Genomic DNA, 143,497 nt, shown 5'->3' on the forward strand with positions numbered 1-143,497 from the left:
TGTGTCCATGAGGGAGACAAACCCTGGGCCTCTGCAGGAGCAGTGCGCGCTCTTAACCAGAGTCATCTTTCCAGCCCCATGACAGCAAGGGACGTCTAAATTTTTGTTGTGTCAAATGCTATCTTTATGATATAAAACAGTCTATTTTGGGGGGAAATATCCATGATCTGATTAAAATAATACAAATGTAACCTTTAGCAGTCTGTAGATGTCTACAGTGTAGGCTGTAGTGCTGACCTCTGCAGTCTGACTGCAGATTACACATCTACAGGTGCAGGCGGGGTAGGGAGGCCGCCTGCTGCTGCTGTCTGAGGGCCTCTTTATGGCCACTGATTTGCTTTATGAACTTGGATTCCCAGAGATCTGGTGCGTATTCACACCTGCTATGCACTCTTGGATGTTTTTACTATCTTGTGGCCTTTTTCTCCTCTGGTTTCCTCTTGTCTACAGGATGCAGGTGCTGTGGCTATTCTCCAATCCTGTCTGAGGTGTGTGCGGTCACTTTCTAGCCTTTCAATACGGTTTTGACAGTGAGGGTCTTTTTGTTTTTTAAACATGGAAAATGCTAGCATTTAATTAACCCCGGAGTGGCCTTTAAGCCTCCAGGACACAGGCACCTCCAACCCCTTACTCTTCTCTTCAGCTCTTCTGCTGAGGAATGTGGCTTTCAGGAGGTCAGGTCACTTAGGGAGGTTGCCCTTGCTGGATCTAACAGCGTCAGTGACTGGAGCAGCTCCAGGCTTGTGGTTTGCTGCGTTGACCCGCATCTGCTCACTGACCAACATCCACAATTTATCCAGGTTGAGAGTCGGGCAGAAGCTCTGGTCCCTCTTCAGGTGGTAATGCCTCATACCAGCTTTCCCAAGGTATCCTGGATGATATTTGTCACCACTGATCCTGCGGGGAGGCTCGCACCCCTCCAGCGTTCCCGCCTTCCTGCAGCCTCCTGGGGGCTTGTGCTGCTTACCGCCGTGGCCGTGGCCCTGGCTCACGTGGCCCCGGAGTGCCCGGGTCTTCCTCAGTCGAGATGGCATGGCAGTGGCGGGGGGGGTGGGGGTGGGGGGTGGGGGTGGGGGTGGGGAGGAGAGGAGAAAGAGAGGAGAGAAGAGAGGGAGAGAGGGAGACGGGGGGGGGGGGGGGGGGGGGCTCACGAAATCTTGCGAGGTAGCCGGCACGGGTGGGATGAGTCGAGGTTTGTTTTTACGTCTTAATGTTGTGTGTCTGGCCTGGGAGTGAGGTTCCATGTATATCGTGGCACATGTGGAGGTCAGAGGACACCTTCAGGGACTCAGTTTCCCCCTCTTCCACGGGTTCCAGGGATCACTCAGGCAATCAGGCTTGCAAGGCCAAAGCTGTTTCATCCACTGACCGTGAGGTGCCTTGCGAATAGCACACTACTGGTTCTGTGGAGAATCAAGACTCTCTCTGGGGCCCTGATGCATATCCTGTCATTTTGCTACCTGTGGTGACCTTCAGTCACGTTTCTCTCTTCTGTACTCGTTTGGTTTCCTAGTCTACATTTGCTTGCTTACTCTTCTAAGTGATATTTTTCCTTGTGTTCTCATGATTATATTTATCTTGCTCTCTTCTAGGTGCAGGATTCCTTTAGTGTCTTTTGGAATGCTGGCTTAGTGATCAGGGCTCCACTTTATTCATCTTGGAAGGTCTTTATCCTGATTTTGAAGATGGCCTTACTGGATACAGCTGCCTGTTTTGGCAGTAGTTTGGGGAGCTTGAAATCTCTCATTCCATGCTTCCTGGCCTCTGTGGTTTCTTCTGAAAAACCTGCTGTTGCTCTGCCGGGTTTGTCTTTATCCACAACTCAGTATTTCCCTTGTATTTTAAAATGCTCTTCATATGTTTTGAAAGTGTAACTACAATGTACTATGATGTTCTTTTTCTTACCATGTCTGAGGTTATCTGTATGTCCATATTTCCCCAATATTTAAGAAAATTTCTCTATTTTACCACACAGGTTAGCCTGACGCTCCTGGCCCCTCCTCGCCTGTGCTTAGCTTTCCAGCGCTGTCTCAAGGGTCGTGAGCGCTGTTCATTCCTCTCCAATCTGAACGCACCGTCTCACCAGCTGTGTCTCCAAGGCTTGGCGTGCCGCTTGTGCTTGCCCTGCCCCAGCCCCAGCCCCGGCCTCTCTCCGGCCTCTTTAACTGCTCTCTTGTATCCTGCACTTCATGACCCACTTAGTTATTTTTATCATCTTTGAAATAAGTTTTAATAGACTTTCTTTTGAATTCTTGTCCAGCATTCCATTTGGTATCTTTGCAATCACATACTAGAGAACTGTGATTTTTTCAAAGGCATCACACAGCCTTGTCCACTGTTGTTTCTCTGCTGAGGTCTGTGTGTGTCCAGGAAGAAAATTTGTGTATGGAAGGGCCTTCTTGGGGAGCCATCTGTCTTCTTGAGGTCAGGTCATCTTAGTGTAGTGTAGCTTTCTGTGACTGTGGATATGACACAGTGTATGCGTCAGAGCCTGCAGGATGTACTTTCTCCTCAGGTCTAATGAGAGCAGAGAGCCTCTGAGAGGTCCTGAGGTGGCTCTAAGTGTTAGAGTATCTGGGGTGTCTCATCATGGCCACTTGTCTAGTCCTGTCAGCAGTGTGTGGTCTGAAAGGTATGGAGGCAGCCTGTGCATGCTGAGGCCTGGCTAGTGCAAGGACAGGCATCATTCCTCTACACAGTTGCTGAGGTAAAGGACTGGAAGCAGGACCCCCGCCCTCTGAAGGTCCACGCCTTTGTGGGTGCCTTTGTCGCTGTTATTCTTCAAGTTGAAGAACCTACCAGTGTCTGTGTGGGACCGGGGCGTGGTTGTGCAGTTTCTCTCAGCCTGCCTGAAGGAACATACCCGAGGGCAAGGCTGCTCCTGTCACAACTCAGGTGGAACACAGCAGCAATGAGCATGATACCTAGACGTCCAGATGTATAAATACAATAAGCACCAAATACAATTGCCACCATAAGATACAAGAAAGGGGACAAAATAACCAGATGAACGGAAATGTTACTAAAGTGTAAAGGAGGAATGAGGAAGAATAGCCACCCACAAACAAGGAAAAGGGGAAATGGAGCCATATTAGGAATAAAGAGAAGGCAGGCTGGAGGGAGCCCTCAGGGGGTCGTCACTTGCTGTCAAGGCTGACACCCTGAGTTCTAGCCCTGGGCCCACAGAGTGGAAGGAAAAGACCTCCATGTGTGCACTGTGGCACGTGTTACATACACAAAATAATGTAAAAACACTCTAAGAAGAAAAATCTCAATTATATATACATGCAAACAAAACAAGCATTACCAGAAAGGTTGTAAAGTTTCCTTTCCTAGGGAGGCTGACATGTCGTCTTGTGTGGCCGTTCACACTGTGCACTAGTTGGGGAGAACACAGGTTGCAGTTCATTTACTTTTTCCCCTCTGCCTTGTGGGCTTGCTAGGGACTGGTCCGAGTGCCTTGGGTCACAGACAGTCCTGACTCCTCAGTTGTCCTGCTTGCCAGTGTAAGTCAGGGCATTCCTGACAGATGCCCTCAGGTGCTAGCACTGTAGACCCATGGCAGGGTGGACCCGGTCACTGCAGCTCAAGACAGCCCCTGGCCCTGACTTCCAAGGCAGAGGACCCCCACCACTGTGAGTGCATGCTGGGAAGTCCGACAGTCCTGCCCGGCTGTCCGGCACACTGCAGGTTCCAGATCTCCACCGTTTGTGCTGGCCGAGCTATTGTGCTCCCTTTACCTCACCACAGCTCTCTGTAGTGCTATTGGCACTGGGCTACACTATCTCGCCATCTGCTGTCACACTGTTTTCCTTGGTCCCCCTTCACAGCCAGACACTAGCAGCTCCCAGCCAATCGCTTCTGCGATGGCCATGGTGGTTCATGGGCTGCTGTTGGTTCTCTGTGCTGTAACGACAGGCATGAACCTCCACTTCTGTTCCCTTGACCCGTCTCTCTTCTGTCTCAGAGGAAATGGTGATGGGCACTCCTAATGACGCTTGCTTCCTCTAGGGGTTGGGTTTTTAAAGATGTCTGTGATCTCTTCCCCAGTGTCATAAACCAAAATCTTTTTAGAATGAAATTCATAACTGTGGTTTGAGTAAGGATGCTTAGTCACAGGGGAGTGGCAGGGCTTGGGAAGGGTTAGAGGGCATAGCCTTTGCAAGATGTGTGTCACTGGGGGTGGGCTTGAGGTTTCAAAATCCCCCGGCAGACCAAGTCTCCCTTTCTCAGTTACATCTCCAGCGCCATGCCTGCTGTGTCGGCCACCATGCTCCCCCATGGTGACAGCGGGTGAGCCTCTGACAGTGTACACCAGCCCCAGCTAAAGGCTGCTCCCGTAAGAGTTGCCTTGGTTATCTTTACAGCAGCACCATTGTGACTAAGACAATAATAATCTCTGAGAAAAATCATCAGAACAGAAAGAGTCCAATGCCTTTATTTGTCTCAGCAGACATGCAGGCTCCAGGTCACTCCTCACTCCTAAAACACACACCAAGAGGCACAACTTAACACAAGTCCCAAACACAAAAAGCTGAAGTTGCACCCAAACCACATCTTTTCAATGAGGGAAAAACCATTGGGAAATGCCACACGGTTCGTAAGCACACACACATGCTTGCACACATGCACATGGAGAGTCTGAGGTCCAGCGGCCTGGCTCTCTCCCGCCCCACAGCTAACACTGTGACAGGACAGGCCTACAAGCACACTCTTTAGCCTTGTCTCCTGGGACTGTTTAGATTTATCCTCATATGTTTAAAGAAGAATACAGCTTTTCCTAAAACAAAATCTTCTTTCAGAACAACTTTTTGCAAAGTATTTAATACTGTGACCCCTGTTTCTTGAAGAGACTAGACTTTCTGAGTTTTCCCACCCAAACAGAAGACCGCTCTCCACTCCGAGCAAAGGCAGCAAGATGGAGAAGCGCCTGCCTGCACGGCAGCAGGAGGGCTGGAAGCAGCTGCAGGACGGCTGTAGCGGACCTCTGCTGGGACAGGCCGTCAGGGGCCGAGCACCACAGGTGTGTGCAGCTGGTACAGGGCAGTGCTCTTCCCGCGGCTGCCCTCCCGCTCAGCTTGCTCCATGACCAGCCGCGGATCCACCTGGTCGTGCGGAGAAGAGAAGCAAGTCAGGCCCTGGATGAAACCTGTCTAGACGCCAAATTCAGATGTGCTCACAGATATGGGTTCTCTCCATTTTACAAAACTATCTGCAGATGCAGATTCATAATTTACCCCATATATCTGATTGTCCATTTTAATATATATTGTGGAGTTTTAAAATTCCATTTGTGTGTGTGTGTGTGTATGCGTGCATGTGTCACAGCATGTGTGTGAGGTTAGAGGACAGGCTGTGACAGATGGATCTCTCCTTTCACCACAGGGCTCCAAAGTGTCATAGGTGTCATATCAGGCTAAACCATTTTGCTGCGCTGATCCAACATTTCAAAACTGATGTCTAATACTGAGGTAAGCTTTACTGAGAAATCCCCCACCCATGCACACGTGGGATCAGTGACTTGGGCGCTTATCTATACAAAGCTCTCTAAAGCACACAGACTCCCACGCACACCTCTTCTTTCAGCTACTGCCCATCACTGTGCCATGCTCATGGCCCTGCCTGAGACGCTCGTGGCTCCATGCACAAGTTTGTAACGGCAGCTGCTCCAGGACAGCCCTGAAGATCGCAAAGGCTGGCTTGCAAAGACGTACCTGGCTCTAATGCTAGAGCTGAGAACTGGCCCTCTGCTCCCTGCCCTCCAACAACTTACTCCACTCTAAGCCTGAAGAGAAAGGCTACGGAGCCAAGGGACACATCCTGCTGCCCAGCCAAGCTGTGCCCCGGAATCCCACGCTCCTGTGCTGGTCTGCGCTGTGATAGGATCAGGGGCTCAGGGGTCTTTGGGATGACCAGGGCTGGGGGAGGGGGAATACTGAGGTTAGCACCTTTGCAAAAGACACTGGAGAGCTTCCTGGTGTACACACACACACACACACCAGAGCCAGCCCTGTGGCACATCATCTCAGAAGACTAGTCCCCAGAACAGGGAAGGGGGTCAGAGGCTGTCTCCCATGCCCTGCTATGATGGCCTGGCGTGGGTAGGACAGGAATGGCACAGCAGTGTAAAAACAGTGCAAAATAAGCCAGCAACAATTACCAAGTGCCGTAGGGTTGAGGAAGTTCAACCTTTCCTGCAGGCCTGCCTCCTCCCAAGGCCACACAGAGGACGCCACTCCGAGCCAGCTGTCTGCTCCATGGCTGCCTACTCTGCCCGGAGAACCTGCTCTTGTCAACCTTGCTGTCCTGGTCTGAGCCCGCGTCACCCGGTTCCCACTCCCTCCCCCTGCAGCCATCAGCCCACGCACCTGGTTCCACTCGTAGGGCTTCTCGTGCCACTGAGGAGTGATCTTCTCTCGAGGCTTCAACCGACAGAACAAGCTACATTTTAAAAAAGAAAAGAGGGTTTGTTGCTGGCTTATTTTGGACTGTTTTTAAAGACAAGGCTTTGCTTTGTAGCTCAGGTTAGCCTCAGATTTACTACACAGCCCAGGCTAGCCTCAAACATCTCATTCCTGCTTTAGTCTAAGCTGAGGAGCAAATTATTTTAATTATTCATTAGCAATCAAAAACAGTAAGATGATCTTTTTATTTTTATTTTTTTTATTTTTATTTTTATTATTTTTTTTTTTTTTTTGGTTTTTTGAGACAGGGTTTCTCTGCGTAGCCCCGGCTGTCCTGGAACTCACTCTGTAGACCAGGCTGGCCTCAAACTCAGAAATCTGCCTGCCTCTGCCTCCCAAGTGCTGGGATTACAGGCGTGCGCCACCACCGCCCAGCAGATGATCTTTTAAAAAAATGTGAATGTGCATTTAAAGTCTATAACTATCCCAGAATTAAAACTATGATAGGTTTCCAAAGTATCAAAATTCATACATTTATAACATTTAATTTATAGTTCATTTAAAAACAAAGAAATAGAACATAACGGACTTTAGGGAGATTATTGTATACATCACCTAAAATATTTTTCAACAAGCAACTTAGGAGACATGCTAGTCAGGAGACAAGAACGCATGACTCTGTTCAGAAAAGGGGGCAGGGACAGACACTCCAGGACAGACCCTCGGGGGACAGACACTCCAGGAACAGATGCAGGTAAGGGGTCAGCGCGCAGGACTTGGAAACAGTCATGACAGATACGTTCACAGAATTACAGCAAACCTTACAGAAAGACTTAAGCCCTAAGGAAAAACAACTAAAAACAAACAACAGAAAACTATGAGATCAAAGAAAAAAAATCAGTGCATTACTTAACCTTAAAATGGGAAACTATATAAAAATAGTATATAAAAATTCTATGAGAATGAAGTAAAATAACTGAAATGGAAATTCCCAAAGCCGGGCGGTGGTGGCACACGCCTGTAATCCCAGCACTCTGGGAGGCAGAGGCAGGCGAATTTCTGAGTTGGAGGCCAGCCTGGTCTACAGAGTAAGCTTCAGGACAGCCAGGGCTATACAGAGAAACCCTGTTTCAAAAAAAACCAAATCAAAAAAAAAAAAAAAAAGAAAAAAGAAAAAGAAAAGAAAAGAAAAAAGAAAAGAAAAGAAAAGAAAGAAAAAGGAAATTCCCAGATATTACTTTTAAAAGATAAAATATGACGTGAAAGGCACAATCTACAGGATGTGAGGAAAAGTGCCCAGGGCGGTGGAGAGCAGGGCATTGGCGTTTTGCAGGGGTCACTGCTCGTGAACTCTGAACAAGTCAAGTGCATGGGATAGATGTGCAATGCAGTGTCCTCACGGGCAGAAGCAGGGCAGAGCCAAGCCCTTGTCCTAAACAGGTCTCACCACGACCTTCTCAGAAAATGTTCTGGAAAAGGAGACAGAAAGGACGGAAAAAGAGCCGTAAAGCCCCCCTCCCCCATTCTCAGGGCCCCACCCAACTTATCCAGGCCATCTCACAGCAGGGGCAGCTGCCTGCACATCACTAGGCCTGCCAAGTCAGTCATGATCTCAGAGGTCATGGGCCCCACCCCTCTGGGGCAGTCACTGTTTGAGTCCTCCATGGGGAGCCCCACCCCCCACCCCAGGCCCTGGATCACAGTTCCAACACGCAGTCACACAAACAGGCCTGGTTGAAATCAGTGGGCCACCACACAGAGGCCAAGTATGGGCAGGGGCTGGCAGGAGGCAGGCAGACTGCAGAGGTGTGGACGGAGAGGGGACAGTGAGAGCTAACAATATATACACATTGGTAAAACTGTCAGACAAGACATTCAGTAGATTAAAAAAATGTAAGTTTCTCAAAGCAAATATCTCCAGGGAGAACAGACAGATACGCCACACAAATATCAACCCCGGGGAGCAAGAGTAGTTACACCAGCATCAGACAAGACAGATCCTTAAAACACCACTACTGCTGGAGACAAGAGGAGACATTTCATAACAATGATGATGATGTTGTGCGTAGGAAATCCTGAAAACCCACTAAGATCAACCAGTCATGTTAAGATCCGTACGTAATCATTTTCTAGAAATGAACAAGTTGAAACCAAAACAACTTCATTTACAGTGTCACCAAGGGACTATCACACTCAGAAACACTTATGCAAAAGGCGAGGGTCTGCACACTGAGCACTGAGGCAGCACACCGAGATGTGCAGGAAGCACTTCCTGGGCAGGCATGTGAGTGGGTGAGCTCCTCAGAATCATGGGAGCTGGACGTGACAAGCCACATCTGTAAGCCAGCTCACCTACACGGGGCCAGCAAGCCTGGCAGACGCAGGGTCAGCAAGGCAGTCTGCCTCAGGAGGGAAGGTAAGTCAGCCTGAGGCAGGCCTCTGAGCCACAGCACTCAACAGTCCCACTTTACTATAAAAACGGTAAATTCCCTTAACTCGACACACAGTCCCATCCCAGAGAGCTTTCTGTGCAGACTGACCGGCCACTGATGTTGACCTGGACACAGGAAGCGACGGATCTGAACCACAACCACAGCCAAAGAGCATAGGGCTGGTGGACAGTGCCGCCTGGCTCCAGACTTACCAGACAGCCACAGTGAGCAAGACAGTGAGACTCATGCCCATAGTATGATAGAAAATAGAGTCAACCAATCCCAGCATGTGGGAGGCTGAGGCAGAAATTAAGAGTTCAACATCACACCAGCATACACAGTGAGAGTCTGACTCAAACAAACAAACACACACACACACACACACACACACACACACACACACACACACACACAAATACAGTGCATAACTTTAAAAAACAAATCCAAACCAACAGAGAGCCAGAGGGAACATTTTTTGGATAGAAGGCTTCTGTGTAGAATTCATAAGGTGTTTCTGCAATGCAAAGGTGAGCAGACAGTGTAACAGATGACAGTCTGCATCACTACCCATTAAGAAGCAGACATTAAAGCCACGGTGATGTGTCGCCACACAGCACCAAATAACAGCAGGTCTAACAGCTGTGGCCTGCTTGGTGCTCTGGGGATGAGGAGAAACTGAAGCCTTACAGTGGGACTACAAAGAAACTTTCTTTAAATACAGTTTAGCCATTTAAGAATTTTAACATTATTGTGTGCGCAAACACACTCAAAAACGTACAGCATCTATGCGGAGGCCAAAGAACAAGTTGTTCAGTCAAATGGCAAACACCTGCTGGGCCATCTTACTGGCCCCAGTCCAGCCTTTCCTTTAAAGATTTAATGCAAGTCGAGGTGTGGTGGTCCATACCTGTGGCCCCAGCACTTGGGAGACTGAGGCAGAAGGATTGCTGTAACTTCAAGGCCACCCTCACTACACATGATGACTACTAGGCCAGTCAGGTATAAATATTTTTACATTAGTTTTAAAACACAATACAGGGATGGAGAAATGGCTCAGTGCTTACGAGCTCTGGTTGGTTTTCCAGAGGACCGGGTTCCGTTTTCGCACCTCCATGGCAGCTCACAGACACCTGTAATTTTAGTTCAAGGGGATCCAGTGCCCTCTCCTGTGCCTTCATAGGCACTGCATGCATGTGGTACACAGAAATACACACAGACGAAACACCCGTGCTTATTTTAAAAACTTCAAAAAAGTTTTTAACACAAACCTATCAATAAGAATTACCAAATCCATCCCTGGCTGTCCACTGAACAGGTGAAGCACAGGTCGGTGGTGGGAAGAGAGGACAGGGCTGTCCTTAGTAACCACTCATACCAACCAAACCCTGGACATAACGTGGGCAGCTGGGAAGCAGTGCACACGCGGAGCACACAGACAGAGGGCTGTGAAGGAGCAAAGTACTCAGAGAGACTGAGGGAGAAGCTAGTGCACAGAGCCAGGGGTCGGCTCAGAGGAAGCTGCAGGGGCCCGGCCGCAGCTGCAGAGGCTGCTGCAGGGGCCTAGCAGTGGTGGCGCAAGGGTTGCATGCAGCTCAAGGGCAGGAGGAACTTGGGGTTGTACAAAATTTACTAAGGTGTGATTTACACACTCCAAAATTCATTAGTTTCACAGAGCTGTGCCAATATCACCACGATTCCATTTCAAGTATTCCTGGAGCAGGGAGCATCTGTGGCCTATCTCAGGAGCCTACGTCTGAGCACCCAGACACTGGTAGCATCTTGGAGTAACTAAGAAAGCTATTAGAACTGACTGGAACAAGGATCCCCTCCTGCAGACTGGAAGAGAGAAAGCCAGTGCAGTGGTGGGTGTCAGCCTGCATGGCCAATGGGTCCCCCGAGTAGCCAATGTAACTTGGCCTGAAAGTGTCCCTGGGATGTGGCCACAGGAGGACCCATCCTCCTTGTGGTATGGAGTTCACCAGTGCCAGTACAGCCAAGGCCCATGGCTTAGGCTGACAACACCCGGCCCGTCAGTGGGTAAGTATGCCAGACCCTGGAGCATAGGTTTTGAGGAGGAGGCAGGGTTTCTCTGTATAGCCTGGCTGTCATGGACCGCTCTCTGTAGATCAGGCTGGCCTCAAACTCACAGAGAGCCTCCTGTCTCTGCCTCCCCAGTGCGTGCCCCGTCTGCCAGGCCCTATACCATTCTTAGGCAGGTAAGCAGGGTAGAAGACTGCAGCCAACACTGCCTTCCACAGCAGGGATAATGAGTAAACACTGGACCTAAATACAAACAGTGTATGTGTGTGTGTGTGTGTGTGTGTGTGTAAAACGAGTAAACACTGGGCCTAAATAAAAACACAGTGTGTGTGTGTGTGTGTGTGTGTAAAACGAGTAAACACTGGGCCTAAATAAAAACACAGGGTGTGTGTGTGTGTGTGTGTGTGTGTGTGTGTGTGTGTGTGTGTGTGTGAGTGTGTGTGTGTGTGTAAAACGAGTAAACACTGGGCCTAAATAAAAACACAGGGTGTGTGTGTGTGTGATATTAACTAGAACTGGCTAGTTTACATCAATTTGACACACATTAGAGCTATCTGAAAGGAAAGAACATCAATTAAGAAAATTTCTCCATCAGATCCGACTGAAGGGCATTTTTAAATTAAAGGCTGATGAGAGGAAGGCTCTAGCCTGCTTTGGGTAGTGTCACCCTGGGCTGGTGGTCCTTTAAGAAAGCAGGCTGAGGCACAGGCCTCTCCAGCTAGAGAAGCAGGTAGGTAAACTGAAATTCTTAACAGCTATGCTTCAAACATAAGTTTGTAAAATAAACGTCAATAGCTTAGATCCCACATTGACCCTCACACACTGATAGTGGAAACTTCAATACCCTGACTCTTGTCAATCTTGGTCATCCAAACAAAACCAGACAGAGAAATGTTAACGCTAAGTGAAATTACAAGCCCAACGGACCTAACAGATACGTATAACCATCTTTACCCAAACATAACAAGAACATGCTTTGTCCTCTGCTCCTCATAGAACTTTCTCCAGAACTGATAACATACTCAGACAAAAAGCAACAGAAAAAAATTCTCAAGAAAACTGTGATAACCTCCTGCATCTGATCAGACCACCACAGATTAAAACCGGATTTCAACAACAGAAACAACAGAAAGCCTCAAACTTAAGGAAGCTGAACAACTCCCTACATGAAACAGTGGTCAAGACAGAAATTAAGAAAGAAATTAAAGACTTTCTAGAATTGAATGAAAATGAATCCACAACACACCCAAGCTTGTGGGCACTGCGAAGGCAGTTCCACGAGGCGAGTACACAGCACTAAGTGCCCACATTAAAAAAGTGGGTCAAAGAGAAAGCCAGGCATGGTATGCACGCCTTTAATCCCACCCAGCACTCTGGAGGCAGAGGCAGGTGGCTCTCTGTGAGTTCAAGGACAGCCTGGTCTACAGAGGACTGTTTCTGCTGCGAAACCCTGTCTTGAAAAACAAAAACACCCAAAACAACAAAACAACTGAAGCAATCTTACACTAGCAACTTAACTAGCATAAACTGAAAGCTCTAGAACAACAAAAAAATCACAACCAAAAGAAACAGAAGTGATCAAACTCAGGACTGAGCTCAGAAAACTAGAAACAACAAAAACAATATAAACAATCAATGGAACTCAGGGTTGGCTCTTTGAAAAAGAATCATGAAGATTAATAGCCCCACCCCCCGGCAATGGACAAAGGCACCTTGTTGGTGGTGGTGGTGGTGTTCTATCAGTCAGGGGCAGGGCAGGTGGCCGTCCTTTGTTCATCCCAGCTTGGTGCCTGGCTTGGTGGCCAAAGCTGTCTAATGCCTAGGACTCATAAAAATCGAATTTAATCCAGGCTGTGCAGTGCAGGGAGAATTATATGGACACACTTTTAAAACCTGTACTCTACCAAATTTTGAAATCTAAAATAAATGGATAATTTTCTTGATAGATACCATTTACCAAATCTAAATCAAGATTGGATAAACAATTTAAACAGACCTATCATCCCTAGTGAAATAGAAATAGTCATTAAAACATTCCAACTAAAATAAGCCCAGGACTAGATGGATTTTGGGCAGAATTCTACCAGACATTCAAAGAGTAATGCCAATACTCCTCAAATTATTCCTCAAAACAGAAACATAATGGACACTGCCAAATTCATTTTACAGACCCAGTTACCCAAACTGCATAACACTCAACAAAGAGAGACTCACAGACCAATTTTCCTTACAAACATAGACGGAAAAATACTCAATAAAATACTTGTAAACTTAATTCAAGAATACATTAAAAAATCATTTACCATAATCAAGCAAGTTTCATCCCAGAGAGGCAGGTACAGATCAACATGCTTAAATCAATAAATGTAATCTGCCATATAAATACACTAAAAGACAAAAAACACATGATCATCTCATTAGATGCAGAAAAGGCCTTTGACAAAATTCAGCATTCCTTCATGGTAAAAGTCCTGGAGAGATTAGAGACACAAGGGATGTACCTCAATATAATAAAGGCAGTTTACAGCAAGCCCATAGACTGCATCAACTTAAATGGAGAGAAACTCCAAATTCTACTAAAATCAAGAAGAAGAAGAAAAGATTGTTCACTCTTTCCATACCTAGTCGTATAGTACTTGAAGTCTTAGCTAGAGAAATATGACAACTGAAGGTGATCAAGAGGATACAAATTGGAAAGGAAGAAGTCAGAGTATCTTTATTTGCAGATTTGATAGTACACAAAAAAGGACCCTAAAAATTCCCCTGGAAAATTCCTACAGTTAACAAACACTTTCAACAAAGTAGCTTTATGTAAAATTAACTCACAAAAATTGATAGCCCTCTTATATACAAATGACAAATGGTCTGAAAAAGAATCAGGGAAACAACACTTTTCAAAATAGCTTCAAATAAAATAAATATCTGGGATAACTTTAACCAAGCAAGTGAAAAAGACATGAATGAAAAGAACTTCAAGTCACTTGAGAAAGAAACTGAGGAAGGTGTCAGCGGATGGAAAGTAAGCTACAGATTCAGTACAATCCCTTTCAAAATTCCAACACAATTCTTCACGGATCTTGAAAAGAAAAAGAAAATCTACAGCTTCATATGGAAATACACACACACACACACACACATACACACACCACACGCACGCATGCACACATGCACGTTAAAAAAAATCCTGAATAATCAAGGATCTGCCAGAGAAATCACAGTGCCTAATTTTAAGTTGTTCTATACAGCTTGAGTAAGAGACAAACAAAAAACAAACAAAAAGCACGATATTGGCTGAAACCAGGCGTACTGATCAGAAGAACCAAACTAAAGACCCAGGCTAGGTCCACAAACCCATGGACGTCTGATTTTTGATAAAGAGGCCAAAAATACATATTGGAAAAAGAAAGCATCTTCAACAAATGAAACCTGTAAAACTGGATGTCTGCATGAGGAAGAATCCAAATAGATATATACTTATTACCCTGCACAAACTCAACTCCAAAAGGATCAAAGACTTCAACATAATAGCAGACACCTGACAGTGTCTGCTGTCACCCTGAACCTGACAGCGGAGAAGGTGGGCAGCCACCTTGAACTCACTGGCCAGGAAAAGACTCAATTAGCACAGGCACCAAGATCAACACTTAAAAAGTGGACCTCACAAAATTGAGAAGCTTCTCCCAGCAGAAGACACCATAATTTGGGCATGGAGGCAGCCTATTGGATGGAAAAAGATTTTTGCCAACTATTCATCTGATAGGAAGCTAATATCCAAAATATATAAAGAACTCAAGAAGCTAGATAACAAAAAACAATCCAATTAAAAAAATGGGTTACAGATCTAAACAGAATTCTCTCTCCATTTTTTAAAGATTGATTGATTGATTGATTTTATATATGTGAGTACATTGTCACTCTCTACAGACACACCAGAAGAGGGCATCAGATACCATTACAGATGGACCTACCATGTGGATGCTGGGAACTGAACCCAGGACCTCAGGAAGTGCTCTTAACCACTGAGCCATCTTTCCAGCTCCTAAACAGAATTCTCAATACAGGAAACTCAAATGGATGAGAAACACTTAAAGAAATGTTCAACATCCTTAGCCATCAGGGGAATGCAAACCAAAACTACTGTAAGATTCCATCTTACACCTGTCAGAACGGCTAAGATAACAGAACAAGTGACAGCTCATGCTGACGAGCACGTGAAAAATGGCGACACCCACCCACTACCGGCAAAGTGGGACTCACACTTGTGTTTCCTCAGGAAGATGGCATTCTATCTGCCTCATGATCCAGCTACACTACTCTAGTCATATACCCAAAGGATCAATCTTCCTACCGTAAGTACATTTGTTCAACTATCTTAGTTGCTACTCTATTCTTTTTTGTTTGGTTGTTTTGGTTTTTGGGTTTGTTTTTTTTTCCCCCGAGATAGGTTTCTCTGTAGAGCCCTGGCTGTCCTGGAACTCACTCTTGTAGATCAGGCTGGCTTTGAACTCACAGAGATCTACCTACCTCTGCCTTCCAAGTGCTGGGATTAAAGGCATACACCACCAATGCCCAGCCCTACTCTATTCTTAGGAGCCAGAAATTATAAACAACCTAGGTGCCCCTCAACAGAAGAATGGATGAAGGAAACATAGTATGATTATACAACAGCATTACTTTGCTATTGAAAAAATGACATCATAAAGTTTACAAGCAAATGGATGGAACTCAAAAAAAATCATCTTGAGTGAGGTGTCCCAGACCTAGAAAGACTAATATGACATATATTCGCTTTTATGTGGATATTAGCTGTTAAGTCAAGATAACCAAGCCACAATTCATAAAGCCACAGAGGGCAGGTACAGAACAGGGCACCAGAGGAACAGAGATCTTGTTAGGAAAGGGAGACAGAATAGAGAGATATTGTTGGAGAGGGGCTGGGATGGGAGGACCAAGACGGAGGAGGGGGAAGTGTTGTGGGAAGAAAATATGGAGACAGACAGCTAAAATTAAGGGGCATTTGAGGGGTAGTATGAAAACTTAATACTGTAGAAATTCCTTCAAAAATATATACATATAAATATGTATATCATAAATATATAAATATAAAATGCATATAAATATACATATATACATACATAATCTAATTGAAATCGCCAAATAATAGGGGAGATAGGTAATCTCTTGTCATCTAACAAATTTCTAGTACCAGGACTGGGTTATACACAATTGAGCTGTGGGTCAAGGGGGCTTCATGGGAATCCGCAAACAACCCCAGTTGGTAATCTCCACAAACTGACAGCAAGGCCCCATGTTAACTATGAACTGGTTGAGCTGGTGCCTCCAAGAGCTTTCGCCCTGTGCTGCAGTATCTTTGGTACAGGAAGGTTCTCTGTACGCTATCAAGAGAGAAACGTAAACACAAAGCCAACCACACACTCTCTGATCTGCAATCTTCCTGCCTACGAGATATGCTAGGGCAACTGTGGCAAGCTTGTGGGAGGAGCCAATCAATGTCTGATTTGATTAAGGCCCACTCCACGAGATGTGACCCCCCCCCCCACAGCAACGCTTGGGTGACTTGAGACTAGGTAGCCAAGGACCTAGGGAGTAAAAACAAATAATACTCTTCTAAAAGAAAAAATGCATCGATAAAATGACTCCTAATCACAGTCTACTAAGACGTCACAGACGGCCTTGTTCAGCCGTCATCAGAGAAACCTCCTCCTGCAGCAGACAGGAACAAATACAGAAACCCACAGCCAGCTATCACACAGGCAGAGAGACCTGAACACTCAGCCCTAAATCAGAGTCTCCTTCAAATCCCTCCCCTTGCAGCTCAGGGAACCCTCAGAGAGTACGAGGAGAGAAAGAAAGCCAGCAGGGAAGGAGGGCACCAGGAAAACACGCCCCTCTAGACAAACACAAGCAAAGCTCACGAGCTCACAGAGCCTAAGGCGGCATGCGCAGGGCCTGCGTGGGTCTGGCCAGGCTGTCTGTGTGTATCATGGCTTCCGGTTTGGTGTTTTGACAGGAGTCCCAAGTGTGAGAATGAGTGTGCCTGATGCATGTGTCTTCTGTTGGTTTGTCCTGCCCAACTCTGAAGGAACGACTTTGGTTTTATTATATTTATTTTGTTAGTTTTTAGAATGAATGGATGAATGAATGAATGACCTAGCTACTAGGGTAAAGATGAGCAACTGACCTGTCACTTACACCTGCTGGGAGGGAGATCAGTTTCCCCAACAAAGCGTCCCTGGGCACGCCAACCTCTCCAGGACAGGCCTCACGTCCAGGAGCTGAGCAACATGAATCGGACCCCAGAGATTTGTGTGTATTTATTGGTTACAGTTTGGTGGGTTTCTTTGTTGTTTTTCTTTTGGGGAGTGGTTTTATTTTGTTTCCTTGATTGTGGGGAGTTTTGTTGCTGTACTGGGTTGTTGCTGTTTTAAGAAAGAATATAGTTGGGTGGATAGGGAGGGGAGGATCTGGAAGGACTTGGAGGGAAAATATGATCAACTATATTTAAAATTTTAAATTGTTTTAAATAAAATATCAGAAAAGGAATTATTTTAATTGTTCAGTTGCCCATAAGTTGTCTGTCTTCTTTTTTTGATTTTTTAAGTTGCCTGTACTCTTGAAAGTAACCTCTATTAAATTTACTTGTTCTCCAACTTGAAAAAAAAATCATTTAATTGTTTAAAACAAATTTACCCATCAAGGTAGCATCATTGTCTCTGTTGGGGCTGGGAGGACAGCGCCATAGGGGGCCACAGGGGGCCACTGGATCCCAAGGACATATTCAAGTGACTTCTAGATGGTAAACTTCAAGTCAAGCGGGGTGGGGGGGGGGAAGAGAGAGAGGAGAGAGAGGAGAGAGAGGAGAGAGAGGAGAGAGAGGAGAGAGAGAGAGAGAGAGAGAGAGGAGAGAGAGAGAGAGAGAGAGAGAAAGAAAAAGAAAGAAAAGCCATGTGGCCTATGGCACACCCCTACAGTCCCAGCAAGCACTTGGGAAGCAGAGGACACCTCTTGCCCTCTGAGTTCTTGTTGAGAATGGAGATACCAGTGAGAGATGAAAGATACAAGGGAGTGGTTGTCAAGGGACCATCGAGTCTCCAAGCAACGCCACTCCTCTCCGCACTGCCCCCAGCCCCAGCGTGTAACTAGGGCAGGGACGGACAAAACGCTGCCCTCTGTGGTTCCCCCCACCAGGCCCTGCTCCATGCAATGATCTCTTTCCATGCTTCCCTCAAGTCGCTCACATGGAAGATGGAGGATTATTCTCCCTTGCTCAAACCCTCATCCCAATGCCTTCTGAGGTACCTCGGTCCTGGAACATCTAAGTGACTCAGAACCTCCACACATCAAAATAACCACACATGCACAGGTTGTATATTGCCTAGTGTATACCTTAGCTATATGTCACCATACTTACCCTAGAAGTTTCTGACGTGCATTCTCCTGCAACTGAGCGATTCTTTCAGGCCCAAGATACTTGGATCCATTTGGCCCATCACACACTAGCTTGTTGATAGCAGCCCTGAGAATATTAATCTGTAATGAAAAGCGACATACCACGTGACTACATATGGCTGCATTTCATCCCACAGCAGACCATAGCATTTACACTGTGTTCTGTGACCAGCAAGAGTCCAGAGAATTAGTAGAACGACAGAAATAACCTTGACAGTGATCAAGCCCATATCCAATCTCTCCTACATTTGTTACAGCCAAGAAGCCAGTGCTGGGACATGCTTAGATGGGTCCCATTTCCTGTTAGCATCCCATTTCTCCTCTAGGACGCAGGTCCAAGAACCACACCAAACCTACCATGCCTTTTCTGGGACAGGATGGCTCCCCAGCCTTTTCTTGCTTTATGAGGTTTTGGTAACTTAGAGGTGTTCTGGTTGGGGATTCTGTAGCTCCCCAGTTTGAGTTTGTCATTGTCCGGAAGGGAGGCACTGTCCTCTCTCACACACTCCATAGGCAGGCCTGCCCACACCAAAGGATACAGCTATGGTGCTTGGCTGGGGACTCTCCAGGCCTCCTGGCTTTCCTACTCCTAGTTCAAGCCTCATGTGTCTTCAGATCCACAGAACCCACTTGAACTCAGTAATTTTTTAAGAGATAACTGCTTTCCCCCCAACTAATTATTCAATCATTTTTCTTCCTAGGCACATGGCTATTTTAAACTCTAGGTTATAATTCAACACATTTGCTTTCATGTATGTAAGTCCAATACATCACTGCTCAGCTCTGCCCACTGGCTCTCACTGGCTCCTACGTCCATGGATGCATCCTACCTCTGTGTGCCTCAGAAGCACCCTTCCTTCCTGAGGCTACAGGATGCCCTGGGCACCTACATTTCCTGCTCCCTTCCTAGAGCAAGTAGTTTCCTCAAGGAGATCTGGTTCCCAATTTGAGCAACTCCATTAGAAAACATGCTGTGTGTCATCCATGTTCATTGCTTCAGAGAAGCTACCTCTCAGCAGCTCTCCCAGAGGAATACTTTCAAGAGCGGCAAGGCCTCAATGATGGAGCTGCCTCTCCGGTTGTCCTAAGGCTCTCCATATGACGGCTCAGTGGTCATTGACAACATTGACAACAATAAAGCTGAGGGCACTGCCAGCCCGTGTCCCAGGAGTTAGGATGCTGTGACTCAACTGCCCCCCCCCCCAGCCCTCTTACAGCTGGTCAACTGTATCATGGAACTTCTGAGAAAAGGTCCCTAAAGTGGCATTTCTCAAAGTAGTTTTTGAGAAAGGTCAGTTTTCTTTTTGTAAATGCAAAGGACATGAATTGCTAGAATAAGGAAATACAAAAACAAAAATAGAATAATGAACATTTTTAATTAGCTCCTGCTCACTTGATTGGCACACTCTCAAAGTTGGCCCTGGCTGCACAGATGCACTGGGCGGGTCTGGCACAGCGGTAGAGCAGGCCGAGTGGGCAGGTTGTTTCTCTACCTCCCTATGTTACTAGCAAGGAGGGCTCATAGTGAGGTCCATGCACTGGGAGATGGCAGAGGAGAGGAGATTGTAGGCCACCAAAAGGAGAGGCAGCGCTGCAGAGCACACTGGATAAGGAGTGGGCCTTCTGCACTGGCAGAGGCCACCATGACAATCAGGCAAGCACATCACCACATACAGCCTGTGGCTGGTGCTACGTCACACGGGTACAAAAGCAAGTAGGAGGGCAGACTCCATGATGCGTACGCCACTTACCTCAACGATGTCCTCCACAGTGAAGCTCACATCAAAGGCCAGCTCGATGTCGTGCTCTGGCAGTATAGGGGCCTCTGTAGTTGAATTCCATCCCAAACCACAAAGGACCCCAGTGTAACATTTTCCATCACGGTCAACTCTGAAAGGCATTTAGAGGAGTTAGGCTAAGCCATCATTTCAAGGTTAGATACGTGAGTGGTAAAGTTACCTTGTGTTTTTTCTAGCACCGGTACTATAACTAAATTATGTGATTCCTCAGTTTTTACACAGAAATACAGATTAAATATCACTATAAGGAAGATAATTTATATAGTCATTGTTATAGGATAGTTGATCACACTGTGAGACTGTCTACTAGAAAAACCTGTTTCTAGTTGTGTGGCTCAGCCCTAGCACACGCCTTTAATCTAAAAGCTTTCTTTCTGTTTGTTATAAACAGGATTAAATAAAGTCAACCACCAGTCAAGAGGTAGAAAAAGCAACCAGTTGACAGGGAGTGAACCTAGGAAAAGACCATAAAGAGGAGCGGGAGGAAGTCAGGAGGATGGACAGATGTCAGATGCACAGGAAACAGAAGAGGGACTTGCAGTTGGAAGGGTATTCAAGGCAGTGTGGAGGAGCAGCATCGGTTGAAGAGGAAGGTTGGCCGGGCGCTTTCCCTGCCTCCATGCATCCTCAGTCTCCATTGTTAAAATTGAATGATCGGGGTTTCGTTTAAAAGCATCAGTGCATATTAACAATGTTGGGTTTCTTGTACAAATTCTTATTTCGTGTGTCTGGGCGCTTTGCCTGTGTGTCTGTATGTGCACCACATGCATGTCTGGTGCCCTCATCTGTAAGAGGAGGAATCACAGATGTTTGTGAGCTGCCATGTTGGTGCTAGGAACCTCCAGAAAAGTAGTCAATGCTCTTAACCACTAAGCCATCTCTCGGGTCCTTAATGCTGGGCTATTCATTCTGTCTAGAGCAGATGGGGAAGGGAGAAGTCTCCTTCACCAGCTTAAGACAAGTGAAGGGATCCTGTGCAGAAACAAACTTGACTAGAAGCTTGGATTCAGACTTAAAAACTGGGTTCTAGGTCATCTGCTTTATAAAACAGTCACAAAGGTGGCTCTTAGGTCCGTGCAAGGCCACAGGCTGCCAAGCCTGACGACCTCAGTGCCATGCCAGGGACCCACATGATGGAAAGACACAACAAACTCCCACATGTTGTCCACTGATATCCCTATGCACACCGCAACACAGACAGAGACACACACACACACACACACACACACACACGGGGGGGGGGAGAGAGAGAGAGAGAGAGAGAGAGAGAGAGAGAGAGAGAATGAATGAATATATATAAATGCAATAAAATGGGTTGGAGAGATGGCTCAGCATTTAAGAGCACTTACTGCTCTTGCAAAGGACCTGAGTCCTGTCCCTAACACATACATGGCTACAATTTTAACTCCAGTTCCAGAGACTCTCGCATCTTCTTCTGACCTTGTCTGACGTCAGGTATGTACATGGTATACATGAGTGCTGGGAAAAACACTCATATACATAATAGAAAATCAATTCATAGAAATTAATTTTTTTGTTTGAGAGGGGGTTTCTCTGTGTAGCCCTGGCTGTCCTGGAACTCACTCTGTAGATCAGGCTGTCCTCAAACTCAGAAACCCACCTGCCTTTGCCTCCTCAGTGCTGGAATTACGTGTGCCACCACTGCCCAGCTTGTAAAAATATTTTCTTAAATGCAATAAAAATTAAAAATAATGTTTCTTTAAATTCTACATGCCTCTACATTATTAATGTAATTTATTATGATTTCAATTTATACAAAACCTTTTTAGAACAGAGGTGATAAGAAACCAGGAGTAACTATCATTTTTTTTTAAAAAAAAAATTATTTTATGTATATGAGTGTTCTATCTTTGTATACACCTGCATGCCAGAAGAGGGCATCAGATCCCATTATGGATGGTTGTGAGCCACCGTGTGGTTGCTGGGAATTGAACTCAGGACCTCTGGAAAAGCAGTTAATTTATCAGTTTTATTAGAACAGTATAGCATCTGACACCACCACCACCCTCTCCCTTGTTCAAATGTAGGAACACATATGTACATACAAGTTTGTTTGCTTGTTTGTTTGAGACAGGGTCTTGTCCACTAACCCAGACCAGCCTTGAACTTGCTATTCAGCTTAAGGCTAGCTCTGAACTCCCAACCCTCCTGCATCTGCTTCTCAACTCTTACGCTTTGCAGGTGCGTGCCGTCATGCCTGTGCCCTGTGTTATCAGGTGCGTGCCATCATGCCTGTGCCCTGTGTTATCAGGTGCGTGCCATCATGCCTGTGCCCTGTGTTATCAGGTGCGTGCCATCATGCCTGTGCCCTGTGTTATCAGGTGCGTGCCGTCATGCCTGTGCCCTGTGTTATCAGGTGCGTGCCGTCATGCCTGTGCCCTGTGTTATCAGGTGCGTGCCGTCATGCCTGTGCCCTGTGTTATCAGGTGCGTGCCGTCATGCCTGTGCCCTGTGTTATCAGGTGCGTGCCGTCATGCCTGTGCCCTGTGTTATCAGGTGCGTGCCGTCATGCCTGTGCCCTGCTTTATGTGTTAATAAGGCAACACTAATGCAAGCACTTCACTGTGGTTTGAAGCCCAAGTCTCCCCTGGAGAGCCCTGTAAAATCTGTTTGCTGCCTGTAGTCCTGTGAGCCTCTGGGTCTCTGAAAGCATGTTCTTGAGGAGCAGCAGGGCCATGGCCCTCCCTCCCCTCTGCCTACTTACTGCCTCGGGTGGCTTCGCCCTACCACAGGCCCTGGGCAGAGTGGCATGCACGTGGGCTCAGGACTCTGACACTCAGCTGGAACACCTGCCACCATCCCAGCTCTTTCCCAGGAGTGTCGTGGTGACCATCCTGGCTGGTTTTATGTCAACTTGTCACAGCTGAAATCACCAGAGAGGAAGGAGTCTCAGCTGAGACAATGCTCGATGAGATCCAGCTTTAAGGCGGTTTCATCCATCTTTCTTTCTTTCTTTCTTTCTTTCTTTCTTTCTTTCTTTCTTTCTTTCTTTCTTTTTCTTTCTTTCTCTTTCTTTCTTTTTGAGACAGGGTTCCTCTGTGTAGCCCTGGCTGTCCTGGAACTCACTCTGTAGACCAGGCTGGAACTCAGAAATCTGCCTGCCTCTGCCTCCCAAGTGCTGGGATTACAGGCATGCGCCACCACGCCCAGCTAGGCATTTTCTTAAGTAGTGAGTGATGGGGACTGGTCCAGCTCATGGTATGTGGTGCCATCCCTGGGCTGATGGTTCTGGGTTCTAGAAGGAAGCAGGCTGAGCAAGCCAGAGGGAGCAAGCCAGTAAGCAGCTCCTGTGCATGGCCTCTGCATCAGCTCCTGACTTCAAGATCCTGCCGCGTGAGTTCCTGTTCCGACTTCCTCCAGTGATGCAGAGAGATACAGAAGTTCCCTGTTTCATCTCAGCAATAGGAACCTTAACTAAGACAGTGACCAAAGGTGACGTGGTGCCTCCCTCCACAGAGAATGTTAGGAAGCCCATAACACTGACATCAAGCCTAACAGTGACTGTCTTACTCAGGGTTCTATTCCTGTACAAACATCATGACCAAGAAGCAAGTTGGGGAGGAAAGGGTTTATTCAGTTTACACTTCCACACTGCTGTTCATCACCAAAGGAAGTCAGGACTGGAACTCAAGCAGGTCAGGAAGCAGGAGCTGATGCAGAGGCCATGGAGGGATGTTTCTTACTGGCTTGCTTCCCCTGGCTTGCTCAGTTTGCTCTCTTATAGAACCCAAGAGCACCAGCCCAGGGATGGCACCACCCACAATGGGCCCTCCCCTCTTGATCACTAATTGAGAAAATGCCTTACAGCTGGATCTCATGGAGGCACTTCCCCAACTGAAGCTCCTTCTCTGTGATAACTCCAGCCTGTGTCATGTTGACACACAAACCAGCCCCTACAGTGACCTTCTCCTCACACAGGTCTCTGTACTCAAGTCTCCGAGGGAAAACCCAGGTTGTATGGAGAGCTATGGTCTATTGAGTAGTTCATCTCTTTGCTTTCCAGTTCCCATGGGAAGAGAGGCTAACAGGGTTACTCACTGGCAACTGGCCACCCAAAGCTTCATCTCATTCATAGCCTGTAGACAACAGGGTGCCACTTTTATTTACTATTCCAAGTTTCTAATTTAACATCACACGTTGGCCTAGCTTTAAATAATTAAGATGTTTTGAATAGGTATAGTTCCCATAGACACAGGGGTCTGAATGCTTGGCTCATAGGAGGTGGCATTATCAGGTGTGGCCTTGTTGGGAGTAGGTATGGCCTTGGAGAATGTGTGTCACTGTGGGGGTGGGTTTTCAGGTCTCCTATGCACAGGCCACACCCAGTGTGGGACACAGTCCCCTTCTGCTGCCTAGGGATCAAGTTATAGAACTCTTAGCTCCTTCTCCAGCATTATGTTTGTCTGGACACTGTCACGTTTCCCACCACGACGATAACGAACTTGTTCCCTTAGTTATGGTGTCTCCACAGCAATCAAGCCCTAACACAGCCTGCAATGTTGCTTGCTCCTTTATAAGTGTTTGAGCTGCTCTTTGAATAAGTCAAAACCCAAGAACAGATGCTCCTCTACTGACAGTGGGTCCATACCCAACAAGCCGGTGTAATTCTTATCACTGTGACAAAATGCCTGACAGAAGTGACCTGAGGGAGGGAGGTCACTCCTGAGGGAGGGAGGTCACTCCTGAGGGAGGGGGGGTCACTCCTGAGGGAGGGAGGTCACTCCTGAGGGAGGGAGGTGACTCCTGAGGGAGGGAGGTGACTCCTGAGGGAGGGAGGTCATTCCTGAGGGAGGGAGGTCACTCCTGAGGGAGGGAGGTCTCCCAGGTTCAGTTTCAGGGGAGCTCAAGTGAGAGCAGCACTGGATGCAGGCAGGAAGCAGCGGGAGCAGGCCAGAGCAGAGGTTGGTTTTGTCTTCACAGGCCTGGCTCCTGTCATCTTCTCCCCACCATCTGGGCCTCATGTCCCAATGGCTCCACAGTCTCCCACAACAGTGCCATCTGAGCCCGCGGTACACACTCCAGACTTAAACCATAACAGCACCCCTGGTGAAAATACCCACAGGGGAAAATGCATTGACTGTAGTGGGCCTTCTGAATACCACAGCACACAGTGGCGTGCCGGCCATGATATGCAGGGCCACCATACTACCACAGCAGCCTGGAGCTTGCCAGCATTACTAACGAGGGAAACTGAACAAGTGTTACTTTGGCATCACCACAAAACTAAAACTTAGGAAGTTGAAGTCTCCTAAGTAAGGGGCCACGAGCAATCTGCGATGCAGAATCACACTGAAGCACAGAGAGAAGCCGGCAGGACAGGCCGCATCCTGACTCCTCCACCGGCGCTTCCCACTCTCTTCCCCGACTAGATTCTCCCATGCGAAAGCCTGCATACAGACGAAAGGGAAGCCCACACCTACCTCAACTCCATCACTGGGGCAAACAACATGCTGAGGAGCGCTGGGAGGCCGGGGATGTGCGGCATCAGGGAGGTCTCTCTCAGGAGCATGGTGGACCCTGCCGCATGGTAGAGAACGACAGGCAGCTTAGGTTCCTCCCCAAGCCAGCTGGCTCAGCGGCAGTTCACAGCTGCTCCGGAGTCTAAGCGCCAGGCTCCTGCCCTCGGCTCCTGCACATCCTACAGACCGCCTCGTGACCATGCCTACTAGGTGTTTATTCCTGAAGAGACAACCCACTGGGCTCCCGTTTTCTTCAGTCTCTGGTTAGATCTTACCAGGATTTTCTGAGAGCCAAGAACTTTGTAGATAGGCATTCAGAAATAATAACCACTGAATTCCCACATCCTTGTATAAAACAGAAAGTAGTAATACTTCCTTTCTTAACTTTGCACTAGCACTGCACTCAGGAAGTCGCCTAATGAGAGTTGGAGAGGGGGCTCTGTTGTAGAGAGTGCCTACTGCTCTAGCACAGGACCCAGGTTCATTTCCCAGCACCTACTGGATGGCGGCTCACAATCATCTGTAATTCCAGTTCTAGGTGATCAAATACCTCTTCTGACTTTCATGGGCTCCTGTGCACATGTGGTGCGCGCGCGCACGCACACATGCACACGCATACATGCACACACAGGGGTGGGGTGGGGGTGGAGTGGAGAGAACACACTTAACTATTTTCTTAAAAGAGACAGCAGCTAAACAAGTGAATACGCATGCGTGAATTCACCACTAACTTAGGTCAAGGCAACTGAGAGACAACAGTTAACAAAGCCATCTCATTACCAGTCTCGTTAACTGAGAGTGAAGCTGCTACCAGCATCCTCTGGTGCAGGTCGGCAGGGCTGTCACTGATGACGACAGAATTGATGCTCTCCTTCTCAATCCATACACATCTGGGAAGAAGCAGCAGGGCATAGGCTATTGCCCACTGGCCAGGGGATGGAGCACGCCAGCCCATAGTGAACCTCAAAAGATGGTGGCACAGCAAACCCATGATCCACACAAGGCCCTGTAGCCCTTGAAGCCTCTGCCTGCCTGCCTCCCAGCACAGTGGTCTCCATGTGGCCCATCCAGCCTCTCTCCACCTACTGCCTCTGAGCAGAGACGGCTGTGGCTCGCAGAGTCTCCTGCAAGCTTCTTGCCTGCCACCATTGCCTCAACTTTGCCCCATTTCTCAAGATACCCAGGAAGCTGCCTGCTGTGTCTACACCTCTTCTCAGCTTCAAGCTACACTGGGAACAAGTCTCACAGGCCTGCTCTTACCAAGAATTCAGCATATTCCTCACAGATGTACATGCAGGCCCCCTGAAGAGCATTCAGAAGGTCTGCACAAGGCCTGGGCATCTGCACTGCTATCAGGATACCTATTCCTTGTCCCAGGAAGAATTCAGAGATGATGGTGTTTGCCCAGAGTGGTCCTTACAAAATGCACACGGTTAAAGCTTTTCAACTATTATGGATACTCTTGAAATGAGACTTATGAAACCTTCCTTATCGTCACCAAGTGTGCAGCCCCTCCTCCCTCCCGCCAAGTCTCCAAGTGTACTTAGCTTACTCAAACCTCTCACAAATAGAAATTCTCCAATCTAGTCCTAAGCAGTGTCACTGGTACCTGTCAATCCTCACCCTTGATCCCCCACACCATACCAAAGCAAATACCTGGTGGCCTTAGACTTAGAAGGCTCTAGAAAGCCTCAAGTATAGCCAGGACCCCCAGATGCTTCCATGCATTCCAGGCCCCTGTCAAGACTACTGCCGCTAAGTCTTCTGTCACCATTCATTCACCTATGGTATTAGTGAAATGACAACTGTTTCCCAGATCCTAACTGTCGAGAGCACAGGCCCCTCAGCAGTCCAGGCACAGTGGGGATTCATGGCCTGCTGACTGACAGCTACAACCAGCACAGAAGAAACGCAAAACTGTACGCTGGTTCACAGGGAGGAGGGACACCAGGGACATGCTAAAACAGTCTTGCAGACTTATATACAAAATCAGGTAAGTCTCTCATGAGGTCTACAGATCAAGAAACAGAAAATATTTCATAGAAAAATTAATTTAGTCATACCTGAACTTGGATATTCTGGTCAGACTATGACATTTCAGCTCATAAGGGTTAAAGGGCCCATGGAGAACAGCCTGCATACACAAAATATATGTTACCAATACACAAGATGCCACTCAGTATAAATGGTGGCAGTCCCTCAGTCAGCTCAGGCTTTATAATTATATCAAAGTGTGGTGGCACATACCTATCCTCTCAGCACTCAGAAAACTGAGGCAGGGGAATTGTGGGTTCTAGGCCCACTTGAGCCACCTCAAAACTGTGTCAAATGAAAGAAGAAAAAAGGAAAACAGGAATTTGTGTTGAGTGAACAGGCAGAGTAGAGTGCTTGTCTAGCCAGTTGATCCCCAGCACTAGAAAGAGAAAGTGGGGAGGAGAGAGCAGGAGAGAGAACTCAAGAGGAAACCATGGAAGAAGGAAAACCGACGTGGGCAGCTGCACCCCGGGGCAAACCGTGCAGAGTAAGAAGAATGAAGACACATTTTACACGGCTCACCTTGCAGTTTGGAGCGCCCAGCCGGTTGGAAGCAAAGCTCTCCAACAGAATCCGGATGAGATGCTTCTCGTCGTCCTTCATAGGAGAGGACACAGAGCCATCCGGCATGGTGTCCACTGGCTTAGCAAAGAAACCCTTGAGGACTTCGTAGCTTTGCTGATCAGAACAAGAAATGTTGATTGTGTCAAAGGCAGGAATTAAAGCAAAAGCATGAATCTCACAGCAAAACATTTCATAGATATAATCCTATTCCTATCTAAATGCTATGAATATTCAGGGACACTGTTTTATCAAGTTCATTTAAAATTCAAACAAAAATAATGACTACTTTTTCCAACATAATTAGATTTTAGAGAAAGAACTGTTTTGTTTTGCTTTTTTCAGAAAAGAACTAATACACATTAAAATCAGGTGCTTTAGTATTTGCTCGATACAGATCATTTTAGAAAGCTGCAGCTGGTCAAATGCAGAGAAGCAGTCATCGGCCCCGCTGGCAGCCCCACCCCTTAGGCTCGGGGCCACTGTGGATCTGGGATGGAAAGAGCAGAGGGCCAGGAGCTCTGCTCTCAGGCTCTAACTCCTGGAAATGAGCGGAAAGCCACAACCAGGAGACCTCAGCCATAAGGCTGCCTAAAGAAGACGCGAGCAGCAACCACACCACCAACTTGGAAAGAGGGAGCCCACAGGCCCCACCTCTAGACAAAGAACTACAGGAATTAATAACTCCCGAGAGAGGGGCGCGCCCCTAACTGGTTCTCCAACACAAAGTGATCAGTCCTGATAGCATACACCTATAAGCAACACCAAATGTTGTACTTATATACTTATGCATTCATAGTCACATGTACCAGTAGAGAAACAGAGGCCATGATTGTGAGAAGAGTGAGGGAAGTATAGAGGAATTGCAAGGAGAGAAATGGTGTAACTGTATTTTAATTTCTGAATACTTGCAAATAGAAAATCTTAAAAAGAAGTTAAAAGAAATTTTGAAATGCTTAATATATATGACTCGCTTATTGAGTACGTCCATTATGGAAATCATTTTTAGACTCCATTAAAGAAGATAAAACTCAAATATGGAACCTTTTCAAGTTAACTTTCATTTCTAAAACAAAAACAATTGACAGGAAGCTGCCAAAATCGCACGCCCACCGCAGTGTGTCCCGGGAAATAAAGATGGCACTACAGATCAGTGCTCTTCACTGTGGGCTGTGAGTGGCCCTTTTAGAGGTTGAATACTCTTCACAGGGGTTGCCTAAGACCAACTGCACATCAGGTATTTACATTATGACCATAACAGTAGCAAAATTAGTAATGAAGTAGCAATGACAATAATTTTATGGTTGGGGTCCAACACTCCAGGCCTCACCTAACCTGTGCTTCCACACCACTGTCCCCTCCCAGCCTGGCCCTGCCTCACCAGCACACATGCAGCACACACGCGTGCTCCACAGACAGACAAGGTTCATACTTTTGACTCATAGGACTCTTCTGCAAGCTCAGCATAGCCCTCCCTGATGAGAACATCTCTGATGTTGATGGCATCCTGGGCCCCCGAGTATCGGTACACGTCCACGTGCAGGACACTGTGCACAATGGAGAACACCTTCACCAGGAGAGGACAGCCGCTGACCAGCGCGGCAAACCGCCCATTGGCGCCCCCACTCCAATGCTCGCCACAGATAAGAGACTTTGCTGATGGTCGCATTTTGCAAATCTTGAATTCCAAAGCCTGGGGCAGAAGGAAAAGTACTCTGAAATAGTTTCGTAAATGGACAAAACACTAATTATAACTTCTCCTGAAATGTGACTTTGTTAATCAGCATTCCTAGAAAAGTCCAGAAACCTAAATAAACATGGCTTCACTTTTTTTTAATTCATGTATTTATGTTTGTTGAGTCTCACCGGGGCGGCTGGCTTGGAGCTCACTATGCAGACCAGGCTGTCCTGAGCTCAGGAGGTATTTCCCTCTGCCACCCAGTGCTGGACAAGGGCATGTCAGCGTCAGCACTACCGACTGCCTTCCTCTGTCCTCCTGCGCGAGTGTGCTCTTTGGGAAGGTACATGCAGCGGCAGGGCAGGGCAGGGCAGGGCAGCGGCAGTCTGAACGCCCCCTCCCAGAGGCTCATACACTCGCATACTTGAGCATCACGGGGTAGAGCTTTTTTTAAGGCTTGGGAAGATTTCTAATCTTGTGTGGTCTTGTTAGAGGAAGCAGGGTTCAAAAGCTCACACCAGACTTCCCCTGCCCACAGACCAGGACGCAGCTCCTTCTCCAGCACCACACCTGCCTGCCACCTGCTCTCTGCCCTGGTAATGGACGAAGCCCCTGATGCTGTAAGCCAGCCCCACTTAAATGCCTTGCTTTGGCAGTGGCCTTGCTCTCTTCTCAGCAGCTCAGACAGTGGCTAGGACTGTACCACTAAACTAAAGCTCTTCCTTTTCTCTTGCTCAAAGTCAGACCCGCCATTCCTTCTGGTTTTCTCCAAGACTAATGTGTCAGCCATGCTTTGGTGATGTCATTTTTGAGAGTAGTACCACATGCACATGCGGCTAGTGTGAGGCGTCCTTGTGCGTGGTGGACTTCAGCTGCCATGGCCTCCTCTAGCCAGTTTCCCTTTGGTGTCCAACACTCACCCCAGCCTCTTCTCCGCCTTACCTGAAATGGAAGCTCCAGAAACTGGCAGGGGATCTCCCTCAGAAGATCTAGGTCGACCTGAGACCTGTTCCCATAGTCTACAAAGAAGACCTGGAAGACAAAGGAAACAGCCGGGCGGTGGTGGCACATGCCTGTAATCCCAGCACTCTGGGAGGCAGAGGCAGGCGGATTTCTGAGTTTAAGGTCAGCCTGGTCTACAGAGTGAGTTCCAGGACAGCCAGGGCTACACAGAGAAACCCTGCCTCAAAAAAACCAAATCCAAAAAACCAAAAAAAAAAAAAAAAAAAAAAAAAAAAACCAAAAAAAAAAAAACCAAAAAAAAAAAAAAACAACAACAACAAAAAAGAAAACAAACACTGACCGAGGCTCTGTCTGCAGCACAGTGGGAATGCAGTAGCCTCTACTTCTACAACTACATACATGGGTGGGACTCAGTCCACACGCAGACAGAAAAAATTCCTTATATTCTCGTTCTTTTTTCTTTTTTGGCCAGGAAATTCTAATTCAAATCCATTGTTAGAATCCTTTTATTGATTATTTGGAAATGTCACATACTGCACCCTGATCTCATTCACTTCCTAGTCCTCCCAGGTTCACACCCCCCACACCTTTGTGATCTCCCCAAAACAAAAGAAAAAGAAGAAAAAAATACCACATCCAATTTGTGTTGCCCAGATACTCACCGGAGCAGAGTCAAACTCCCAGTAGCCAGTCCTTAAAAGAACCTGAGTCTTTCCCCAACCCTGCCAGAAGCCATCAACTGTGAAGAGCTACACTTCAATGTTCAAGAGCTCTGTTCAGTGGCTTTCTGTCTACACTGTCACTTTCTTGGGGGGGGGGGTGAGGGTAGGAGGAGGTTATTACAGACGCCACCGTCAGTGTCTCTTACATTCTCATTCTTAGAGCAACCAGTCTCTATGTCTTTGCTTCATTTATTTGTTTGTTTGTTTGTTTATGGTTTTTCTGAGACAGTAGTATCTCTATGTACATAGTCTTGGCTATTCTGGAACACACCATGGAGATCAGGCTGGCCTTGAATTCACAGAGGCCTGCCACTGCTACCCCTACCCCCTGCCCCTGCTGGGATTAAAGGTGTGCACCACTGCTAGTCACTTTATAGTTCGTTCCTTGTTAAAGGCAGATCTTCTACTTTTTACATGTATGTGTGCCACATGTCTGTCTACACTGCCCATGAAGGCCGGAAGACAGCGTCACATCCTCAGGTCTGGAGTTACCAATGCTTGTTAAGCCTCCATGTGGGTGCTGGGAATTGAACCTGGGTCCTCTGGAAAAGCAGCAGAGCTCTTAACCACTGAGACATCACTCCAGTCCCAAAACTTCTGTAAGATTCTAGGCTTATTTCCTTTCCAGTTAACATAAAAAGCATACCTCAGCAGAATTTCCAGAGACATAAAGAATTTGAGCTCTAAAGTAGCTTTCCTTGTTGTAATCAGTAAAAGGTGCCAGGCAGACCAAGTCCGGATGCGGGTGGACGGGCAGTGGGACCAGCTCTAGGCGGTTTATCTCAGCAGTCAGTTGTCTCAGCAGCTCTGCACTCCTCTCATCAATCCTGTACCCCCAGAAGTGCCCCGCTTCTACCACCTGCAAGGGAAGAGTGGGGGCACATAAAGGCCACCGATGGGCTACACTGCGGGAGTGCGGGCACATAAAGGCCACCGATGGGCCATGTGGACCAACAACAGGCTTATCTCTGTGTCAGTATCCTCCACAGGTCCCTAAGAGCCTCTGTGATTAGTCCAGATAAGTCAATACCATGGGGCTCCTGTGTCACTAAAGCTGTCAGGGACCACAGAGCCACTGTGGCAGCGTTCCCACGGGCTCGGATTCCAGACTTCTACATAAAATTCCCCCAGGAAGTGACTGTAGACTTACTAGAAAATAAACATGCTTACTTATCTATTTTTTTGTGCTGGGGTGTGAACCCAGGGCCTCATAGATGTGAGGCAGGAACTCCACTACTGAGCTTCATCCCCGAGTCAACACAAGTTATTTTAAAGAAATAAAAAAAAAAACCCAAATAATATTTCAACACTAGTTTTGTTGATGTAAACAATTCTGTAGTATATGCAAGGCCAACTAACTTTTTATCTTGTCAAATGTTTAGTTTTTTTTTTTCTTTTGAGATAATGTCTCAGGGTGTAGTCCTGGCTTGCCTAGAACTCTATAAAGACAAGGCTAGCCTCAAATGCACAGTGACCTGCCTCTGCCTCCTACGTGCTGGAATTAAAGGTGTGTGCCCCACAACATGTTCAATACTTTAATTTTGATTCAGGAATGAAGTCTTGCCTCCCTGGTGGCTACAGTCTGCCTTGGCGAGCGCTGCCATTCCTGCCCAGCCACATTTGCCACCGAGGAGCTGGCTCACAGGGCAGATGAGCTGCTGCATGACCAGAATCTTCAGACGTGGGGGTGGGAACAGCTGTAGGGACCGAGTGGGACACTCTCACCTCAGTGACATCGACTGTCAGGAGGAGGTCTGCGACTGTCCGGGGTCTGTCCAAGGTGTTAAATGACACCTGCATGGGATCTACTGTCTGCTTCTGGAAGTCCACATTCACCCTTAATAATAGGAGTTTGAAAAAAAAAGAATTAAGTGGTTTTATTTCCACATGTGAATTACCACCTGATCTATTCCAACATTTCTGGCACTAGAGATTGGTTCTTAATCAGTCCCCAAAGGCCTATGGGGTCACTGTCGGGTGGCAGTGGGTCTTTAGGAGGTGGAGCCCAGGCCCCAATTAACAGAACCAGTCAACCACGGACTAAAACTTCTGAGGCCATGAGCCAAATTAGCTTTTCTCTTGCGAGCTGACCATCTCAGGTACTCGTTACAGAAACAGAAAAGTGACCTAACCAGAAAGGTTAAGTTTGATCTCACTGAAGGGGCGGAGGGAAGAGGGCTTAGGGAACTTATGGGGAGGGGGGAACGAGGAAAGGGAAAATCATTTGGAATGTAAACATAGAATATAGAAAAGAAAACAAAAAGAATGTTTGATGACTTCCTTGGCTGTCCTGGAAGTCGTGAATACCCTAATAATTATCCCCTCCCTGCCGGAATACACCCTAAAAGACAGAATATCTGCTTATAAGAGCATACATTCTAAATCTAGGGCCTGCAATCCTTTCTACTTTTTTCATTTCAGAAAACTACCTAGGAAACCAAGAATTCCATTGGTAGAGTGCTTGCCTGGTCTATAGAAAGCCTGGGGTGTGAGCCTCAGCACAGGATAAAACTGGGTGGTGCGTGCTGTGATCCTAGACGTTAGAAGAAGGAAGACGGCCAGAGGGACGGCCGAGTGGTTAGGAACAGTACTGACTGCTCTTCCAAAAGAGTGTAGTTCATCTCCCAGCATGCACATCACACAGCTGACCACTGCCCGAACTCCAGCTCCAGGAGAAACAGCTCGATTCCCCACAGGCACCCACACACATGCCCACATAGACCCACTCAGACACATAGGTAACTAAAAATAAGAGGTGGCTGAGCAGTGGTAGAACATGTCTTTATTCCCAGCACTTGAGAGGCAGAGGCAGGTGGATCTCTGAGTTTCAGGCCAGGCCAGCCTGGTCTACAAATTGAGTTCTAGGAGATCCAGGGCTACACAGAGAAATACACACACATTCTAAAGGTGAAAGCAAGAAGAGTACAAGTTATTCAAGATCATCCTCAGCTACCAGAGTGTGAGGCCAGCCCAGGTTCCGGAAGGCCTTGACTGTAGAGACGGCTCAGCAGTTAGGAGCACTGACTGCTCTTCCAGAGGTCCTGAGTTTAATCCCAGCAACTACATGGTGGCTCACAACCATCTATACTGGGATCCGATGCCCTCTTCTGACATAGAGGTGTATATGCAGACAGAGCACTCAAATACATAAATCTTTTTTTAAAACCTATTTAAAAAAAAAAAAACAGAATCCACACTCAGCTCAATATGCTAACACAAAATACATGATTATCAAACAGGCTATAGAAATATTCACCTCTTAGAGCAGAAAGACAGTAAATGCTACAGGATGTGAAAGAAAAAAATTGATGAACATAAAATTTCCTCTTGATACTTTTATCCCCAAATAAGGGAAAGAATGCAAGGAGAGAGCTGGCCCCTCCTTGTCTGATCAGTAGGTTCGCAGTCACAGACAGCCGTAGGCACAAATGTCAGCAGTCGGACTTGGACAAAGACTGGCAGGGATCTTCGAAGGCTAAGCCTGCCCTTCTCCTAAACGCCCAGAACAAAGCTTGGGCTGAGGAAATGGCTTTGCTGGTAAAGTGCCTGGCACAGGCATGAGGACCTGAGTCCTCGTGGGTCCCCAAATCCCATGGACAAGCCAGAGGTAACACCTACAGCCTCAGCACTGGTTGAGGTGTAAATGCAGGCCCCTCCCTGAGGTGCGCTGGCCAACCAGCCCAACCAAAACCAAGGAACTCCAGGTTCACTGAGTTACAAAGTTACAAAGAGTGTTATTGGTCACTTGCCTTCACAGCACACATCTAACTAACCAGTACACAAGGCCAGACAGCAAACAACCAAGTGAAAAGAACCCAAGCCAGGCAGCGGCAGCTCATGCCTGTAGTCTCAGCACTCTGGGAGGCAGAGGTGGGCTGATTTCTGAGTTTGAGGCCAGCCTGGTCTACAGAGTGAGTTCCAGGACAGCCAGGGATATACAGAGAAACCCTGTCTCAAAAAAAATCCAAAACAAACAAACAAACAAAAAAAGAACCCACAACACCATGAACTGGATGGATCTGGAGTGTCTGTGTCTCTCCTTCACCAACTGCTCATATTCACGAGACCCTTTCTGGAATCACAAAGATTACACAGAATAAGAGATAAAGTAGACTTTGTAGAAAAAACAATAAATATAGCCAGGCGTGGATCTCTGTGAGTTTGAAGCCAGCCAAGGCTACATGAGGAAACCCTGACTGAAACAAACATTCAAGAAGGAGACCCCTGCCTGTGCCACACTGAAAGGGAAGAGTCTGTTTTAAGTACTGGCCAGGGCTTAACTCATGTCCAAGAAGATCTCTGTGTCCCAGTAGCCACCAAGACTGTGAGGTGGTGAGGCCATGAGGCCGACTGCTCAGCACTATACAGCTGCAAACTGGTGCCCCCCAAAATAAGAAAGAAAAAAAGAAAAAGCGTTCTCAAAATGAAATTCATAAACCTCAGAAGGAAGAAAGGAAAGAAGCACAGGGCTAATTTCTACAATCTAAACTGAAAAATCAAAATTATTTCACTCCATCCTCGGTTGGCTTCACAGCAGGTACCACATCGACTGAGGATAAGTGGATGAGAGCCCCAGGACAGCCATGGAGAAGTGGTGCCAGGACTCTAGGACAGCACTGGCTGCAGCTCCCCCAACAGTCTCAGGGGAGCTTCTTTGGGAACAGGGCGGCAGGCGGGATCTTCTGGAAGTACCTGGTGTTCCTGAGCTTCGACACTGACCCGCCTTGCACCTTCCCCTCGATCTCCTCTGCACCATGCACACTGAGCTCGAGGGACACTTTCAACTGGGACATCTTGACAGCCAAGGTCACAGCAGGGAGGGTCTTAAACCTTTCTGTTGGATTCCGTGAAAACTCCACAAAGGCTCTGTTCCATAAAATATGAATTAAAGCATGAAATAATAATATATGATAAGTAATAAAACAATGTCTCTGAAGGTTAGGGAAAATTCTCTTACTTCTTAAAATGCTAATAAGTCTTCATTCTAAATAATCAGTAGAAATATTAGTTGTTTAAGACAGATTATTTGCTGAGGGAAGTATTACAAGTCAGGGAAGCCAGGCTCAGCCTTGCCCAGCACAGTGCGGAGTGGCAGTTCACCGGAAGCTCCACCCGAGGAAGCCGATTTCACAGTCAGTTCCAGCACAGAGAGCCTCCCTGATTCTAAACTCTCAGAGGCTGTGACACAGAACACCATCAAACACACAGCACAGGGACTTCGTCAAGACCCTTTAGACAACTCCTAGGTCAGTCAGTAAGTAGCTGTGACAGAGTCAGCGTGCCGCCCCTGCACACTGCCCCATGTCACCTGTCCTGCATGCCTCTGCCTCACACAGCCTCTACAGAGTGGGGGCTAGGCAAAGAGGAATGCGGTCATTATTCCTTGATGGCTGTTTTATATCTCTAACTGGCCCTGGCAGAACCAAAAATTTCTTCTGAAATATTGATGTGATGTTTCCATTGTGAGTAGAAAGCCAAAATTATAAGGAACACACAAACAAGGCCCTAGGTTCAACCCTCAGCTCTGGGGAAACTTTTCTTTCTAATCCTGTGTACATAAGCATTTCCTTCCAGGAACCAAGGCACCTGGTGATTCTTTGGCCTTCTTTGTTACTGGCTGGCTGACAAACAGAGCCAAAGTAACTGAGCTCCTGTACTATGCGTCTTCCATGGTCACCTATGACAGGCGTCTATGACACGAGCCTGCATGCTACAGGCGTGTACAGATAAGGCTGCCCTTTGGGGATCCCCACAGCCACAGAAGAACTAGATCAGTGACTGGCCGTGGAAATGTGGGAGTGGGCACTGAAGAGAAGACCCCTACAAAGAACCAGGACAGGCTCGTATAGCCTGGGCCACCAAACAACTCCACCTGAAAGCCAGCCCAGTGGCCTCCATGCAGACACTTATACACATGCAGCCCTGGGAGAGAGCTCTATGAGCACAGTAGCTGGGGACGCCTTTGTAACTGCAGCTGACTGAAAGGCGACTACTTACTTTGCACCATCAAATACGATGGATTTGACTTGGCCACACTGTCTGAAGAGAGACTGCAGCTGCTTGTAGTAAAGGAATCCATAGGGGGGAATGTGCTTGAGCTGGAAGGGAACATGCACACATCAGCGCCTTCAGTCAGGACCTGACTGCCCAAGACAAGCAGCCGGAGCAGCTGCTTGCTGCCCTCGCTGGTAAGCCCCGCCCATACAGACACACCTGACAGACTGGGAACCAGCTGTGTACCTAACCGCATGACTTTAAATTATAAATGTTTTAACAAAAATGCATGAAATGAAGGCTGGTTTTCTCCTTGTAGAAACAGTTCAACAGTTGATTGCAGGTTTTTTGCTTTCATTTTGTTACTTTAAAATTATCATGCTAACTGCCATTTCTTGAGACATCACCCTTCTGCTAAAGAGTGACAGAAAAGGAATTAGAGGACATGACTGGTCACCTTAGAGGCTGTTTTGGCCCTCATGGCAGCAGAACTAGGCTCCTACCCAGCAGTTTCAACTCTAGCTGCTTCAAAGCCCTCCTGGCACTCTGCCCCTAAGAGCATCAATCGCTGTGTCCCAAGCTCTGGTCCCTCAGGCTGCCCCTGCCCCTGCCGTACCTGAGAGTGATGTATCTCCCAAGGACGTGAGAACAGCACCTGGACCTGAGTCTATGCTCAAGCCCATGGAAGTGCTCCATCACAAGCCTGCTGGGGTAAAGGCAAAGCCTCCACTTTAAGGATTAATGAGAAGCTCAGGGAAAAATACACTGCTGGCTCCTTCCAGGCGATCTCAAGCAAAACTGATTAAGTTTGTGTGCCGCCTGGCCAGTCACGTGCCAAGTGACTAGGCTGACTGGGGCTGAGAAGTGATGAGCGGGCTCCCATGAGGCTGCACACAGCTGAAGGACACATGGCAGGAAGAGTGCAGGAGCAGCTGATCAAAGCTCGCAGGCCTTGGAGTGTCCGGAGCTCGGCAGGCAGCCTTTAAGTGGAAATCTTTCCCCTGGGAATGGGAGCATGTGAGCGCGCGCGCGCGCGCACACACACACACACACACGCATCCCTGCACCCATCTTGCCTGCTGAGCTCTTCAAAGATCAGACTGGAAATGTTCCAGAGTCTGTGGCTCTGTCCTTGTCCATCTTCAGACTCTCCACAGCTGCCAAGTAGTGTCGGACACCCCAGACTAAAGCGAGCAGTGACTGAGCACTTACTCCAGCCAGGAGCCAATTTTACCAAGTGCTTTCATTGCCTGAAGTCCACCAAGGGATCTAAGGACATCCCGGGGCTCAAGTACGCAATCCAGGTGTCACGTGTTACTTCTGGGCATACACAGATGCCCACAAATCCAGCAGTCAGTACCCATGGCTCCGCCCCTATTCCCACCTCTGCGTTCATGCTGCTTACGTGCTCTCCCTAGCTTACACACCCTCTAGTGCAGACTTTGAGGGACTTTAGATCTGAACTTAATTTCCTCTAAGTAGCTATGCTGGGCGTCAGGGCAGGGGGATCACTGCTAACAGTAAGCTGCCAAGCAGTAACATTTTTTATTTTGTGTGCCAGTAAATTGTCAATTAACAACTTACTCTCCAGGGCCTTAAATCCTTGGAAGTGACAATGTTTGAGGCAGCGCTTGCCCTGAACATACAAGCTCTCTGTAAAATGAGGTCTCTAAAGCTGAAGAGGCTGTAAGAGAGCCGGTCTCTAACCGGCTAACCAGCAGTGTTCTCTTGGAGAAATCCACACAGTGTTTATTCGAGCACAGCCTCTGCACGAGCCACACTCGAGGAGGCCCTTTCGGATACCACATTCACACTATTCTCTGTGTCACCTACCACAACTGTTGTCTTGGGGTCTTTGCCGGCCAGTTCCCTCACTGCCATCTCCTCATCTGGCTGTCCAAAAGTAAAGTAATTTGGATAAAAAGCACCTGCCAGCACAACCTGGAAAAGAAGCACATGTGCAGTCTTCTTCCCACCATGCGCTCACGTCACCCCAGAGCACCGGGCACACTGTTAACACGCACTGCACTAACTACACCTCACGTATCCTGGGATCCCCATAGCAGCCATACTTCCTGGATTGCCTCTTCAGAGGAGCTAGGATGCTTCTGAGAACAGACAGTGTGGACACAGCAGTGCACTAAGCTGTCCTCACCGGCACCCAACCTCAGCCCCGACAGGCAGGTGCTCGCCCAGGTGCAGACATCAGTCCATGGGGACTCTCCAGATGGACAGCAAGCTGCCACCTAACGTTCACATCTAAAAGGCACTCTGCCAAACCCTTTCCCTCAGTAAGACTCTGCCTCATAAAGCACACCAGTCTGGCATATAGATGGCACATAGAATGCCAGTCTGGCATACAGAACTGGCCAATAGATGGCCAGTCTATTTCCCGTCCAAAAAAGAACTAGTGTTCCCACCATGCCTGGCTACAGGTGTCCTCCTGTCACATGTGGTGGTGTGAGTAAGAACGGCCTCCACAGGCTCACAGAGCTGAATATTTGGTCCCACTTGGTAGAACTGTTTGGGAAGAATTCAGAGGCATGGACTCCTGGGAGGAGTGTTTCACTCTGAGTGGGCTTTAGGTTTTAAAAGATCCACACTCTCGCTGCCTCGTGCTTGTGACTCAGATGTGAGCTCCCAGCCTCTGCTCAGGCACTGTGCCTGCAGGCCTTCCTGCTTCCATGCTCCCAACCATGACGGCCATGGACTCAACCTCTGAACTGTAAGCCCTCAACAAACTCTTCCTTCTGTAAGCTGCCTTGGTCTTGGGGTTTCTGGCAGTAACAAAGACAACACAATGGCACTGTTCATGTACAAGACACATCTCTGGTAACGTTCTTGGAAGGTTTCAGCCCAGAGCTAGTCACCTGCTTCATGACCCAGAGATAAAGGAAGATGACTATATCAATGCCTCGAGGAAAGCCCAGCACACCTGCAGGATGAAGCGCTGCTTGTACGGGTATCCCTGGTCCAAGTCAGGAGGGCGAGGATCCACAAACATGTTGAACTGTGAGATTCTAGTCTTCAGTTCTTCATATAATTCAGCCACCTAAAGGGCACATGGAAACCTGCTGCCTCGAGCACAGACATTGCTCCAAGTAGTAAAACAAAATGCGCACAACAAGGAAGGGTAGAGAGCACCCCGCTGGGTAAAACATCACAGCCACCAGGAGCCCCCTTACTCAACACTAATAAGGAACGATAGAGACAAGGGTGACAGCAGGCAGCAGATGGCAGGTCCGTGCCCCAAAGCCTTGGCTTATGTGTGTGACCCAAACTACAAACTACAAACCTCCTGTGTCCTCTTCCCCTCCCACTATGACCATGTTCTGGTTTGTGTTTAGAAGCAGAGTATATGCACTCACAGTGACACACACCTATAGTCCCAATTTAGGAAGATGAGGCAGGGGATCTCAAGTTGGAGTCTGCCCTTGACCACACGGCTCAAGGACAGCGTGCTTCACACTATAAAACCTTGTCTCGATTTTTTTCCAAAGAAAGAGAAACAAGGTATGTAACAGAGGTGCCCTAAATGAAAATAATAAATGCCAAGTTAAAATAAAATCTTTCAGTCCACGTATAATGGTGCATTCCTATGATCTCAGCATCTGGGAGGGAAAGGGGTGAGGAGGAGCCCCGGGCCAGCCTCAGCTACACAGTGAGTTCCAGGCCAGCCAGAGCTACACGAGGGGTTCTCTCAATATGTTTTCATACAAAGTCTCTATTTTTTAAAACATATATATGATGGGGCTGGAGGAATGGCTCTGAGATCTGGCATCCTCACACATACATACATGCAGGCAAACCACTAAAGAGCAACACACATACACACACATGCATATATACATATGAAAATAAACTTTAAGTCATCAAAAAACTTAATAAAAATTTACAAGCAAAAAATATAAAATAACAGAGGGAAAAATACTATCACAAATCGAAAGGGTTATAACTCAATGAAACATATTAACATACTAAGTGTGTGCTTAATATGTTCAAAACCCTAAGTTAAATCCCGAGTGTGTGAGTATGCATGCTTGTACACACATGGAAACCTATAACCACCTGTAACTCCAGTTCCATAGAAGTCAACTGATAGGTAATGAAAATGTGGTACATTTACACAGTGAAGTATTATTCAATAGAATATTATTCAGCTGCTAAGAAAAATGAAATTTTCTGGTAAATAGATGGAGCTAGATACCATCATCCAGAATGAGGTAACCTATAGCCAGAAAGGCAAATATTGAATGCTTCCTCTTAAATGTGGACATTAGCTTTTAAGCTTTAGACATGTGAGTTTCATCTAGAATATCCAGAGGTTAGGTTAGAAGGAAGGTTGGGATCTTCCAAGGGGTCCTCACTCTCACTCAGGGCCTCAGAGGTTATAGGAGCGAGGAACAATCTCCTTTACAATAGGCTTTAAGGCCTCCTCTGTGAGACAGACCCATACCTGACTGACCCCAAGAACCTGAGACCAGACAGGCCCAGGGGAAACCTGTCATTATTGTTCTGCTAAATGAAAGCAGCCATAAACCTTAGTGTGTTCCTAAGAACACACTGCTACACTAACAGTGTCATGCTGAGCCCTCCTCAGAGATGCTTCCTCTTGCAGAAGATGGGAATAACACAGGGACCCACAACTGGACCACGAGCAGACAGAGACCTGGGAGCACACAGTCCCATGTGGTCTGTCTTTATCGGGCCACTCCTTCCATGACATCTGTGTGGACGACGAGGCTGAAAGACGGTAAGAGCCAAGAATGGTAGATGACTCTAGGGAAACAGCGTCTCCCCGACACCTAGAGCTGAGACACATATGAATCACTGTGACAGCATACATATAACCTGCTCAAAATTCCAGCACAGTGAAGGAAGAGTGGACAGAGTCCCACCCCTAACCAAGAAGCTATTTGCAACTGAGACCTGCCAGGAGAGGAGAATCTGTGTACTCCAGAGGCCTGTTACTGACGCTGGGCGTGTCAACCACACTCCAGGACAGGCCTCAGACACACAAACAGTTCATTACACAAAACGACTCCAAAGCTGTGCATGGAGGTACATGCTTGTAATCCTAGCACTTGGGAGACAGAGGCAGGTAGCTTCTGTGAGTTCAAGGCCAGTATAGTCTACAAAGCAAGTTCCTGGCTGGCCAGGGTTATACAGACCCTGTCTCAAAACAAACATGGACTTCATGTCTCTACAGAATCAGAACAAACAGAATTAGTATCTATCAATCTAACACCTATTTTGTCTGTCTGCCTGTCTGAGATTTATGAGAATATGGTGCAGTTAATCCAGCAATGGTTGCCTACAAAGAACAATCCAGTAGTTATTTAATCCATGAGGCAGATGTCTCAGCTGGTCTTCAGCATGTGCCCGAACGCCACAGAAGTCGACTCTAACGCCAGTGAGGACTGACCTTGCCAGCAAGAGCAAGCAGGTAAAGAGAAAAACGCTTCCTGCTTTCATGTCTATTACATAGGCTGCCAGCGGATGGTGCGGCCTAGATTAATCCATCTCAAAGACTAAGGATTAAAGATTTATCTTCTTACCTCAAAGATGCAGATTAGAAGTGGGTCTTCCCTCTTCAAATGATTTAATTAAGAAAAAAAAAATTCTTCACAGATGCCCCAGCCATTTGGGTTTTAGTTAATTCCAGATGTAGTCAAGGTGACAACCAAGAATAGCTATCACAAGGCACAAGTCAGATTTCAGCACTAAATTAGATTAGACTACAGCTGTAGAGAGCCCAGGCTAACACATCTGTACATAGGCTCACACTCCCACAGACACGCACAACCCTCAGGCCAGTCTCACTATAAACCTTCTGCAAAACACCTGGAGAACACACTAGAAATGAGACCTCGGGGGCTACAACGCCTCATGGAGGAGGGCATCGAAGCACGAAGGCCAGAGCGCGCTCACGCACGTTAAGCATGTTAATGGTGAAAAGACCACACACTTACCTTGAAAAAAAACAAATACTACAGTGATAGCTACTAAGATTACACTTCTTCATAAAATGACTTTTGGCAAGAGGTTTATGGAATCAAGCAGCTACTGCCCTGCAAGGCCATTTACGCCGCCCCACCCCCCACCCCCGGCCTTCCTGCTGTTGCTGTTTGAGACAGGGTTTCTCTGGCTGTCCTGGAACTCACCCTGTAGACCAGGCTGGCCCTGACTCAGAGATCCATCTGCCTCTGCCTCCCAACTGCTGGGATTAAAGGCACGGACCACCACCCATTGACCTGCTTAATAACCATTTTTAAGTCAGTTTGTTTTCGTCAGTCAAGTTGATAAGTTTATAGCTTACCTCTCTGATTCTCTTTATTTGAATGTAATTTAGCCGTCCCCAGTCAAGTTCATCCTTTAAATAAAAGTACAATATCCAACATGAGGCCAGAAAGTCAGAGGTTAATCTGCTACTATAATACATTTCTCGTCTAGAACCTCAACAAGGAGGACTCAGCTTGTGCAATGCTCAACAATGCGCTTGAGTGGCCGCGTATAGGACACCCTCCATAAGAGCTTCCAACATCACACTGAAGTGGGAAACACAGCATCCAAGCCACAAGCAGTACACAGGGACAACTCTTCATAAGAGTTTACCTGTCCCCAAAAGTCAAAGGCAGAATGACCAAACTGGAGACTTGTCACATTGTAGCACCAGGAAAGATACACGGCAGAGAATTTTTAAAAGGCAGCTCACACACTTGTTGGTAAAGACCCACTGAGGCACTGCAAGGCTATATATACAGACATGCCTACCAAAAGTCCTTAAACCTAATTAGTTTAGAAGAAAAGGCCTTATCTGAAAAAGAGAAGCAATACAGGCTATTGGATTAGGTTCCTGTTAGGCCGGTTATCTAAACTCGGAGAGAGCAGCACAGGCTTTCTCAGTAATTCTGAGCCAACATGTTTAGCCTAAAGCTAGCAGGCCAGACAGCAGTGAGGCAGAGCTGTGGCCGAGAACTCCTCGCTGCTAGCTGACCGCTGGCTTCCCACAGCAGGAGGGTCAGGTCACTCACACACCTGCTGCCCCTCCTAGAGGACAGCACGAGCAACTGCAGTGACTGCAAGTTTTTTGGGTTGTTTTTTCTTAGTTTATTTTTATTAGATATTTTCATTATTTACATTTCAAATGTTATCCCCTTCCCTGGTTTTCCCATCTTCCTCCTGCTACTCACCAACCCACCCACTCACGCTTCCTTGTTCTGGTATTCCCCTATATTGGGGCATCGAACCTTCTCAGGGCCAAGGGCCTCTCCTACCTTAGATGTCCAACAAGGCCATCCTGTGCTACATATGGAGTCACGGGTCCCTCCATGTGTACTCTCTGGCTGGTGGTTTAGTCCCTGGGAGCTCTGGGGAACACTGGTTGGTTCATATTGTCGTTCTTCCTATGGAGCTGCAAGCTCTTTCTGCTCCTTGAGTCCTTTCTCTAGCTCCTCCATTGGGGACCCTGTGCTCAGTCCAATGGTTAGCTGAGAGTCTCTACCTGTGTATTTGTCATGCACTGGCAGAGCCTCTCAGGAGACAGCTACATCAGGCTCCTGTCAGCAAGCGCTTGTTGGCAGCCACAATAGTGTTGGCAGATCACAATAGTGATCAACCCCAGTTGATCCCCAGGTGGGGAAGTCTCTGGATGGTCTTCCTTCAGCCTCTGCTCCACACCTTGTCTCTGTATCTCCTCCCATGGGTATTTTGTTCCCCCTTCTAAGAAGAACCAGAGTATCCATATTTTGGTCTTCCTTCTTCTTGAGCTTCCTTTGGTCTATGAACTGTATCTTGGCTATTCCAGGCTTCTGGGCTAATATCCAATTATCTGTGAGTGCATACTGTGTGTGTTGTTTTGTGATTGGGTTACCTTGCTCAGCAGGTCTTAATGCCCTCCCAGTGCACAGGCAGTGACCAAGCTGAGATAGAGTTGCAGGGACTCTGAGCGTTACCAGCCACCAGTGGAGGCACCAAGGAGGAAGCGTGACTAACCTTGGGGTGCCGCAGCTCTCCTCGCTGTCTGCAAGCCTGCCAGGCCTGTAACAACAAGAGCCCGGGCTCAGGCAGTGCACTCAATTCCAATGGCAACGCATGGCTAAACTTTGCATTTAATGTTTTTAATCAGCCTCAGGAAGCGCCTCAGATATCTGCCCACCACTCCCTCCAACAGTTGTGGCTCTGTGAGGGCCACCAGAAGCCCTTGCCAAACCATGAGAAGACACCTCCACACACTCATGGCCGGGGTGTGAGAACACACTGGTGCTCTAGGTGGCATCTCTGCCTCCAGAGGGTAGACACTCACCCTGAACGCCTCCACAAGTGCCAGGCAGTCACTCCTGCTGCTACCTGAGAAGTGCACTTTGTTTCTGCAAACACATTGAGAAAGTGTCACATAGTGCCACTAGGACGGTGACCCCCACAGGGACAATGTTAAATACCTATATCCATCCAGATGCTGCCGAAAAGGCATCGTGAAAAAATTCTTCAGAGATAGAGCTGCCGCTAAAGACAGAAAGCAGGGGATAAAGCCTGCCAGCACACGCCAGCACATGCCAGCACATGCCAGCACACACTACCCACACCTGTCCCACACTTACCTATGATGAGACACTCATCCAGGCACCCAAACACATGTCCCAGCACAATGAGTTTACCCAGCTGCTGACTGACAGGGAGCTGGGCCAGCACTCGTCCCAGGAAGGTCAGTTCACCATCGTGGGGGTTTTCGTCCTCTCTCTGCCCACTGACTGCCAGTGCCCCAACCTATGAAACAAGTCAGTGCTGTTAGTGAGGGCCAGCCGGCCGGCACAGCCGCACTCCACTATCCTTATGGCACAAGGAGCGAGACAGGCGGTGCATACCAACTTCTGGTGAATGAGATTCTGAGACAGCTAAGGTAACCTGCAAGGATGATGGCTCCAGCACGCCATCATCCTGAAACTCACTCCTTCTGTGTTTTTAGGAAGCATGTCATATCACAGAGAGATAACAGCAAGGACACTTCCAAAGGCTTCCTCTTGGCTCTAGCAGCAGTCCCTCACGGCGCACACCTACACTGACAAAGCACGTCTGTGGGGATACGTCAGGATACGGCTGCTCTCAGGTCAGTGAGGGCAAGTCACAAGAGCAGAGCTAAGTCAAGAGTAGGCCAAAGAGTGCAGCTGGGAGAGTCTCACTCAGGCAATGGTGGGCAGGAGGGTGAGGACGAGGTGGAGGACAGGGCTAGAGAAAGAGCCGGGCAGCCTGGCGGCTGGACGCTTCTCAGGACAGGGCCATAAGGATGGGGAGGGGAGGAAAGGGAGGGGAGGAGAGGGAGGTGAGGGGAGGGGGGTAGCTGAAGGGCAGGCCTGGGACTGGAGTCAGCTAAACTACTTTACAGACTACGAACAGACAAAGTAAAAGCCTCAGCTTTCCCCACTGCTAAGTAACTACACATGGCCCACCTCCTTCAACAGAAGAATGGTGCGCTCGATGTCACTCAGGCTGGGCGGAGACAGGGCGGTAGCCAGGAGAGCTCTCGGTTCACCCATGTCAAGCAACTTTACCTTCAATATTGTGCTTCCCAGCGGACAGCGCTGAAAGGAACAGAACTTCAGTACCGAGATGATGCTAAACCACTTAGCTGTTCACAGGACTTGTGCAAAGGAGGGGAGGGAAAGAGAAGGAACAGAGACGGAGAACGGCAGAGAGGGGTAGGGAAGAAGACAAGACCAAGGACGCTGGGCCTGGCCGCACACCCACAATCCCAGCGCATGGGAGAGGAGGCTCAAGAACAGTGGTGCTACCAGACCCTGACTGAAAACAAAACGGACAGTGGGGGGTGGGGGTGGGTGGGAGCAGCATGACACCATGGTCTACATGCCCGTGATCCTGACGCCTGGGGGGGGGGAGCAGCATGGCACCATGGTCTACATGCCCGTGATCCTGACGCCTGGGGGGGGGGGAGCAGCATGGCACCATGGTCTACATGCCCGTGATCCGGATGCCTGGGGGAGCGGGGAGAGCATGGCACCATGATCTACATGCCTGTGATCCCGATGCCTGGGAGTTTGAGTTTGAAACCAGCATGGGCTATAGCTAGGCCCTGTCTCCAAAAAGAGGGGAAGACGAGAAAGTCAAAAGCAGGAATGAAGGAAGCAAAAGATGTAAGGGGGGGGGGGGAGAGGGTAGCGGTTAGGGAAGGCAAAGGCTCCTGCACGGTCACTCATTATAAAGGACAGAGAGACTGATATGTAAAAGAAACAGTATTAAAGTGCACGGGCACAGGCGACATCCCTTAGATTAAGAATTAAGAACAGGAGGGCTGGAGGGTGGCTTGGTGGTTAAGAGCACTGGCTGCTCTTCCAAGACCAGGATGTGGTTCCCAGCACTAATATGGCGGATAAGAACCTTCTGAATGCTGGCTCCAGAGGACCCAACACCCTCTGCTGACCTCTGCAGGCACTTCATGCCTGCAGAGAGACAGAGAAAACACCCATACACAACAGACAGGAAATAATTACAATAGGACAGCAAGAAGGTTTAGCAGGTGAATGGTCCCGCCTCCTAATAGCTTGATAACAATCTACAACGTGAAAGGTGAGACCCTCCCACGAGTCCTCTAATTTCCATCTCTGTGTAGAGTGGGCTCTCCATGCACGCAGACAGGTAAATCCCTGAGCTGGCTTCCAACCTTATCTAGCCTACTTGCTCAATTCCTAAGGAACGACACACAGTCAAGAATAGCAGAAAAAATGAAAGAGAGACAGAGACGGAGGGAGACAGAGGGGGGAGGGAGGGAGGGAGAGGGGGGAGGAAGGGAGGGTCTTAGCAGAGGAAGGGTCAGAACAGAGTGAAAAACAAAACTGCACATCTGAAACAGCTGCTACTGACAATGAACAGGCATCATTACCAGCATCTCAGGGACAACGTGGTCCGGGATGGCGCTGTCCCAGAAGTCCTTGTGGATCAGTCTGTAGCAGTACCCTTTAGACACACGTCCAGCTCGGCCTGCAAAAGAGGGGCTCAGCTACGTCGGCACTGATCACTAACATCAGTGTGGAGAGAAGTGCAAAACAGCCACCATTAAACACTAACTCGGAAAATGTTCATCTTCTACCACACTGTGCCAGTACAAACAAGTTGTCTGTATTCTAATATTATCCCAAGTGAAATCCTGAACAGTTAGGTAAATTAAGATTGAGTGCTGTTTTCTACTTCACAACCAATGTTTTAAAAAAAATCTAGTGATAAGTGTCAAAAGAAAACAAATTGGCCAAATTGCAGTAGAAACCATGTTACTTTGAAGGATACACATTTCCTGCAAGATTTAGTTCAAACCAGTAAAATAAGAGCTCACCACAGAAAGGCCATGACAGAAGCCTGGCTCACCCACAAGCGATATTTAGAGTCCCATGAAACAGCTTCCTGCCCAGGATGTCCCTGCTGCTGTGTCCACCTGTCCTGGGATTTCTATGGGACATCCTTCAACATGGCCACTTGATTGTAACTAAGAACTGTATGCACAAGAGCTCAGAGCCGGGCTCCACCCAAGCAGAAGGTGACAATGACATTTGTGGAGTGAAAGCACAGCATGAGTGCCCTTAATAGAAACAAACTTTAAATAACAAACAAGCCAGGCAAGCTGGTGCAGGCGTTAATCCCAGCACTCAGAAGCAGAAGGGCCTTCTTGAGTTCAAGGCCAGCCTGATTTACGCAGTGTGTTCCACGACAGCCAGAGCTACGTAAGAGGGATTCTGACTCAAAAAAAAAAAAAAAAAAAAGTCAAAACCCCAAAACAACAAGAAAAAGGCACACACCCATGATCCCAGCATAGGAAGCCAAGGCAAGAGGCCTAAACTAGGGTGGGGCTGGGTAGGATGGGGCGGGGCAGGGCAGGGCTGGGCTGGGCTGCACTACAGCAAGACTCCAGGTGCAGCTGGCCTACACCGTGAGAGCCTGTCTCAATAGGAAAAATTAGGGGCCCAGGGAGCTTTAGTTCCGCACAAATGGGTCAGAAAAGGCCAGGGAAATGGACCTGTCCTGCCTTGCTCCAGCTCTGTGAGGGTGTGCTCCTTCACTCTGTCTCCTCTCTACCCTGGAACAAAAAGATTGTCTATATAGATCTCAAGGAAATCTCTCAAGCAAACTAAGTCCCTCCAGCAAACTACAAGATTCAAGACAACTTACCAGGAGGCAATACTCCTCTGCGAAATAGTACCAGGGTCAAGCGTCAAGCAGGAATTGCTCCACTACCCAGAGTCTCCGGAGTTATTCAAACTAGTCAGTCCTGAGCTGTCCCCCTGCCTCATCACTCCATCATAAAGCCCAATGAAGGTAAGGCCTCAACCTTGCCATCACCTGCTCACACACTCCGAATATCTCCTATGTGGCCCTGTGCAGCAGGCTGGACCTCATCAGCTGATGAGTACCAGGGCTCTTATCTCTCCAAGCCTCTCCTGCATCTCCTGTGGTGGCCACACCTGACTGACCTTCTCGTAACAGAACAGACACAAGACTACACAAGGGTTCTGTCTGCAGAGTCACAGCACATACACAAGCTAGAAAGTAACAATCCAAAGTTCGCTCCTGCACACCTGACTCTAGTGGATGTTAACAAGGGACAGATGATGAACAGAAGCTTAAGCTAGAAATGATACAACTTCTATAAGACACACAAGAGAGAAGCTTCATGGCCAAGAGCTACATGAGGAATTCTTGTCTGATCTATGCAGCAGAACCTGACCCACTGGTCCTCACCAAGTCTAAAATAAAATCTCTTCTCTGCAGAAGACCCTGGAAGAAGACTTGGGGGAAAACTCCTGCAAACGAAGTCTCTATGTGAAGATTCTCAAAACTCAGTTTTATATTACAGACACAAATGACCTGATTTTAAAATGGGCATGAATCTGGTGACAGGGGGTGTACAGCTGTAATTCCAGTGTTTGGGGGGAAGAGATAGCAGAATCGTTCCCAAGTTCAAAGCCACCTAGTGTACACAGTGAGTTCTATGCCAGCCAGTCCTATATAGTAGGACTCAAAACTTAGGCAAATAAATAAAGCTTAAAAAGCAAGAGACAGAGAGACAAGCACTCACTGAGGAGCAGACAATACCCGCAAACATGAGGAATGTTACTTAACCTTGGGAACTGTTATAGAATTGCAAGTAAAAAACCAAACAAAGCCGGGCGGTGGTGGTGCACGCCTGTAATCCCAGCACTCTGGGAGGCAGAGGCAGGCAGATTTCTGAGTTCGAGGACAGCCTGGTCTACAGAGTGAGTTCCAGAACAACCACGGCTACACAGAGAAACCCTGTCTCCAAAAAAAAAAAAAAAAAAAAAAAAAAAAAAAAAAAAAACCAAACAAAAAACAAAACAAGATGGTAGAAGGCATCTAGCGATGACTAAAATAAAACCCGGTGTGTATGTGGAGGGGCGTCTGCTACCAAGGAAGGGGAACGGCTTGTACACTGTGGAGGTGCAGAAAGTGACCACCATGGACGCCTTTTACATTGATGAAGCTCTGGACACACAGCCTACAACGGCACCTTCCTCATCTCCTGGTCCTCTCTGACAAGAAACTTCAGGAGATGAGAGAGTCTAGCCATCAGGAGGCCTGAAGGCAGACTCTGGGTCAAACCTCAGTCCACCTGAGGAGAGCCTTGTGCAGCTGCTATTGCTGCTTCCCTGGCTCTCAAAACACCACAAGCTCACCTCATACCCCCGATGAAGGCCAAGGAGGAAAGAAGACACTGAAAACCACTGTCTGCATTGAGGCAAGAGCATACCAGTTACTTGGTCTATGCACATACACGTGTTTGATTCTGAGGCAGTACTTTCCCAGAGAAATTCTTTGGCCTCCTGCCTACCCTCCTGTCTCCATCTGCATAAAGTAGCGCCATTTCTCAGGACAAACCACAGATGCTGTCCCCCTAAAGCCAATTCCTGCTACAGGAGAAGGCAAACTGGGCCTGGCATGGTATAGATTCTCTTCTGTGGACAAAGCACCCATCCCCCAAAGGTCTCTATCCCTTCAGCTTGGCACATAAAACCAGGATTTCTCTGTGGGACTCATTGGGAAAAGACCCTGCGAACACCAGGTTGAGAGGCAGTCCAAGGTAAGTCTGCCAATGTCACTCTAGTGGCCCACTTGGTTTCCAGAGCTATTCAATACATTTTTAAAAATTCACTCTGAAAATGCTAACTATTGAGCTAACAGGCTGTCTGCCCCTTAGGAGCTAACACTAAGACAGCACAAGAGAAAAACATGGTGCCATGTTGACTGAAAACCAAGATACTGGCACTGCAACTTAAAAGCCACCCCAATAACGGAAGTCTCTGAGTGAGAGGAACGCTAAAGCAGAGCTCTCGGGAAGCCTCCACCACCACGTGACCTCAGGGCCTCAGGGTGTCTGCCACCACCGCCTCACCTTTTCTCTGGTCACAGCTGGTCTTGGAGGCCCAGCTTAGTCGCAGACTCTGATAATTTGTATCTTCATCACAAACCAGAGTTCTGGTCAGACAAAAATCTATAACTGTCATAAAAAAAAATAGAATGAACACATGGCAAAGTGGGATCATGACAGACAACCCAGGGTGTGGTTGTGCAGTTTCTGGAGTTGGCATGGTTACAGACACCTCTGGGAGTGTGCCGACTGCTCCTTATCTCCTGCAACAGGAAAGCAAGGTTTCTTTCTACAGAAGAACTGGAAGTCTTTGGATGTAAGGAGCAAATTATCATAAAGACACATCTGGATGTACCCAAAGATTAGAATCACCCCAAAATTTCATTATATCAGCGGTAGGGATGACAGGTGTATGTTCTGGATTGCCAGGATTCAAATCTTGTCTGTCTGGTGCCTATCTGTCTAGCAGTGAGTATAACACGTCAGATTCTCCTTGAAGCGAGGAGAATCTTTCAGGCCAGGTGAAGGGGCCCTCAGCTTCCCTCCAGACAGCACTTTCCTCTTGGGCATGGTGGAAGTTGTCCTTTGGAGAGACAGGTGGCAGATTCCTGCCCGCCTCAGGCTGTGCCACACCTCCCCTCACCTGAGCCCACAGTCACCTCACACCACCAGTCCTAACACAGCTCTTGGTGACTTCAAGCAAGAACAGTGCTGTCTGTGTCTCCATCAAGGAGGGACTGTGATGTGGCAGCTGAGTAACCCTGTCCTCCCAAGCTGCTTTTGATCACAGTGTCTCATCACAGCAACAGGAACCCAACTAAGACATGCACTATCTAAAACATCTTTTTCCCCAAAAACTGGACATTCCTTTCCCCTATTTCTTTTCCTATACATTTGTCTCTACATGGAACGCTAATTCTCTGTTGTCTCCCAGCAGACTGTAGTCAACATAATAGTCTTCCTCACAGGGCTAAAATATGCATGGTTACAGGCACTGGTCCCTCAAGACTCAACAACTCAAGAGTTATCAAGCTAAACACATATATTCTTCTCTCTCTCTAGGCTAATAAATATATATACACAGGAGCAGACAGTGGAGCTGTCATGGCTTCCTTCTGAGCTACCTCCTTGCCTACCTTTCTATCACAGGACTCCACCAAGGCAGCCACAAGTTCTGCTTCCCATAGGATGCCTTAAAATTCCCTGGCATCCCCTAGAGGTGGCCCTGCCTGAAAGAAAACTTATGCTCAGAGGAAACAAGATGAGCCAACAAGACTGTGAGAGGCTGGACCTTTGTGAGCCTCTCCCTGAGGCCTTCCAAGCGTGGGGAGGGAGAGCAGAGGAGCCTCCAGGGGTAGAAAGGCCGCGGATGCCTCTTTATGGGGAAGCGAGCAGAGAAAGGCCTTACCATATTTGACATCAGGAACTGTGACAGAACTCTCTGCAATGTTGGTTGACAGAATAATCTGTAGAGCATCAAACAAAACAGGTTGGTGTGTTCCCACACTACACACTAGAAAGGGGGGTCTTGATGTTGAATATAAGTGTATATATTGGCTCAAATGACAAATTAACTATCTTTGTATTTTATGCAGGCCACAACTCATCAAGAAGCTCCCACTACATGAAAAAATCAGACACATACAAACACATAGAGCACACATGATGCTTAGAAGAGGCATGTATGACATAGACCAGGGTCTGCGCATGAACCTATTATGAAATGGTTAGTGGAGGGACCGTGGACTTGCCAGGAGCCAAAAAGCAAAAGCAGGCAGAATCTAGTGCAAGGGTTGTTACCCTGAGCATCCTAAAGTAGTATCCAAAGTCTAGTTTGCCTAAAGACTCCAAACATCCTCAAGAATATCCGAGATTTAAGCCATAAGCTCCAGGGCTCAGACCCTGACTGGTCTGAGGGGTATCGGGGAAAAGCTGACGACCTCCAGACAGCTGAGGCCTCAGCTTCTGACAGGGCCATCACCCCCAAGACAGCGCACTCACTAGCAGTAGAGCCCTGGGGATTCAGGAAATCAAATATGCAAAAACCTTAGTTTCTTCGGGCATGGTAGTATACCTACAATCTGAGGACTCAGGAAGATTGGGAAAAGTAACCTCAAGTTCAGGGCCAGCCTAGGCTATGTACCAGGACCTCTCAAAACAAAAATCCTCTTTCAGGTAACTGATTTACAAAATAACACACAACACAAAAGGGCACAGATCCCATCAACGCACATGACTTGGTGACTCAGTAGCGGTTTGGGGCCCACTGGGAGAGGCTACGCACCAGTCCTCCTCCAGCAAAGATGAACATGTCCCACAACTCATCTTCCCAGCTTCCTACCTTTCTGTACCCAGGGACTGGACTTAAAAACACATTATTCTGTTCTTCTAAAGTCACACTGGAATGGAGTGGATAGACCTGTAACCTAAGAAACAAAGGACTAAAATAAAATGTCACATGACATATAGTAGAAGCAAGTAACAGTTCAGTGAGGCAGTTAGATGTAAGGCGTGACAGCACGACGTTCTGAGAGCCCAAGTGAAGGCTCCGTCCACACATACCTTTTGTGAATCATGTTTGTGAGAAGCTCGTGCATATAATTTATCTCACCCAGACCTAGGGGGAAGGGGAAGGCAAATGTGAATGTACTGCCAAAAGACTAATCTCTAAATTAAAGTGGTAATTTATCTTTAAGGGTCCTTCTATCTTTATGTACTCAACAGAGACGCTCTTAGGGCTGTTGCATGCACTAGCCGCATCCTGCAAATGCACAGTCACCAGACGAAGGTCCTCTTCTAGAGCAGGAGCACAGACAGCAGGACAGTTCACCAATGAATACTGAATGGCTACTGAGCATGTGCAGCGTGGGGGATGGGCAGGCGGGGCAGCGTGGGGGATGGGCAGGCGGGGCAGCGAGCAGAGTCTGGCATGTCTGTGGTCTCAGTGCTCTGCTCAGAGTCCTCAGTAAGAGGAGGATTTTTTTTTTTTATTATTATTTGAGAATTTCATGCCTGCACATAATGTGCTTTGATCAAATCTTCCCCACACTGCTGGTACTCCAATCCCTCGCACTAATGCCAATCCATTTTTCTTTCCTACCTTCATGTGCCCCTTTAAACACACACATACACACACACACACACACACACACACCAGTGTTCCCTTGGTGCTGTCTGGCTCTGTCTTGTACAGGCCTTAGTGCTTACAGTCATGGCAACTATGAGTTCATGTCTATAACAGACAGTCACTTCCAGCAATGCTGGGTCTCTACACACATCAACTCCTTCTGGCTCTGAAAATCTTTCTGCCCCCTCCATACTGATCACTGAGCCCTGGGGGTGCGGTGGGGAGTGCACCATTTAGAGCTAAGTACTCTACAGACTTCCATTCTCTACACAATTATTAATTGTGAGCCTCTATTAAATCACCACCTACTGCAAAAAGAGGTTCTTCTCGTTGAGTGTCGAGAGATTAATCTATAGGTACAAACATAAGGACTTAGGGAACCGTCTCTTATGTCCATTTAGCAGAATGTTGGGATTAGGCTCTCCCTCAGGGCCTATGACCTCACCAGCCTCCAGGTTTTAGCCCAGAAACAGCTATGAGTTCTTCCTTGTGGAGTGGATTTTTAATCCCACAAGAAAGAAGCTGACTGCTCCCACAGCATCTCTGCCTGCCACCGCTGTCCAGCAGGCCTGTCCTGCCAGTCAGATTGTTATTGTAGCTCAGAGCTCACAGCTGGGTAAGAGTATTAGACATTGCGCTCCCCAATTAGCACATATAGAACCTTCCAGCACTATTAAAACTAATCAGTAAGAGATCAACTCCCAGGCTGTATTCTAGAGGGTGACCCAAAGCAATGACAACAGCCTATAATGCGTGGGAGTCTATGGGATGTCCACTGACCACAGCTCTGTTGTACGGTAGCACCATCTAAACCTTTTATAGACAGGAAGCATATATGCTAGTAGGTTTCCATATGGCGTTTCAAAAGCTCTAGTGTTAGGAAGACCTCCTATACCACTTCTGTGCCCTGTCCACACCTGTCACACTATTTAACCCCTCCTGTCTCATTACTCTGGTTAGACCCTCCAGGGTTTGTCTACCCTGCCATCTTGAGACCCAATACCTCCCATGGTTCCTTACAAGGTCCATGACTTCTCTAAGTACGTCAGCTTTACCTACACAGGGAGAAGGTGGGGTGGCATGTTCACCCAGCACTCGGTAGTCCCAGCACTTGGAAGGCAGAGATAGAAGCTCTGAGTTCAAGGTCAGCCTGGTCTACACAGTTAGACCCTTATCTATAAACTAAATAAATAAACACACTATCTAAAGAGTCAAAGATCGTAGCCACAGAAAAGAACATGTAGTTTGTCCTTCTGGCTTCAATCACCTCACAGAATGACTTTCTCCAGTTCTACCCATTTAACCTGCAAAGTTACTAATCTCATCTTTCTTTTCAGCTGAACAACATCCCACTGTGTCTGTGGCACGTTTTCACTGCCCACCAGTTGATGGATATCTGGGTTGCTTTCATTCTGGGTCTTGGCTAGGAAGCTAGAGCAGCAATACATATGGGTGTGAGCAAGTGACTGCAGGAAGATATAAGAGCCCTTTGTGCCATTCAGGCCTTGGCACATAGCCACGCCCATACCACCCATAGCCACGCCCACATCACCCATAGCCACACCCACACACACCCCCACCTGCCATTCTTTGTGTTTGTTGGTTTTCTTTCATCTTAGCAATCTGTTTACAATAAGATAAATTTTCAAAGTAGTTTTAATGTGAATTTCCCTGATGACTAAAAATGTTTCTTAAGATATGTATCAGTTGGGTTGGAGAGACTGCTGAGACTGGAGAGACAGTTGGGTTAAAGGTGCTTGCTGCTCTTCTGAAGGGCAGAAGCTCAGTGTCCAGTACTGATGCAGTGACTTGAGAACCACATGTAACTCCATCTCCAGGGGACCTGACACCCCCTTGGTGTTCACAGGCCCCAGGCAATGCAACACTGTACAGATACACATGCACTTATGCACATAGAAAATAAACTGTAAATTTAAACATGTTTCTTGGCCACTGTCTGATTTTAAGAACTCTACTTCCTTGCCTTAGTTTTTGCCTGGGTTATTTTCTTGGTGGTTAGTTTTCTGAGTTCTTTATACATTCTAGTTGCCAACCCTTGGTCAGACGTAATTTTTTTCTCACCCTAGAATCTGTGCCTTTGTTTGAACAATGTTATTCATCAGCCTCGATGCCTGCACACCTGAAGTCCTGTTCAGAAAGTCCTTCCTGTGCCTGTAAGGTGAGCATGTTTCCCGCCTTCTCTATACCACATTGTGGTACCTGATTCACTAGGAACTCGATGTGTACAAGGTGTGAGATAAGATCTAGTTCTGTTCTTTACAGATCTAGCCTGACCAGAACCATTTACTGAGAATACTGTCTTTTCTCCAATGTGTATTTTTGGTCTCTTGTCAAGATCCCAGGTGAGTGTGAGCTCACAGGTGACTGCAGGGGTGAGTGTGAGCTCACAGGTGACTGCAGGGGTGAGTGTGAGCTCACAGATGACTGCAGGGGTGAGTGTGAGCTCACAGGTGACTGCAGGGGTGAGTGTGAGCTCACAGATGACTACACGGGTGAGTATGAGCTCACAGATGACTGCAGGGTGAGTATGAGCTCATAAGTGGGTCCTCACTTAGTATTTTTATATCAGTACCATTCTGTTTTTATTCTATGGTTCTATAACATAACTGAAAATCAGATATAAGGCTCTCTCCAGCAGTGGTGTTATTGTTCATGATAGTTCTAGATATCCTGGTCTTTTTCTGTTTCCATATGAATTTTGAAATTCTTTCTGAATAGAATTGCCCTCGAATTTAGATGAGGATTGCACTGTGTGGTTGCTTTGGGTGGGATAACATTTCTACAGTGTTAATCCTACCAACCCCTGAGTGTGGTGTGTGTGTGTGTGTGTGTATGTGAGGGGGGGAGTGTTTTTATCTTCTGGTATCTTCTTCAATCTTTTTTCTGTGTCTTAAATTTTTTTTATTGAGCAAGTCTTTTACTTCCTCTCTTAAGTTAACCTTAAGATACAAGACAACCTTGCAGTTCAATCTGACTCTTTGTCCTTCTGTACCAGAACTAGGACAAATGTATCATGACATTAGTTAGTAATATATACATTCTTTCAGTGTTTCCCTTATCAGGGCAGTGACTGCCGATGAGCGTGGGCCACAGAAGTGTCTTCCCTGCTGTTTCCCAAATTTCCTCCAATGAATACACGAAGCTTTCTTATCAAAAAAATGTCTTTAACCAGATAAGGTAACTCCAGTCTGGAATCTCAGAAACTGGGAGATGGAAGCAAGGTCATACATACCCAGTTCACGGCGAGACTTGGCCACATAGACAGCTCCAGACCAGGCAAGGCTACACTAAAATTCTGTCTCAAAACCAAAACCAAACATACAAAAACCAAAATAGACTGGAGTGTAACTCAGTGGTGGGTTCTGAGTGGTGAGTTGTGTGTGATCCCAAGAAAACAAAACTAGTAATAGTCCTCTCTAAAGGATTTGGTCCTTTTCAGTAGGTTTGAAAATGCGCACTGACCTACAGAGTCTGCATCTGCACGTGCCTCATGTGGGTTATCAATATGTGGAACATGTTCAACTGTACCTACCAAAAACTACTTAAGATTCCAACTCTAGTGACTGAAAATGTTGAGTGACCTGACTTAAAGTCAGTGCACATACAGGAGCTACAATACAGTCCTGGTGTAGTCAATGGGACGGACGGTTGGTCTCATAAAGAGGGAAGAGACAGAGGCACACAAGAATGCCATGTGACAGCCGTCTAAGTGGAGCCACCAGTGAAACAAGCCCAAGGCCTGAGGACAGCTACACAGAGCTAGGAAGAGCTCAGAGCCTGAGAGGAGCGCGTCTCCTGACAGCTTGTTCCAGAAAGCCTAACTGTTCTCACAGCAGGCAAACCCACCACTCTTGTTTTGAGCATCTGATTTGCGATGCTTGCTGGAGCAGCCCTGAAAAAACTAATTCATGTCTGCTCGAAACAAGTCAGCCAATGAAACTGCAAACATAATATGGCAGACTTGATTTGCATTAGTATTTAACACAAAGTCACACAGCAGAAGGTAAAATGTCACCCGTAAACACCTTGCTGGGCTGTGTTCACCTTGTGAGGGTTTACTGAGGAGCACAATAGCTTTGCCTTTTCCTTAAAGTTTGTGGACTTAGAAGTCATGTGGCAAATACTCACAGATGCAACTCTATGCACGGCCAGCTAACGGGAGTTTCTGTACACGAGTCTACTCAGTAAGCAAAATGTGACAAGGATTTGATTTGAAACTCACGTTATATTCCAAAATTAAGTTTCTCTGTTGCAGGCTATTGCTTCCATTGCGACACACACAAATATTCACATGTTCTGTATATTACCTTTCAGCAACAAAATATGTGAATTACTGTTAAATATAATTTCATCAAACCATACTACTCGATAAAGTCATTTTGACAAAGTGCATTAGACACAATTGAGTCTCTTCCGAAAGGTGCAGTAAGAGCGCATTTTCTTTAGCCCCAAGAAGGGACTCAGAGACTGCTGCTGAGTCCACAGGGCTTCACGCTTTGCTCGCATCGAGAATGCTGCACTGCCAATCACTTCACATTCATGACCATGCAAAGGGATGTTCTTAACAAAGCAAAACATCTTACCAGAAATCGTGAAGCTGACAAGCCTGCCTTACAAAGGTACTCTTCCTTCCTTACTATGGACTCTTTGTAGCAATGCAAAGGTTACGGACAAGCCAAACTAAGTCACAGTTGCTCAGGTTCTCAAGTCTAAGAGAACAGGCAGCATGAACACCATTGTTCAAAATGTGCTGTCCAGAGTATCAAAATTCCAGTCACAAAATCATGACATGCACACCTGGCAGGAACACCAGCACGCTGCTCCGCTCCGACACAAACTGGGCCCCGGACCAGGTCTTGTTCCTGTCAAAATGTGAGGTGAATAAGTTTGAATCAAGGCTAACAGAGTCCCGCTGCGTGCGACCCTGCTGCTACAGGTTCTGTTCATGAAAGCTCTTGCAGACCATGTGAGGCAATGCTCTCCACTTTACATGAAGGTAGAGGCGTGCAGAGAGAGGCCAAGCAGGCAAAAGGCCAGGGCTCCTCACTTCCACTGCATTTGCCCATAAGACACAATCTGCAAAAGTTTTCCTGCAAATTTAGATACTATAATCCAGAACCCCAAGATACAACCCTTAGAATAACTATAAGCAAACCTTATTAAGGCCTAGATCACTACAAAGGATGCTTACAGAAGCAGATCTAGGATGACCACGTCTTATTACCAGGGCTTTTTCTGTATGAAATAGACTGAGGGCCCTCCCTGCACTTTATGCCTTCCTCTGTGTAGTCTGGGAACTGCAGGAACAGACACAAGGACCCTGCACAGCTCTGCAGCCGATCTCCTGGCTAGAGAGACAGATTAGAAAGTACGTGAAGAAGGAAGGAGGCCCTGTCAGCTCAGCAACAAGACTGAAGTAGACAAACAGGACAAAGGGCACAGGGCTGGCGCTGGAGGGATGTCTCAACTGTGAAAAAGTACTGGCTTCTCTTCCAGCCGATCCAGGTTCAGTCTCTAGCACCAGCATGGTCACTTATAAGAACCTGTAACTCTAGTTTCAGGGATCTGATGTCCTAGTCTAGCCCCATGGGCACTAGGCACACACAGTACACAGACACACATGCAGGCAATACATTCTGATACACATAAAAAGAGTTGTGGAGCTGTGTATGAAGTGACTGCTCAGAGAGACTGCAGGAACATGAAGGAGGTAGTCATAAAAGTCCAGGAAGGGCAAGCAAGGCTGTTGCCTGGGAACAGCAGCCTCAGAGGAGAAGGGCATGCGCTGACCCACACAGAAAGGCTTGTCAACCACACTGCGGAGGAAACACATCCCTGGGGCGAGCTGGTCACCAGCCGAGCAGAGCCTGGTCGGTGAGCTCTAGACTGCAAAAGACAATGTTCCAAATGGTGGGCTGTGCTGAGGGACAACACCCAAGAGGTGCAACTGAGACAGACAGACAGACAGACAGACAGACAGAGAGACTGGAAGTTGGATTATAACAGATTTAACAAGTTGCAGGATTCAAGATCAAGATCAATGTCTAAAAGTGGGCTGGACGCAGTGGGGTAAGGCATATGCTTAGCACATGCAAAGACCCGGATTCAACACCAGCACCAGGGGAAACAAATGTGGCTCAAAGGTAAAGGGAAAGTGTGAGATGAAAACTGACCTGGAACACAACTCGTACAACCACTCTGGAAACCAACTGGCAGTTTCTCAGAAAACTGGGAATAGTTCTACCCCAAGATTCAGCCACACCACTCCTGGGCATACACCCAAAAGATGTCCCACTAAATCACAGGGATGCTTGCTCAACTATATTCATAGCAGCTTTATTTGTAACAGCCAGAAACTGGAAACAACCCAGATGTCCCTCAACTGAAGAATGGATAAAGAAAATGTGGTCCATTTATGCAATGGAATACTAGTCAGCTATTAAAACCAAGAACATCATGAAATTTGCAGGCAAATGCATGGAACTAGTAAATAGCATCCTGATGAGGTAACCCAGAGCCAGAAAGACACACATGGTATGTCCTCACTTAGAAGTGGACACTAGCTGTAAAGAGCAGGACAGCCAGGCTACAATCTACAGGCCCAGAGTACCTGGGAAGTAAGTAGGTCCCAAGGAGGATGTGTGACCCTCACTCAGAAGGAAAACTAACCAGTCATCGGATGTGGATGGAGAGAGGGAGCTGGGTAGGAGGGGAGGGGAGGGGAGGGGAGGGGAGGGGAGGGGAGGGGAGGGAGGGCGGGCTAGACTTGAGAATGGAAATCAGTGGAGTGATCTCTGGAGTGGAGACCTGGGACCGGGGACCGGGGACTGGGAGGTTGCTGGGGGGAGGAGAGGAGACAGCCTATGGGGTGACCCTAGTTGAGATCCTAACAGAGGGGGATATAGAGGCTGAAGTGGCCACTTCCTGTGGGCCAGGCAGGATTTCCAGAGGAGGGAGGGGAACATCAATTCACCTACAAAACTTTCAGCCTGGGCTGTGATTGGTATCTAAAGTGAATTAAAAATTAATTATTAAAAATAAAAAGAATGATAAAAAGCAGTGTTTATCCAAACTTTATGGAGATTTGATCACAAAAGTGATGATGTAAAAAATTATAGGGTTCAAGACTAGCCTGTACTACACAGGGGACTGGTTTTAAATTATCTTCCCAAGGAGCCAGGGAGTCGGCTTAGTCAGTAAGCACCTGCCTCACAATCACGAGACCTGAGTTCAATCCCTACCACTCAAACATGCAAGGCATGGTCACCTCTGCTCACAGTCCCCTCACGGCAGAGGCAAAGACAGACGAGCCCGGGCTCGCTGAGCAGCCAGGCTGGCGCTGCCGGGAGCTCTGGGCCAGTGAGAACTAGGAGGTGGAGAGGTCCCTGAAAAAAGGCAAAGTTGGCCTCTGGCCTCCACATACACAAATGTATACATGCACACAACACACACCCAAAATACACACACATGCACACAACACACACCCAAAATACACACACATGCACACAACACACACCCAAAATACACACACATGCACACAACACACACCCAAAATATACACACATGCACACACACACAATACACACACATGCACACATACACAAGAGAAAATAAATGTAAAAATAAATAAGTAAATAAAATAAGCCTCTCTAAGCCCAGCATGGCACTGCACACCTGTAGTACCAACCATCTGGAGGCGGATGCAGGAAATTGGGTGAGCCCAGCTCAAAAATCAGTCTAAGAACATAAAAAAATTTCATTAAAAAACTAAGGGCATGGGCCAGTGAGATGCTGTGGGTAAAGGTGCTGGACGTGCTAGCCCGATGGCCCGAGTCCCATCCCTGGAACATATAGGTACGACTCCACACATGTCCTCACATGCACACACACAAACACAGTAATAACTTTTATTAATGGCCGAAAGACAGCTTAGCTGCTAAAATGTTCGCTTGCCTCAAACATAAGAACTGAGTTCAGTCCTCAGAGCCTTGGTAAAACTGTTGGCTGCTGTGACTGCGATTCCAGTTCTGGGGAGGGAGAGACAGGAGTCGCCTCGGGCTTGACTGCCACAGCCGCGCCTAACTGGGGTGTCAGGCTCTCTTCAGGCCACCCTTTGAGAAACCTTGTCTCAAAAGAGTTGGATTGCAATCCTGAGGATGACACCCAGCCTACACACAAACACATGTGCACACATACAAAGGCACACATCACTCATTTCCAGCTACCAGTAACCAAATGCAGGGTGTCGTTTTTAAGGACAGACTCACATGGCTCCCGGGAAGACGGGGCGGTTCCTGGAATGAAACAGGGTCAGAATTGGTGAATGGCCAGAACCATGCGCCCAAGGATGGAACAGACATCCCAAGGAAGGCTCCGACACACTCTATTTAGGACAACCGGGGCACAAAAAAGTCAACTGAAACTAACAAAATCCATCAATCTTCTAAAAATTAGACAACAAGCCTCATAAACGAAAAGATTTTTGCAAAGAGGTCTTCTCACATAAAGAATTGTTATCCAAATACATAAAGAATACTTAAGCTTAGCATTGAAAAGAACAAAGCCTGGTATGATGGCATATTCTTTTAACCCCAGCACTCGGGAGGCAGAGACAGGCAGATCTGTGAGTTCTAGGCTACCCTGGCCTACCCAGCAAGTTCCAGGCCAACCAGTGCTAACTAGTGACACCTTATCTCAAACAAACAATCAAAACAGATAAATACCTGGATTGAAAAATGGGCAAAGACACAAACACACACCTCATAGAAGCAGCGGTGTGATGGCACCACGCCCACTCTGAGAGCAAAGCCCAGACCACACAGATGGCAAAGCCTGTGAGCCCCTTGCTGTGGTAGTGAGACCTGGTGCAGCCACAAGAAAGATGGGCTGAAAAACAAACCGCTCTCCACATGCACACCAGCAACTGTGCTCCTTAGAATGTATCCAACGACCTGGCTGTCAGGCCTACATAAAGCCAGCATGGAAGTTTGTATATCAGCTCTATTCATAGTCTGAGACTTGAAGACAATCAAGATGTCAGTTAGGAGGTAAATAGGCAGACAGTGGTCAGGGTAGACACAGCATACTATTTGCCAATTAAAAAGTCAGGGCCAAGGAGCCGGCCGGCATGGTGGGTAAGGTACTCAAAGAGCAGAAGAGGGAGTTCTTCCTGGGGTCAGTCTTAGGGCATGCACAACAAAGAAAATGGAACAAGGCAAATACAGTGAGGACTCAGACAGCAGCCACAGGAGGAAGGGCTATTGGGCAGCATTCAAGTCTCACGCTGAGACAAGGAGCCCACTCCATCCCAGGCACAGGAACCACAGAGAAACCCACGCCTGCTCCCAGGTCTGAGGCTGTAGGTGACCAAAGACAAAGATTATGTCTGAGAGTTAGCCAGAGCAAAAAGATACATCTCCCCACGGGGAGCAAGGAGACAAGGAAGCCAAGAGGCCATAGGAAAACAGCACCATCATTTAGAGCTAGTGCTAAAAACATAGAAAGAAAAGATGCATTTTGTTCCATGCCTGGCTCAGAGACACTGTGAATACAAAGTTAGAAAAGTAAAATGCAGGGAGCATCTAAGAACCTAAGGCCTCACACATGTCTGTATGCCTGCTCTGAGAATCCAAAGTCTGAACTGCTTCGGTGTCCAGCACTTCACTTTGAGCTGCAAAGTGGTTTTTGGGGTTGGGGTGTTTCTGGGTTCAGTCTCTGATGTCTGGTCCAAGCATTTCAGGTGAAAGGCCCAGCCTGCAGCCACCAGCAGTGCATGCGCATAAGGCGGAGAGCCAGCGCTTGTGGCTACTGACTGCTGAGTACACCCCAGGTCTGCATGCTTCAAGTCATGCTATATACATAAAGACATGGGGTTTCCAATGCATGCATTTGCATGTGTGTGTAATGTGGGGGGAATATGTGCATGCAGAAGTAGGGAAAGGGGGCAGGGGAAAGGAGGAGGAAGGGGAGAGGAAGGGAAGAAGGGAGGAAATGAGGAGGGGAGGCATGGAGGGAGGCAAAGGAGAGAGCGTGGGAGAGATGAGTCAGAAGCCTGAGTGCCAGCTTGGCCTTCAGCCTCCAGAGCCCTGGCCACCTTCCCCAGCAGGGCTTCTCCCCAGCCCGAGTCTCACCAACCAGCCAGGCCAGACTGATGTCAGGACCATTTGCCTGCACCTTCCCAGTGGGATTGCAAGCGCACGCCAGCATGCCTGGCTTTCCCCCTGCAGTTTCTAGGCATTAAACTCAGATCCTGCAAACTAAGCACTTCATCAACTAAGCCATCTCCACAGATCACGCTTTTCATCTGTTGATTCAGATTTAGATTTTTTTAAACAAAGAATGAAACTGAAATAAAATAACTTTTTACCCAAATAAAAGCTGAGAACATTTACCAACAGAGGCAGAATTTGGAAAGAATGAAAGCCACCCAAGGTAAGAAGTCCAGATTTGACAAGGATTAAGTCAGGGGTATCCCAAGGTCTACAGGAAAATGTCACCCCAGCCATCTAGTTTTGGTTACTAAGGGAGGAGACTACACATTACCATTGTTTCTAAAATAATAAATGCTACTTATGAGACGCAAACCATCACTTAGAACCTAAACTGTCCTAAAAGAAAAAAATTTCAAATTACAAAAAAAAAAAAAAAAAAAAAAAAAAAAAAAGCTAAAAGAATGAACATCTAAATTGCCTACAGGATGTCCGAAAATATCCCTGAGGCAAGAGAATAAAAGGCAAGCAGAGGACGCCGCGCTACTCCTACACCTGTGTGAGTCCGTGCGACTCCAGACCACTTTCTGGCCTAATGATAACTTAAAACAAATAACAGTCTTAAAGCTGTGCTCGGCAGGACTGACTTTCGTTAGAGGTTTGCAGAGCGACTGCTGCAATGTGTCCACAGCCTGGGTGGCAGGCAGTGCACACCTGAACCCAGCACCTGAAGGCAGGGGACCACAGTTCAGTCAAGTGTCTGCAGCTATTACCTAATACCATAAATACTATGTCATCTGGGATGAGGGACCAGTGCTCCAAGGTACACATGGAGTTGTAGCCAGAGGGACTCTTACCCGCTCTCTTTCATGTCCAGGTCATCGAACATCTGAATGAGAGAGACGGCAACTTCGTAAACATCCTTTGTTATCACTGGCTCCTCCAGACGATAGGGGGGGAGCTGAAAAAGTAAGGGAACAGGATGGCAGACGAGTGTGAGTTAAGACGCGTGCTCACACTTTCACCATGACTCTAAGAGACCCTAAGTAAAGTAATGAGGAGGAGGAGGAGGAGGAGGAGGGAGGAAGAGGAGGAGGAGGAGGAGGAGGAGGAGGAGAATAACACCAACAATAATTCCATTCACAGCCACTCTTGAGCACTTGGTGGCAAGCGCTCGCCCCCTGGGGTCCCTGAGATGCACGATGTTAAGTCAATAGCAGCATAGACAGAACCGAGAGCTGAAACGGAGACTACTTTTAAGCCACTGGACAAACTGCACTGGAGGCCTAGGGGAGCTGGGTCGGAGACCTTCCAGGGCATCAATCCCTGCCTCTAAAAGCACCAGCCCAACCACAACACACAGGACCTACCAGCAAAGGGCAGTACCACATCTCCCAGTGTACCAAGGGTGCCTCATGACACAGGAGCTGCCTGCCAAGGCTTAGAAGATTGCTAGATTATTTTGAACATTAAACAAACCCACACTGGCCTAGTGGCTTAGAATCTCCCTAGGGGTCCTGCATGGAGCACCGGGCACCGACCTCTGCAGCCTCCTCCCCTGGCCGGGCCAGCATGTCTGTCTATGCACAGAGCTCTGCAGGAGCCCAGGCCACAGCTACACAGCCTCTCCAAGCCCCACAGCACAAGTTCTACAGAGCCTATTTACAGAGCCGTTCTATGTTTCCCACCAAGAGTAAGAAAGCATTGTTTAAAAACTGGTTCAACTACAATCTACAAGACACCATGCATCAGTTGTGATGGACACGCAGAAAGAAGCCTTCATGTGGTCAGAAGTTAGTTATATATGAAATATTCTTCCACCTATTACTTAGAGTAAATTAAATCAGCTAGTATCCAAAAAATCATTTCCCAATATTACTACAGTTCTACTAACTTGGTTATGACAAGTTTACTTTTATTTAAACAAAGTACGTTTGATCCAGTTATCCCTGATATACTTTAAACTCCCACTCTATCCTAACAGGGACTGATATTCTGTAATACAATTACTCAAAAATAGAAATGAGGGTTGTGCTCCAACAAACCCACCCAGAAGTCTGCTATACACAACAGCCATGTGGAAAGCATGCTGCGTGACAGGAACTCTGCTGAGCTCTAGAACCCAAGGCCTCTAAACTGCTGTTCTTGGTGGGGTTTGGCCAATAACCCCTAGGGCCCCTGGCTGTCCCCAGCTCCGCAGTGTTGAGAATTCCGACAGTAAATGACCGGGCCTGCTGAGCCCTCAGGTTCTCAGGCAGTGAGAGGAACACATTAGCACCTGAGCTGTCACTCATAGCCCCGAGTTATGCTTTCTAACACAACTCTGACAGACGACAAGGGCAGGTTGGTTGTGGCCCAGCTGTCTGTTGGAACTAGAAGGGAGAGAGAGGCCCACATCCCCTGTATTCTGAGCCAACGGATTGCACGAGTGCTGCCACAAAGCATGGGTGTGAGGGAAGCACTAGGCACCTGAACAGTCCCTCTGATGTTCATGCCCAAGAAGGAGGTTCTGATCCCTACACAGGTCACCAACGTGACATGTCCAGGCTGGCCAGAGTGCCAGAAAACAAGGAACCAGTTCCTTAAAAAGTACATGCATCAAGAGAATGGGCACGCCTCCCATAGTGAGGACCAAACGGTGGCAGGACAGAGTTACGGGACCTAAAGGGAGTGCATAAACCGCCGTGAGCTGGGCACAGCGCCACATACTTGTACCAGCATTTTGGAAAGAAGGGGCAGGAGGAGCAGGGGCTCAAAGTCATCCTTGCCTACACAGCAAGACTGAGGTTAGCCTGGCTACATAAGATTCTGCTTCAGGTGAAATGCAACAACACAGGCTGCCCTAGGGTGGGAGACTGTCCTGAGGGTGAGGCGCCGCACTTATGGGCCCGGGTTATGCATCAGGAACGTTCTCTGCACAATCCCCCTAGAGTGTACACGTACACGGGTGGAGCTCTTCTAAGGACAGTCTCGAGAAAGAAGGCAAGTTGAGCACAAAGATAAAGGTGGTCCCTTACAGGCCCTGTAGGCATCAACAAAACCAGAAGACCATGGGGACGAAAGACAATGAACTGTGACAGTGTCTGTTCCCTCAGAAGCCACGTGAGCTTAAGGCCCACCTTGCTACATGGTGACAGGAGCGAAGGAGCCTGGTCAATACAAGCTGGGCTAAGTGGGGTCAGTAGTGACACTGAAGAGACAAGAAACCTGGGAACTAGAGGAGCAAAGATGACATCCCAACCCCCACCCAGGCAGAGTCTGCAGGGACACCTGGGCCTGGGGAGGATGTTTCTGAAGGGGAAAGAAACTCACTTATGTTTAAACACAGGCAAGAAAAAATGAGTGGCCGGGGGGTTGGCATACATCTGTAATCCCAGCACCCGGGAGGCAGAGGCAGCAAGTGATGCCAAGATGAGGAGACGACGCCGACAGGCCATGGCCAGCGGAGAGAGAGATGGGTGAGCACAGGCGGACGGACAGGTGTCACCTGAGGCACGCTGGAGCGTGAGATGGCACTAAAGCACGGGAGGAAGGATGAGGAGACTGGACTCTCCTGAGGCTGAATGTTACAGATGAACAAACAGCACCACCTTCACCGCAGGCAGCAGAGGCAGGCTCGGGAGGGGAGCGTGGCTTAGCACACAGGGCCCAAGACCCAGCCCAGCAGCCTCCCCCAAAGCGTCCACACACAAACCAATATGCAGTTAGGTCTGCCCCGTCATGCTTGTTCGTGCCCTGAGCTATTCACCACGCGCCTTCTAGATAGCAGAGACAGGCTACGTGGTAGGCGGCGGAAAGCCTAGGTCCTACAAAACAGAACAGAGCCCAGCTTAGTCAAGGGCGCTGGCTCTCAGGCCAGCAGGAGAGCCTCACAGGATGGATGCCCACAGCTGATCTTACCCTTCTTTCAATGCACCCCCAAAGCGCTGTCTGATGTTGCAGTCAGGTGAACCCACACAGCCCCTCACTGCAGTGAGGCCCACTCTTCCACACTACAAATATCTTTAACAAACCCTGTCTCAAAAAAAAAAAAAAAAAAGCAAATGCATGTATTTTTCTGTCCCGACAATTCCTTTCCAGGCTCAGAGGTTCCAGGAAGGTGTGTGGTCCACACAGAGGTCTCAACACAGCATTTGGCACAGTCTAGGACATTGTTGGCTGTGATAATGAAAAGGGACAAGGGCAAGAAGAAAACATCTTATGATGCTAAGGATACTCCTGCCATGCAGGATTCTCTGGCCAAAATGCCGGTACTGCTGAGGCTGAGAAGCAGTGATCTCCAAGACAAGCTGTCTGGTATGCACAGAGCACGCCGCAGAGCTGGTCGCTACAGCACTGTCGTGAGAGCCAAGATGTCAGAGACGTGATAAAGAACAGCCCCACATGGAGGAAGAGCACATGTGTGGGGAGCTGGTGTGACGGCAGAGAGCCTGCCACCTCTGCGACAGAAAGCTCCCATGTCTGCTGGACAGATCCTGAGCGCGGTGCAAGAGCAGTGTCTCCTGGGAAGGGAAGGGAAGGGAGGCCTGGCAGCTAGAGAGGAGGAGAGAGGAGAGGACTGAGAAAGGTTTTCATTCATTTCTGATTCTGTTCCTGAGCTGGGTAGAACCCAGGGTCTCAAGTGGCTGCAGAAGCACTTCCTCACTGAGCACAGTCCCAGAAGGATGGGACAGGGAGTGTTTCTTATCTGATTCTACTTCAGGCTTAACTTCTGAGACCGCCAAGTGTCCCACACATGTGAAAACAAGTCTACATATGTCCCCAGCCTTCACTGTCACCCTCTATTAGAAAATGTACATTTAATCAGAGTTCTGTCTAAAGTATATTACCCATCCTTCAGTAAATCTATTTTGTAATAACAGAAATCCCAAGCTTCGGTCTTCACCGTGAGCGAGGCAGGACACTCATCTCAATGGTTTCTGTAGGGCTGTGTGATGTGGGTATTTATGAGCTCACAGCTGTAACAAAGACCCAATCCTTTCCTCCTGTTTTATCGTCTACCCCCTCCCTGCCATGTGTCTGCTCTGACAAGTTCTAAAAGGGCCTTGCAACCATACCTGGGGAATTCAATTTGTCAGAAACCAAAATCCATTTACTATAAAGGAAGCAATGTGTCCCAACATACCCCACTATGATAAATGTGTCCCAAATCATTGAGGTAATACTCTTCAATAGCATGGGGCTTGCCCTCCACTTCAAAAACGTATGCAGGGTTCATCTTGTTCTGAACAGGAACAGCAAAGTAGTCTGCAAACTGCTTGCAGTTGATGGTGGCAGACATGAGGATCACCTGCAGGGAAGAGAGCCCAGCTGTGAGCAGTGACAGTCACCTCTGAGTCCAGGGGAAGAGAGCCCAGCTGTGAGCAGTGACAGTCACCTCTGAGCCCAGGGGAAGAGAGCCCAGCTGTGAGCAGTGACAGTCACCTCTGAGCCCAGGGGAAGAGAGCCCAGCTGTGAGCAGTGACAGTCACCTCTGAGCCCAGGGGAAGAGAGCCCAGCTGTGAGCAGTGACAGTCACCTCTGAGTCCAGGGGAAGAGAGCCCAGCTGTGAGCAGTGACAGTCACCTCTGAGTCCAGGGGAAGAGAGCCCAGCTGTGAGCAGTGACAGCCACCTCTGAGCCCAGGGGAAGAGAGCCCAGCTGTGAGCAGTGACAGTCACCTCTGAGCCCAGGGGAAGAGAGCCCAGCTGTGAGCAGTGACAGTCACCTCTGAGTCCAGGGGAAGAGAGCCCAGCTGTGAGCAGTGACAGTCACCTCTGAGCCCAGGGGAAGAGAGCCCAGCTGTGAGCAGTGACAGTCACCTCTGAGTCCAGGGGAAGAGAGCCCAGCTGTGAGCAGTGACAGTCACCTCTGAGCCCAGGGGAAGAGAGCCAGCTGTGAGCAGTGACAGTCACCTCTGAGCCCAGGGGAAGAGAGCCCAGCTGTGAGCAGTGACAGTCACCTCTGAGCCCAGGGGAAGAGAGCCCAGCTGGAAGCAGTGACAGCCACCTCTGAGCCCAGGCCTGCTTGCTAGATCCTCCTGCCATGTACTACCTACTGAAGCCTTTTATTTTATTATATTTTATTATTTTGTTACATCCTAACCAGAGTCCCCTCTCTCCTCTCCTCACAGTCCCTCTCCCATAATTCCCCTATCTCCCTCCCCATCCACTCCTCCTCCTTTTCTCTTTAGTAAGGGCGGGCCTCCAACAAGTTTTAAATAGACTATCTTGATTTTTTTTCTTGTGTATTATTTAAATTAAAGCAGTATAAAGAATGCCCTGGGCCTCCTCCCAGGAAGGATCTGGAGTGTGACATGACAGTAGAGTCCAGGAGACTGTATCTGCCTCAGGCAGGGTTTCTATAGCTGTGATAAACACCACAACCAATAGCAACTTGGGAGGAAAGTTTATTTCTTACAACTCTTAGGTCAGAATCTATTACTGAGAGAAGACAGGGCAAGAAGTCAAGGAAGAAACCCGGTGGCAGACATTGAAGCAGCGACCATGGAAAATGCGGATTCCTCGTGGTTTACTCAGCCTGCTTCTTGTAGCCTTCGAAACACTTGCTCAGAAACGACACCTCCCACAGTGGGTAGGGCACGTCCACATACATCACCAGTCAAAACATGCCCTACAGTCCCGCCTACAGCCAGTCTTTCTCAGCAGGGATAGGGTTCTCCGTATACCCATGACTGCCCTGGAACTCTTGCTGGAGACCAGGTTGGCTTCAAACTCACAAAGATCTGCCTGTTTCTGTCTCCCAAGTACTGAGATTAAGAGTGTGCTACCACCAGCATGGGGGAAGTCCAATCTTATAAAGGCAAGTTCTCAGTTAAGAGTAACTTTGCTGGATATATCTAGGTTTGTATCACACTGACAAAACCCAACCAGCACACTATCCAACTGTTAAAGGGGAGAGACAGAATGAAATCTAGAAAATTTACCTTTACAAAACGTGAATTTGTCCTCAAGAGTTTACGGACTACCAAGAGCAGGAAGTCCATCTCCTCTGTTCGTTCATGCACCTATAGAGAAAGAGGGCACCCCGTGGCATCAACAACGCAGTCAGGGCAGGGAAGGTTATACAAGCAAGCCATGTAAGTACCAGGTAAACACAGTGAGTCTAGTTAGTCTATGATGCCAGCATCAGGTGGTGGAGACAGGAGACTCCTCAGGGGAAGCGGCTCCTCATCTAGGCAAGCTCTGGCTTGATTCAAAGACCCATCTCAACAAACCAGGTGAAGAGGGATGGCCACAGTCCCTTCCAGATGGCACCTTGAGCTCCAAGTGCATGAGCATGGCATGCACATGCACCCTCACATACATGTGCCAACACATACTGAAACATGCATATCCACAGGCACACCACACACATGAGAATGGAATTTTACAAAAAGAAGCACATGTCACCCGATGATAAAAGGTAAAGAGGACCTTCAGGCTCCTAGACGTCAACTAAACTAGGTTTCTCAGCTCAGTACAGGTCATCAGGGGACTCATGCCTGTCCAGCCTAAGAGTACACAAACAGCATCTGCCCACAAGCCAGAGGGTATGGAGGTCACTGTCACCCTCAATACTTCTCTTTGGGACCCACTGGCATTAGGGCAGAGCAATGTTCAGTTCCCTAAAGCCTGCCCAGCGGCTGCTGATCCCTCTCCAGTGGTTTGTCATTCCAGCAAGCGTGGAGTTGAAGATGAACCAGTCTAACACTGGCGATGGGGCTGCAAACCATGTCCCATGATAAAAAGAGCCAAAGTGGAAACTTCTAGCTCAGTGGAAAGCTGGTGTGTTAGAGGGTGTTTGGCTGGGGCACACAGGTGACAGGATGTGCAGACACGTGAAAAACGCTTGATGACGGAGCATACATATGACTCCACAGACAGTGGGAAACGAACACTGAGCTTTGGTTTGCTCTGCCTCGCTATTCTTCACTAACAACAGGCATGTATTGGTTCACCTTACATAGCTCGACTTGGTGATAAAACCGCCACTGAGAGAAACTCACCCAAGAACTGCTCTCAAGCTCCTGTGGCAGCTTGCCCCCTCTGCAGCCTCACCTCAGGCCTGTTAGTGAGCCTGGCGGTTTCTTCAGGATTGAACTACAGTTGCGGGTTTGTGCCTAGTGTCTGCCTAGAAGACTGTTCTGCTGAGTTATATTTGGTGTTTGCTATGGGACTGAACTGCTGCCGAGGAAGATCAAGCTTGCCTCAAAGAACTATTGCTGAACAGTTCCACTTCCCCCAGATCCTCATAACTTTTCCCTTCCACTATATCTTCTGGGTGGTGAGCAGGAGGAGAGGCTGAACCCTTATTAAAAGTAGGTTGCAAAAACTATGTGCCTACAAAGAACCGAGGTTCACAGGATAGGTAAGAGGTTGGCCAGTCCACAGCTGGTAAGACATGTCAAGCAAGGTCAGAGTCTAGGGAAGCAGGCAGAACATCAGCAGGACCACAGAGGAGCACACATGGGGAGAAGGAGGGGCAGCTGACTCAGCTGCCTCCCAGCCCTATGCAAATGCAGACCCAGACTGAGCCACCCAGGGGTCCACGACTGCTCCATCCACACCATCCTGTCCCACCAAAGCAGTGGGGGGCAGGACCTGTTTCGAAAGAAGCCCAGTTAGGCTAGGACACATGACAGCATACAGGAGGGATTATACCCAGATCTCCCCCTGCAAACGGAGGGGAACAGGCACTGGATCTCAAGGATGACAAGGCTCCACTCTGTAGCTAGTTTTGCTCTTGGCCCCACCGTCTCATGCCTCACAGACACAGAACAGAAACCCAGAAGGCCTTTTTCAGGGTAGATTAATATGGCTTACCTTTATTAAAGTTTTCCCACAGTATTAGGGTTTAAACTTAGAGCCTCTCATATGCTAGGCAAGCTCTCTACAACTGAATTTCACCCTCAGCCCAGGCTTTTAAAACTATTGGTTAGTTGATTAGGCAGAAAGTCTGCCTCCCTACATGGGCTGTGGATAGCACTCTCCACCAGCTGCAAGTATCCCTTGCAACTACTGCACCCTGCTGAGATGCAGGCCAGAGGCACCTCCTGGGTGAGCACACCAAATCAGATTTGCCGACCAACCTGCCTGTGGATCTCTGCTCTACAAAGCAACCTTTTCCTGATCCTCAACATCCCGCCTGTATTATGAGAGACAAAGAAGAAAGCATAAAACAGATAATTCACCCTCACAAGCATAAAAAAGATCAGAAGGAGGCTTGCTGCAAAGACACAGGATGGCAGCCCTGGAAATAAGGCCTGCCTGGATAGCAAGCACCCACCTCCATCAATGCAGACAGAGTACCACCTCATCAATGCAGACAGAGCACCACCTCATCAATGCAGACAGAGCACCACCTCATCAATGCAGACAGAGCACCACCTCATCAATGCAGACAGAGCACCCACCGCATCAATGCAGACAGAGCACCACCTCATCAATGCAGACAGAGCACCCACCGCATCAATGCAGACAGAGCACCACCGCATCAATGCAGACAGAGCACCCACCGCATCAATGCAGACAGAGCACCCACCGCATCAATGCAGACAGAGCACCCACCTCATCAATGCAGACAGAGCACCACCTCATCAATGCAGACAGAGCACCCACCTCATCACTGCAGACAGAGCACCACCTCATCAATGCAGACAGAGCACTCACCTCATCAATGCAGACAGAGCACCACCTCATCAATGCAGACAGAGCACCACCTCATCAATGCAGACAGAGCACCACCTCATCAATGCAGACAGAGCACCACCTCATCAATGCAGACAGAGCACCACCTCATCTATGCAGACAGAGCACCCACCTCATCAATGCAGACAGAGCACCCACCGCATCAATGCAGACAGAGCACCACCTCATCAATGCAGACAGAGCACCACCTCATCAATGCAGACAGAGCACCACCTCATCTATGCAGACAGAGCACCCACCTCATCAATGCAGACAGAGCACCCACCTCATCAATGCAGACAGAGAACCACCTCATCAATGCAGACAGAGCACCACCTCATCAATGCAGACAGAGCACCCACCTCATCAATGCAGACAGAGCACCCACCTCATCAATGCAGACAGAGCACCCACCTCATCAATGCAGACAGAGCACCCACCTCATCTATGCAGACAGAGCACCACCTCATCTATGCAGACAGAGCACCACCTCATCTATGCAGACAGAGCACCACCTCATCAATGCAGACAGAGCACCACCTCATCTATGCAGACAGAGCACCCACCTCATCAATGCAGACAGAGCACCACCTCATCAATGCAGACAGAGCACCACCTCATCAATGCAGACAGAGCACCCACCTCATCAATGCAGACAGAGCACCACCTCATCTATGCAGACAGAGCACCCACCGCATCAATGCAGACAGAGCACCCACCTCATCAATGCAGACAGAGCACCCACCGCATCAATGCAGACAGAGCACCCACCGCATCAATGCAGACAGAGCACCACCTCATCAATGCAGACAGAGCACTCACCTCATCAATGCAGACAGAGCACCCACCTCATCAATGCAGACAGAGCACCCACCTCATCAATGCAGACAGAGCACCCACCTCATCAATGCAGACAGAGCACCCACCGCATCAATGCAGACAGAGCACCACCTCATCAATGCAGACAGAGCACCACCTCATCAATGCAGACAGAGCACCCACCGCATCAATGCAGACAGAGCACCACCTCATCAATGCAGACAGAGCATCCACCGCATCAATGCAGACAGAGCACCCACCGCATCAATGCAGACAGAGAACCACCTCATCAATGCAGACAGAGCACCCACCTCATCAATGCAGACAGAGCACCACCTCATCAATGCAGACAGAGCACCCACCTCATCAATGCAGACAGAGCACCCACCGCATCAATGCAGACAGAGCACCACCTCATCAATGCAGACAGAGCACCCACCGCATCAATGCAGACAGAGCACCCACCGCATCAATGCAGACAGAGAACCACCTCATCAATGTAGACAGAGCACCCACCGCATCAATGCAGACAGAGCACCACCTCATCAATGCAGACAGAGCACCACCTCATCAATGCAGACAGAGCACCACCTCATCAATGCAGACAGAGCACCACCTCATCAATGCAGACAGAGCACCACCTCATCTATGCAGACAGAGCACCCACCTCATCAATGCAGACAGAGCACCCACCGCATCAATGCAGACAGAGAACCACCTCATCAATGCAGACAGAGCACCACCTCATCAATGCAGACAGAGCACCCACCTCATCAATGCAGACAGAGCACCCACCTCATCAATGCAGACAGAGCACCCACCTCATCAATGCAGACAGAGCACCCACCTCATCTATGCAGACAGAGCACCACCTCATCTATGCAGACAGAGCACCACCTCATCTATGCAGACAGAGCACCACCGCATCAATGCAGACAGAGCACCACCTCATCTATGCAGACAGAGCACCCACCTCATCAATGCAGACAGAGCACCACCTCATCAATGCAGACAGAGCACCACCTCATCAATGCAGACAGAGCACCACCTCATCAATGCAGAGCACCACCTCATCAATGCAGAGCACCACCTCATCAATGCAGACAGAGCACCCACCGCATCAATGCAGACAGAGCACCACCTCATCAATGCAGACAGAGCACTCACCTCATCAATGCAGACAGAGCACCACCTCATCAATGTAGACAGAGCACCACCTCATCAATGCAGACAGAGCACCACCTCATCAATGCAGACAGAGCACCACCTCATCAATGCAGACAGAGCACCCACCGCATCAATGCAGACAGAGCACCACCTCATCAATGCAGACAGAGCACCCACCGCATCAATGCAGAGCACCCACCGCATCAATGCAGACAGAGAACCACCTCATCAATGCAGACAGAGCACCCACCGCATCAATGCAGAGCACCCACCGCATCAATGCAGACAGAGAACCACCTCATCAATGCAGACAGAGCACCCACCGCATCAATGCAGACAGAGCACCACCTCATCAATGCAGACAGAGCACCCACCGCATCAATGCAGACAGAGCACCACCTCATCAATGCAGACAGAGCACCACCTCATCAATGCAGACAGAGCACCACCTCATCAATGCAGACAGAGCACCACCTCATCAATGCAGACAGAGCACCCACCTCATCAATGCAGACAGAGCACCCACCTCATCAATGCAGACAGAGCACCACCTCATCAATGCAGACAGAGCACCACCTCATCAATGCAGACAGAGCACTCACCTCATCAATGCAGACAGAGCACCCACCTCATCAATGCAGACAGAGCACCCACCTCATCAATGCAGACAGAGCACCCACCTCATCTATGCAGACAGAGCACCCACCTCATCTATGCAGACAGAGCACCACCTCATCTATGCAGACAGAGCACCACCTCATCTATGCAGACAGAGCACCACCTCATCAATGCAGACAGAGCACCACCGCATCAATGCAGACAGAGCACCACCTCATCAATGCAGACAGAGCACCCACCTCATCAATGCAGACAAAGCACCCACCTCATCAATGCAGACAGAGCACCACCTCATCAATGCAGACAGAGCACTCACCTCATCTATGAAGATGTGGGTGAACTCCATCAGGCTCTTGGCACTTACGATTTTCTGCAGCAGGACTCCGGTGGTCATGTAGATTAGCCTAGTGTCTTCTGTCGCTATCTTCTCCAGCCCTACCTAAAGTTGAGGAAGGAACGAGAGGGGAAGGAAAGCCTAGGCGCCCCTGTCTCCCATTTAACCACCCACACAGATGCCCACTTCACCAAGGCAGGAATAAAGCATTACTGTATTTTAGAAGATATGTAGGGTCCAATTGAAAAGTCAAGTTCTCAAATTGATTTTTCCTTCTTTTCTGGGGAAGGCTTAGCTTATGCAGTTATGCCGTCTACGGTGTTTTTGTGTGATGAGACCTTATATATTACAAGGGTCTAATGAAAAAGATCAAATAATAAAAAGCACCAGTCTGAGAATTCTCCCCTCTCTCCTATTCAACTACAGAAGGAATTTAAAATTATTTTCTCAAGAATTTTACTTTCAGTACTTTTTAATTATAGCATAGTTCTGATCTTTAATTTCCAGTGGAAAATGGTTATACACTGACATCAACTTACATAGAGTAAACAATCAACAAGAGAGGAAGCTCACGGTCTCTTTGGTCTCACCTGATAGCCTACCATGCCACCCAGCGTCCAGGAGCGCTCCTTGCTAATCCATCTGGCAATGCTGCTGGCCCCTATTTTCCGTGGCTGGGTGACTACAATGTTGCAGAAGGCAGAGCGCTGTGTGCAGTGGTCCAGCACGTACTGAGGGAGCTGCGTGCTCTTGCCGCTTCCTGTGGCACCATGGATGATCACCACAGAATTGCTCTCTATCAAGGAAATAACCTGGAATTAAAAAAACAAAAAAACAAAAAAAAACAAATTACCTTTCACCATCGGCACACTTTAGACAACAAGGTAAAGCACTGTCTGTCCTGAGAAGACTTTCAGGGTGGCTCACCCTAAAGTCAGTGGTCCACCACCTTAACATCACAAAAAAGATCAGAGTGGTAACTGAGGTGCCGGCAGGCTGCTTGGTTAGGAAACAAGATGACACTATGTAGGCTTGAGACCCTTCTGCCTCCCAAGTGCTGGGATTACAAGTGGACACCACCACACCCCATGCATAACGATCAACAACTATGGCAATCAGGCCAAAGTCATCAGGGCTCTATGTCTCAATTTCTTCTTTAAAAAAAATGAAACTTTCAAACTCGATTTCTATAGTTCTAAGACCAAATGTCTATTATTTTATAAAGAGACTGAATTAATTCTACTAAAAAAAAAAAAAAAACCTGCCAATATAGTCACATGACTTTAAACTTTCATTTCAAGTTGTTCAAATGAATTTTGAGCAACTGGTGACACTGTCCCTTATGGTGCACACGCAGCATTGCAAGTCACCCTTCCAACAACCAGCAGTGTTCAGCAAGGACAAGCAAATGTGGGGTTGGAATCTAAGATAGATAAAGTACATCACTCCATGAAAGCACACTTCAATCTTCAGCCAATAAAAATGGGGTCTAGAACATTTCCTTCCTATTTTATCTACAACTCTTTTTCACTAAGTAATGGTTTAAATTTACTTACTTTTAGCCATGCTTAACAACATATAACTAGTCAAAAATCTAACCAAACGATGTGCACATACTTAAAGTCAGCCAACAAGCAGGGAAATGGCCCCCAGTGCAGATGCTGGCGCACAGTCATTCTTCACAGCAGCGCCTGGCTGTGTGCTCCACACAAAAGCTCCACCAGGACGGGAGGCATACTCCTGTCAGTCTGCAGTGTGACATTACAGGTGAGCACAGGTACATCTGAGCAAGGCACACACAGCCCTCGCCAGGCTCTGGGGAGGTGCTCAGTGTGCCAGGCGCTGCTGGCTTCTCTTCTGGCTTGTGCACATTAACCACCCATACATACACACACACACACAAACACACACGTTACCAATAGAGGTCAGCAAACAGCAAAATTACATTGGGAAAAATTTTACCTCTTCTTTACACCGATTTATAGGCAAATCAGGATATTTATAAGTTGTCTCTGGGATGCATGTCACATTACTTAACTTAGCCAATGGTGACCTTAGACCTGTATTCAAACAAAACAAAGTTATTTTGTATCTGAAAAGAAAGTAAACAAGCCAATGACCTATCTAATCTGTGTATATGTCTTGTCACATATACACACTCCTACACCCCTGCTAAATGCATCCTCTACAGACTGGAGGTCCTTCCCTCTCGGTGGGTCCACTACTAATGATGTAGGCGAGCAACCAAGAGGCTTGTGGCCTTCCATCCTAGCCACCAACACTGTTGGCCTACATGGCGTCCCAAGTCAACAGACCTGACACACACAGTATTCAGCACCTGATGTAATAGTGGCTCACTAAGGTGGGATTATGGTGGTGTATACAAGTGGCGAAATGTATATCCTTGCTACAAAATGAATTGATAATGGTGACAGATAAATCAAACACAACTTACAAACTATGGGTATGGTGAAATGGGGTTGTTTGCTATGCTGAATATATTTGATTTGATGTCTATCTGATCCTGCCTATTTAACACGCCCTTGTAAAGCTGTGCACCTGCTCTAGCCAGCCTTCAATTCTAAGCTGTCTCTGGTCACCACTGGGCAAAGAACAAAACACTGGAGTTCCTGCATGTCACCTTTGCAGATAAGCATGTTCCTCTCCCTTCCCTCACTGACGCTGAACCCCTCTGCCTCTATGGTCCCCTCTCTTTCTCACCCTCTCCTGTACCTACATCAGCTTCCTATTTATTCTCATCTTAAACACATGTGCTCAATCTTTTTTTCACAATGAATCTAACAATGTGTGACTAAAGTGTTACTTATTTTTTTATCTTGTGGTGCTGGGAATCAAACCCCAGGCCTTACAACACACATTTTTTATATACACACAAATGCACACATTTAAATTTTGGGGGGTGGCATTAAATATCAAACCCTGATCTTCCCATACACTCTTCCTGACCCCAGCTTCTCCTGCATCTGAATTCATACTCGTTCCTAAGTTCGTAAGTTCATAGCCAGCACATCAGATCTGTCACAGTCTGTCAATGAAAAACTATTCCTTCCAGGGAAAGAGTCCTCTTCCTAAGACATCCCTAGGCCTGCCCTGTGCAGGTCGCTGGCCAACTTCTCTACACAGACAAGCCAGTTCACAGAAATGGAGTCTCCACACCGTGTCTTAGTTCCACTCACGGTGACTCCCTGCTTCTGTGGTGTGGGCCAGGCTGGGTTTGTCTGTCTGTCTGTGGTACCTTGATTGGTTTGGGTTGGGTATGGTGTGTGTTTGTTGTTGCTATGCTGGTTGGTTGGCTGGTTGGCTGGTTGGCTGTCTGGCTGTCTGGCTGTCTGGCTGGTTGGTTGGATGTTTGGCTGGTTGGCTGGTTGGCTGGTTGGCTGGTTAGTTGGCTGGTTGGGTGGTTAGTTGGCTGGTTGGGTGGTTAGTTGGCTGGTTGGGTGGTTAGTTGGCTGGTTGGGTGGTTAGTTGGCTGGTAGGTTGGTTGGTATAGGAATAGGTATATGTTTGCTTTGCATTTTTGAGACTGGATCTCATGTAGCCCGAACCGGCCTTGAACCCTCTATGTAGTTAAAGATGACCTTGAACCCTATTCTCTGGCCTCCATCTCCTAAATACTGAAATACAGGCATCAGCTACCACATGCTGCCACACATTGCTTTGCCCTGAGGCTTTTCTCAAATGTTAAACCATTTTATTTGAAAAATGAAGACAACCAAATCCCGTCATCCTCACCAGGCAGTGGCCTCCAGTCCTGGTAGAACCTGAGCTGGAAAATGCCACCATGTCCTCAGGGATCCTGTGTCCCACCGTGCTCTCAGGGACTATGTCCCCAAACTTTTAGGGCTGAGTCCTTGTTTTCCTGTGGTCAGGAGAGTAAGAAGCCACCTCAGTTTTGAGGACAGACACGGTGAGGGTAGAGGAGGTTGAGTAGCCAGGGAGAAGTGAGAAATTGCTGAGGGCCAATCATCCACAGACGGAGGGGGAGGGGAACTCAGGGCAGCAGGAGGAAGAGGCAGGTCTATACTTCTGCAGCCTGGTTCACAGTGTTACTAAAGGAACCTTGCTGCTCTGACAGCATGGATGGATTTACAAGACTTGACTACATCCATTCTGAAGGTTGCTACTTAAAAAGAGAACATTTACAAGAAAGAAAAACCCAAAAGTCCTTGGCACAGTGTCTAAACCATAGCCTTTCTCCATTTAGCACAAGATATCACCCGACAGTTTTAGGTCACTGGCTAAAGCAGACCCAACCCAGGCAAGCCTTGCTCTCACTGACACGGCCCTGGGGCAGACAGGAAAGCAGGGAGCAGAAATGTTCACAGCCCTGTGGCTGATGGCTTTGTATAAACAAAGGGAAGAGACAAGTGTCAACAACGATTTAAGGCAAGCCAGCAGATTATATGTGACAAACACAAGTCCAGAAGTACATACAAAATAAAAGTACTGCAACTTCAGAATATGCTGTTATTTTCCATTTTCTTTGCTTTCAAAACATTAAAATATTTCCTATAAACCGAGATAAAAGGAGCCTCAGACACTGCTGCTCTCCCTCTACTCTTGTCTCAAACAAGCTCAAATCTGACACAAGTCCAGAGGTCACAGGATATAAACGACTTCCACAGCTAAATTCAGAACCTGCCCAGCCAGGTACAATCTAGACATGTCATGCCTTTAATCCCAGTACTCAGGAGGCAGACAGAGGTGGGTTGCTATGAGTTCAGGCTAGCCTAGCCGGTTACATGGTGAGACAGTCTCTAAAAACAAAAACAAACAAAATCTAGATACTATTCATACCAAAACAAAAAGCTAAGCTAAATTACTGGATTTATACCTTAAAGAGAAAACTAAATCTTCAAATATTACTCTTTTGCTTTCTCCAAGGGTAAGGCGGTGTTCTATATCAGAACTGAGCGAGCCGTGAACGAGGCGGCCTGCTCTCTGCTCAGCACTCCACCAAGGCTCGTCTCCTACAGGATCGCAAGAAAAGCTTATAGGAGATGAAACAACCACTAAAAATGTCCCCACGCCAGGAGCTGGAGAAATGGCGGCACAGTGGCTAAGCGTGCATACTGCCTCTGCAGAGGACCCCCCCCCCCAACACACACACACACACAGTTCCCAGGATCCACATCAGCTGGCTCACAACCACCCACAACTCCGTCTCTGGGAGGAATCAACCCCTCTGGTCCCCATGAATACCTTCACTCAAGTGTATACATTCACACACCACACACACACATACATACACACACACACATGCACAGTTAAACAGATACATTACACACAATTAAAATATTTTTTAAATACTTTCACATTAATAACAAGAGATCACTGTGGCTTCTGTTGATTATCTGAAGACACCATCCAGGACAACTGAACATAGCCAGGAAAAAGCAAATACTATGAAAAGGTCACAAGCCAAAACCAGGCCCTGCCCTGTTTTATCAGTTTCCATCTTTATTGAATCATTTATTTTTAAATATGAAGGATTATTTTCTAATGTAGTATATGGAACTTAATATGTGTCCTGGAATTTCTACATAGAAACAAGTTCTTGAATACTTACAAGTGAAACAGCATTAATGCCACAACAAACTTAATAACATTTGATGGAAGTATTCTATTATTCTGTTATGTCTATTCTGGATATAACATAGTATTTGGCCTGGAAACAGAATGATCTCCTGATCTCTCTCTCTCTGTCCGTCTCTCTGTCTCTCTCTCTCTCACACACACACACACACACACACACACACACAGGGCCCCAGGAGGCGCGCAGGCGCAGTCCCTCTCACGGATTCTCCACTCCACTCAGCTTTGCTTTTCCTGTACCTTGCGGAGGAGCCAAGTGTCAGGTCACCTCTTCCCCAGAAGCCATAAGCAGCAGGAACAGTGCCACCAAGGTAGAGAGCTTTGTAAGGACTTCATGAGGCCTGGAGGCCATGGGCCTCTCCTCTCTGCCCGGCCTTGTGAGGTTTCCAGGGCATCCAGACTGCTCTGATGAGCACAAGAATGATCACATCTGTGACAGGAAGTTCTGCCACAACCCTGCCACCTGAGGAGGAAGTGTCCACCAACCTGTCTAGATCAGGTTGGCTACAGGCATGTCTGTGGAGGGTTGTCCCAGTGGTTGACTGAGGTGGCACCCTGAACCCCATCAGAGTGGAGAGAGCTGGCTAAGCAGCAGGACAGGCAGGCAGCTGAGTGAGGTGTGCACTCCCTGCTCATAACACTGGCTATGGCAGGACTAGGGTTTGGTTTCCTACCTTAGTTTCTCTTTAAAAAAGAAAAAGAAAAGAATAAATTTTAACACTAGTATTATTGGTAAGTATTATTATACCTAAGTATATAGATGAGATTACCAATAAGCTTGCTTAGAAAACATTAAGTTACACAGAAAGAACTCAGCTAAAGAGCACTGCCTCAAATAGAACTTTAAAACCAGTAGTATACTAACCCGGCTTCCTAGAAACTCTAAGAGTTCTATGCAGTGGAGAGATGTCATTTGGATTTGGGTTTGCCGGAGATCTATCTTTTGGGATTAATTCATCAGGAATGTCTGCTCGTTGAGTCCCTTCCCTCCTGACCTTAAGTGTGAGCTACTCAGAGCAGCTCTGACTTGTTTCAAAGATAATCGTGATATTTCCTTGTACTTGTGAGCCACTTGATTGCCCGAGATATCAAAACCCTGCAATTTCTGTTTTTGTATCACTTGCTTAGCTATTCAAAACTGTCTCACACTGTAGGATCCTGCAGGACAACTCTAAAGGAAAGCAGAGTAAAGGCACAGTGTGGTGAGAACCAGGGCACCAGCGCACAATATGGCGAGAACCAGCACACAGTGTGGCAAGAATCACCGTGAGCTGTTCAAGTTAGTTCCACTGAAAACTCCCTGAGCAATAGCTAGAGGTCACAGTGCATGCTCAATACAGAGTTTCTCCTTTCTAATCCAAGTGCATATTCTTGGAGTAAATTCTTGCCAGAAAAGCTAATCTACCCTTACACCCTCAGCTAAGGGTGAAACTGGAGGTAAACGCCAAATAAACTTTTCTGCCCTGTGTTGCTTTTTCTAAGGGTTATGGTCACAGCAAAAGAAATGCAGCTAGGACAGTATCCAACCCAAAGGAAACAACAATGTGGAGCCTCTTCAAGGCCCTGAAGGGGAGAGGAGATGAGACAGGCAGAAGACAGCACTGAAGCAAGAACACAAAGAAAAGACAAAGCACTAAAGGCTGCGTGTGCCTTGAGGTAAATAAGAAACGACAGGAAATAAAATACAGCACGCTGACCTCAAAAGGTAAAACACAAAACTAAATGACAGGACTACATAAGTAAGGCTGAGTAACAGAACACAGCAATCTGTATTATCAAGAAGCTCATCTAAAGCCCAAGATTAGGGGTTGATGCAGCACTGCTGGGCATAGACTGCACTTCCTAATGACTAAAAAGCAAATAAGGAAGTGTTTCCATAACTGTTACATCCTTCAATGGAGTGCAAGTCAACAGGGCAGGAGTGGAGTGAACCACAGAGCTCTGTGGCTGGGTGGGCACCGACCAGTCCCTCGGAGGAGCTCCTTCACAGGAAGAGTCTGACACAAACACAACAACTGCAGCCACTTAGCCCAGGGCTCCCAGTGCCTGCCAGTGGAGAACACGCTCCTTAGCAGGCCTGCATCGCAAGCCCACCCTACTCAGGAAGCACTGGCGGACGGATCTGTGACTCTCACACCAGTCTCACCTATACATGGAATTGTAGGCCAGCCAGGACTAGAGTGAAACCCTGTCTCAAAAGCATTTTAAAAAAATATTTTACTTTTTATTTCATATATTTCTACTCTTTAAAATTCTACTTTAAAGTTTACTACTAAAAAATCTAGTCTTTGCATGTGAGTGTGTTATATGTACATTCATGTGTTCTTGTTAGTGTGTGTGTGTGTGTAACATGTGTGCATTCATATCTTCTTGTGGGTGTATTTATGTATGATCATGTGTGCACATGGTCACATGGTCACATGCATGTGGAGGCCAGAGAGCTACACTGTGTGTCTTTCTACACAAGCGCTCCCCATCTTGCTGTGGGGATCTGCCAGTCCCTGTTCTCCAAACTGTGGGACCAGCCGACCGACCCGAAGTCCACACCACACCACCAACCTTCTCTGTGGGTGAGTGAGATCCAAACTCAGACCCTTGTTCCTGTGACACTTCACCAACTGCACCATCTTCTGTGCCCTTCCTAAGCTATGCCACTTTGTTTTTAGAGCTGGGCACTCGCTGGGTGACCTGGAACTTGATTTGCAGACCAGCCTGGCTCAGAGTCACAGGTCCAAAGGCTAAGCACTCACCTCAGCCTTGCGAGTGCTCAGATTCAGGGAGCACCACCATACTTGGCTAAAGAAACATTTTAAGTGTTCTTAACTAATAGTATGGGATTAAATAGTAATTTAATCTTCCAAGAACAGGATATTTGGGCTCTAGATTTAAGATAAAAAGCTAACACTTTATAATCTACCATACACTCATTTCCCAGAAAATTTTAATTAAGAAGCCATATAAGTTACTTGTTTTGTGGTTTTTTTTTTTACTTTGACCAAAATACTGTATTTCTTAAACATTTGGAAGGATGAGGTTTTAATGCATGAACTATCCACACATTATAAATAGGTATTTAAGGATACCGGCTTACCTGGTCCACTGGGCGGCTGATCCTGGCCATAAATATCAAGTTCTTGTTCTTCAAGTTGTCTGTATTTGTTAATGTACTCCATTTCTGAGCTCCTCTGGCTGAGTGACCTACAAAGAACAGCTAAAAGTCATCGCACTTCCAGTTCCTGAGCCATTGCTGTACAGCGGCCAGGGAAGCACAGACAGTCACTGACAATTCTAAAGCTCAGCTCAGTTCCCGGATAGAGAGGAGCTGAAATAGTGAGAGCCGTGTGCTGGGCAAGGGTGCAGCGTGGCAGGGAAGAGACCCGCGCTCTTCCAAAGGAGCCGGCTTCCGGCCCCGGTACCCGCTCACCCTGGCTTACAACCACTTGTGACTGCAGTTGTGGGGATCTGATGCCCTCTTCTGATCTCCACAAAGCTGGTGCAGACTTACAGTATGTACACAAGCATATACCCATATGCATTCAAATAAAAATAAAATGTAAAAACAATAGGAATTGATTCTTTAAAAATAAACTAAGCTGACAAAAAAAGGGCCAGGAGTCCTCCCAGAGGGTGAGGAGGTGATGTGACCATCTGTACTGACAGGACAGCCTACGGACAGACCAGGACCTTAAAGTGTGCTTCTCTCACAGCTTCACCCACCGTCTTCCCTGAAACCCTGTAATCCGCACACATGAAGCCACGCTTGTGAGCATGCACGGAAGCGCCCACTCAATCCACACACACTGACAGAGCACCTGCCACTTGGGAGGCGTGGTCCCAGACAGCAGACACAGCACAGCGGCTAAGCTAGGGGCCTGAGAGAATGCCACCCAGAAACAACGTGCATGCCAACTAGACATAGAGAGCCCAGCTTTCCAGGGAATTCTGTGAGCTCAGCTAGCAGGAAGCTAAGGCAGGAGAATCAAGTCCAAGCCAGCATGGCCTACAGTCAGTTCCAGACCAGCCTCAACTACAGGACACTGTCTCCAAAGAAAAAACAAAACAAAACAAAACAAGGGCGAGAGAGATGGGCCAGCAATTGAGAGAGCGCACTGCTCCTGCAGAGGAGGAGCCCAGGTCAGCCCAGCAGCCACACTCCCGACTGGGACTCTGGCTCAGGCACAGCTGAGGCCTCCTCCTTGGCCACCGACACTCGTGCACATATCCCTCCCTCCCTTCCCCCCACGTATAGTTTAACCATAATAAAAGTATTTCTAAATCCAAAAAATAAAAAGTAAAAGAAGAATCCCAGGATAAGAGAGTGACTTTTCACAATATTCATAACCTGTAAAAGTGTTCAATAATTTTTCCACATAAAAGAAAAAAACAAGTAAACAAGACAACCGTCACACAGAGAATGACCTGGTTGTGTCAAGTCTTCCATACACAGTAGTTGACAAGGTCCGGTGTATCAGAAGTGACCCATTTACTAAATTTACCGCATAGCTGATAAACTCTCACACTAATCTGGTTTTACCCTGATAAACAGCAAAAATTAATTTAAAAAGGGAAGTATCTTACCTATAAGTATGTTTTCTAACTACATGGTTGTAGGAGAGATATTTAAAGAGGATGATATTTGGTCTCTACTTCAATCTTAATTTCATGAGAAAAAAGAAAAATGAAATGTAAATAGCACACACCAAGCACTACATAACATGTGTTCAGTGAGTTCAACGGAGAAACCTCATGTGGACTGAGGTGGTAACTAAAGCCCCGCGAAGGCCAGACACAAGCAACGATTGCAGCAGCTGGACAGATGTCCAGGAAGCCGGGGAAGGGGAGGGGAGGGGAGGGGAGGGAGAAGGCTCAAGAAGTCCTCTGAGGCCATTGAAGCCTACTCAAAGGCCAGTTGCTATAGCTTGTGCCAGTAATCCACCTAAGAGGCTGAGGCAGGAGCACAGTGCATCTAGGGCCGCCAGGGCTACAGTCAGACCGTGACTCAAGAACTAACAAATAAATCCCCGTTCAAAGGAATTATCCCAACCAGAAAGTCCTTGCCTGACCCCCCCATCTGACTTGAAGGAAGCAGGGCATGAATGCTAAATAACACAAGACAACTTGTAATCATCTCCTTCACACACACACACACACACTCATCTTGCCCTTAGGAGAATGCCTCATGAAAGCAGGAAGTAGATCTGTCTAGTAAACTGTGTCACCTCAGGTCCTAAGCTTCCAGGTCACAAGAGAGAGACATCAGTAAACATCTGTTGAGGGACAGCAAATAGACACAGTTGGGTTGAATCAGAAAGCATGGAAGGACCGGGAAGGGGGAAGAGAACAAGATCAAACATGAGTGGGATACAGGGAGAAAAGAAATGAGCCAAGCAAAACAAACAACAAAAAGCAAACAAAACCCGATGGGACAGCAGCTACAAACAGAAGAGAAAGAAAGAATAAGCATTTGAGTAGTCAGTGTATCTGAATCTAGGGTGGGGGAGGGAAGGGGAAGTAGTCTGAGCTTTAATCCCAGCGCCCAGGAGGCAGGGGCAGGTGGATCTCTGAGTTTGACATCAGCCTGGTCTACATTGTGAGTTCCAGGACAGCCAGGACTATGTACTGAGACCCTGTCTCAAAACAGAACAGAACTGTGGGGCAGGCCTGCACCCAGCAGTGCAGCTCTGGTGCAGTGCAGCTCAGGAGCAGTGCAGCTCAGGAGCAGTGCAGCTCTGGTGCAGTGCAGCTCAGTTGCAGTGCAGCTCAGGAGCAGTGCAGCTCAGTTGCAGTGCAGCTCAGGAACAGTGCAGCTCTGGTGCAGTGCAGCTCTGGTGCAGTGCAGCTCTGGTGCAGTGCAGCTCAGGAGCAGTGCAGCTCAGGAGCAGTGCAGCTCAGGAACAGTGCAGCTCTGGTGTGCTCGGCACTGCAGTGGGTCCACTGGAGAGCTGCGGTGGAGAAGTAAGACTGCAGAGGACCTGAGTGGAAGTCGGGTCTGTTCTCCAAGACATGTGACATCTTAGTCACCACATCAGAGGGAGGAGAGGCTGAAGAGTAACAACGCTATTCACAGGGAAAGGGGTGTGACCTGGTACAACTTCAGTTTTAATTTGGAAGGACACCTTGTCACAATAAACGTCACTCCTTCCTTCCCCCACTACTGTAGGCAATGTAACAAGAACGCCTCTCACTGAGGAGAATGAGGCCTGACGCCTGGCCTTTCCCGGGCATGACAGGAACTACAGCATGACCACACATGTCACTCGTGATCACACATGGTACACAGGTCTGATGGGAACAATGTCTATTATGCTTAGCTCATTAAAAGAAAAGCAACAGAAGAAATAGTTATAAAAGGAAAAGCGACATCATGTCATCACATAACAGAAGAGTAAGAAGCAAAGGACCTTTTATCCTCTAGCTACTGTTTCATAAGTCAAACGTCTAAATAGAAAAATGTACAACAAAGTCCAAAGCACAGAAGTGCTTCAGCTAAGCAGGGGTTATAACTGTTTCATTCGCGCTGCTGAGACTTGAGCTCTATGCAGCCGTGTGTGACCCGGAACTTCTGGTGCTCCATCCTCCACAGCCGAAGTGGGGACTACTGGCCTACAACACTACCACCTGACTTTACGTTTACAGTTCTGCTTCTACCTGTGTTGTTCGTTATGTCTCCACTTTCACTGCTAGCCCACCTGGAACTGAGATGACCAAATGCACACTAGTCACCAGCTAGGTGCTTCAGTGCCCCCGAGCATGCCAACCTGCTCCAGTGCACAGATTCGCTATTTTATAAGCAATAAACGAATGTGGAATAGAACATTTGCTCACTGTCCCACACGTGACTACCACCAGCAGGCTCGGCCCATTTCACTCAGTTACAATAAGCTTCCACAGTGTGTGTGTTGTGCATATAGTCAAGTCTGATCTATTTTTCCTGCTTTTATTAGAAGGGACAGTGACCTGGCTTCCAAACTGCCTCAAAGTTAAGCTGAAGAATAAAAGCAGCAGTGTGATTATTTTTAGAGCTCTACAGGCATAAAAATACAGCAGGACCTGTGACCCACAGCTGTGCACAGCAGAGCATCACACCACGCGGCGCTCCTCAGCTAGGGCATCTGCGGTCTCAGACGCCTGCCTTTCACTCCTAGACGCTGCAGCATGCATTCGGGACCAGCATCCATAGCTGCCAGCATCCTTTTCAACGAAAATAAGCTACATTCAAAAGGTAGACAATTATATAATTCATGAAGACGAAAGGTTTTATACATATATATGTGTGTGTGTGTGCATGTATGTACACACACACACACGCACGCACATATGTATATGTATGTATGTATGTATATATATATATATTTCTCTCTAAATGAAGACAACAGAACTTCATTCCTAACACAGAAAGTTGTTTGTTTCAAACACAGTTCCAGTGGGTAAATGAGGAGACATTCCTTGCCTGGGAGACACCCCCGCGGGAGAATGAGACCTGCCTGAGAGAAACAGCTTCCTCCCCAACTCCAGCAAACTCTGGCAACATTCCCACAGCAGACCTCCGGCCCGGCTCGGCTCGGCTCGGCAGGCAGGTAAGCAGGCGCTCTCTGTACTAAGTTAGTCACCCGTGTGTGCACAGCATTTCTCAAGACCACTGTGGTGTTTCAAAGCCCCTAAAACTTCTATTAGCAAGTGTTATTTTCACAAACTGTTCAGTTTGTATTAGTATCTTTGATTTTATTTCATATCTGCTTAGTTTTTATCTAGGTATTTTTTAAGCTTGGGTTTAGCACTGACCTAGTTAGAAATTGAAAGACTTTAATCCACATTCTAATCTTATTTTGACCTGCATGTTTTACCAGTGAAAAAAAATTCATGCACTTTTCTAGAAATAGTAAAGAAAAAATATTTACTGTTAAGAACCATAAAAAATTTATGCAAGTAAATATTTATATCTCCACAGCCTAAAAATGCCACTTTTTAGCTGGGTGAAATGGCCAAAAAATTATTCCTACAAACAAACGCGCCATGCTGGCTCTGAGGTGGTGACAAAGACTCTGCTTCGGGAGTTGAAGTGGCACCTGAAGGAGCAGGAGAGATTAACACATGAGATCGACAGTGAGCAGGAAGTGGGAAAGACAGGTGTGGACTACAGCTGGTTGCGAAGCTACCAGACTCCTCACACCATCCCAGCTACGGAACAAAGACAACTGGAAGTTCTTTGCTCCCAAGTACAACCCTGTCAAACCGGAACTGTTCTCAGCAGGTGAGCTACTACGTTCTCTAAGGTCTTGGGGTGTGTGTGATGTTAGACTAAAACCTGCCTCCTTACATAAACTCCTCAGTCACAGGTACTGAAAACCCTATGTACCTCTGGATAGCTTACTGGTAGAAATTTACTTCAATTACAAAGTTGCTTAACTAAAAGCCTAATTATAGTGCTTTTCTGTTACTAAAAAGGTGTCTAGGATACAGTTACATACGTAAGCTGCATTTTGGGAAATGGGGTACAAGAGAAATTTCTAAATACTCATTCCCACATACCCCTTAGATTTCGAGAACTTTTGGCAGAAAATGATGTACTTCCCTGGGAAGTTGTCTACATCTTCAAGCAAGTTCTGAAAGACTGTCTCAGCAGTCCTGACAGAGGGGGTCACAAGGCCGGCCTGGGGGACTCTGACATCACCTGTCCCCCTACCCCTGCACTCCCAGGTGAAAGCTCTGAGAGACCAGACAAAGATGAGATACCCACGATTTCAAGTTATGTGGACAGAAATGCCAAGGACAGGCTCCCACCGTGTTCACACAGAGTATGGAACCTGCCATACTATTACCCACCCAGCTAAGGAGTTAGCAAGACCGCCTCAAGTCACCCTTACAGCACCGACGAGAAGAAACAGTGACATGGCCCCAAGTTTCTTGGCTACAACAGTGGAGTTTAGTTAAAATTTCTAAGCAGTACTGTTTTCTAACCACTCTAAATATTCAATATTTTAATGAAAAGTATGCTTTTAACTAAAATGCTGTCTAAATGTTTGAAGTTTCTTATACCTCAAACATGTCACAGAACTAAAATATGACAGATTCTTTGTGAAACTTAATTCATTTTGGCTCTTATTCTAAGAGAGCTGATGTGTAAAATAAATAATCAATATGCGCTTCTCCTGACACTGCAACTGAAATGAAGTCCACATCCATCACGTGATGTCACCTGTCCTGTCGTGGGGACAAGGGAAAGGGTTTGTGAGCATGAAAATTATCTTCAATTTAAAAGCATGGCAATATTTCCCCTGTTTTTGACAGAAATTCACTAGCCATAGGCAGGAGTTTTAAGAATCACGCCCTTTGCGTGAGCATAGCGGTCAGCCATGAGGCAGGCCGACTGATGCCAGATGAAGCGGGATGAAGAAGCCCAGAGCACCAGAGGAGGTCTGCTTACGGCACTGGTTAACATCCAAACAAAGACGTTCTGAGTTCTGACTCAAATCCAACAGAACCTCACAGCAGCTCACGGGAACAATCTCATCTCTAATCATGGTTAAACACATCTAGGTTGGTAGACCTCAAGCTGTTTGCAAAACCTAAATTAAGCATAGAAATTGAGGTTGGTCTCTCTCTCTCTCTCTCTCCCTCCCACCCCGTGACCCCGTGTGTGTGTGTGTGTGTGTGTGTGTGTGTGTGTGTGTGAGAGAGAGAGAGAGAGAGGGGGGGGGAGGGAGGGAGAGGGAGAAAGAGAGAAAGAAAGAGAGAAAGAGAGGTGCTTCTGGCACATTTTAATGAAAATGGTATGGGCACAGTAGCTAAAATGTTTAGCCTGGGAATAGAGAAAATAAGTCCATCCACCCACAGAACAACAGCTGTACAGTACTTCACACAGCAGACCTTCAAAGTTATCACTTGCCACACCAATCTATCTAGCAACGCTAAAGTAATTCTGGGCCCCGTGCGTTAGCTCTCACTTAATGCAAACCCTGTACTTCTGCACTGTCATTCTCCCTTGGATAGGGCACACCGCTCAGACAGCTCAGTGCCTTGCCAGTGTGAGGCAAGTAGCAGAGCTGGACTCACAGCCAGTCGGTTGCAGCCCACCCAGGCTCCTCCTGCAGTCCAAACGCAAACAACAGTAGCCTCTCCACAAGTTCTCCTGCACGCTTACAGGAAGCATAACATCAAAGTGGTCAAAACCAAAGTCTCAGGATTTGTTTGTTTCCTAAAAGAATAAAATCCAAGGGGTGGGGAGCAGGAAACCAGCTCCGTTAGTAAAGTGCTTCCATGCAAGCCTAAGGCCCTGAATTTGATAGCCAGCATCTACATAAATCAACTGAGCACGGTCACACACGCTCTAAAGCCAGAGTCTGGGGATCCCTGGGATTGCCGGCTGGCCAGCCTAGGCTACTTGGTAAGCTCGAGGCCAGTAAGAAACTATCTTCAATAAATTTATAATATAAAAAAAGTGAGGGTGAAATGGCTTGGTTGGTAACGGCACTTGCCACCAAGCCTAACAAAACTGAGTTACATCCCTGGAACCTAGAAAATAGAGAACTGAGTCCTACAAGTTGTACTGCTCTCCACATATGTACATGCACGCCCCTCTACGCGTGTCATAGCATGCATGCGCCTCTACACGTGTCAGCATGCGCGCACACATACACACACACAGCATGATCCTTCAAGTTCTTCAGCAACTCCATGTTCTATGTCAGTGGGTGAGGACCACCACCCCGGTATACAAGCCAGGGTCTCATAACCGCTTGGGTTCCCTTGGGACGGGGATAGAGCAAAGGCAGAAACACACAGTACAAAGTTGGCTGACAAGGCTGGCCTTTGGTTAACACAAATACAAAACAAAAGGAGTACAGGCAGCGCTCAGAGAAGGAAAAAGGATGAAAGTGAGGAGAGAAATTAGGAGGAAGGCGGAAGAAGTAGCCTTCAGCTATGGAGATCACAGGATCTTCTCTTTCGTTTTTGAGATTTATTTATTATATGTAAGTACACTATAGCTGTCTTCAGACACACCAGAAGAGGGCATCAGATCTCATTACGGATGGTTGTGAGCACCATGTGGTTTTTGGGAATTGAACTCAGGACCTTCAGAAGAGCAGTCCCACTGAGCCCAGCCCCTCATAGGATCTTCTCTAAGCAGACATGTGAACAGGCATCCATCACAGGGAGGAGTGAGGCTGGAGCCGTCAGCACAGAAAATGACAGTACAACCAGACAGCAGCAGGCCACAGTAATTCAGGCAAGTACCAGATGGCCGCAATTACGCATTGCAGTTCTGTCCAATAGCAATGCAGCCACAGAATGTCATGTGCATTCAACCTTGGGTGTGAGTGTTGATATGAGAATGCGTTCATTCTATAAATAGTAACTGAGCACTGGCCTCATGCCAGTCACTCCTCCAGGTGCTAGAAGGAAAAATCTTGAGAAGCCAGGCCAAAAATGGAAGGTTCTCCCAGTAACATAGGCAGGAGACACAGCTTCTTCTGGGATGGTAACATGTGAACAATAGCCACTCTCTTATTCTAGAAACACACAAGGTAAGTTGCCAGGATAATTCTCATTTTCTCTCATTTGTAAGTGACTGTACACTCATAAATCCTTGACAGCCTTGAGGGGAGTCAGCCGTCCACCAGGAGAGTAAGGTCAAACTTATGAGTCGGCCAAATCAAGGATGAGTCGGAGCTGTCAGGCCGGAAGCCCTGCCTCCGACTACGGCCTCATTTCCCTCATCTGTCACAGGGACAAATGGCTGTCTGTGGTGCCCATGAGCATACCAACGCATGCTGGCCACCGGGCTCACTCTGGTGAGGGCCTTCTCCCTCGCTCCTCTCCTCGCGTGGCCACGTGCAGTCTACTCCTTCCTCTCCCTGCTCTGGACTCTTTGGCTGCCTCTGCCTGTGCTCTCCCTCCTCTACACAATAAAAACCTTCTCCTCAACCACACCCTGGAGCAGCCAGGGTCCAGTTCTATATGGAGCAGATCTCCTGTCTAGAGCAGAGAACCAGGGTAGCAAAACCACTTGATCCATGGGGGTCTGGAGGCATTTCATTCATTCAAATCCCTGTCTACAATGTGTCAGAGGCTGCCCTGACTGCAGAAACTCAGTGATAATTCTGCCCTTGGTAAGCTCTTCTGTGAGAAACAACACATGAATACGACTCCTAAAATATGCGAAGAAATGCATGGGAGGGGTGCAGAGATGCATGGGCAGGGTGCAGAGATGCATGGGCAGGTGCAAAGATGCATGGGCGGGTGCAGAGATGCATGGGCGGGTGCAGAGATGCATGGGCGGGTGCAGAGATGCATGGGCAGGGTGCAGAGATGCATGGGCAGGGTGCAGAGATGCATGGGCGGGTGCAGAGATGCATGGGCGGGTGCAGAGATGCATGGGCAGGGTGCAGAGATGCATGGGCAGGGTGCAGAGATGCATGGACGGGGTGCAGAGATGCATGGGCAGGGTGCAGAGATGCATGGGCAGGGTGCAGAGATGCATGGGCAGGGTGCAGAGATGCATGGACGGGGTGCAGAGATGCATGGGTAGGGTGCAGAGATGCATGGGTAGGGTGCAGAGATGCATGGGCAGGGCAGAGGTGGCCTCACATCATGGCTTTCTGACTCTTCCATACCTACCACCAAAAAAAAAAAAAAAAAAAAATTCTTTTTCTCAATCCATTGTTTCTCAGCCTCTCACCTCCTGACACCGAGATCAAGCTGTAGAGCGGTGTGCTCTAGCTCTACGTTCCCCCAGTAAAACCTACTATCCACAGGCTGAGTGTTCTTGTCACAGTGGGCTCAGAATCTTGATCCCCGAAAGCATAGCTCTGGCCCAACTTCCGCCAACCAGACTCACTACATTCATGGCTAACAGGCATGCAAAGTTTCTGTGTCAAGTCAACTCCATGGTATCCCCCTCCTGCCAGTTCTTTCAAAAGTTCCTCTTCCTTTTGGCTCGGACAGAAACCTTTGTGTCACCCACCCATGACCACCCACCCAGTACTTGCTCACATCCTGTTTCTGATTCTACTATAAAGTAGATGCCTCTATCATAAGAACACACACAAGGGCTGAGTGGGGGGCTCTGCTTTGGGCTCAGCTAGCATGCATGAGGAGCTAGGTTCACTCCTCAGCTGAAAAGAGCAGAAAGCACTTGCCCAGCCTGGAGGACTCAGGCCTTTAATCCCAGAACCTGGGAGGCTGGGGAAGGGAGATCATGTATTTATCTCAAAAAAAAAAAAAAAAACCAAACAAACAAAAACCTTCTCATTCTCACCTCTCTTCACTACCAGTCTAAACATGTTCTTGCCTGATGTAGTAGGAATTCTTAGAGAAACAGGAATCAGTTCATACAGTCATAAAAAAGCAAGTTCAATATCTACAGCTAGGCAAACAGGCTCGAGACCTACAAGAGTCACAGGTCACGTGGCCATCTGTCAATGGCTCAGTGATATCATGGAGGATAATTTACTTTATTCAAGTACCAATTAAAAAACAAGTCTGTGGCCAACAAGATGGCTCAGAAGGTAAAGATGCTTGCTTTCAATCCCTGGCAACCTGAACTGAATCCCCAGAACCCACACACTCGCTAGGTAGCTAAGTTAAACTGACCCTGTCACACTGACACGGCAGTTCTATGTCTGCCGAATCTAACTCTGAAAGGCGTGCTTACCTTTTCTCATTTCACTGCTCTGCAAATTCACTTCTGATTTAACAAGTCTTAGTTCATAAAGAACAAAGAATTGAAGAGTTTTAAAAATTGCTTCTTAGCAATTAAAATGACAGTAGAATCTATAAGCTTAGTTCCTGACAAGGTCAACAAATATTTAGTTCCCATATCAAAATAAATGAATCGAAACATTACATTTCCCCAAGGAAGCCTAAAGCGGTTGGAGACCCTTAAGTTGAAGCTGTGGCACACAGACATTTACCAGAGTAACTCAGAGAAATAAAGTAAAAAACTAAGTAGCCCCTCTACGTCCCCTGGGTTCCTCCAAAAGGCACAATGACCAAAGATGTAAAGGTTGAACTTGGCTCTACAGAGGACTGGACACTAACAAGAATAACTTTTAAAACTTAGAGCACTGCCAGCAAGGTGGCTCAGAAGGAAGAGCACTTGTCACACAAGCCTCACGACCCGAGTCCCACCCTTGGAACCCAGATGTCACGCGTCTGCAGCCAGCACTCCATGGTGAGGTGAGGCAGAGGCAGGAGCACTGTCTAGGGGCTCTCCAGGCAGCTGACGCGGAGTGACAGGAAGCCAGAGAAACCCTGAGTCACAAGGCAGAAAGAAGGCAAGAAGTGACTCCTGAAAGTCGCCTTTTGACCTCCACATGCACACTACAACTTGCACATGTGTGCACACACCTATATATCATAGAAATACAGGATAATAAACTAATTTTTAAAAATTAAAGAGACATTAGAATTGGGGTGCATACCTGTAATCCCAGTGTAGAGGGTTGAGGCAGGAGGATCACTTATGCTCAGTTCAAGATCAAATTGGGCAAAATAGTAAAACAGTCTTAAAATACTTTTTTTTAAATACTTTTTTATTAAGAACAAAAGGCTCCTTAACTGCAGAGGGCGCTGGACTTAGGGTGGGAGCAGAGTGGCCCCAAGCTGCAATGCTACACACTACGCTGGGTTCCACTCACCCAAGCCAGCTCTCTTCTAAACAGAAGGTATCTATCCTCCAGCCTAATCGCCACCACCCTCATACATAACTGAAGGCAGCTACTTAACCCAAAGGTAGTGAGCGGTGAAAGATTAATTAAACTGGAGAGAAGGCTTGGTGGTTAAAAGTACTCACTGCTCTTCCAAAGAACCAGCATTCAGTTCACAGCACCCACACCGGGCAACTTACAACTGCCTGCACCTCCCAATCCCAGGGATCTGGCTCCCTCTGCTGGCCTCTATGGGCACCTACACACATACTCCTTATACCCACAGCCGCATAAACATAAAATGATAAAACTGAACAAGATGCCCACATTCAAACTCCTTGCTATTGACCCACTGAAATGCACACATGTACTGAAAACCTCTGTCTTCACAAAAACCTTCTCACAGACGTCTGCAGCAGCTTCAGTCATAACTGCCAGAACTTGGGGACAAGCGGGATGTGTGTGTGTTGGTAAGTATGTGATGCTCAGCCAGAGGGATCTCGGTTTACGCTAAAAGCACCGCAAACGTACAGAGTGTCAACTTCACATCACTAGGTGGAAGCAGCAGTATCAGAGCACTGTGTGGTTTCCACCACATGACCTTCTGGAGAAGGGAAACGAACAAGCCAAGCACGAAAAACATTAGTTGTCGAAAGTTAAGGAGCAGTAAGAACAGGTGGAGCTAGTTATTTTCACTGCCAGTGGTACCAGGAGGGTGCCGGATGTGCGCCACCATGTGTCCAAATCCACACCGATGTGTGTATGTTAACACGGGCCAGTGCGGAAGGGAGGAGGGCATTTTGGTGACTCTGCACAAAGTTCCTGGCCACCTCTGACTAACTTCAAAAATCAGAGTCTGGTGAGTCCAGAGGGTCAAGGAGATCAGGGAGCAGGTGTCTGTAGTGAGGTTTGGCAGAGGACCTGAGTTCCACTCCCTGCACCCAGGTCACGTGGCTCACAATGACCTCTAACTCCAGCACTAGAGAGTTTCTCTCCCCACACATACACATAAATAAAATAAAGCTTTAGAAAGGAGGGGAGGCAGAGTCTGGCTCCGTGAGATGCCTGAGCTGGTTGCACTTACCAGCAATTCTGACAACCTGAGTTTAATACACAAGAGCCCGCACGGTACAAGCGCCTACGCTAACAAGGTATCCTGGCACAGGTGCACACACTCCTTTCTCTCTCTCCCCCTCCCCCTCCCCTTCCCCCTCTCTCTATCCTTGCAATCAAATTTTTAAAGCAGTCTATGAACCTCGGGCTGCGGACCGTAACCCTGTAATCTCAGGACTTGAGGAGGTGGAGGCCAGAGGCTGAAGAATTCAGTTATCTACTGAGGCGTTAGTTGAGGCCAGACTGGGCTGCACAGAACTCTTTCAAAACAAAGATAAAAAAAACAAGCTGCAAATTATAATAATCAAATTATCAAATTCTTAGGCTGCTCAGCTTCTTGCAGAAAACCTAGGAGAGGGCCTGTGCACTGAGGGCTCTTCACCTGCTGGGGGGACCCCGTCCCCTCCTGGACTCCCTACCTCCCGAAGGCTGAAGCTGGTCTGGCCGGTGCGGTGGCCTTAACTGGATCCTGGGCCTGGGCCATAGGGGCCTCGCTGGGGACCTCCTCCGAGCGCGGTGCCTCCTCCCGGGGCGCCTCTGCGGGGAAGGCGGGCGGCAAGCCCAGCAGCTCCACATTGGTCACCGTCTTGCCTATGGTGAACCAGTCATTTATCTGGTCGACCGTAAGCTTGCGCAACATCCTCGGTGCCCGAGAGCTGCCTTAACTGCTCGACGCCAATGGTGGCAAAGCCTTAAGAGCACTGCCCTGCCCAGCCCGGGCAACGACCGTTCCAGAAGCTCCTACCCCCACCCCTCATTGAGGCCATCCAATCAGATTGTGCCACGCAAGAGGGTGGGGCCAGGCCCTGAGTGCACGTGGGGGCCTCGAGCCTTCCGGAGCACGCTGGAGGCCCGTGAGCTGGAGTCAGGTGACCCGGACAGGCAAGGGTTTATGGAGCCTAGCTCCGTGTGGTTCTGATGCTGGAGTCTGCTGATAATATTTACTGGTCTCACTTGAGACGCCATGTCTGGTTGATATCCCTGGGGAGGCCTCGGAGGCTGGGGAGGAAACTGCAGTCTGGATGTACTATATGAGAGGAGAAGAATAAACAAAAAATAATTTAAGAAAATTAATGTGTTGCTCACATTTTAGCCTCAAAATGCAACATTAGGCTCTTTGAATGAATCTGCAGGGATAGCCTGTAACATTTTGAAATTTTTAGATGGTTTACAGTGTTTTGGGACTTGAAATTTCATTAAAAGCTTGTTGATTTCCTGGTTAGAAACTTTGTCTTCAAATAGCTTACTAGAATGTTCCTTGTGATAGTTCATAACTGTAATCCTAGCACTTGGGAGCCTGAAACAGTTTGCCAGCCTGAGCAACAGAGTAAGAGATTTATCTTTTAAAAAAAATCAAAATATTTTTGAAACACATCTTAAGCCTGCGTTACCTCTCAAGACCCTCTTTACACTCTTAATAGTGCCTGGCGGCCCCAAAGTGCTATGCTTGTGGTTTATATCTGCCCACAGAGGATTACAACCAAGAAGTTTTATGTATGTGTCCAAATGATTTTCAGCTGTCGATTTGGCACAGCCCAGAGTTATCTGAAGTCTTGAGATAAGGACCCAGGTTCAAATCCCAGCACCAGCGTGGTAGAACACAGCCATCCCTGATTCCAGTTGCAGGCTCTCCAATGTCTTCCTCTAACTTCTGAGAGTGAACAGGCACATACTTGGTAGACAGACATCGATGTACCAAAGACACTCATACACATAAAAATAAAAAAAAAAAATCTTAAAACTAAGAAAAGCAAGAATGATTTTTTGTTCATTTGTTTTGGTTTTGGTTTTTTAAAAAACAGGGTCTCAGGACACTCTTAAATCCCTGATCATCTACCTCTACTTTCCAAGTGCTAGGATTAGATCATGACACATCTAGCTAGTATGCTTATTAAAAAACAAATAGTCCCTAGAATTTCTGCAGAAGTCTATGCATCGCTTTACAACATTTTCAAATGATAATTACTATGCACAGAATGGCTGCTTAATCAAATGTGTAGAGCAAAAAAGTAGCGGGGGGGGGGGGGGGTATGAAAATGGCAAGAAATACCAAAGCCTGGCATAGCAGTGCAGGCCTTTAATCCAAGGAGACAGGAGGCAGAAGCAGGCAAATCTCAGAGTTCGAGGCCAGCCTGGTCTACATAACAAATTACCGGAAGACCTAGCTCAAAAAAAATTTTTTTTCAAGAAAAGCCAGTTTCCGTTTTAATTGTTGCTTTGTTTCCTTTGCTCTTATTGGGGGGGGGGGGGGCGGGGGGCGGGAGTGTGAGTCTCACTAAGTAGCCCAGGCCACAACTTGCTATCAAACTCTAGACCCACACAGCCCCAAGCTCCACCCTCCACTGTCCAGCCTGTGCCTCTGCCCCTTAAATACTGGGATTGAGCCACTATGTCTGGTCTTTGGTTTGATTGGTTGTTTTTGTTTTGTGTTTTGTGTTTTGTTTTTATTTATTTTATTTTATTTGAGACAGGTTCTGTGTAGCTCCGGCTGTCCCGGAACTCACTAAAACAAACTAGGCGTGAACTCTCAGAGATCTTCCTGCCTCTGCCTTCTGCGTGCTGGGATTAAAGGCGTAAACCAACACGCGCGGCTTTTGGTTTAGGTTTTCAGGCTAGCCTTAAAGTCAAATTTATGACAATCCTGCTGCTTCTGTGTCCTAAAGGCTAGGATTAAAGTCAGAAACCATGCAAAAAAGGACTTTTTGTTTTCTTTAAGGTCATTGTCCGGATTATCTACTGTCCTGGTTTCAGCATCGAAAGTCTCGTGTTCCTGGAAACCCGGTCAGTTTTATCCTGGAAACACAGAGGCTTCTCCCAGCTCCTCCTGGCTTTGACTAACCCCGGCGACCGCTGGGGGCGCTGTGGTGCGCAGGCGCGGAAGCCCCAGCAGCCGGCGGCCGGCGGCCCCGCTCCTTCCGCTTTCCCAGCAGGCCCCGCGTGGCGCCTGCGTGCTCTGTGACCTTTCCCATTCTGTTGCAGAATCCGGTGTTTGTTGCCCGTGGCCTTGGTCCTGCTGAGGTAAGAGCCGGGCCTAGGCTTTTTGCAGTGTTCCCAACCCGGGAGACTGAAGAGGGGCGGGACCGGGTGCGGTGGGACCCAGATAGGTCGCGAACTCGGGCGAAGGACTCTTGGATCCACGCTGACCTTGGGTCAGCCCCTGCGCCGCCAAGTGCAAGGAGGGTCCACGGGTTCCCCCACCCGACTGTGACGGAGGGAGGGCCCGGGTGAGTCATCCAGACTGCAGGGTGCCCGGGGTCAGTCCTCCAGATCCCCAAGCGTCCTCCGAGAGTGTCCGGGACTCAGTCTCGCAGAGGGCGAGGATGTGCACGGCGCTCAGTCCTCCACACTGCAAAGGTGTTTCTGGAGCTAGTCTTCCTGATCGAATGAGGGGAGAGGTTGTTGTCAGTCCCTGGGACTAATAAGAGTTTGCTCAAACATCACATCTCTATGCTGAAAGAGGGATTATTCCTCCAGACTTGGAGGGGTAGGGCCCTAGTATCATCCTCACAAGGAAGCTGTCCCGGAGCTAGGTTCAAATGGAAGTCCACTCAGCCAGGACTATGCCCTTGTGTTGAAACATGGATGGACCTATTTAACGGTAGGCTCTGGCAAAGGAGCGTGCCACCATCAACTGTGAGCATCTTGTTACCCACTCGGGTTACTCAGCTAGTTAGGGATGCAGTGAAAATCCGAGCCAAGAAACATCACTTGAGAGTTAGCACCTTCTTTCCACTATTCCACAGGTTTCTTCCAAGTTAGGCTTTGGCGAGGCCAATGTTTGAAATTGCATGAAACCGCATTATAAACCCCAGACTGTTACATGCCCCCTCTTTCCAGTGTACTGCCAGGAAATAGCTTGCTGTTACTGTAATTTTCACAAACTCTGCAAGCACAGGCAGTCTCCGTAGACAGCCATTTGACCTTTGAGTAGGATGATCTTTCCTTGAATCTGATATTGTAAAACTAACAACTGGGAGATTTGGTTGGTCAGAGAGACTTACGTGGGAAGAGTAGCATCCTTACTGAATACTGGGAACATGTCACTTGTATAGTCAAATACAGCCACACTGACCAAAAGGAACATCCAGGAGCAAAAGACAAAAGGGAGGGGGGTGTAAAAATGAACTGGATAGCAGACCTCCACCGAGTCAGGACCAGGCTGGCCTCGAATTGAGAAAGATCCGCCTGCCTCTACCTTCCAGATGCTGGGATTAAAGTCAGGTGCTGGTACCGTGCCAGGCTTGGTACAGCTCAACACTTCCACCCAGCCTGTGAGATGAAGCCTCTGAGCACTTTGCTAGCGTCCCAGTGGCCCAGGACTTGCTGCTCTCTGTTAGGTTCTTGTAGCAGTTCCCCTGCTATTGATTTGATCATTTACCAAGTGTTCCCTGTGCACCGGTACCGTTCTGGATCCATTCCGTTGTTGTGGGGGGGGGGGTGGGGAGGGGTCTTTGGTTTTGTTTTTTGACACATGTTCTCGCTGTGTATCCCTGGCTATCCTGTAAATCAGGCTGGCTTTGAACTCACAGAGGTGCCCTCCCTCCTGATGCTGGTCTGCTGGGATTAAAGGCTTGTGCTACCACCTCCCACCTAGGGTCCTTTATTTTTCAAGAGTCTGTGGAGCAAGTAGGAGGTCTATGTTTGACAGAGAAAGCTGACAAAGGCGGTTTAGAGGATTCTTTTTTATTATAATTATTAGATATTTGCTTTATTTACACTTCAAATAGTATCCCTTCCGTGTTACCCCTCAGAAAACCCCCTACCCCGTCCTTGTAAAGACAAGAACCCCAAGGGTCCTATAACACTGGTATCCTACACTACTCTCTCAGACCTTGCCTGTCCCACAAAGATGCCTCCACACCTACTCAGAGACTCGGGTTCCTTCACGCCTTCCAGAGGCTGCCTTCTTATGATATCTGAATCAGAACAGTCCTGCCAGAGCATTTGGATACACGTATTAGTTAGAAGGAAATTTAAGGACAGATGGAGCATCTAGGGTAAGATAACAGCACCACTCTTTAAAGGCTCACTCTCACTGAACCTGCTAACCTTCAGGCCTTTCCTCCACTTAAATTCATTCCCATAGGAAAGAGCAGAAAACATGGCCGTAGAGGCAGATCAATTCCTGCAGTAATCAGCAATATGGGCCAGATTTGGTGTGATCTAGTCTTGTTTGGGTCATTGGTAGCTTTGGAGCGCTACATATAGAAATATGTATGAATATGCACCCTGTATTGTCTGGTGCCCTAGGGGATCAAAAGACTCCCTGGAACTGGAGTTAGGTTACAAGTGGTGGTAAACCACCCTGTGGATTCTGGGATAGGGACTTGTTGAGCCATCTCCACCCCTAGAAGACGTCCCTAAATTCAAGACTAAATGGTGTGCACAGCTTCCATTTCCCTAGTTCAACAGAACATTCTGTATAACAAGCACTCCCGACATGATGCCAGGACTGTGTGCATTTTACATGCACTAGCGCAAGAATCCTAGACCCTCGTGAAGTGCAGCCTTTATTGTCCCTGCTACACAGTGAGATCATGTAAGTTAGTGGGTGACACCAGGGCAGCCTCCCTCTCCCAAGGCTTCGAGTTCACAATCCGTGTTTCTGCTGAGTCTTCTCCGGGCAGCCTGGCTCTTCCTCGCCTCTTCCTTCGACTCCCACATGTGCCTTTCATTTTCTGCTGAGTGAATATGGTCCAGATTTATAATTGAAGGACAGCCATTTGACTGAACTGAGCTGGTACTTTAAGAATAGCACACTGTTGTGTGTCAGTGAACGCTTTCTCTGGTTTTCTACAACAGTATGTCAATTTATAGCATTGCAGAGTAGGATTCTATATGCAGTAGTGGTGTGGAGCAGGGTCATCCAGGCAAGACACTGACCGCAACCCAGGGGTTTCCCAGTCAGGCGAGAAGGGCTCAGAGCTGGGTCCTCCTAGCAGCTGTCAAATTCATCAGCTAATTTGGAGCCCCAAGATGAGAATGCGGGTATCTAGTTTGGAGTCTGTGGTAGGCTGTGACCGTAACTGGAAACAGTACTGTGAGGGCTGTCTGTCTCATGTGGCTCACCCGGTACCATTTGTTCTGTATCTACCTGACAACCTCAGGACTGAGCTACCGGAGATTTAATTGGCCTCAGTATTCATTTCCTATGGAAATGATCGCTCCTGACCTTGGTTTGTGTTTTTGTTTGTTTTGTTTTCAACTTGAAATGTTAATAATGCTGAAAGGGGTGCTTCTACCCAAAGGTCAAAAAATGGTGCATGACTTGGGACCAGCTTTAGTGGCAGAGAGGCTTGTGGAAGGGACAGCCTGCTAGCAGGATGCTGGAGAGGTGTCAGTTGTTGACAGAGCTCCACAGAGCCTGTGGGGAACAGAATAGCACTCTTGTCATGTAGACAGGATGAAAATATCTGGCCAGTTAGTTATACGGTAGCAATCATCTTAATGTTTATCATTTCTATTTCAGATGCTTCAAACCTTTATTAAAAAAGTCTGGGTCCCCATGAAACCCTACTATACCCAAGTTTACCAGGAAATTTGGGTAGGAGTGGGGTTAATGTCCTTCATCGTTTATAAAATCAGGAGTGCTGGTAGGTTATATTTTTATTTCTTTGCATTTATCCGGGAAAATGTTTTCAGAAAAAAAAAATCACAATTTTATCTACTAAGGAACTGTGACTTTTTAAATTATTCTTTTTTTCTATTCACATAAATACACATGATGTATGCGTGGGCGGGCACACGTGCCATGGGGCGTGCAGAGATGTGTAATTGGTTCTCTCCTTCCACTGGTACACGGGCCACCAGACCTGTATAGCAAGCGCCTCTACCTGCTGAGCCATCCAGCTGGTCCGTAACCATGACCTTCCGATGTTCATCAACGAATGAATAAGGAAAACATAGAATAAAGTAACTGAAATAGCCCTTGTCAGGAGAGCTTAGCCTGAACAATCCCACACAGTGGAATTTTATTCAGCCATTAAAAAAAAAAAAAATGTTTGCAGTAGAAATAAAGATTATACTGCTAAATGAGATGAGCCGAACTAAAAAAGATGAATATTGCGTGTTTTCCTCATATGCACCGCGACTTACACACACAAACACCGGACATGAAAGTGAAAAGGCTATTGCATGCAGGAAGAACCGTGCGCAGGCAAGGGAGAGGGCAGCTGGTGAGGGCAGCACGAGGCCTGGCTGTGTGCACCCACTGTAACAGACTGCCTGCTTTGTCTGTGAATTTGGGAAAAGGAAATGGCTGGGACACAGGCGTGCCTCTGAAGGCCTGCTGGGGTGCTTTACCCAGCCTCTGGAGCCTGCAGCCACATCTTGCTTTAACCATTAATTTGACTCGTAGCACTTACGTAGGGCACTGGTTTGACTGATTTCTCCTTTCTGTTTTAGATAAAAGAAGTAAAGCTTTGAAAGGTAAGATTTCTGCTTTTTGGAATGGTTGAGGGGTGAAAAAGACCATCATAGCTTTTCAAAACAAGTTATATGAATTCTGAAATAAAACTGACACCTGGTTCAGTGATTCTGTCAGATACAGTGGAAATATTAAATAAAGATCAAAAAGTTTGCAGCTAACCTTCAATCCCAGTATTCGGGAGGCAGAGGCAGGTAGGTCTCTGAGTTCCAGGACAGCCAGGGCTACACAGAGAAACCCTGTCTCAAAATCCAACCAAACAAAAAGTTTTTAGTTAAATGTTAAAAAGCAAAATCATGTGTAGCCCTTTGAGCCAAGTAACACGCCTGGCACTGACAGAGAAAGCCGGTAACTGACGCCACTCGGAAGGCACTGGCTGGCTGGGCAAGCGTTCTACTGAAGCTCCTTAGGCTTCTGTGTAATTCTGAAGGGAAGTATCTGCAAAATGTGTGCCCTGGCGCTGGGTGTCTGTCTATGCTGTTTCTCTGGTGGCAGTGAAACTATGGTCATTCGAAGCTTTGCAAACCCAGGACTGGCTTCCTGAGCTTTTAGGAGAGCCTTCTCCACTCCTCCAGGGGAACAGCTGTGTCAGCATCTCTTGCACAAACCTGGCACCGTGCTGAGTATCTTATGTGCTGGGCCAGCGGTTGGTTGGTTGGTTGGTTGGTTGGTTGGTTGGTTGGTTGGAGAGATGGGAGGCGCTAGGGCTTGTTTTTAGGCAAAGTCTCAGGAATCCTCTTGCCTCTGCTGCCCACGTGTTGGAATTAAAGGTGTGTACATCATGCCCGGCCCCCATGCTTTTTGTAGCATTGAAATGAATATTTGCATTTTCTGACTTGTTACTGTGCCACTCTGTTCCTCTCCTCAAAAGGCTCCAGTCCTGCGCCTGCCCATGGCCATCACTGACTGCTCCCCAGTCCACTGAAGATGACTGCGCCGCCTAAACTTGAGCAAGCTTTGTTAGATGGGAACATGGAACATCACTGTACACTTACCTAAGTACCGTTTATAATGTGGCATTAATAAATGTATCTGAGAAGCACCACTCCCCGTGGCTACCACTCTGCTTCCCCTCAGTACGTCCGTCAGAACCTCGGAGACACCTTCCTTAGGACGCCTGAAGAAGAAGCAGTGTTGCTGCCCTCAGATTGATTGAACAGGAGGATCGAGATAGTGACTTTGATTCCAGTATTCAATAATTATTTGTCAGATGCTTCTGCCTATCATCTGACTTCCCTGTCTTGTTCTCATATTTTGAGAAAGAAGATGTTAATTATTTTAAGGGCTAACTTGAGTGTTTTACTAGGGTCAATAAGAAGGTAAGAGGAAAACACCACTAATCCCAGCTGAAGCAGGGAGGATCCCAAGTCCAGGAGGTCAAGGGGGGGGGGGGGCTGTACGGAGCTAGAAGGACAGCCGTACAGTTAAGGCTTCTCAACCACACGGGTCACTTTCTGCTGTGAGCGCAGAGGACCCGGGTTTGTTGTTCAGCTCAAATCAAGCGGCTCCCAAGCACCTGTTGACTCCAGCTCCAGTGGACTCAGACCCTGCATAGAACATACGCGCACATGCACATTATCCATTATAGGTATACTCATTAATAAGAACTTTTTTTTCGAGACAGGGTTTCTCTATAGACCAGGCTGGCCTTGAATCCACCTTGATCCACCTGCCCAGCTCATTAATAAGTTTAATGGAAAGCAGTCTGGTGTGCTGGCTCGGTGGGTGAGGGGCTTGTCCCCAAGCCTGATAGCCTGAGTTTGATTCCCAGGGCCCCTGTGTAGGGAAAGGAGAAAGTCAGCTCTTGGAAGTTCTCTGACCTCCACTTGTGCATGATCACATTTGCACACATATTAAAAAAAAGGGAAGCTAGTCTTAGAGCACGTGGTAGACACAAGCTCTGTGCAGAATTATATCCGACTAATTAATGACAAGGCAAAATAAGCAATGTGAAAAAACACAATGAACTGTTGTTGAGCACCTATAGCCACAGTGTGTGGGAAGCTGAGACAGGAGGGTCACAGGTTCTAGAACAGCCTGTCCTGTGGACTTTGACTTTATCCTGCAGAGAAGCCAGGCATGGTGCCTCATTCCTGTGGTCTCGGCTCTGGGAGGCTGAGACAAGAGGGTAGAAAGTTCTAGTATTAGTGACGTAATGGACTTGAGGCTAAGCTGGACTACTTCACATAGAGGGCAGCGGGGCACGCCTCTAATTCCATAGCTCCTGTCCTAGGGCTAGCTACTCTGCAGTGATAAAACACCATGTCCAGCTGGGGGGGTGGGGGGGCCTTAAACTGGGGTGCATTCTCTGAGTCTCAGTTCATTGAGGGAGGCCAAGGCAGGAGCTGCCTACTGGCCTGCTCCCCACAGCGTGCTCAGCCTGCTCGGTTGGTTTGTTTTTGTTTTTTCCTTCGAGACAGGGTTTCTCTGTGTAGCCCTGGCTGTCCTGGAACTCACTCTGTAGACCAGGCTTGGCCTCGAACTCATAAATCCACCTGCCTCTGCCTCCCAGAGTGCTGGGACTACAGGCGTGCGTCACTACCGCCCAGCTGGTTTGGTTTTTATATTTATCTTACATGCATTGGTATTTTCACATGTACGTCTGTGTAAAGTGTCAAAGGCACTGGACCTGGAGTTACAGCCACCATGTGGGTACTAAAGGGTTGAACCTGGATCATCTGGGATAGCAGGCAGTGTTCTTAACTGCCAGACCATCTTCCCAGCCCCCAGCCTGCTTTCTCCTCTTTTTGTTTCAATTTTGTTTTGAGAACAGGATTTCTCTGTGTCTATCCTGGACTTGCTTTGTAGACCAGGCTGGCCTTGAGCTCCTGGAGATCTACCTACCTCTGCCTCCCAACCCCTGGCCCCCGGCCTGCATTCTTAAAGCACCCAAAACCACCAGGTAAGGGGAGGCATCACCTACCCAAGGCAAACTGGATCCTCCCAAATCAATCTCTAATTAAGAAAATGCCCAGTTGGGCAGTGGTGGTGCACGCCTGTAGTCCCAGCACTTGGGAGGCAGAGGCAGGTGGATCTCTGAGTTTGAGGCCAGCCTGGTCTACAGAGTGAGTTACAGGACAGCCAGGGCTACAGAGAAATCCTGTCTCGAAAAAACCAAATCCAAAAAAAAAAAAACCCCGCCCTGCAGGCTGCCTGCTGCCCGTTTGTTTTTAGCTAAGGTTTACTCCTCCCAGATGACTCTAGCTTGGGTCGAGTTGACATAAACTGTCCAGCAAAGCCCTGGAAGCTGAGTTTAAGTTCTACATTACTGAGTCTCAAGCCAGTCAGAGTTTGATAGTCAGAACTGACTCAAAACAACAATAATAAACAAACTGGTGGTCAGCGCCAGCTCTTCTCAGTCTGTGCTGGAATCAACTAAAGGCCACTGGCGTGGATTTAGGCCCCTGTGTCTCTCCACTGGTCTGGGAAAGAGCTTGACAAGTTAATATTTCTAAGTTCCCCAGATATGGTTGATGCCCAAAGCCAGGTCTTAGAAAAGTCCAGTCACACTAAAAACAGGCTTGAAGCCCTGCCTTGACTACCCCAGCCCCTTGACAGCTGCTTCAGTTCATGGACAGATGGGCAGCGTAGTGCAGTTGGGGCTGTCACGTGCCCGGCCAGGAAGGATTCAGGGAGCCTGAGTCGGTCTAGAGAGGAAGCTGGTCGCATCTGCCTTGGAATTGCTCCCGGCACAGGCTGGCAGCTGCTCTTGACCCATTACTAAGTGGTCCTTAAGTTAGAGAAGTGAGAGCAAGTCTGTGGGTGGGGCTGTCTGTAGCACCCCAGGAGCAGGGACACAGGCCTCTAATCTCAGTACTCCTCGGCAGGGCGGTTACAAGTGGAAGCCAGCCTTGTTGACTCAGTGAGAGCATGTTTATTAAAAACATGAACAGCGACAAAAGGAAATCTTAAATGTGCCTTAAAAAAGTCCAGACCCCACTTGCATTTGCAAAATGGATAGAATACATTGTGAATCCGGCCAGGGTTTCAGTAACTGCAAATGTTGTGCCGGAAGTGGCCTGAAGGTGGAGCCAGAATATGGCCAAACTGGTCACCATAGTGGCCTTGCGGGTCAAAAGCATAGGTGACAACTGTGCCCTTGGCACTGTACTGTGCACTAAGAAACAGTAAGACAAGGATCACAATTTTGCTGTTTTTTGTGTGTCATGCGTGTTTGTGTGTCCACAGAGGCCAGAAGGAGGCATGGGACTGGAATTGGGAGATGCACAGTATAGGTACTGAAACCAAATCCAGGTCCTCTAAAAAGCAATAAGCATTCTCATGAGCTGTTACTTCAGCCCCTGCATTCTGATATCCTGGTAAGTGTCACTGAATGTGTGGGCATGGCAGTTAAGTAGATTCGCAGCCAAATGTGATATGCATTGATAGCCCCAGCCAACTAGAGAGACCTAGCGAGGAGGACACAGGTTGGGCGAGCCCAAGCAACGCTCCCCTATCAGCACATTTCCTAGCTCTTGGCACAACAGAGCAAGCAGTGTTGTTAGTGAGCGTATACATACACAGGCCTGTGGCAAGGAAACGAGGCTAGGGCTTCCCACTCCACAGGCCGCATTGTATTCAAGATCTGGCTCAGTGTGGCAGCAGAGACCAGGAATATGGTCCTTTCTGCTGCCGGGGCAGAAACTCAGTTTAATTTGTACTCCAGGCCTAAGAAGTCTAGAGACAACAAACCTCACAGACTTGAACTCCAGGACACTGTTGATTAACCCATGGAATAAGGGAAAATAAAGTCAACCAACCACCAGGTGGGTTAGAGGCTGAAGCACAGACTGAGTCTGCTATAGAAACTATTCAGGCAAATTGGAAAATAAAACTGGAGAGGCAGACAGAGTGGCGCACCCCTTTCCTCTCAGCACTGCAGGGCAGGCAGATCTGTGAGTTGGAGGATAGCCTCGTCTAATAATAAGTTCTAGGCCAGTAAGGCCAAATAGTGAAAACTCGGTCTCAAAAAAAAAAGGAAAAAAAATAGAAAGTGTGGCCAGGCAAGGTGATGCATGACGCCTTTAATCCCAGCACTCAGGAGGCAGAGGCAGGGGGATCTGTGAGTTGAAGACCTGCCCGGTCTACAGAGTGAGTTCACAAACAGCCAGAGCTACACAGAGAAACCCTGTCTCAAAAAAAGTATAACCAAAATAGCAAAAGATACTAATTTATTCCATTGAGACTGAATTCAGAAAAACAATGAAAGTCAGTTCACAACTGATAAGCATAAATGCTCCTGAGAAGATCAATAAAGGAGTGACCCCAGCCAGACTGATGGAGAAGACTGTCAGAAATGGGCAGGTGTCGGTACGGATCCCACAGACATTAAAGGGACAAGGACTGGGGGGGGGGGGGTTAAGGACAGTAAGAGAATGACATGAACACCTTCGTGCCAATAAATACTACAGGATATAGAAATGGTCAAATCCCTTGTAAGCAGAGTTCACACCAAGAAAAACTAGGCTGGCAAGATGGCTCAGCTGGCAAAGGCACGTGCCCTTAGCCTGATGGGCCCAAGGTCATCCACAGAAGCCAAGTAGTGGAAGGAACAAACCAGCTCTTAGAAACTGTTCTCTTAGTGCACACACAAAAGTGTTTAAAAAAAAAAAAAAACAGAAAAAATAGCCCAGCTGGCCCTATGTCTATTAAAGAATTCAGATTTGCAGTCTCAAACTGTCCACCAGGTGTGGCAGCATGTGCCTTTAATCCCAGCCCACGGAAGGCAAGAGAGGCTCTCTGAGTTCGAGGCCAGCCTGGTCTACATAGAGAGACCCTGTCTCAAAAAAACAAATTAAAAATAAAAATAAATTAATTAAAAAGAACTGTGTTGGTGTTTGTTGCTGTCACTGCATAACTGAGAAAATCATCCTTAAAAAGAATTTATTTCGGGCTCATAGTCTCAAAGTTTCAGTGCATGGTCAAGTGTCCAATGTTTTCAGGCCATTCTGGGCAGAAACATAGAAGGGAGGGTCAGAAAGCTACTGGAACATTCTCTCTACAGAGCCAGGGCTTTGAACTCACAGGTTCAGCTCCCACAGGGCAGCCTGGGACCTTGGGCCACCCATGCCTACATGGGGATAGACCACCATTCTCCCAATAAGGTATGGATCAGAAGCCCCACCTCTGCCCAGATTGGCAGCATCTGGGAACCACCTGCCAGCCCACCCTAGGGCTCCGGACGCCTGCTGAATGAAGATGGCAGGAACAGAAGCAGAGGACTCCAGGCACACAGAGGTTTCGCTAGTGCCCTTCCCACCCACCTGTCTTCAGGTGACCTGATAGTCCCAAAACAAGGCTTGGGAACATCGTGATGGGCTACCTGTGTCCTCAAGTATCCAGGAGACTGGCAGGAGGCCACCATCTCTCCTGCCCCACAAAGGGACTGCTCTGGGGACAGTGAGGAGCCACACAGAGACACTACCTGTCCTAACAGGCTCAGGTTCTTACAGCCACAATGAAGTCACTCTGCTATAGAAATGCAGGCTTTTTCTCTTTTGAAAAGGGACAGAGTGGGACCTTGTGTTTTCGTCCCCACTCTGGCCCTGTAGCCAAACCACTGTTCTACTGAAACTGGCACCGGTGACCCTCCATCTACCCAGGCAGCAAGAGTGAGTGTGAGACTCCCCGCATCTGCAGAGCCACTGCTGCCTGACAACCTGTGAGGGGTGCATGCTCCCCGAGCCCACTGGACAGCGTGTGCCAACGCACAGGTACTTGAGGCTTCTCCCAACTCCACAGAGTGCCCGCCTCTTCTGCCACAGGAACTGGCAGAGGAGAATCGGTTCCTTCGCATCATCTTTGGGGATTGTTTGCAGGTCCAAAGCAATCAGTGCTGGCCAGGGGCCATTCCCCGGTGGAGTCCTGGGGCAGAAGGGCAGACCTACTGCTCTGGGCCTCAGAGGGCCAAGTGCTCTGCCCTTCAGGGCTCCCGGGAGGATGCTCAAGGGAGCCGCTGAGCGCCAAGGGCAAGCCTGTGAGGGAAGCTTCACCGCCTGCAGAGCTTGCTCAGAGCACTTTCCTAATAAGACATCTGCTTTTCTACACAGTGTCCCTCTCTGACCCCAGCCTCCAGACCACCCGAGGGCAACAGCCACAGAACCAGGGCTGTGCATCCAGATGTCCATCCTGCCTTCCCACCCTCCACATACTTCCTGTGCTCCTGCCCACCGAGGCTAGGTGACAGTGGCTAGTATTCAGGGAGTTCCACCCGGAGACCTGGGGCAGGGATCCTGTCTCCCCTTCCTGCTTGAAGGCGCTTTAGGCCAGCACGCTGGGCTCCGCTTGGCCTTGATTTTTCCAGCATCACATTTATCAAGAGAGGCTCTGCCTTCCTCCCCAATGCAGTGCTCCTTAGGACATGCGTGTTTTCCGACTCCCAATATACAGTTTAAAAAATTTAGTCAGCTCTCAGTATCCATGAATCCCATAGCCACACATCCAGCCAATAGCAAATTTAAAGTATTTGAATAAAAGTACATCTGTGCTGAACATACACATCCTTACCCTTTTCTCTTAGAACCTAAGCAGGACAGGGCAGATATTATTCACGTAGCATTATTCACATAACACTTCCATTGCATCTGGGGTTTTCCCCACCCTGGGTTTTCAAGGCAGGGTTCCTGTGTGTAGCCCTGGCTGTCCCAGAACTCACTCTGTAGACCAGGCTGGCTTTGAACTCACAGAGATCTGCCTGCCTCTGCAGGTGTGGAGGATTAAAGGTGTGAGCCACGACTGGCTCTATTGCATCAATCCTTTAACATCACCTAGAGATAATTTGAAGGCCGGCGGGGGGGGGGGGGTGAGCTTCTGTGCAGCACCACACCTTTCTTTTAAAGATTATTTAAATTTTTATACTTATGGGTTGTTTTTTTTTTTTTGATGCATGTGTGTCTGTGTACCAGGTGTTGCACAAAGTCCAGAAGAGGGTGTTGGATCCCCGGAAACTAGAAGCCCAGACAGCTGTGAACTGCCATGTGGGTGCTGGGCATTGAACCTGGGCCCTCTTAACCGTGGAGCCTTAGATCCAGCCACCAAACTACACCTTTTATAGGAGGCTCTGAACAGTTGGGCATTTCTATATCGGAGAAGTCCTCTCTTTCTCCCTCACGTACACATGCACACAGGCAAACGTGCACATAAAATAAAGATGTCCTTAGTGTCACTCCTGGGCAGAATGCCCTTCCTACAGCCCTCACCCACCACAACTGTCTCATGCTGACCTGACCCCTCAGCCAGTGTACCAGGGTTCTCTAGAGGAACAGAACTGATAGAATGAGTATATATATAATAAAACATTTATTTATATATTATTTATACATTTTAAATGTTTTATTAGAATGGCTTACAGGCTGTGATCTGGTCCAGCTAGTCCAACAACGGCTTTATACCAGAAGAAGGTCTAAGAATCCAATAGCTGTTCAGTCTACATGGCTGGCTGTCCCAGCTGATCCTCAGTAGGTACCGGAATCCTGAAGAAGCAGGCTCACATGGCCAGGGCGGGATGAACCTGCCAGGCAGAGCAGATGCAAGCAGGGAGAAGCAACAAGCCTCTTCCTTCCTTGTCCTTTACCTTTATCTTCTGCCAGAAGAAGATGTGGCCCAGAATAAAGATGGATCTTCCCACCTCAAAAGATCTGCAAAGGGGGTCTTCCCACTTCGAATTATTTAATTTTTAAAAGATCTCACACAGCAGATGTACCCAGCTGCTTGAGTTTTAGCCACCACAGGCAAGGCTCCACTCTCTTCAGAACCCAGGTTCAGACTAACCCTCCCCTTCTTGCCCACCCAGATCTGTTAGATCCCCACACGCTCAGTGTTTGAGCCAATACGAGTCAGCCTAAGTCTACCACAGGTGGAAAGTGGATTGGCTCTAGGTCACTTGTACACATGACAGCTTCCAACGCCATCCCTGACCCTTATCTCCCCACCTGTCAATAAAAGCATCTGGGAACTGGAAGAAGAGTGACGCCCTGGGCCCACAGGTATCCATCCTGAGATGGCCTCCCCCGAGAGCTCACGGAGCCCAGATGTACGGACAGGTCACTGGATCTTGGATCCTAGTACTGTGGCTGGCCCCTGAATCCAAACAAGCTGTCTCTGTTACTCTTCCATGGCCGTAATGAGACACCATGAGAAAGATAAGCTTTAGAAGAAAGTATTTAATTGGAGGCGTGCTTACAGTCTGAGAAGGTGAGTCTTCAGCATCCTGGAGAGGAGCGTGGCAGGCAGGCGGGCGGGCAGACACGGTGCTAGAGCAAAGGCCAACTATCTTACCTGCAGGATGGAGGAAGAGAGATGGAGCCTGGACCTAGCATAGGCTTTTGAAACCTCAAAGCCAACAAGGCCACATCTTTGAACCTTCCCAAGAACCAAACGTTCAAATCTGAGCCAACAGGGACTGCTCTCATTCAAACCACCACACAGTCAAGGAAAGGACCGCTCGCTCGCTTGCTCGCTCTCTGTCACTCTGAGGGCTTCTGACTCACTTCCTCCCACACCTCTTCCTGAGCCTGTCTCCTGACACCCTCCTGTGCTCTCCACAGAGGGGCGGCATTGTGCAGGGGCCTCCAAGACACCCACATACCATGTACTTATATCCTCCTCCTGCAAAGTGATTATTCCCTCCTTTCTTTCTGGTCCAAATGCGCACGCAGGGCGGAGCCAATGGCCTTGCTCATCTTTCTCTACTAAGTGATGGGTCTCTAGCAAGCCAAGGACAAACTCCCCTGGGGCGGAGGTCTCCCATGGTCCAATCAGAGCAGGGGACAGAGGGACAGAGGGACAGAGGGACAGACTTCCTTTCCTCCCTGTGGATCCTTACACAATCTCCGTCCAACGGCCTCGTCCAGATTTTAACGTTTGATATGTAAACCTGCGTGCAGTACCCATTCATTTCTTTTTGCGATGTCGGAGATGGAACCCAGTGCCTACCACGTGCCAGACAAGGGCTCTCTGCCAGTAATCAGCATTCCTCACTCCTGGGCTGTTTTATTTAAGCTCTAAAGATTGGCAGCCTTGACCCTGACCTAGAAGACTAGGCTTGGACTTGGGTGGCAGTAGTTACTGGTGGATCTTGGGGCTGGGCATCTTGGCACTGGACAGTCTATTCCCACCCAAAGCACACAATGACTGGTTTCTCCCAAGTAGCTCGTGTGGATGCAGGGGGATGGACAGACAGGCTCCTTGCCTTGGCAAAATAAACATCCCCTTTGCTGGGCCTCCATTCCATTCAGCTTCCCCTGCCTCTTAGAGAGGAGTGCAGTAGCCACTGCCTATTCTCAGGGTCCTGGTAATAGCCGGCCATAGGTGCTCCTGAGGTTGGGCATCCCTGGGCAGACGTAGCCATCCCTTCCCTCCAGGAAATTAGTTCAGAACTCAATAGCCAGTATCCAGTTGCCTGTTAAAGAGTAACTTATACCCCATATTACATTTGAGCCTGGGAGTAAATATCCAGGGGGAGTGTTTATTCTGGTACACGAACAAAGCGTCTTTGTCCACTGGCTGCCCCAGCACCAGTGATCACAGGATCCAGCTGGCTGAGGCCTAGGGGATGTTTATCGTCATGATCTCTCAGTTAACCCTTGCAGATGGGCATGTCCCACAGGCCTTTTCTCTCACTGGTGGGGGACTGGCTGGTATGTCATCAAGGAGACAGGAAGGTGGTGCTCTCTTCCTGCCAAGATCCTATGGGAGGAGGTAGGGGTGGTACTCGGAAGATGGGTTGCCACCCGGTAGCAGCTGTTTCTCTGGAAGGAAGCTGGAGGAGACAGGCCTCCTTTCGTGGGCCCCGGTAAGTTCATCTCTCCCACCTCCCCTGGGGTCTCTCAGTGTCCCAGCTCTCAGCCCTGGCTTCTCCTCCAAGTCTCTGAGAGAACTCTGTTCAAGCACATCGATCCTGGGCCCCAGCCTAGAGTTCAGATCCCAGAATGAATCTGGTAAATGCTGTCAACAGAAAGCTCCTTGGTGGCCTCAGAATAATAGGGCAGAAGGAAGCGATGTGGAGGATACAGAGGACAGCATGTGCCATCACCGGGCGATGGCTACACGGAGGCTCGTCACAAGTTCTGGTCCTTCTCTGAAAAAGGTCCACATGGAAACTCAACATCGGCGCTTGACTTCTTCCCAAAACACAGTGTTTTCAAACGCTCCCTTCAAGGCCCTGAGGCAGAGGCTGAGACGGTTGCTGCTGAGACAATGCAGGCAGGGACACAGGCCCAGACACCAAGAAAGGCCCGCCATTGCTCTTCCTATGGGGGCCAGGCCTGTCGGGCCCAGGCAGCAGAGCTCGGGGCATCTTCATCACACGAAGAGGCCTGTGGGAGGGCTGGAGGAATCTCAGTGGTCAAGAGCACTGGTCTTGTGGAGGACCCTGTTTGTGGGACCCACATGGCAGCTCAGGACCTTCCGTAGCTCCAGCCCAGAAGGATCTGACACACTCTTCTGCTCTCCACAGGGTCCACATGCGTAAGACGAAAACGCTCAAGCGCCACCACCTCCCGGCTCCAAGGAGTGTTTCTAAGCCTGTGTGTGCAGCTTTAGTTCAGCATTTCGAAGAATGCCAGACCCACCTTACTTGTTATACGCAGAGAATAGCAAGTGTGCACCCTGTCTCGACCCCGTCATCAACTCCCCAGCCGGCATCTCCTTCAGGCTGCTTCCCGGCAGCCGCCCACAAACTCGGAACCACACCGCGTGGTCCGCCTAACATCCCCAACTAAGACCAATTCCCGGTTGGACTCTTCAGGGCCCCTGACCTCATCCAGTACCAGGCAGGGCCACCTCAACAAGCACGTGGCTAACAACGTGTTAACACAGGGAGCACGTCCTCGTCCTCAGTGGCGGCGGCTGCTCCTGCTGTCTACACCGTCCCCCCATGAGTCAGTACACCTGCAGTCTAAAATGCCCAGCCACATCTTAATGCACAGCCGCAAGCTACCCTGGAATGGCCTGTTGTTCACATACGAGGTCAGAAACTGTTGGCTTCCATGTCAGCATCTGCCTCAAAAGCAAAAGCAAACATTAGGTGGGCAGTTGTCACCTCTGATTCAAGCCACATACCCTGCTCTTGCTGGCAGAACCACAGCCATGTTGGAGGCTTGTACTTCAGCTCCCCCTTCATAGGATGCACTCTTGCACTGACTGGCTTTGTGTGTCAACTTGACACAGGCTGGAGTTATCACAGAGAAAGGAGTTTCAGTTGGGGAAGTGCCTCCATGAGATCCAGTGTGGGGCATTTTCTCAATTAGTGATCAAGGGGGGGGAGGGCCTAGCCCCTTGTGGGTGGTGCCATCCCTGGGCTGGTGGTCCTGGGTTCTATAAGAGAGCAGGCTGAGCAAGCCAGGGGAAGCAAGCCAGTAAGAAACATCCCTCCATATCCTCTGCATCAGCTCCTGCTTCCTGACCTGTTTGAGTTCCAGTCCTGACTTCCTTTGGTGATGAACAGCAGTGTGGAAGTGTAAGCTGAATAAACCCTTTCCTCCCCAACTTGCTTCTTGGTCAGGATGTTTGTGCAGGAACAGAAACCCTGACTAAGACACCTCTCCAGTAAGTCTCTTTGCTCTAAGGATGATGGGACTATAGCTGTACAGCAAGGCCACCAAGCTCAACAGCTGCCCCAATAGCAGCTAACAGAGCACAGCGCTCCAACGGTTTAAAAGGGATCGTGAACCAGGCAGATAAACTCATGCTTCACCAAAGAAAAATATCGAAACATTTGAAAATGCTAGTATTGGGAAATAGTCCACAATATTAATTTCAAATATTGTGAAAATTTGAAAAATATAAAATAAAAAAAGGAAAAATAAACCTTGTCTTATTAATGTACCGAGCAAATGCCAGATCTAGTGAACAATGCTGGCCCTAAATTACTTGATTTAAAATGGCAAACGGACAAGTGGCTGCCAGGCTGGCCCAGGAGGGAAGGGTGCCGGCCGCCAGGCCCGACAAACCTGAGATTGATCCCTGAGGTCCACATGGTGGAAGGAGAGAACCGCCCTGTCCTGCCCCAAGGGTTGTCCTCTGAGCTCCAGGCCTGTACAGCGGCTTGTGCTTGCTCTCTCTCTCTCTCTCTCTCTCTCTCTCTCTCTCTCTCTCTCCTCTCTCTCTCTCTCTCTCTCTCTCTCTCTCTCTCTCTCTCGAATTCTTTCTCCCCCCTCTCTAAAAGAAATAAATAAAAACATATATACAAATAGTAAACTATAAAAACAAATTAAAGGGTTTTAACGTTCTTCACTGTGGAGTGACTTAGGGCGGCCGCCCTGCTTTAAGTAACAGAGTTGAGAGCTGAGCAAAGAAATGCAATTTGAATTATAAAATTCTGCTGTAACAAAATTTTCTTTAAAATGAAGAAAAAAAGCTTGCGGGAGTACAGCTAGCCTGGCAGCCCCAAGGTCTGCTGAGCAGTGAAGCAGGGTTACAAGGAACCTTCAGGCCAACACCAGAGCTCTGAAGGTGAAGGCGCCCTTACCACTGGGCACCTGTAGCGCTGTTGAGCTAGTGGTCTCCAAGGAGACTGAAACAAGGTTGTCAAGTGGAGCCAGTCCTGGGGAACCAGGCCACGAACACTGCCCGGTGCTGGGGATGGCCTTAGCCTGCGTCAGCCAAACCCCAGGAATGGAGGCAGGTCATCATGGTCTGCCAGATGCCGGGTTTTAGCTATTTCAGGCTGGCCAATGGTACGCAACCTTACATCAGAAGGAAGTCAGCTTAGGTCACAGGCAAACCTCTCCCCGAACTTCTCCTCTGCTGGATGCTTGCCCTAATTACCACGTTGGCCCCTTTGACCAAGGTGGGCCTCACTGCCTATCACACCCCCACCCACCCAGCAAGCTTGACCTTTCTATAATAGCATATACCTGGCCCTGACCCAGGTCCTAGGGGACAGACACCCAGTAGAGAGGCCACTCCACACTGGTGAGGTAGGAGGATTGGCATTCCCCTGTAGGAGTCTGGGTGAGGACACCCGGGAGCAGCCGGTATGGAAGTGGGTCAGAGTTGATGTCCTGGAGGGCAGGGCCCAGCTTTGCAAATCCGGCCCAGCCAGCAGAGTAGCCTGATGTCCGGGAGGGAGAACATGTGGCCAGGTGTTATATCTCAATAGCTCCTTCAGGTCCCAGAGTGCTTATGTGTCACTGCCACCCCCAAACCCAACACTGCTGGAGTCACGACATTCCCCAGCATCCCTTACTGCCCTGTGCCTGAGGCCCTGATCATCACTCCTTGCCGTCCGGCCAAGCAGGCTCCTCCTGGTCCTCTCCCAGACCCTGAGAAAATCAATCCAACACACACACACACACACACACAGAGAGAGAGAGAGAGAGAGAGAGAGAGAGAGAGAGAGAGAGAGAGAGAAGAGAGAACGGAGAGAGCCCCAGCCTTCTCATAGATAATATGGGATCATGATTGCTATGGAGGACACGGCTGCAGGTGAGGCCCTTTGCAGCAGGGGCAGCCCCTAAATTCAGTTCCTACATACTGAAGCAATAAGAGCTCCGAGAGAGACCTGCAGAGGCGGGCTGTATGCACAGTGATACCATGATTTAAGACCTGCATATATTACCAGACATCATGGTTCACGCCTTTAATCCCAGTACTGAGCAGGCAGAGGCAGGTGGATCTCTGTGAGTTCAAGTCCAGCCTGGTTTACATAGAAAGTTCCAGGCCAGCCAGGACTATACAGTGAGAACCTATCTTAAAAAACAAAACTGCAGCACCACCAGCACCAACAAAAACACTATCCACATATGTAAATAATACAAAATGAACCGAAAAACAAAATAGTGAATACACCTTGAATAGGGGGCAAGATCAGATAGGACTTATCAAGATGAACTTAAAATTTATGGGCAATGCTTCAGTTTTTACAAAACTGTACTCAATAATTACTATGCAGCTTCATGTGTTCACTTTGTTTACTTTTTGTTGTTGCTGTTTTCAGATAGGCTCTTCCCATGGGTAGCCTGGGTTGTTTGTGTGTACCTGATCTAGCCTAGCATTAAACTCACAGCAGTCCTCCAGCCTCAACCTCCCCAGTGCTGACATTATGTGTGTGCACCATCATGCCTGGCTCCCCATGGGATTTTAAATAATAAAGTGTAAAGTAGCATCTTATTGCAAGTTTGTAGAGAGATTGGCACCCTCGGAGTCTGATAAGGTCACTTTACAGCTACTCTAGCTCCTCTCCCCTCTAAGCCTCCGGACAAGGTCCTTGATCCACTTAAGGAGAGCACACAGTACCGCCTGTATGCTGACCTCAGGCTGGCCTCTATGTTAGAGGATTTCTGCCCCCCTGGGTCTGGAGGAACCCTGGCCCCACGGGAGTTTCTGGAAGAGCCTAATGTCAGGGTTCTACATTGGGAAGACCCCCCCCCCCAAACAACTCTCATATTTTCTATGTCAAACACTAGAGAAGTTTCCATTAAAAGAAACAATGTATCAGATCAAAGTTAACAAGATGATAAAATCCTCAACAAAACCAAAGGAGTCTAGCAGCACACTGACTCCCAGTAGCAGGGAAGGAGCAGAAAGCCCCTAAGCCCAGGGTCTTTCCAGACACCTGCCACACACTCATGGCCCCAGCGCTTAAAGGACCCTTCCTGCGTGCAGTGCCGACTGTGGCGCCTTTCCAAGCCCCACAGGCACATCTCCCCTGATGAGTATCCAGGCCTTTCCAATGTGCTCTGCCCAACCCTTCCTCTAGGTCCAAATTCTCTGGCCTCTAAGCTAGCCAAGTGCACATCCACCACCTACCCCTTTCCCATGGGCATAACCAGCAAACACTCTCAGAGGACTACCCCAGGCCAGACCACACAATCCAGCCTCCTCACTTGCCCATAGACTCCGGTGGCCTCCCCAAACCTGTCACCTCTGTCCTAAAGATCCCACTGTGACCAGGAGTGTGTGTGTCTAGATCAGCCTATGGCATGTCCTTCCTGGGAGAGCACTGTGAAAAGCGAGTTCCAGGGCCACCCTCGCAGGAACCTCACCTGCTGCCCAGTGACCCCTGGGCTGAGGAAGCCGAGGAGAGCCTGCCGTTGAAAGGGGACAACAGCATGGTCACACGTGAGGGAGGGTGCCAAGGTGGCTTTGGAAGGTGTTGGAGTCAGTTAAGGCTTACAACGGCCCCACCAGAAGAAGGCAAAGGTCTAAGAAGCTGCCTGGCAGACAAGAGGGGACAAGTAGCAGACTGGTGGAGCCCAAAAGCAGAGATGTCCCCAAGGGGGCAGTAGAACTCCAGTGCCTAGGCCAGGGCCTGCCTGAGGGCCAGCCAGGAAAAAGGAAGTGCTGGGCCCAGACCAAAGTGTCACAGTAAGTGGTCCGTCTCCTGAGCCCAGCTGAAAGCCCCCTGGTTGCTCCCACTTTCCAGACACTGCCTCCCACTCCAGCGTGCTCATGACGCCCATGTGGCAGGAAGACAAAAGGCAGCACACTATACTGGGGACCAGTCAAGGGTGACCGGTCCTCAACTGCAGATGAGGTGACAAAACCAGTCAGCAAGGCAGTGTATGACCATATGACAGTGAACTTAGGTGACCCAAGTCCCTCAGGACACAACAGTCTGGGATAGGTGAGGTGCAGGAGGTGGAATGGAAATTCAACTTAAAATCAGGGAGGGGGATAAGACCTCTGCCCTGCCGCCCCTGCAGTCCAAGAAAGAGAACGGGGAGCCAACTGTGCAAACTGTGGAGACCCCACTCTGCAGGAGGAAGGTCTCCCTAGGAGCCAGCAGCAGATGCCCCTGACACTCTTGACAGCCTGGCCCCTGGCCATGCTCATCCTGCTTGCAGGGACTCATGAGTCCGTCCACCCCACCCCCCACCCCCAGCCTTCCCCAGCCCCACCTAGATGAGGCTACCGTGAGCCAGGCTCAGTGATGACCCCAGGAGCAGAAGGAAGTCCTGAGTCACCCTGGCCGGGAACAGGAAGTGGTTATCGCCAGAACCAGCACTTCCAAAGCCCCGGAAGCCAGAGTGTGACATCACAGCGGTGACATCATCAGCCAGTAAGGATAGGAAGCATCTGCCAGCTGCTCCCCAACAGCCAGCCCTGTGCTTCTCCGTTCAGCCGCTGTCCCTCTGTCCCCCGCGTGTGCTGCGGTCTACCCTGAGCACCATGGCTGAGAACCTGTCTAATCTAGTAGGACACAGTGTGTGGTTCAGAGCTGGCAGGCAGGGCCTGGGCAGCTAGGAGGCGGGGCTGTGCTTAGGACCGCCCTCAGGAAAGGCTTCACTGAGCTGTTGGTGGTGTTGGGGCTTTGCTGGGCTGTGGGCCAGAAAAGATTCCATTATGAACTGTAAGCTTTTGTGAATGTGGAAGGTTTGTAACTAGTTAGGCATTCTTTCCCAACCCCCCTTCCTGCCCCAACCCCGCTATGCATACAATGGAGGTGGCTCTGGTCTCAGAGGTCCTTGGGAAGCCAGGCTCCCAGACCAGAGCCAAGGTTGAGCAAACAAGTTCCAGGGGAGTGGGGGCGGGGGGAGGGGAACCTGGCGAAAGCCTGACAGTCGATCCTTTCCATGGAGTTCTCAGACATGTCACCATTGCACCCTGGTCTGTCCCTGCATGCTCCTCTGTGTTCAGAGAAGAGAGGAGGGGGAGGAGGCCCTCCGGGCTGAAGAGGAGTAGCCGGGGTGCCACTCAGTGGAACTTGGTCTGAGCGCTGCCCGGAGGCCTGACCTGCTTCCATGGTTAGGGCATACCAAGGACTGCACAGGAAGCTGGCTTTGCCCTTCCTTCCGGCAGGGGCAGCTTCCTACAGCCTCACTGTGTGTGGGTGAGGGCCGCCATCACAGGACGGTATGCGGGGACTGAGTGCCTCCTCAGTCTCTCCCTCAAGGCCCACGTGCACGCCATCAGGAGTCTTCACCCCAGGGTTCAGCTTTGGGATACATCAGGCCTCCGGAGCGGCCTGAAGCACACGGGGATCTGGAAGTGTACCAGCCCTCACCCCACCCCTCCATCCCACACAGGAAGCATCTGGGGAAACAAGATAAGCGGCATGCCGGGTGGTCACACAGCTAGGGTGGGGGAGGGCAGGCCAGCTGGGTCAGCCGCTCTCTTGTCCAGCTCCTACCCAGACCGACCCTACAGTTCACACCGAGGCTCCCATGACGTGTGTTGTGGATGGGCTTTAGTAGGGGAAGGACTGGGGTGCATGGCATTTCTCCCTGCCAGGGTCTTAGATGAGTTGCGATTTTGGTGGCTTATGACTGCACCAGTCACCCATCATGAGGTGGTACCAACAACAACATCGCCCCCACACACTCATGCTTAAAGGTCTTTATCATGCGGCCACATCACCTCTATAACCAAAAAAAAAAAAAAAAAAAAAAAAACAAAGCACTTCAAAACCAATAAAGTGACAGTCCCGAAGCCCTGCGGGCTGCAGATGATATCTTGTCAGGGTAGAGTTGAACTCCCAGTCGGGTCAGGGTCCTGATGCTCCAGGCCACCAGCCTCACAAGGGTTGTGGCCTTGGTGACCAGCCTCAAGGGCCTCTAGGGAGGCTGCCTGGTGGTGACTCAGCCTCTTCCTACAGCCCTGTAAATAGCCAGAGTCCATCCACACTGAGGCTGTGTGAAACTGCCTCCACCAGGAAGGGCAGTTTTAACTGGCCGAGAACCCCACAAAGCCCCAAAGCAGACACCACCAACAGCTCAGTGAAGCCTTTCCTGAGGGCGGTCCTAAGCACGGCCCCGCCTCCTAGCCGCCCAGGCCCTGCCTGCCAGCTCTGAACCACACACTGTGTCCTACTAGATTAGACAGGTTCTCAGCCATGGTGCTCAGGGTAGACCGCAGCACACGCGGGGGACAGAGGGACAGCAGCTGGACGGAGAAGCACAGGGCTGGCTGTTGGGGAGCAGCTAGCAGATGCTTCCTATCCTTTCTGGCTGATGATGTCACCGCTGTGATGTCACACTCTGGCTTCCGGGGCTTTGGAAGTGCTGGTTCTGGCGATAACCACTTCCTGCTCCCGGCCAGGGTGACTCAGGACTTCCTTCTGCTCCTGGGGTCATCACTGAGCCTGGCTCACGGTAGCCTCATCTAGGTGGGGCTGGGGGAGGCTGGGAGGGTGGGGTGGACGGACTCATGAGTCCCTGCAAGCAGGATGAGCATGGCCAGGGGCCAGGCTGTCAAGAGTGTCAGGGGCATCTGCTGCTGGCTCCTAGGGAGACCTTCCTCCTGCAGAGTGGGGTCTTCACAGTTTGCACAGGGAGGTTCCCTGTTCTTTCATGAAGGTAGGACAGGAACTGGGTTTCCCAATGAGTGACCAGGAAAAACGGAACTTTCGAGGGGCGTGTCTGTTTAATGAGGGATCAGGCTGAATGGAACCCAGCACAATGCCTTGCCAGGAAGGCAGGCTAAGGCCAGAGGAAGGAAAGCCTGGTCTCTGAAGGAGCAGGAGAGTGACGTGGCTTGGGCCTGGGGAGAGAACACAGGTGCCGCTGCAGCCACGGTAGCCATGGGCCCCAGCCCCCACCATGCTGGCCAAAAAGAACTGGTTGCTGAGCAGAAGGGTGGAAAGATGCCTCCAGCAGGAGACTGGCTGTGAGTGCACGCCATTCCCAGCAGTCCTAGCTTGCAGCTGTCTGTGGCGTGGAGGCTCAAGGTCGGCTGGCTCAAGCCACTCTAATTAGGAGGTCAGTTACACCCGGCTTTTCTTCACCTGTTGGTTCTAAAACTAATTCCTGTGCTTCCTACAGGGACAGAAGGGCCTTAGGAGGCACAGCAAGAGGGCTCAGGCTCTCAAAACCCAGGTGTGCCTCGAAGGGCCAGTTTTAGCCCTTTAGTCTGGGACTGATGGCCAACTGGCCATTCTCATTCATCAAGGTGGTGCCCAGTCTGGGAGGACCGTGTGGCCCAGCGCAGAGGGAGGAGGCTCGGCAGCGCTGAAGATAGCTGAGGAAGAATATGCAAGCCCAGCCTCCTGTGGTGGGGAGTCCAGGGCTGCTCAGACCGACTGGAGTTCCTGTTGTTCAGGAGCGCTTCTGGCTTCTTTTCCGGTTCTAGGTAAAAGCTGTTGTCGTGAAGCCTGGAGTTTTTCCGAGATGCCAGAGGCAGAGCTCTCGGCTTCTCAACTGAACCTGTTCTACTCCCTGAACAGAGCCACAAGTGGATCACCTTGCTGCAGGCTAGCCTTGGAGCGCCACTGCTAGTCAGGGCTGAGCAGGAAGGCAGGCCGGGATACTCCAGTCTTCCTCCCACTTCCAGCTGGCTGACTGACATCTGACCAGAAGGAACTAGGGGAGGAGGAAGGCCTGAGAAATTGGAGGGAAGCTGCTCAGACTTTTCTGTAGAATGTTCTAGAGCACCTATAATTCAAGCATTCAACAGGCTAAGGCAAGAAAATTACTGTAGTAGTGAGTTCTGCGCCAGCATGGGCTACAAGGGTGTAACTCTGCATAGAAAATCCAACCAACCAACCAACCAACCTCCAAGGCTGGAGAAATGGCTTGGCAGTTAAGGGCACGTCCTGCTCTTGGAGAGGACCCAAGTGTAGTGCCCAGCCCCACACTGGGCAGTTCACAGCCACCTGCAACTCTGAAGAACACAAAAAGTACTTTTTCCTGTGTGGGTTTTTTTTTTTTTTTTTTTTTTGGTTTGTTTGTTTGAGACAGGGTCTCCGTGTAGCCCACCTGTCCTGGAATTCACTTTGTAGACCAGGCTGGCCTAGAACTCAGATTTGCCCGCCTCCCGAGTGCTGGGATTAGAGGCATGCACCAGCACTGCCCAGCTTTGACAATTTCTTTTGGCTTCCATGAGTACTTTCAGTCATATGTGTGCACACACAAGAACACATGTGCTCTTGCACATGCACATGCACAAATAAAAATCTTAACAAGCAAAAACCATCCCAAGCACGAATTCTTAGGGCCTGGACTTTGGGTTGAGAACCCATGCTTGCGTGTCAGCCGGCTGTCCCTCACCTCCAGTCTGGGGAAGGCATCCAACTGCTCCAGCTCACAGGAGTTTGTGGGGGCCTCCCTCCCCTCAAATGGGCCATGGCCATGGTAGAAGGCAGCTAGGACTCTTTCTAGCAGCAGCACCAACACCAGCTCTGGAAACACCTACCAGGAGAAGGGAGGGATCTTCAGGCTCAAGGGGCCCCCTCAGGAATCCAGGGCGACTCCCCAGGGAGCAGAACAGGACCACGGCAGGGTCCGTAGATGTATGTGTCTTTCTCCCAAAATCAGGAGAAAATTAAACTTATTTTCTGAGGAAAATGCTTATGAATGTGCAATATTGACATATTTGTCTTTCTATTGTTAAATACGAAGTCTAGGAAGGCACTGGGCAAGCAACGTAGGAATCACAGTGGAGTCTCACACGTGTTTCCCACTGCTGGACTTTGCCAACCTAAAACCACCTATAAATGGAAAATAGACCCAATTAAGATCTTGACACTTAAATTTGCTGTAACTTTGGACTTTGACAACAGCAATGCAGATGACCCTGTCCCCAGGGGGGGTCCCTGGGCTCCTGGCCCACACAGGAGGTTAGGACTGGTGGGGTGGGCTGCCCTGCCAGGCCATTGGAGCATCCTCAGTAGGAAACTGGGATGTTGGGAAGCCAGGAATGGAAGCCCTTAGTTACACGAGGATTTCTCATGTCCACACCACTCTCTGCACTGTCGAATATGAACGGGTAATGGTGGATGGGAGCAGCAGCCCAGGAGCACGGGAAGCGAGGGTACAAGCAGGCTACCTCCATCCGCCAGCATGCTGCCCTCAGAGAAGCCTGCAGAGGACACTGTGACTGTGGCTGCTTTTAGGGTCAGCACCGTCGGCCACAGAGCTGACCACAGGACGCCTCGAGGTGCTCCTGGGAACCTTGTGGTGGGCTGGAGGACATCCATGTGGGGTTGCCACTGGGTCCTGATGGCTGCTTGGGGGGAGGAGAAGCCAGGGTGTAAGGAGCCACAGGAAAGTTGGGGATGGGTTACGAGGTGGCCCATCCTTCCTGGTTCCTTCATTAGTCCTCTTTGTGTCTCTGTGATAAAACTTCATCAGGCAGAGAAGATTCTAGAACGGCAGCCCAGGATGCTACATAATCTTCTGGGAGTCCTGCCTCAGTTGTTCTGAATGCCAGCTTGCTACTCGAGGCCTAGGGGAAGGGTATGCGACTTGGAGGTTGAGGTAGTATGAGGACATTCCTCGGGTGCTGAGAGGCAACCTCTGACCCTCGGAATCTGGAAGAGAACCCTCTTGGCACCCTTGCAGGCGTGGGGCAGGAAGAGCACCGGGGAAAGGCCAGAGCTGTGTGACTGAGGCTCCCAGCACCCCGGTTTTCTCACCTGCCTCTGGGCTCTCCTGTGTATGAGAAGGCACAGCCTGGTGCCAACACTGAGAATAAGGTCCTGGGTGTGTCCCAGAAGGCAGTGAGTGTGCTCCACAGGGCAAGAGGCTCTGTCCTGCCAGGCAGATGCCCTGCTCTAGTGGCCACAGCTGACCACAGAGACAAGGACATGAAAACCGAGCTCTGGAGGGTAGCCAAGGCCCACCTAGCTGGAAGGCCTCTTTATTTCTGTTCAAGACCTGAGATACCCCAAGGGAACCAGGAAAGGGGTTCAACAAATGTTAGTTGAGGAGGTATCCTGTCTGGCTCGCTCGCTCGCTCTCTCTCTCTTTCTCTCTCTCTCTCTCTTCTTTCTCTCTCTGTCATCTCTCAGCAATGCTATGAAGCTGGGTCCTGCAAGTGAGTATCTTTTAGGAATTAAGACTTAAAGAGGAAAGAGCACCCTCAACTCCCCCAGCCCACAGTTGGCTCCAGGCCAGGCTAGACTTATGCCAAGCCTGCCCTCCCTCCGTGGGGACAGCCCTAGCTCTACTGCCAGCACCATGTGTCCCCAAGTTAACCACTCCCCTCTCTGGACCTCAGTTTTCCTATTTGTGGGATGATGAATCGGAGGGAGGGGCTGGAGTGTGTCTGTGCACTCTAAGAAGCCTCTAAACAATTAGTTTATCTGAAGAGCTAATGAGCTACTGGTCTCAGGAAACAGGAGACTCGGGTCAGGGCAGGCCTGGTTTATCCCTGCAATGTCCAAGGACCATTCGATGCTTGGGGAAGGCTTGACCAAGGCCCTGACAGCTCACAAGTCACCTTCCTGCCCTTCTTCTCACACTCTGTCCTGTCCCTTTCTACGGAGCTGGGCTACAGCAGGCCTGTCCTCAGATGAGGGGTGCCTGAGCTCAGACTAGTCCCTCTACCGCTGGTCCTCACAAGCCCACATGCAGGTGTTTGCAGGACCCTGGGGACCCCACCCCGCCCATTCCGTCCTACCTCACGATCCAGACATTACCATTTGGCAAGCACTTAAAGTATGTAGGAGGGGCTTGGCTTGGGCCAGACTGGGGGTGGGAGGCTGCTCCCTGAACATCTGGAAACCATCACCTGCTTCTCCCATGCACACTGGAGATAACACAGCCTATTGGTCGGGAAGATGCGCCGCATCTAAGCTGTGTTCTCGGTGGTGACTCTCTCGGGGAGGAGGCAGCAGTGCCTGCCTGCCGGCCGGCCGGCCAGCCCCCACCCCCACCCCCACCCCACCCCCACCCTGACACAGACTCGCTCTCTGGAGCCCACACCCAGCTTTCTCTGGAGGGTGTGGAGTTGTGGAGTTTGTGCTGGAATGCACCTCTGTGGTTTGTGTGAAAATTTAAAACAAACCTCATTTTCAGAATATGTACTCACTAATGGATCAGGTCCGCTAGGGTCTTAGGAAGGAAGCTGGCGGGGGTGGGGGCGTACACCTGTGATCCTAACACTGGGGGGTGGGGGGGGCAGGAAGGCCAATGGTTTGGGCCCTCTTTGTTTACACAGGGAATGCCAGGCCAGCCTTGGCTACATGAAACCTCATGCCAAAAGGCATAAAGCAAGAGACTCCAGCTGGGCAAGCACTGGGCCTGGAATGTGAACATGGCAGGGTGCAAGAAGGGGCTGGTCAGGGCTCCGAAGGCTCCTGCCCAGGAAGCCATCTCTCCAGAGCACCATGCAGGTACTGCCCATCACAGGGCAGCAGGCTGGGTTTCTTAGCAGGGCCCAGACCAGGCCCAGGACCTCCACAGGGTGGAGATGGGATTCCAAATGCCTGGGGTCCTCTACCTTAATCTTCCTCGATTTCCTGGATTCTGGTAACAGTGGGCGAGCCCCACATGGAGCTACCCTGGTCAGCTCTTTCACCGACCCTTGATCATCCAAAGCCAAAGCTGGTTGGCGTTTCTGCGAGCCGCTGGCCATGGCACAGTGTGGGGGCAGGTTGAGGGTGGGGTCCTGGCAGGCCCCAAAGGTCACAGCGGCCTGAGCCTCACAAAACATCAGGAAATGAAGCTCAGTCACAGAAGCGCCACAGAGGGAGAGCCTGGGGCTATTGAGGAAAACAGGCAAACAGCAACTGGCGGCTGGCGCGGCCCAGGTCCTCAGCCTCTCAGTGTGGCTCCAGGTCTTTGGCCCATTCCTGGCTGAGCACTTTTGGCTGAGCAGGCTCCAAGCTGGACCAGCACTGACCGGCTCTCCTGAGTCCCAGATGGTATGCACTGTAGTTATGTCCGGGCGGGCGAACCTGCTCTGCAGTGGGAACATTCAGACCCAGAAAAGCTTCAGGAAAGAATTAGCAGCAAGACAGTGAAGGAGGTCCCCAAAGCTGAGGGGAAAGAAATGTGGTCTCAGGGAAGGTGGCCGGAGGCCAGAGATGCCTCAGCAGGGGAGTCGGTACTGCAGGTGAGTCACAGCGGACAGACACAGCTCAAAGGCAGGGCTGATATAAGAGAATGTCAGGAAGGGACCCTGGGAACCCAGGGTGGAGGGAAAGAGGTTATAGAAAAAGCAGGAGGACGAACATTGCCCTCTCATGAGGGTCTCTTTATGCACCCCCACCCAAATACTACAACAGCAGTAACAGCTGCGGTGGATGGGCCTGGCCGGGCCCTCCCAGGGAATGGCTGGGCTACCAGCCAGCTACCTCGAAGGTCAGGGAAGGGAAAGAGCTATGGAAAGGGAGCATGAGCTTTGGACACCTGTGTGGGAACCGGGCGAGCTGGTGGGCAAACGGCTCAGGCAACACCACCTGCAGACCTGCGCACAATGTGCTCACTGACTGAAGCACCAAGAACATCCCTTCTCCCCTTAGTGCCTGGACCCAGCCTGGGCTGGGAGGGCGGAGGGCGGGCGGAAGGGCGGGGGTGGAGCACACAGCTTTCACGCAGGACCCCGGAACAGGGGGTGCAAATCATCGATTTTCCCTGGCCCCAGGTAGATCTGCGCGCAATGGACGTGCCTCCAGGACACCTGGCGAGCCCAGAAACCGCAGATGGGGGTGACACGTGGAGGATCTGCAAACACACCGGGCCGCTCGGGATGCTCGGCCAACTTTTTTCACAGCTCCTAAAAGCTGGCTCCTTGGTGAGGTCCCAGGGAGCCCCAGACACCAAGAGGCCAGCACTGGAAAATGGACCCCTTTTTATTTCAGCTTTATCAGCTAAAAGTGATTTTACACAAAATAATGTGTCAGAGATAATTGCTCCTGGGAACAGATCCCAGTCCAGCCGGCAGCCAAAGGTAAACGTGCTCATTAATGATTAAACGTCTGAGGTCTCCCAAGGAATAGAGCTCTGGAGCCGCCCAGAAAGGAGACCCCTCCCCCAAGGTCCTGGCAGGGGCCCAGGCAGCCCTGCCTAACAGGAACTGGTTCGTGCCCAGTGGGAATCAGGACGATCATCCTCCATCAAGGGAAAACCAAACACTGTCTAATTCCAGCGCCCTTGACGAGGAAAAACAGGTTTCTCTTTGTCTTTTGTAGAACAGGTCATGGCTGTCACCAGTTTGCACCTGCCTGAGGTCGTGGTGACGGTTCAGGAAGCAGAGAGACAGGTCCTGCTGCTGTGACCATTTCCCTCTGCAGTACAGCACCTTCTCAAGAAAGGTCTCTGGGTGCAGAAAGAGCTTGAGGCGTAAAGAAACCTATAGCTGCTTATGGAAAACAAACGTGGAGGCCGGATGTGGTGTGCGCCTGTGATCAGGCGCTGGAGAGATGGCAGCAGCATAGGTTACATGAGACCCTGGAGAAAGGGGTGCAGGGAGAGAAGCAAGGGAAGACAGGAAGGAGGAAACATGGGGGTGGCATGATCATGGGAGCCCCCCCCCCCAAATGTACTCAGGAGTTTCCAGACAGAAAGGTCTGGACTTCATACCAATGCTGCTACTTGTTAACTCTTTGAGACAGGGTCTGTGTAACCCAGGCTGGTCTAGAACTCCCTATGTAGCTGAGGATAGCCTTGAACTTCTGACCCTAGTGCCTTATCTCTCCAGTGCAGAGATTAAAGTAATGCTTTCCCTGGTATGAGCTGCTGTACTGGGGACCAAGCACAGGGCTTGTGTGGATTCTAGGCAAGCATGCTACCAAAGGAACTACTCCCAGCTCTGGAGTTTTGCTTTTTTAAAAAAGAAAAAAAAATTGTTTTAAGTGTACGCCTGTGCAGCACATGTGTTCAGGAGCCCTCAGAGTTCAGAAGAGGCACAGATCCCCTAGAAATGGAGTTATAATGGTTGTGAGCCACCTGTGGGTGCTGGGGAACAGAGCCTGGGTCCTCTAGGGGAGCAGTAAGTGCTCTTAACCATGAAGCCGTCCCTCCAGCCCCCGTTGTTTTGTTTGAGACAGGTTCTCACTCTATAGCCAGGCTGGCCTGGGCCTCACCAGAGAGCCGGTCAACTTTGGAACTCATGACAATCTTCTTATCTATGTCACCTGAGTTCAGGGGTTATAGGCATGAGCCACCATGTCAAAGACTTTGTCATAGGATGTCACTTAGCCTCAGTTTCCTCATCTATAACATGGGGACACTACCATTGACCTCAAGGTCATCCGGAGGCCTACTGTGGTGATGCATGCCCAACCCTTAGTGGGCAGATGCTGCCTCTTCATCACGAGGCAGTCTCCGCTCAGCTCAGTCTCAGTGAACCGTCATTACTTTGTATTACGATCATGATCGGAGAGATCTGCTCCTTTGCAAGATCCTTCTCCAGCCTTAGCCTCCTGCCATGTCTTGGTGTCTGATTGTAGCTTGATGGTGGACAGGGTTCATGGTCAGTATTGGGCCACGGAGAGGTGGAAGCTGAAACAACATATATCTCAGCCAACTTATAGTTCAACCAACATATAGGTTTCACTCCATAGGCACGTTCCTTTCTTAGGTATCATTCATTCATTCATTCTATGTATTTGGGGTTTTTTGGATTTTGGGTTTTTTTTTTTTCCAGAGACAGGGTTTCTCTGTATAGCCCTGGCTGTCCTGGAACTCACTCTGTAGACCAGGCTGGCCTCAAACTCAGAAATCCACCTGCCTCTGCCTCCCAGAGTGCTGGGATTACAGGCGTGCGCCACCATTGCCCAGCTATGTATTTGTTTTTAGAGAATGGTCTTACACAGTCCAGGCTGTCCCTGAGCTTGCTGTGTAGCTGAGGATGACCTTAAACTGGAACCTCTGCCACCCAAGACCTGGGGTTAGAAGTGTGCACCACCATGATGTATTTACCAGTTCCTTATTCTGATTGTGGGGACAAAGCCAGGACTTCAAGTATGCTAAGCACACACTCTACCACTAAGCTGTATGCGCAGCCTCAAAACTGTACCCAAAGTGTAAACCTGGGCCATTTTTATTATATCACAAGGTCGCACGATCTGTCACTACTACCTAATGCCACCATTTTCATGATGCAAAAGAAGTGCCCGCCTCACCTGTTAGCACTCAGGCATGCCCTCTCCACACTGTCCTCAGCACCTGCTAACCTACTCTCTGTCTCTGTGAATTTATTTATCTCTTCTGGATATTGATATAAATGGTATTATAAACTACGGTGGGTTCATTTGTTTCTGTCTTTGATAAAATTCTCCCTTCTACCCCCTATGTACCCCTGGCTGGCCTGGAACAAACTAACTAGACCAGGTTGGCCTTGAACTCACAGAGACCTTCCTACCTCTGCCTCCTGAGTGCTAGGATTAAAGGCATGCGTCACTGAACCTGGCTAAAGGCCAATTTCTGAAAGTCAGTTCTTCCTTCACGCAGTTCACTGGGGATTGGACTCCGGGAGTTGGGCTTGGTTGCAGGCATCTTTATCCCACAGCGGCCACTTCACCAGCCCTTGGAGCTCCTTATAGCATTTTCATACATACTTTGTTTTTGTTGATCCTTCCCCACCTATAAATAAATATTAGAGGTCAAAGGGCGGCATACATTAGCTAAATTTCTGCTGAATCAGAGTGTTCATTGAGAGAAGGGCTCACCTTCCCATGTATTATGTTTGCAGCTGTCCGCCAGGCTTTCTTTCTGGAGTACCCTAATTTGCATGTCCTGGATGCTCCCTGGACAAGTGCTTGGAGTCCCAGCAGTCCTGTCTTCCCATTGAGAACTGGGAAGCTGGTGGAGAGTTTCCAACATGGGCTGTGCTTCTGGAAGCTTCCTATCTCCCTAAGGAAAGTCTGGACTCCCCAGGTGTAGTCTGTGGGAAAGAACAGACAGGCCTGGGCTGTGGTCCTGGCTTCCCTCCCACAGGCTCTGCCCATCCGCAGGTCCCTAGCAGGGAATGACCGTCACTGTCAAAGAGTACCCCTGGGTCCTGTAGGAGACCTTCTGGCTGAGCTGGGCTGTCTTGTTAGTGGCTACTGTAAAAATGTTACCTGGCTACTCTAATCAGAGGCTTATCTGATGACCCCAGAGTTGCACTACAGGGCACTACCCACCGTACTAGGCCATCTTCCATTAAAAACCTGAAGCCCGAGGGACTTCCATGTCCAACTGTCCAGCTGCTCCCTCTTAGCTGACTCTGTCCTAGAGGGATGAGGTGCCACTGTGGAGGTGATGGTAAACTGAATCCCTTCCTAAGGGAGAGGAGATGAGTTGTTGAGGGGAGATTGAGTGATGGGCTGCAAAAAGGGTAGGGACAGATAGCCAGCAGTTGGATGGGAGAGAAAAGCCAGGAGGCTCTGCTGGGTTATTTGGTGACCCTACTCCACTCGGGTCCTGGAAAAGGTGTCAGGTGCCCCAAGAAAAGCCCACACTTTCCTTGTTGTTCACTGACTTCCAGTCCAGCACACGGATCAGAGGTGAAGGGGTAGCTATGAGAGAGGAGGAACAGGGTAGCAGGGTGACCAGCAGGACAGAGCTGAAGGCCACAGGAAGGAGTGTGGCGGACAGGAGGGGCTACTACACTCAGGAGGGGGAGCCTGGCTCACACTAGCCACACACATGAAGGCCAAGTTCCAGGTCCTAGTCCAGAAAAGCTGTGCACCAATACAGACCCTAGGGATCCAGGGAGCCAGACCTTTGGCCTGGAGTGCCTCCTACCACTTAACTCCTCCCACTTCCACTTCCTTGGTATTTAGGAAGAGGTATCTGAGGAACCTTTGAGGGCTCCTTCCACACACGCCCTGCACCCTGGCTCTGCTTTACCACCTGGCTTTCCCTGTCAATGAGGCCTTTTTGCCAGGAGGAGACTCAAAACCCTGCATCTGGCTTCTAAAGCAGGAAGAAAGACTGGTGGACATCTGCAAACATAATATAGGAACAGCTATGGCCATCACAGTGGCTCCAGCTACTGCCCTGCACATACCTGGAGACTCTGCTTCATTCACGGCTGATTCCTCAGACCAGGGGTGAACAGGGGTGGCCTAATCAGGAAGGAGGGCCTGCCCGCATAGCAGATAATCAGAGCCAGTCACAAGCTTGAGGTGGGTAAGCTAGGAAGTCTAGCCATGTGTGAGAACAAGAGCGGACTACTTGGCACAGGGTGACCAAGGACTGGAACACAGAAGGTGATGTGGCCCTGGGGGGAAGGGCAGCACAGGATTTTATGGACAGAGTTCAAAATGGCGGGTATAGAGCATGTGACAGGGTTCTGTGTGGAGCAAGAACCCAACTGACCAATCCTTGCCGACTCACATATGGTCAGGTCCCTGGGGACAGGTTAGAGCTAAGTGTGCAGCAGGCTAAGGCCCAACCTGTAGCTTCAGTGACCCTGGAGTGTTGATCCGGGACAGGCCAGAGATTCCATTCAAAGAGGTTAGAGGCCCAACTTGGTGTCCCACATACTTGTCTGTCTGACCAGGCAAGATTCAAGTGATCTTCTGAGGCCAGAGGAGGCATGCAGGAAGGCAGGTCAGCTTGCAGTGAAGGAGGCAGTGAGGGAAGGAGGGAGGAAGAGAAGGAGGGAGGAGGTGAGGGAGAAAGGGAGGAGGGAGACGGGGGCAGGGAAGGAGGGAGGCAGAGAGAGCCTTGGAAGTCCTACATCTAGAAAAGCTCAGCCTTCTGCTGTAATGCCTTCTCTTGATGTTCAAGGATTAGAAGCAGAGACAAAGAGCCAGGAAGGAACAGAAAGAAGGTCAGACCGTATCCTGCAGGCAATCAGGAGCCAGAGGGTTTCAGCATGGCCTGATCCACTTTGGGTTTGGGCAGGACGCTGTGTGGACGTTCCGGAAGAGTGGGACCCAGACAGAAAACCCAGTGAATGACACCATTGACACCTGTGCACAGGAATACGGTCCTGTGCTTGGCAAGAAATAAGAGGATACCGCATAAAGTCAGGATCACAAGAAAGCTGCAGGGCCTGGCATACACGTAGGGCACACACCGTGATGCTCAAGGATGGGCACACTGACACACACACACACACACACTTACACTTTCTGGAGATGCTCAGCCGAAGCAATGTCACTGGACTTCCCAGAAACCATCTGTGGAGACATCTCCTCTGTGGCCTCGTACCCAGGCTGCTTCAGTCACCTAGACAGCTGAATTCCATGTGGAGCCAACTGTAGGGCACACAGCTGTGCCCTCCGGATGCCTCGCATGCTGCCCTAGAATTTCACCTGCAGCAGTACCTTCCAGGAGTCTTCCAGAGATCCAGATCTCATTTGTGATTAAACCAAAGACCTGGTTTAAAGCACCTCCCCTGGCTTTCTGCCTACTGATGCTTCCCTCCCCACACCATTGGCCCAGCCTCCTGGCCTCCCTGCGTCTTGGCTTCCCTAGCTATAGGCCGAGAGGGAAATGGCAGGTCTCTGAGGTCTTTCCTCACTCCCACTCCTGGACAGTGTGGAGTATCAAGACCTTGAAGGGCCCCAGAGAGGTGCAGATAAAGGGGAAGGACAGACATGTGCAGGAAGCCACACTGTGACAGAGGGGATTGGAGGTCAGTAAGGACATCAAAATAGGTCCATGGGGTGGCAGAGATGGCTCAGTGGGTTGGAGTGCTTATGGCTCGTGCCGGCCACTCCCACCTCCTCCCCAGACAGGGCTTCTCTGTGTAGCCCAGGCTGTCCTGTAATCTACTCTGTAGACCGGGCAGGCTTCAAACTCAGAAATCTGCCTGCCCCTGCCTCCTGAATGCTGGGATTAAAGGTGCGCGCCACCACTGCCTGGTGTATAGGGTCATTTAAGAATAAGGACTTCAGGGATGGTGAGATGGCTCAGTGGTTAAGAGCACCAACTGCTCTTCCTAAGGTCCTGAGTTCAATTCCCAGCAACCACATGGTGGCTCACAACCATCTGTAATGGGATCTGATGCCCTCTTCTGGTGTGTCTGAAGACAGTACAGTGTACTCACATACATAAAATAAATAAATATATCTTTTAAAAAAAGATTAAGGAACTTCAGTTGAGAAAATGTTCCCACCAGATTGGCCTGTGGGTGCTGTCTTTGATTGGTGATTGATGTGCCTTACTGTGGCACTGCCCTCTGGGTTGGCAGTCCTGCGTGTTTCAAGAAGGCAGGCAGAGTAAGCCCTGGGAAGGGATCCGTGGCTTCTGCTTCAGTTCCTGGATGTCTTCTTGGCTTCCCTCAGCGATGCACTGGTGCCTGACAGTTTTAAGCTGAAACAAGCCTCTTCTTCCTCAAGCTGCTTTTGGCCAAAGTATTTAATTACAGTAAGACAAACATAAGGCACTGCTCAAATATGAGGGCTTGAGTTCAGAGGTCAGCATCCACGTGAAGAAGAAATGACACTATGGCTGCACATGCCTGTAGCAGCCTTGGAGGAAGGGAGCAGAGACAAGAGGATCGAAGGAACTTCCGGCCTACTCCAGGCCAGGGGGAAACCTTGCCTCAAAGGAATAAGGTAGAAACTGTCAGAGCAGGACACCAGTGTTCTCCTCCGGCTGCCTCCAGTACAGAACCAGTCACATGTACCTGTAAACACACACACAAAGAGACACACAGCACACATATGCACAGTCATATACACACACATGCACACACACAGCACACATATGCACAGTCATATACACACACACGCACACACAGGCACACATATGCATGCTCATATACACACATACACACGGACACACATCACACACAACACACAGAGACACATACACACATACATATACACATACATACACACACTCAAATACACACATACACACAACACACACATAGACACACGCATGCACACATGCACACACAAATACACACACACACACACACACGCTTGAAGGGTATGATAGTACAGAGCTGGGGTTGCTACAATCTCCCCGGGGCCCTGTCTGCATGACTGAATGAATCAGGTTGTCATGTAGCAGCTACCAAAATGTGTGAAGTGCAGAGGCCTGACGTGCTGTGGCCTGCTGCCTGGCACTGGTCTCCAGTCTTCCATCTACAAACAAAGTGACTGAGGCTTGGAGTTGTGTAAGTCACTGCTGGTGTTGTAGGAGTGTAGGCCCTGAGGGGCCAGGTGGGCAAGGTGGGGAAAATCCCTCCCTGCAGCCTTTGGCAGTCAGCTGCCCCACCTGGAACCGTGAGATAGCAGTCTTTGCTGAGAGTGAAGTCCCTTAGTGACTTGCCTTTCCACCCTAAACAGGTTGCCCTGGCCTAACCCCTTCCCTCTGGCCAGCACAGTTTGGAGTAGGCAGTATAGACAGACGTCGGCGGCCCAGGAACAGATGCCTGAGGAGGAGAGTGCCTGCGGTGGACCTTGAAGGCCAAGTTGATAGTAAAGAGAACATGGAGCAAGCCATCAACAGCAGGAGCAGAGGCTGGGGATGGGGCTATCAAGGGTATGATGGGGGAGTTCGGGGTGGGGGGGAGACAACTTGGCTTAGGCAGGACCAGCTCTGATACCAGAGTAGGGACCAGAAGCCAGGAGCATGGTAAACAAGGAACAGAACAGACCCCTCCCACACCTGCACTCCTGAGGGGCTCTGAGGCAGACCTGACAGGGGAGTTGGAGCAGTGGTTCTTAACCTATGGGTTGCGACCCCTTTGGGTCAAATAATCCTTTCATAGTAGTTGCCTAAGTCCATCAGAAAACAAAGGTGTTTATATTACTATTCATAACAGCAGCAAAACTACAATTACAACGTAGCAACAAAAATAACTTTATGGTGGTGGTGGTGGTGGCAGGGTCACTACAACATGAGGAACTGTATTAAATAAAGGGTCCCAGCATGAGGAAGGTAGGAAACCACTGGGAAAAGAGATCCAAGTACCACTTCCTTTGCCTGTGGAACTAACCTTTCTGGGGCTGCACAGTGACCTAGCTACAGCCAAGGCCATCAGTAATGTCTAAGAGGGTCAGGGGGACAAAGATGGAGTCCGCATACAAAAGAGCCAGGACCACCATGAGCCTCTCCTCACTGCTGGCCAGCAGAGACGGAGGTCCTCCGGGAGCAGCTCTCACTCTGACAGCCACCAAACAGACTGCTCCTCCCTGGCAGCAGGCCCGGGGCCAGAGCTTCCAGCCCAGCTCGAGTGACTCCTCCCCCTCCTCCCCCTCTTCCTCCTCCTCCCCCTGCCTGGCACGAGCTGCAGCATTAGCCCTAAGCCAGCCTGTTTGACAGCAGAGCCACAAGCCTGGATGAAGGAACCCTGGTGCTGCTGTGTGGCCTCAGATGGCAGCTGCGGGGCATCTCCAGGCCTCTGTGTCCATGTGATTGAGTGTGCCCACCCAGAGACTGCAGGGAGCTCACAGGGCAGATGACGAAGACTTAGGCAGACATCTGAGAACATGCCAGAACTACCTGACAAGCTCACACAGCCTTCAAGAAAGTCACAAGGTGGGGAAGGGGTGCCTAGCTTCCAACAGGAATGCTTTGCAGTGTCCTTCCAAAGCCGGCCTCCTGGCTTCCTTCAAGTCACTTCAGTGCATTGGCCTCCTTGGGCACTGCAATGCATCCTGGGCTTTGGAGACTGGATGTCATGTGACTCAGGGAAGAAGCCCAATCCCATCATATTCCCAGAGTTCCCTGTGAGGCCCTCTGCAGCCCCATGCGCGCTCAGCATGCAGGCTGTGAAGCAGCCCCCATTCTTTCTGAGGTACCCACTTCTTCCAGGTTGCTTCCTCTGAGATGAGAGAGGCAGTATTGTTTCTAGAAGGTTCCAGGAAGGAGGAACAGGTTCCAAGGTCCTGTCAAGAGCCCCCAAAGCACTTGGCAGGTAGCTCAGAGCCACCCCAGAGGCCTAATTACAGAAAACACTAACATGGCGTTCCTGCAGAAGCCTTGCTAGGGTGGGCACTCCTATCACAATCACAAATCAGGACACACACTAAGCCATGAAAATGTGAGCTGTTAGAACCCAAGGTTCTGTGGTCATTGGCCTGGGTTTGAGAACACTTCAGCGCTGTGCCCTCAAACAAGTTGCTTAACCTCTCTGGTTCTGGTCACCCTCAACAGCGGGGATAAAACTCACCGTGTCTTCCTTTAGGAAGCAGGGTTTCCCAAGTGAGTAAGGAAGGAAACTGGGCCCCCAGTTAAAGCAAACAAACTGGGGCTGGAGAGATGGCTCAGTGGTCAAAGCACTGACTGCTCTTCCTAGAGGACCTGGGTTTGATTCCCAGGACCCACATCACAGTCCACAACTGTCTATAACTTCAGCCCCAGGGAACCCAATACCCTCTTCTGACTTCCTGGGGCACCAGACACACAGGTGACAGACAGACAGACAGACAGACAGGCATGGGAGAAAAAAAAGCTACTGAGCTGCCTTTGAAAGGCAGAAGCTGGACTGAGAAAAGGACGAGGGCCCTGCTGTCCTGGACAGGAGGAGGCTCCTGCTCCTGGAACCCCTCCAGCAGGTAAATGCCCCACAGCTGGATCTCATGGAGGCATTTCCTTAGGGACGGCTCCTTCTCTGTGACAACTCCAAAACCAGCCAGTGTGGTTGCCTATGCTGACCTTGATCCTGCCCTGTACTTCAGGACGGTCTTGAAGGTGAGATCCTGACTCAGTTTCCAGGAAGTTGAGATTATAGTACTGTGTGTCCAGAGCTAGCATCTAACTGCTCCCTCCTGTAGGCGGGGTCAGATGTAGGGCAAGCACCCTGTCACTGGGCTATAGCTCCAGCCAGAGAACTTCTGGAGACTCTTCTACCTCCCTGTCACGTTGCCCTACAAATGCTGGGATTACACATCCCTACCAAATCCTGTTGGTATGGGTTCTGGAGAGTCACACTCAAGACCTCCTGCTTTAGGACAAGTGCTTAGCCCAGTGAGCTTCGTCCCGACCTTCTTCTTTGTCATATAGAGCCTCCCTATATAGCCTTGTTTCTCCTGAAGTTGGTGGCAACCTTCCTACCTCTGCCTCTCAAGAGCCGGGATGACAGGCAGGAACCACCACACCCAGCTCATAGTCACCAGTCGAATGGCTATCAGGTTATTTCCAATTTGGGATTATTATGGCCCAAGATGCTGTGAGCCTTTGGGTCTGGCTGTGAGTGGTTTACTGCTCAAGGGTAAGTGTACTGTCTGGTTTTATGTGTCAACTTGACACAGGCTGGAGTTATCACAGAGAAAGGAGCTTCAGTTGGGGAAATGCCTCCATGAGATCCAGCTGTAATGCATTTTTTCAATTAGTGATCAAGTGGGGAGGACCCCTTGTGGGTGGTGCCATCCCTGGGCTGGTAGTCCTGGGTTCTATAAGAGAGCAAGCTGAGCGAACCAGGGGAAGCAAGCCAGTAAGGAACATCTCTCCATGGCCTCTGCATCAGCTCCTGCTTCCTGACCTGCTTGAGTTCCAGTCCTGACTTCCTTTGGTGATGAATATCTATGTGGAAGGTCTAAGCTGGATAAACCTTTTCCTCCACAACTCGCTTCTTGGTCATGATGTTTGTGCAGGGATGGAAACCCTGACTAAGACAGTAAGTGAGTAACAGTAGACTGAATACACAAACACATGACTTAATATGAGAAAAGACCTGACTACTCATGACAGGGATGAGGCAGTTTGTGTTCCTGTCCCCGTCTAAGAGCTCCAGGGGCTCAGCGTCCTCAGTGGCCTGTGGTATCCACACCTTAATCACTCTTGCCTGAACTGCAGCCTCGAGGATGACAGATGAGGATGCTCTCCATTCATTTGTCATTGGCTGCTATCTCTGTTAGCACACGGTCAAGATTTCTTTTGCTCATTTTTTTATTGGGTTGTTTGTCTTATTATTGAGTTACAAGTCTTCTTTATATGCTCTGGGTACAAGTCCTTTATTAGGTTTGTGGGGGGTTTTTTGTGTGTTTTGTGTGTGTGTGTGTTTGGTCTTGGAAGGTTGTAACCAGACTCCTAATAAAACCAACAATGATACCAATAGAAACACTAGCTCAGCACCTGGGCATCAGCACCAATTACTGCAACTACTGCCTTTGAATAGCCACTTTAGCCTTAGGGGAAACCGCTTTCAGGGAGATCCTTGTGGACATTTACCTCTAAAACAAACCAGTTTCAAGACTGCTGGGGCATGGCAGTTCTCTTCTGTAACCACAGCATTCAGCAGGCTGAGGCAGGAGGACTGGGAAGTCA

The 143,497-nt window shown here is 48.8% G+C and overlaps 4 protein-coding genes and 1 non-coding gene across 5 annotated transcripts; 3 read left to right on the top strand and 2 right to left on the bottom strand.

The window, feature by feature from the left end:
* Positions 1-680: 680 nt before the first annotated feature.
* Positions 681-1,034, bottom strand: LOC127687826 (60S ribosomal protein L27a-like). The gene has a single exon (XM_052186675.1). The coding sequence runs from the start codon at positions 1,032-1,034 to the stop codon at positions 681-683; it is 354 nt and encodes a 117-aa protein (XP_052042635.1).
* A 3,415-nt stretch (positions 1,035-4,449) lies between these two features.
* Tdrd9 (tudor domain containing 9) lies at positions 4,450-99,941 on the bottom strand. Its single transcript, XM_052186676.1, has 36 exons — positions 99,721-99,941; positions 86,632-86,738; positions 79,887-79,984; positions 78,515-78,736; positions 77,907-78,029; positions 72,244-72,324; positions 70,445-70,609; positions 66,177-66,280; positions 59,909-59,973; positions 54,526-54,580; positions 54,305-54,389; positions 53,372-53,429; positions 51,988-52,092; positions 48,472-48,569; positions 47,024-47,155; positions 46,178-46,343; positions 46,019-46,082; positions 45,883-45,946; positions 45,573-45,617; positions 43,897-43,950; positions 40,513-40,629; positions 39,411-39,518; positions 37,581-37,681; positions 36,276-36,449; positions 33,309-33,420; positions 32,230-32,442; positions 30,841-30,930; positions 29,653-29,913; positions 28,182-28,337; positions 27,689-27,759; positions 26,406-26,515; positions 25,587-25,683; positions 20,098-20,236; positions 18,309-18,427; positions 6,369-6,441; positions 4,450-5,105 (listed from the first exon to the last, which is right to left on the bottom strand). Exons 1-36 carry the CDS (start codon positions 99,939-99,941, stop codon positions 5,004-5,006), a joined length of 4,155 nt encoding a protein of 1,384 aa, XP_052042636.1. The 3' UTR covers positions 4,450-5,003.
* Positions 12,564-12,708, top strand: LOC127688214 (small nucleolar RNA SNORA48). Its single transcript, XR_007978625.1, has one exon. It is a non-coding gene; the product is annotated as a small nucleolar RNA SNORA48 (small nucleolar RNA).
* Rd3l (RD3 like) lies at positions 91,496-92,371 on the top strand. Its single transcript, XM_052186677.1, has 2 exons — positions 91,496-91,791; positions 92,077-92,371. The coding sequence occupies exons 1-2, from the start codon at positions 91,496-91,498 to the stop codon at positions 92,369-92,371; spliced, it is 591 nt and encodes a 196-aa protein (XP_052042637.1).
* A 2,267-nt stretch (positions 99,942-102,208) lies between the features above and the next one.
* Positions 102,209-107,772, top strand: Atp5mj (ATP synthase membrane subunit j). The gene is made up of 4 exons (XM_052184961.1): positions 102,209-102,319; positions 105,771-105,894; positions 106,706-106,729; positions 107,599-107,772. The coding sequence occupies exons 2-4, from the start codon at positions 105,771-105,773 to the stop codon at positions 107,631-107,633; spliced, it is 183 nt and encodes a 60-aa protein (XP_052040921.1). The 5' UTR covers positions 102,209-102,319; the 3' UTR covers positions 107,634-107,772.
* Positions 107,773-143,497: the final 35,725 nt, after the last annotated feature.

The sequence above is a fragment of the Apodemus sylvaticus genome, chromosome 6 (genome assembly GCF_947179515.1).
Source record: "Apodemus sylvaticus chromosome 6, mApoSyl1.1, whole genome shotgun sequence".
Lineage (NCBI taxonomy): Eukaryota > Metazoa > Chordata > Mammalia > Rodentia > Muridae > Apodemus > Apodemus sylvaticus.

Excerpts from the sequence above, each read along its gene's own strand:
- LOC127687826 (XM_052186675.1), bottom strand. The coding sequence starts at position 1,034 with ATGCCATCTCGACTGAGGAAGACCCGGGCACTCCGGGGCCACGTGAGC.
- Rd3l (XM_052186677.1), top strand. The coding sequence starts at position 91,496 with ATGCCACTTTTTAGCTGGGTGAAATGGCCAAAAAATTATTCCTACAAA. Across the intron at positions 91,792-92,076 it reads ACCGGAACTGTTCTCAGCAG|ATTTCGAGAACTTTTGGCAG; the intron begins GTGAGCTACTAC and ends CATACCCCTTAG.
- Tdrd9 (XM_052186676.1), bottom strand. The coding sequence starts at position 99,941 with ATGTTGCGCAAGCTTACGGTCGACCAGATAAATGACTGGTTCACCATA. Across the intron at positions 86,739-99,720 it reads CCAGCTTCAGCCTTCGGGAG|GTCACTCAGCCAGAGGAGCT; the intron begins GTAGGGAGTCCA and ends TGTTCTTTGTAG. Across the intron at positions 79,985-86,631 it reads TCAGCCGCCCAGTGGACCAG|GTCTAAGGTCACCATTGGCT; the intron begins GTAAGCCGGTAT and ends GTTTGAATACAG.
- Atp5mj (XM_052184961.1), top strand. The coding sequence starts at position 105,771 with ATGCTTCAAACCTTTATTAAAAAAGTCTGGGTCCCCATGAAACCCTAC. Across the intron at positions 105,895-106,705 it reads TTATAAAATCAGGAGTGCTG|ATAAAAGAAGTAAAGCTTTG; the intron begins GTAGGTTATATT and ends TTTCTGTTTTAG. Across the intron at positions 106,730-107,598 it reads AAGAAGTAAAGCTTTGAAAG|GCTCCAGTCCTGCGCCTGCC; the intron begins GTAAGATTTCTG and ends TCTCCTCAAAAG.